The following is a 105,315-nucleotide window of genomic DNA, read 5'->3' on the forward strand; positions in this document are numbered from 1 at the left end:
AGCATGCATCTATGCCTAAAAAGTCCACCTTCAGGTTATCATCCGAACCCCTTCCAGTATTAAGTTGAAAACAACAGACAATTGCATTAAGTATGGTGCGTAATGTAATCAATAACTACATCCTCGGACATAGCATCAATGTTTTATCCCTAGTGGCAACAGCACATCCACAACCTTAGAACTTTCTATCACTGTCCCAGATTTAATGGAGGCATGAACCCACTATCGAGCATAAATACTCCCTCTTGGAGTTAAGAGTAAAAACTTGGCCAGAGCCTCTACTAATAACGTAGAGCATGCAAGATCATAAAAAACACATAGGTAATAGATTGATAATCAACATAGCATAGTATTCTCTATCCATCGGATCCCAACAAACACAACATATAGCATTACAGATAGATGATCTTGATCATGTTAGGCAGCTCACAAGATCCGACAATGAAGCACAATTAGGAGAAGACGACCATCTAGCTACTGCTATGGACCCATAGTCCAGGGGTGAACTACTCACTCATCACTCCGGAGGTGACCATGGCGGTGAAGAGTCCTCCGGGGAGATGATTCCCCTCTCCGGCAGGGTGCCGAAGGCGATCTCCTGAATCCCCCGAGATGGGATTGGCGGCGGCGGCGTCTCTGGAAGGTTTTCCGTATCGTGGCTCTCGGTACTGGGGGTTTCGCGACGAAGGCTTTAAGTAGGCGGAGGAGATAGGTCAGGGGGCCACACGAGGGCCCCACACAACAGGCCTACGCGGCCAAGGGCCAGGCCGCGCCGCCCTACTGTGTCGCCAGCTCGTGGCCCCACTTCGTATCATCTTCGGTCTTCTCGAAGCTTCCTGTGAAAATAGGCCCCTGGGCGTTGATTTCGTCCAATTCCGAGAATATTTCCTTACTAGGATTTCTGAAACCAAAAACAGCAGAAAACAGCAAGTGGCTCTTCGGCATCTCGTTAATAGGTTAGTGCCAGAAAATGCATAAATATGACATAAAGTATGCATAAAACATGTAGATATCATCAATAATGTGGCATGGATCATAAGAAATTATCGATACGTCGGAGACGTATCACGGATCATCAACCATAACCTTTCACTTACAAACCCTAGTATGAGCACCTCTCCCCATGAGCTTGGCCTCCCAGTGAAGACCAACTGTCAACCTGGGAACTGCACAGGGCTTGGCCGTACAATTCACCTCAATTCACATCATTTCTCAACAACGGAGGCAGCCTCGGCATAACCCCTATGATGTGTGTTCAGAGGGAACTCATACTAAGATGAATAAACTTCCAGTTAAGCCCTACCCATAATCAGGTATTGTGGGGGTACTCAAAATTGGAAAGGTATCGCATTCAAACCAATATCAGTTTTATCAAAAATCACCATCTTCTCCAACTCATATTCACCTTCAAAAATCATTCAATGGAATGACTCATCATTCCAAGGTTTCAAATTCAATTCAAGTCACAAGTTCCCATCTAGAGTAGTCAAGTTTTAGTATTTAGCACTAGCACTAATCATGAGGGGTGCTCTCTTGTTTGGCTAGCTTTGAGACTAACTTTGCTACTCTAGTACTACTCTTAACTTAGACCAAAGTTAACTATAAAAGTAACTTCTTCAAAAAATCAAGTAAAACTTGTAAGGTAAAAACTTGGGATAGGATTGTGGTAAGTAAGGTAAGACTAATGGTGCCTTGCCCCAAAGGGCTTTGCACTTTGCAAGAATATTAGCTTGAAACCATAGAGCTTGCAAAGGTGTTAGCTTGCCTTGGTTGTTGAGGTGATCAAAGTTCTCTTCTTCTTCCAGGTAGAATCCTTCCTCTTCCTGGTATTCTCCGGTACTAGCGTCTATACACGAATACGAGGATACAATCACCAAACAATACTTAAGTAGTCTTAATTAGCCTTAATGGCTCACTCCAAATGATCTAGCATCATCACTTAGCATTGCTACCAAAAATTATTCTAGGGTTTTCTTACTTAGTGTTAGAGAAATAATTTCCTCTCATTTCATATGTAAATGATAGTTTCCATTTAGTTCTTGAGGAATAATTTCTTCTCATTGAATCTTATTAAGATTTAACTTCTCAAAAATCATACATGAAATCATGTTGACCTAAGTCAACCATTCATCATCATCATTTGAGAAAATGATTTAAATGAGGTAAAATACCTCATACTATTTAACAATGCTTATTATGATTTAAAATCACCAAGTATTTCATGTGAGAGTATTTGACCAGGGGTTCAAACTTCATATGAAAGTACTTGGGACAAGATTTAAATGAAGTGAAACACTTCATATGATTTGCATAATAGTTTTGGACAATATCAACTAACTAAAATGGCCATATAGTCCTCTATTTAATTTGGGCCATGATCACTCAAAGTAACCATACCATATTTTTGCAGAAACAATTAGTGTAAGTGAAATGTGAGCTATGAGAGTTGAAATCAACTCAATAGCACTTTTGGTTGATTTTTAAGATTTATTTGAAGTTGAAAAAGTCCCTGCCTTGTTATTTTTATCACATTAATTCTACACAAGATTTCAATGTGAGACCAGCGGGGTTTTGTAGAACTTTTCAGTAGCTTTGCAACAATATAAAGTTTGTTAAATTTGGCCAAGCCAAATTGAAACTATTCAATTTCCAAGACAAGACCAGTATTTGAATTTATACTGAATTGACTTAACAGAATTTGAAATATGGGCTTAGGCGGGAAAAATAGATGGGCTGCTCAGCAGAGAAGGACTGGGCCAGCCCAGCTAGCGCTGCAGGCCAGCTGACAGTGGGACCTGCGCGTCAGCGAATGAAACTTACCAAAACGGTATCTGTCGCTGGGAGTCGTAGGATCAGAATCTAATCGAATGGCTGTGTGTCGTCGTCGTCGTCGACGCGAGAGGGTTGCTGCCGCGGCGGAGGTAGGGGGTCGGCGGCGAGCTGGGGCTCCGGCGAGGGGTTGGCGAGGTGCAGGACGACGTTGTCGAGGATGAGGAAACCAATGGTGGTCGCGGCAGCGTCGGGGGTAGACGAATTCGATGACTTCTTATGCTCCTGCTCCGGCGGACTCCGGCGATCATTTGGCGCTCTACGGTTGAAATTGGGAGGTGGCTGAGCTCGAGCAGGCTTAAGGAGATGAGAGGAGGCGAGGGGAGTGAGGATTGGAGGCGCGGGGGTTCTCCTTTTATAGAGGCGTGAGGTGACCGTGGGTCTGCGGCGAGGGCGACAGCGGCGCGGCGATTCCAGCGATGGAGAGGGGTAGGCGAGGGCAGGGCGAGGTAGGCGACATCAAGGCGGTGCTAGCGCGCTTGCTGGCGAGGTGGGGGCGGCATGGCGAGCGCTGGCAATGGAGAGGTCTGGCGGCACGGGTGCGGAGGAAATGGCAACGATGTCGACGGCGGCCAGGCTTGCGCGAGCCACGGAGCATGTCTGGCGGGTTGCAGGGATGGTGGCGATGCTCAACGTGCAGGAGTGGGGTCTGGGGGAGGCGCAGAGTGTTGGGGCGGCGCGTGGCCAGTGCACGTCCATGGGCGACACCCTCGGCATGCTCTGGTCACCCTGGGCGCGCGTTTTCCGGTGAGGGTCGCCGTCCTTCTCGACAATGGCTGGCCTAGGATGCAGTAGAGAGGTGAGGTGGAGCTCTGTGTCACCATGGCCAGGGTTAGGGAGGAAGGAGAAGAGAGGGGAGGGAACATGGCCGGCATGGTTTGGTCTATGAGTGTGTTGGCCTCCCTCTAGGGTTGCTGTGCTTGGAATAGGGAGAGAGGGGGCAAGGTAACATGTAGGGGTCAATTGGTGCACTAGGGTTGGCTAGAGCACTATTTAGAATAGTGTTGGCAATTGATGCCTATTTGCAAATTGCAAACTTTGCCAAAATTTGGTTTGTGTCTTGGGGTTCCAAAATTTGAAAATGGTGCATTTGGATAAGTTGCAAATGACCAGAGACAAATACAAGTGGTGGTGGAATATTAAAAATAAAAGAATTGCAAAAATTGCAATGTGTGAGATTGTTGCATTTGATAAAAAGTTCCAACTTTGTATGAGCATAGTTTTTGATCCAAGATGAATTTGACATGGTGGTCTTTACCAAAGTTGTTCTCCTTCATGTGCTCTTGGATGAGGTGCAAAGAATTGGGAAAGTTTAGTTTGAAAAACTTGAGATAGAGGGGCTCAAAGTGGTGACCAGAATATAAATGACAGATTTGACCATTATCATATGTGATCCCAATTTGAGTTTGAAAATGATTTGATTTGTGTTTCTTTGATTCCAAAAGTTGTAATAAGTGTTTAGTAACATAATATAACTAATGGTGAAGGCCAAAATGGTCTAGGTCAAATATTTGTAAAAATGTCATAAACCATATGTGAGGGTTTTGTGCTTTTCTACTTTTTATTCTTTTCTTTTTATTTGCTTCTCTTTGACATGGGTGATGTTTATTTGGTGTTATATTGAGTTGGGTAAAGGGTTCCAACCATTTTGGGACAATGTGGGTGCCTAGGTCAAGATTTGATATTTTGGCTAAGTGCCACATATGCCTCTATGCATATGCTTTCTTGATTTTTGTTTTCTTTTTGGTTTCACCAAGATTTGAGTGTTAGAGCATCTCCAACAGACGCGCTATATAGGCCGTGCGGCATAAAAACGTCCGATATAGCACGCGCGGGAGGGAATGTGGCGCTCCAGCGAGCGCGGTAAACGGCGCGGCGCTGTAAAAATTTTAGGGCGCGCGGCGTTTTGCACAAACCGTAGCGGCATATCTGGCGCGTCGGCTACAGCGCGCGGTGATGCGTGTGGTTGGCACGTCCGTTGGGAACCCCAAGAGGAAGGTGTGATGCGCACAGCGGCAAGTTTCCCTCAGTAAGAAACCAAGGTTTAATCGGACCAGTAGGAGTCAAGAAGCACGTTGAAGGTTGATGGCGGCGGGATGTAGTGCGGCGCAACACCAGAGATTCCGGCGCCAACGTGGAACCTGCACAACACAACCAAAGTACTTTGCCCCAACGAAACAGTGAGGTTGTCAATCTCACCGGCTTGCTGTAACAAAGGGTTAACCGTATTGTGTGGAAGATGATTGTTTGCAGAAAACAGTAGAACAAGTATTGCAGTAGATTGTATTTCAGTAAAGAGAATTGGACCGGGGTCCACAGTTCACTAGGGGTGTCTCTCCCATAAGACAAACAGCATATTGAGTGAACAAATTACAGTTGGGCAATTGACAAATAAAGAGGGCATGACAATGCACATACATATCATGATGAGTATAGTGAGATTTAATTGGGCATTACGACAAAGTACATAGACCGCCATCCAACTGCATCTATGCCTAAAAAGTCCACCTTCAGGTTATCATCCGAACCCCCTCCAGTATTAAGTTGCAAAGCAACAGACAATTGCATTAAGTATGGTGCGTAATGTAATCAACAACTACATCCTTAGACATAGCATCAATGTTTTATCCCTAGTGGCAACAGCACAACACAACCTTAGAACTTTCACATCGTCCCAGTGTCAATGCAGGCATGAACCCACTATCGAGCATAAATACTCCCTCTTGGAGTTACAAGCATCTACTTGGCCAGAGCATCTACTAGTAACGGAGAGCATGCAAGATCATAAACAACACATAGATATAACTTTGATAATCAACATAACAAGTATTCTCTATTCATCGGATCCCAACAAACGCAACATATAGAATTACAGATAGATGATCTTGATCATGTTAGGCAGCTCACAAGATCCGACAATGATAGCACAATGGGGAGAAGACAACCATCTAGCTACTGCTATGGACCCATAGTCCAGGGGTAGACTACTCACACATCACACCGGAGGCGACCATGGCGGCGTAGAGTCCTCCGGGAGATGATTCCCCTCTCCGGCAGGTGCCGGAGGCGATCTCTGGATCCCCCGAGATGGGATCGGCGGCGGCGGCGTCTCTGGAAGGTTTTCCGTATCGTGGCTCTCATGCGGGGGTTTCGTCACGGAGGCTTTAAGTAGGCGGAAGGGCAGGTCAAGAGGCGGCACGAGGGCCCCACACCACAGGGCCGCGCGGCCAAGGGGGGGGCCGCGCCGCCCTAGGGTGTGGCCCCCTCGTGGCCCCTCTTCGTCTCTTCTTCTGACTTCTGGAAGCTTCGTGGCAAAATAGGACCCTGGGCGTTGATTTCGTCCAATTCCGAGAATATTTCGTTACTAGGATTTCTGAAACCAAAAACAGCAGAAAACAAAGAATCGGCACTTCGGCATCTTGTTAATAGGTTAGTTCCAGAAAATGCACGAATATAACATAAAGTGTGCATAAAACATGTAGATAACATCAATAATGTGGCATGGAACATAAGAAATTATCGATACGTCGGAGACGTATCAGCATCCCCAAGCTTAGTTCTGCTCGTCCCGAGCAGGTAAAACGATAACACAGATAATTTCTGGAGTGACATGCCATCATAACCTTGATCATACTATTTGTAAAGCATATGTAGTGAATGCAGCGATCAAAACAATGTATATGACATGAGTAAACAAGTGAATCATAAAGCAAAGACTTTTCATGAATAGCACTCCAAGACAAGCATCAATTAAGTCTTGCATAAGAGTTAACTCATAAAGCAATAATTCATAGTAAAAGCATTGAAGCAACACAAAAAGAAGATTAAGTTTCAGCGGTTGCTTTCAACTTGTAACATGTATATCTCATGGATATTGTCAACATAGAGTAATATAATAAGTGCAATAAGCAAATATGTAGGAATCAATGCACAGTTCACACAAGTGTTTGCTTCTTGAGGTGGAGAGAAATAGGTGAACTGACTCAACATTGAAAGTAAAAGAATTGTCCTCCATAGAGGAAAAGCATCGATTGCTGTATTTGTGCTAGAGCTTTGATTTTGAAAACATGAAACAATTTTGTCAACGGTAGTAATAAAGCATATGCATCATGTAAATTATATCTTATAAGTTGCAAGCCTCATGCATAGTATACTAATAGTGCCCGCACCTTGTCCTAATTAGCTTGGACTACCGGATCATCACAATCCACATGTTTTAACCAAGTGTCACAAAGGGGTACCTCTATGCCGCCTGTACAAAGGTCTAAGGAGAAAGCTCGCATTGGATTTCTCGCTATTGATTATTCTTCAACTTAGACATCCATACCGGGACAACATAGACAACAGATAATGGACTCCTCTTTTATGCATAAGCATGTAACAACAATTAATAATTTTCTCATTTGAGATTGAGGATATATGTCCAAAACTGAAACTTCCACCATGGATCATGGCTTTAGTTAGCGGCCCAATGTTCTTCTCTAACAATATGCATGCTTAACCATAAGGTGGTAGATCGCTCTTACTTCAGACAAGACGAACATGCATAGCAACACACATGAAATTCAACAAAGAGTAGTTGATGGCGTCCCCAGTGAACATGGTTATCGCACAACAAGCAACTTAATAAGAGATAAAGTGCATAATTACATATTCAATACCACAATAGTTTTTAAGCTATTTGTCCCATGAGCTATATATTGCAAAGGTGATGATGGAATTTTAAAGGTAGCACTCAAGCAATTTACTTTGGAATGGCGGAAAATACCATGTAGTAGGTAGGTATGGTGGACACAAATGGCATAGTGGTTGGCTCAAGTATTTTGGATGCATGAGAAGTATTCCCTCTCGATACAAGGTTTAGGCTAGCAAGGCTTATTTAAAACAAACACAAGGATGAACCGGTGCAGCAAAACTCACATAAAAGACATATTGAAAACATTATAAGACTCTACACCGTCTTCCTTGTTGTTCAAACTCAATACTAGAAATTATCTAGACCTTAGAGAAACCAAATATGCAAACCAAATTTAGCATGCTCTATGTATTTCTTCATTAATGGGTGCAAAGCATATGATGCAAGAGCTTAATCATGAGCAAAACAATTGCCAAGTATCACATTACCCAAGACATTAATAGCAATTACTACATGTATCATTTTCCAATTCCAACCATATAACAACTTAACGAAGAAGAAACTTCGCCATGAATACTATGAGTAGAAACCAAGGACATACTTGTCCATATGCTACAGCGGAGCGTGTCTCCCTCCCATAAAGTGAATGCTAGGATCCATTTTATTCAAACAAAACAAAAAACAAAAACAAACCGACGCTCCAAGAAAAGCACATAAGATGTGATGGAATAAAAATATAGTTTCGGGGGAGGAACCTGATAATGTTGTCGATGAAGAAGGGGATGCCTTGGGCATCCCCAAGCTTAGACGCTTGAGTCTTCTTGATATATGCAGGGGTGAACCACCGGGGCATCCCCAAGCTTAGAGCTTTCACTCTCCTTGATCATGTTGCATCATACTCCTCTCTTGATCCTTGAAAACTTCCTCCACACCAAACTTAGAACAACTCATTAGAGGGTTAGTGCACAATAAAAATTAACATATTCAGAGGTGACACAATCATTCTTAACACTTCTGGACATTGCATAAAGCTACTGGACATTAATGGATCAAAGAAATTCATCCAACATAGCAAAAGAGGCAATGCGAAATAAAAGGCAGAATCTGTCAAAACAGAACAGTTCGTATTGACGAATTTTAAAATGGCACCAGACTTGCTCAAATTGAATGAAAGTTGCGTACATATCTGAGGATCACTCACGTAAATTGGCATAATTTTCTGAGTTACCTACAGGGGAAAACACCCCAGATTCGTGACAGCAAAGAAATCTGTTTACAGCGATAATCCAAATCTAGTATGAACTTTTCTATCAACGGCTTTACTTGGCACAATAAAACACTAAACTAAGATAAGGAGAGGTTGCTACAGTAGTAAACAACTTCCAAGACACAAAATAAAAACAAAGTACTGTAGGTAAAAACATGGGTTGTCTCCCATAAGCGCTTTTCTTTAACGCCTTTCAGCTAGGCGCAGAAAGTGTGTATCAAGTATTATCAAGAGATGGTGTATCGTTATTATGAGCTCCCCCATCCGCAGTGGTACTAAGGGCTTTGTCAATTTTAGGCCTATAATAATACTTCTTTGGTTTAGGCACTTTAGAGACATACATAAACTTTTTCTCCTTACCCACATAAGCTTTCTCCTTATATTTAAGAGAAGAAAATGTTGAACCCAAGGTTCCCATAGCTTTTTCAAGTTCATCAATCCTATTGATTTGATCATCATGGTCAACACAAGTTCCTAGGACACTAATTCTTTCATCAATTCCTCCTAAGGATTTATCAAGTTCATCAGTTTTATCAAGTAACATTTCCAATTTAGCTTCAATACTTGGAAAATTTTTCTCTATGGTTTCCAATTTTTTCATAACATCTTCAAGAGAGATTTCAGTTTTAACTTCATCAACAGGGGGTATTCCAAATAGACTCTCAATAATGCAACTAGCTTCTAATGCAGGAGTACTTAGGAAGTCACCTTTTGCGAGACTATCAAGAACATACCTATTCCAGCTAGAGATACCAACATAAAAAATTCTGAGTAAAATAGTAGTGGAGTGTTTCTTAGTGCACCTATTATGGGCATTACTAATTCTATACCAAGCATCTCTTAAACATTCTCCCCCTCGTTGCTTAAACGTACGAACTTCAACTTCAGGATTACTCATTTTAGTAGTAGTAAATAAAGCAAACTAGATAAAGTAAATGCAAGTAACTAATTTTTTTTGTGTTTTTGATATAGCAAACAAGATAACAAATAAAGTAAAACTAGCAACTAATTTTTTTGTATTTTGATTTATTGCAGCAAACAAAGTAGTAAATAAAACTAAGCAAGACAAAAACAAAGTAAAGAGATTGAGAAGTGGAGACTCCCCTTGCAGCGTGTCTTGATCTCCCCGGCAACGGCGCCAGAAATTTGTTGCTGGCGCAAAGTTGACGTGGGAGTTAGAGATCTCTGTGGTGTAACTTTTCTTCAGGTCCCCGGCAACGGCGCCAGAAATTTGCTTGATGCGTGTGGTTGGCACGTCCGTTGGGAACCCCAAGAGGAAGGTGTGATGCGCACAGCGGCAAGTTTCCCTCAGTAAGAAACCAAGGTTTAATCGGACCAGTAGGAGTCAAGAAGCACGTTGAAGGTTGATGGCGGCGGGATGTAGTGCGGCGCAACACCAGAGATTCCGGCGCCAACGTGGAACCTGCACATCACAACCAAAGTACTTTGCCCCAACGAAACAGTGAGGTTGTCAATCTCACCGGCTTGCTGTAACAAAGGGTTAACCGTATTGTGTGGAAGATGATTGTTTGCAGAAAACAGTAGAACAAGTATTGCAGTAGATTGTATTTCAGTAAAGAGAATTGGACCGGGGTCCACAGTTCACTAGAGGTGTCTCTCCCATAAGACAAACAGCATGTTGGGTGAACAAATTACAGTTGGGCAATTGACAAATAAAGAGGGCATGACAATGCACATACATATCATGATGAGTATAGTGAGATTTAATTGGGCATTACGACAAAGTACATAGACCGCCATCCAACTGCATCTATGCCTAAAAAGTGCACCTTCAGGTTATCATCCGAACCCCCTCCAGTATTAAGTTGCAAAGCAACAGACAATTGTATTAAGTATGGTGCGTAATGTAATCAACAACTACATCCTTAGACATAGCATCAATGTTTTATCCCTAGTGGCAACAGCACAACACAACCTTAGAACTTTCTGTCCTTTGTCCTGTGTCAATGCAGGCATGAACCCACTATCGAGCATAAATACTCCCTCTTGGAGTTACAAGCATCTACTTGGCCAGAGCATCTACTAGTAACGGAGAGCATGCAAGATCATAAACAACACATAGATATAACTTTGATAATCAACATAACAAGTATTCTCTATTCATCGGATCCCAACAAACGCAACATATAGAATTACAGATAGATGATCTTGATCATGTTAGGCAGCTCACAAGATCCGACAATGATAGCACAATGGGGAGAAGACAACCATCTAGCTACTGCTATGGACCCATAGTCCAGGGGTAGACTACTCACACATCACACCGGAGGCGACCATGGCGGCGTAGAGTCCTCCGGGAGATGATTCCCCTCTCCGGCAGGGTGCCGGAGGCGATCTCTTGGATCCCCCGAGATGGGATCGGCGGCGGCGTCTCTGGAAGGTTTTCCGTATCGTGGCTCTCGGTACTGGGGGTTTCGTCACGGAGGCTTTAAGTAGGCGGAAGGGCAGGTCAAGAGGCGGCACGAGGGCCCACACCACAGGGCCGCACGGCCAAGGGGGGGGCCGCGCCGCCCTAGGGTGTGGCCCCCTCGTGGCCCCTCTTCGTCTCTTCTTCGGACTTCTGGAAGCTTCGTGGCAAAATAGGACCCTGGGCGTTGATTTCGTCCAATTCCGAGAATATTTCGTTACTAGGATTTCTGAAACCAAAAACAGCAGAAAACAGCAACTGGCACTTCGGCATCTTGTTAATAGGTTAGTTCCAGAAAATGCACGAATATGACATAAAGTGTGCATAAAACATGTAGATAACATCAATAATGTGGCATGGAACATAAGAAATTATCGATACGTCGGAGACGTATCACGCGGCAACGCTCGTCCAAGCGCGAAAAAGTCAACGGCTGGAAATTTCCTCCCCCCCGCGCCCGCGCCCTCATTTCCCCACCTACCGCCAGCGCGAAATCCAGCCACCGCCGGTCGACTCCGCCGCCGCCCCCGCTTCTGCGCGCCGCCGCGTCGTAGATCCGCATCGCCCTCACCTCCTCCTGGTAGCGGCGGACGCTCCGCCGCACTGTGTCGCTCGCGCTGCCGCCAACGACGAGTTTTAGTCGGCGCTCCTTCTCCGTGGCCCCCTTCGCGCCGCCGTCGCATTCTCCTCCGCGCAGGCGTCGACATGTCGTCCTCGTCGTCCTCGAGCTTGCTAGCAACATGGCACGCCCATGGTGCTCGCCCATTTGCTCGCAAGGTATGAACCTCCGCCGGCCGGCCTCTATTACTCGCCAATTATCTACAATAGTTCATAGTGAAGTAATTTTATACATATGTTTGTAGAGTTCATCATATGATTCATCGGATGACGAGTTCGACCAAGAAGAAGAGGAGAACATATCGATACTATTAGCATACCGCGCCGTTAAGAGGCCAAAATTTGGTGGATCGGTGTTCGGTAGACAGAAGTTGTGGAGAGAAAGGATTGAAGGGCATGAGAAGTTGATGCGGTCGTATTTCAATGAGAATCCGATTTTCCCCGAAAGCTATTTTCGGCGGCGTTTCCGGATGAGTCTCAACTTGTTCAAGCACATTGCATCGGAGGTCACCAAATATGATCGCTTCTTTGAGCAAAGGAGGAATGCCGCCGGAGAACTTGGTCATAGCACATATCAAAAGGTGACCGCCGCCTTGCGTATGTTGGCATATGGTATACCGGCGGATCTTATTGATGATCATTTGGCCATGGGAGAGAGCACTTCTATCTTGTGTGTGAAGCGCTTTGTCGTTGCAATTGTCAATGTCTTTGGCTCCACATACTTGAGAGCCCCCAATGCTCAAGACACGGCAAGACTTTTGGAGATCAACGCCAACCGGGGGTTTCCCGGTATGCTTGGTTCCATTGATTGTATGCATTGGAGTTGGAAGAATTGTCCAGCGGCATGGCATGGACAATTCAAAGGCTACAAGAAGGATGCCACCATAGTACTTGAAGCGGTGACCGACCAAGAGACTTGGATATGGCATGCTTTCTTTGGAATGCCCGGATCTTGCAATGACATCAATGTTCTTCAACGGTCACCACTAATGACAAGACTTGCAATTCGGGAAGGTCCATTGGTGGAGTTTGAAGCAAATGGCCACAAGTACAACTATGGCTACTTCCTCGCCGACGGCATATATCCAAGGTGGCAAACATTTGTGAAGCCAATTATTCAACCAAGAGGTAAGAAGCAAACCCAATTCCACAATGCACAAGCGGCGGCTAGGAAAGATGTAGAGAGAGCATTTGGGATTTTGCAAGCCCAATTTGCCATTGTTAGAGGACCGGCTAGATTTTGGGATCAATAATGCCTTTGGTATATCATGACCGTGTGTGTAATCATGCACAACATGATTATAGAGGATGATCGCGGAAAAGATGTGGATCATACCCACTACGACTTGATGGGGGTTCCCGTTTAAGTGAGGAGATCCGCACATAGGATTGCCCGATTCATTGCCTCATACCATGCCATTCGGTGCAACGACATACATGATGAGCTTCAAAAAGATCTCATGGAAGAATGGTGGAATTGGAATGGACAACAATAGTTGCATATTTGGTGTATTTGTTTGAAAACTATGTGTTGTATTGTCTGAAAACCATGTTGTATTGTTGTATGTTGGACGTGTTGTATTTGGTGTGAAGTATTGTTGTGAACAATGTATTGTATTTGGATGGTACAATTTATTTGTGAATTTTTATATATTGTTCGATCTTGTTGGATGCATACTTGTGTGTGTTTGTCATTTGCGCCGCGCCCGCGCGCTGCAAAATGGCGCGTCCGGCGGAGGTGCTATTTTACCGCGCCAACGCGCGCTGCAAAATGGCGCACCCGGCGGGGGAGAAATCGCTCCGGCGCGCGGCAACGGTTTACAGCGCGCAGAATCTGAGGTTTAGCGCACCGCGATATAGCGCGCCTGCTGGAGATGCTCTTAAGCCTTAATTCAGGTTTGTTGAGGTATTTCCAAACCATCTACCAAGGTAGACAAAGCAAAGTTTAGTATTTGCAAAAAGTAGCCATAGGCTTGCATATGCCTTTTTCTTATTTAAGATCTTTCCTTTTTATTTTGTTTTTCAAAGGTTGGTGACAAGAGGGATGAGGTTTAGGGTTTAGTGGGGTTCACCATGGTTCACCACCATTTAGCAAAATAAGAAAGGTAGGGTTCAAGATTTACATATTAGGGTTATATGCCCACATATGTCTGTTTCTTTTATTTTGGGTTTCTCAGAATTGATCCCCTTTGTTTTTGAGAAGGTTAGGGTTTAGGGTTTTGGGAATGTGTTCAAAAATAATAAACACACAATCATGGCAAAACACAAGTATTTGGTAGGAGCACTATGCATAGCACTCTATGTAGGAAAAGTTTTTGTTGGTTCTCATTTTTGAAAAAGGGAAATTTATTTTCTCTTTGTTTTCAAATTTGGGGTGTTACACTCAAGGAGGAGGTTTCTTCAACAGAATTTACATTCTTACCTTGTGGAGCTCTTTCCGTGTGCCATTCAGAGTAGTTGATCATCATATCATCAAGAAGCTTTGTTGCGGCGCCCAACGTGATGGACATAAAAGTACCCCAGCAGCTGAATCCAATAGGTTCTGCGAAGAAAAATTCAGTCATGCATAAAAGGTTTGGATGATCATCCAAGTAGTCAGTCCATGGGTAGGGAAATTCTTTACCAAAGATTTCATTCTTTCCCATGCTTGGGCAACATGCTCATTATCCAATTGCTTAAAATTCATTATGCTACTTCTCAAAGATATAATTTTAGCAGGAGGATAATATCTACCAATGAAAGCATCCTTACATTTAGTCCGAGAATCAATACTATTTTTAGGCAAAGATAGCAACCAATCTTTAGATCTTCCTCTTAAGGAGAAAGGAAACAATTTCAATTTTATAATGTCACCATCTACATCCTTATACTTTTGCATTTCACATAGTTCAACAAAATTATTAAGATGGGCAGTAGCATCATCAGAACTAACACCAGAAAATTGCTCTCTCATAACAAGATTAAGTAAAGCAGGTTTAATTTCATAAAATTCTGTTGTAGTAGCAGGTGGAGCAATAGGTGTGCATATGAAATCATTATTATTTGTGCTAGTGAAGTCACACAACTTAGTATTCTCAGGAGTACCCATTTTAGCAGTAGTAAATAAAGCAAACTAAATAAAGTAATGCAAGTAACTAATTTTTTGTGTTTTTGATATAGAGAACGCAAACAAGACAGTAAATAAAGTAATGCAAGTAACTAATTTTTTGTGTTTTTGATATAGAGAACAAACAAAGCAGTAAATAAAATAAAGTAAATCAATACAATAACAAAGTAAAGAGATTGGATGTGGGAGACTCCCCTTGCAGCGTGTCTTGATCTCCCCGACAACGGCGCCAGAAATTTAGCTTGATGACGCGTAAAGCACACGCCCGTTGGGAACCCCAAGTGGAAGGTGTGATGCGTATAGCAGCAAGTTTCCCTCAGTAAGAAACCAAGGTTTATCGAACCAGTAGGAGTCAAGGGCCACGTGAAGGTCGTTGGTGACGGAGTGTAGTGCGGCGCAACACCAGGGATTTCGGCGCCAACGTGGAACCTGCACAACACAATCAAAATACTTTGCCCCAACGTAACAGTGAGGTTGTCAATCTCACCGGCTTGCTGTAAACAAAGGATTAAATGTATGGTGTGGAAAATGATGTTTGTTTGCGAAGAACAGCAGAGAACAATAATTGCAGTAGATTGTATTCAGATGTAAAAGAATGGACCAGGGTCCACAGTTCACTAGTGGTGTCTCTCCAATAAGATAAATAGCATGTTGGGTGAACAAATTACAGTTGGGCAATTGACAAATAGAGAGGGCATAACAATTCATATACATATCATGATGATTAATATGAGATTTACTTAGGGCATTACGACAAAGTACATAGACCGCTATCCAGCATTCATCTATGCCTAAAAAGTCCACCTTCGGGTTAGCATCCGCACCCCTTCCAGTGTTAAGTTGCAAACAACAGACAATTGCATTAAGTATGGTGCGTAATGTAATCAACACAAATATCTTTAGACAAAGCATTGATGTTTTATCCCTAGTGGCAACAGCACATCCACAACCTTAGAACTTTCTATCACTGTCCCAGATTCAATGGAGGCATGAACCCACTATCGAGCATAAATACTCCCTCTTGGAGTCACAAGTATCAACTTGGCCAGAGCCTCTACTAGCAACGGAGAGCATGCAAGATCATAAACAACACATATATGATAGATCAATAATCAACTTGACATAGTATTCCATATTCATCGGATCCCAACAAACACAACATGTAGCATTACAAATAGATGATCTTGATCATGATAGGCAGCTCACAAGATCTAACATGTTAGCACAATGAGGAGAAGACAACCATCTAGCTACTGTCATGGACCCATAGTCCAAGGATGAACTACTCACACATCAGTCTGGAGGCGATCATGGTGATGTAGAGTCCTCCGGGAGATGATTCCCCTCTCCGGCAGGGTGCCGGAGGTGATCTCCTGAATCCCCCGAGATGAGATTGGCGGCGGCGTCTCTGGAACTTTTTCCGTATCGTGGCTCTCGATAATAGGGTTTTTGCGACGGAGAGTTTAAGTAGGCGGGAGGGCAGAGTCGGAGGGCTGACGAGGGGCCCACACCATAGACCGGCGCGGGCCACATCCAGGCCGCGCCGCCCTATGGTTTGGCCACCTCGTGGCCCCACTTCGTATGCTCCTCGGTCTTCTGGAAGCTCCGTGGAAAAATAAGACCCTGTGCGTTGATTTCGTCCAATTCCGAGAATATTTCTTTGTAGGATTTCTGAAACCAAAAACAACACAAAACAGGAACTGGAGCTTCGGCATCTTGTCAATAGGTTAGTGCCGGAAAATGCATAATAATGACATAAAGTGTGTATAAAACATGTGAGTATTGTCATAAAAGTAGCATGGAACATAAGAAATTATAGATACGTTTGAGACGTATCACGTACCTGCTGCTCTATGTCGATGACATCATCTTAACGGCCAGCTCCACGGACCTACTGCGATAGCTCACCGAGCGTCTTCGCGCTGAGTTTGCCCTCAAGGACTTGGGGTCCCTGCACTACTTCCTCGGCATCGAGGTCGTACGTCGCACCGACGGCTTCTTCCTCCATCAGCGCAAGTACGCCCATGAGCTCCTGGACAGCGCCGGTATGCTTAATTGCGAACCCGCGGCCACGCGTGTCGACACGAAGTCCAAGCTCTTCGCCACAGATGGTTCCTTGGCCACGGACACGTCATCTTATCGCTCCATCGTCGGTGCCCTGCAGTACCTCACCTTGACTCGCCCCGAGCTGCAGTATGCCATTCAGCAGGTGTGCCTTCACATGCACGCTCCGCGGGATCCTCATTGGGCTACGGTCAAGCGGATCCTCCGCTACATTCGTGGTACCATGGACTTCGGTCTCTCCCTCCACGCCTCCACCGCCACGGACATCGTCGCCTACTCAGACGCCCATTGGGCAGGTTGCCCCGACACGCGTCACTCCATGTCTGGCAACTGCGTCTACTTCGGACCTTCGCTCATCTCCTGGTCGTCTAAGCAACAGCCCACGGTCTCTCGCTCCAGCGCCGAAGCGGAGTACCGAGCTGTTGCTAACGCGGTTGCTGAAGTCTCCTGGCTGCGGCAACTCCTCGTTGATCTCTCATGTCCTGTCGCCAAAGCCATCGTGGTCTACTGCGACAACATCTCCGCCGTCTACCTCTCCGCCAACCCGGTCCACCATCGCCGCACCAAGCATATTGAGGTGGACATCCACTTTGTTCGGGAACAGGTGGCACTTGGACACATTCGAGTACTTCATGTGCCCACCTCCCAATAATTTGCGGATATCATGACCAAGGATCTCCCTACGGAATCATTTGAGGAGTTTCGGTCCAGTCTATGCTTTCGACCAGACGACGCTTCGACTGTGGGGGGGTGTTGAGATACATATCTTGTATATCCGGATGTGTATCCTCTGTAGTTATTTTATAGCGATACATATCTTTGTATTTATTATTGAGCCCGCCTCCTTACTTATATAGTCGAGGACGTGGCCTATATATGTACCGACATATACATCCGATCAATACATCGAGCATTGCATCTCTCTCCCTGTAGAGAGGCCAAAATAAATAAAAACATGGGAGTAGGAGGCAACGGGAACAATGGAAGATCTCACGGTTGTTGAGGTGCATGAGGCAATTCCTATCTTTGATGTTCAAGTACACATGACATTGCATTGCTCTTAGTCACGTTCGACGTCGTCTTTGACGCTACGACTACCTTGGCAGGTTCAGTTGCGACTTGCGACTATAATTATGGGTATGCCTAGTGGTCCTCTTCCATATTGCATAGTTTCATCATAATTAGTTCACGTGTGCCAAGTAAGTGGAGTAGTGGTAGAAACAATAAGGAGTAAAGGGCATTTTCACTTGGGTCACCCAAATGGCGTCCGGCAAAAGTTACGGATCGGTCCTTTGGCGGACGCGGTCGCTTCGTGCCACGTTTGGAGGACGCATGTTTCCAGCCGCATTCCCTAAGCATATATTTGAAGAAAAAAACTTAAATTTAAACGGCAATTTAAAATTTCATTCAAATTTAATTGGCGGTTGCGGAACTGATATGCATGGAGCATAGGTCCTAGGCGGCGGAGCATAGATGCTTGATGTCTGCACCACTGGCACGGCATTGTGGGTGGTTGCACTGGCGGCCAAGCGGTGAGACACTGGAGCGGAAAGATGGTAAAGGGTGGCCACAAATGCGCGGTTGGACTAAAGAAACTCAGGCAACATAACCTTATTGAGAAACTTCAGCATGGAATTTTTCTTTACATATCTAACCCATCTTGGTACCGCGACTTTTGTTTTCAAAACCTACTCGAGTGAATCCCGAAGTAAGATGAAGCTAGCTACTCCCCGAAGTAAATTTCAAATGGTAGACCAAGTGCCACAAATTTGACAAAAAATTCTAACCAAGCTCCAAATAGGAACACAAAATAGACATTTAAAAAACTCGATGAAACTAGGAACCAAGCGCGGGACTGGAATCACAACATCACGACACATCTTTTTCATGTAGATATTATCTTGAATCGAAGCACAGTTGGGTATATTTTTTGAAATGAATACGGTATTGGAAGACCCTACACTCACTTTTTTTTGAAATAATAAGAACCCAAATCTATGTCCATGAGAACTTAAACTTGGGTGGCTAGATTCTACATCCACTTCTATAACCAAGTGAGCTAGGCTCACTTCTTCATGGCTGGGTATATTAGAAGGGATTTGGTGAAGTACATAAGAGAGTCCTGGCAGGTCTGCTTTTGCGCTCGCCCGTGCCTGCAGGACTGGAAACGGTGAAATCGGCCGATCTTGGCGGTCCAAGTTTTGAGCACTTTAAGGCTGATTTAGAAACAACGTTCTGCAGGAAATTTTTTTCTCGTGAACAAGCAAACGAACCATTTTTCTCTCACTGGATGCGAGAAACGGCAACGGGAGCAACCAAACCGGTCCTAGTCTATTATATATTAAAAGTATAATAGGGGAGTCTAAAATAGAGGTACCACGTAGATTCCACATAGACAAAAGAAAAATCAACCATTAGTTATAAATTTTGACGGTCCAGATTTAAAAGATAACGCGTAAAAAATATTTCGCTTAGCAGGTACAAAATAAGTTCAAGTCACGTATATGCTCATGGGCTAAAAGTAAGTTACCCAACCGAGCTCAACAGGAAAAAAACCAAGCTCAAAGGGGCGTGCATCATTACGTGTCGTCGTGGCGAACGAGCAGATGCCATGGGATGGCTTAAGTTGGGGCCGAATGGGCGCTAGAGGATTCGGGGGAGGGTTTGCGACTAGACGGGATGAACTTCCGGATGCTTTCCTCAAGAACTTAGCCAAAGGCCGGTATGCAAGAAGAGAGACAAGAGGAAGAACTCTTTACTAGATCGCTAGCTTCATTGATCTCAACATGGTTACAGGGTCTTGGATACAAGGTCTATCGTCTAATCTCCTCTGTTAACACGCGCCTGTAAGAGGTTGTGCCCCCTCTCCTTATATATGGGAGAGGGTGGCTTACAGAACAAGAAACCCTAATGGCATCTTTGACTGGACAAACTACTTTACAAAGCTACTTTAATCAGGGATGACGCCGGGGTCTTCTTTAATCAGGGACGCTGACGTCCTCCGGCTTCTTTCAGTGTCACCTCTCTCTTTGGCGCCAGGGCTCTGATTAAAGCCTCTTTGCTTAGCTCATCCTTGTCTTCTAGCTCTGAAGAGAATCTTTGACCAGTCCTGCCGACAGGCCCTTCTTTCCGGTATCTTCTTTATATGGTTCCGGTATACCCCTATTGGGGATACCGGCTTAGCTTCACTTAACCAAACTCTTATCTTTGTGCTCCGGTAAGAATATTAAACCGGTATCTTGATGGCTCAAACCATCCGGTTTGGCATGCCTTTGGCATACCGGGGGTCATCCCCCCAACATTAGTCCCCGAAGCTGGTATAGTCTGTCGGATTCTATCCTACAGACCATGCCAGGTTCTCATGTTTTTAGGATACCGGTTTAATTTCTCCGGCGTTGAGTTTGGATCTGGCATCATTGCCCGAACTTTTCTTTTCTCCCTTTGCAAGGTATCCTCCGGCATCTTTGCACGGACTTTTCTTTTCTCTCTTTGCAAGGTGTCCTCCGGCATCTTTGCACGGACTTTTCTTTTCTCTCTTTACAAGGCATCCTCCGGCATCTTTGCACGGACTTTTCTTGTCTCTCTTTACAAGATGCCTTCCGGCATCTTTTTTCTTCGGTATCTTCCGCATTTACTCTTTCCTCGGCGAAGTCGAGAATATCTCGGGCCCCGCGCCTGTTAGTGACATGCGCACTGTTAACTGGCGTGCCACTGTCAGATGTCACTTCGCTTCGACTCCCGCGCGTGCATTAAATGCACCTCTGCGGATCCCACTAGCCACTTCGGATCTGTGTGTGCCTCCGTGTGTTTTCTTATTTTCTCGCGTGTACCTTCTCGCCACGTGGCGGCCCGTGGTGCGAACCGTCGCGGCCCGCGGAGCGAACCGCCGCGGCCCGGCGGTTTTCGGCCCACCTTCTCCCTTCTATTTAAGTTGGAACCGTCGCCTCTTCTTCCTCTTCTCGCATTCCCCATTCTTCGCGCACAGTGCTCCTCGCTCTCTGCGCCTCCGCCGTTCTTCGTTCGCCGTCGTCCGCGCGAGCTTTGCCGTCCGGCGAACTCACGTCGCGTCTCCGCCGGACCTCGCCGTGCGGAAATCTTTCGCAGCGCCTCCGTTGCGACCGCAACATTCTCGCTTCTTCGCGCCCTTCACCGCTTCGCCGTCGACGGTGCTCGCCGGCGACCGCAGGCCCGTTGCTTCGCCGCTGAACCTCTTCCCCAGCAACCGCTCCGCCTCAGGTTAGTTCCAATCTCACTTTGCTTGCCCTTAGCTTGTTTTCTAGATCTTGGGTCGACAGTGTTTTTATTTCCTCTTTTTCTTTGATTTTCTTCTTACTCGTAGATCTTCGCGCGGGGTTCAACTGTGGGATTTCTGTTTTTTCGCCTCCAAACCAATGTCTAGCGAGGAATCTTCCTCTACTTCTTCTTCTGCTTCCTCCTCCGGTAGCCGGCGTAGACAATCTTCCGGTAGATCTACGGCTTCAGATCCGATGGATACCGATTCCGGTAGCCAGCAAGAATCCGGTAGCCTCCAAGAATCCGGTAGCCACCAAGAATCCGGTAGCTCTAGCCAAGCTTCCGGCGTAGAGCCTTCCCCTATCACTCGTGGAGCCTGGATGGGCTCCAATGTTACCAAATACGAGATCGATTGGCTATACCGGTCCCGCAGGATTCCGGAAGGAGTAACCTGCCGGCTTCCCGGTGACGAGATCGAACCGGTGCTCCAGCCCAGTGAACACGTTGTTTTCCTCGCTCACTTTGAGCGTGGCTTCGGCCTTCCTGCATCGCCTTTTTTCCGGGAGTTCCTAGATTTCTATGAACTTCAACCTCACCACCTCCCTGGCAACGCCATTTTTTATCTTTCCTGTTTTGCCACCTTCATGGAGGCCTATATTGGCATTCGTCCCACTCGTGAGACGTTTGCCCGCTTCTTTGCTCTGCGGATTAATTCCATTCAGGGCAAGAAAATTCCTAAGCCCAAACCGCCCGTGCAGTGCGGGTCTTGCATCGTCGGCTCCCGCCAAGGGAGCACTTTCTTCAAATTCACCGGCCTCGAGTCCTGCCGCGCTTGGCAAGGGACCTTCTTCTACGTGAAGAACAACGGCCCCGCGAATCTCATTGATCTGCCGCCCTTCAACGCGGCGCCGCCCAGCAGAGCCAATTGGAGCTACAACCCGAAGACGGATCACATCGAAATCAACCGGGTGGTGCGCTTCATGGCAACTTTGAAGAAGGAGACTAACATCTGCTCGGATGATATCATCCGCACTTTTATCTCGCGCCGGGTGCTTCCTCTCAAGCACCGGCAGCATAGGATGAGCGAGATGTATGGTCCTGGCGATCCCACCAAGATCACCGGCCGTCCTCTTAGCAAGAAGGACGTCGTCCGCAAGGCTAGGCAGATCTGCCAAACTGCCATGCCGTTTGACTGGGAATGGGGCCTCCTTCCCCTCAGCACTACTAACCCTCCGACCCAAGAAGTAAGAGATTACGCAATTAGGGTCGGTTTGCCGGTAACTTTTTACTCTTGTTAATCTTCTTTTTCTTGTTTCAGGCCAAGGACCGCTTCCCCACCATTCACGCAGAGCGGCGTGGGATCTGCGTGAAGCGCGCGCTTGATTCCGTCGACCCGGATCCTTACATCCGTTGGAAGGATCTGAAGATGGGCAAGACCCCAGCTTCGCGCCTTGGCAGATCTCCGCCGAAGCCAACCGGGTCTTCCGATGACCTGACCTTGCTGGAGGTACCTTTCTTTTCCGGTTTCTTCTGCTTCTCTCATTATTATTCTTTTGCGGATCTTTTCTTACCTGTCTTGAACTCTTAGATCCACGAGCACGCGCCGCCCCTGCGGGCCGAGGCCGGTCATGAGTTTGTGGACAAGCTCATGGCCCAGGGCCAGAAGAACAAGGCGCCGGCATCTGATGCCGGTTCCAGCCAGGCTCCTCCCTCTAAGCGCTTCCGGACGGAGCCCTTGGGGGAGAAGGAAGTGGGCATGCGGCGCTATGGCCGCAAGCAGATGCCGACCGCCTCCGGGTAAGTTTCTTGTTTTCTTGCTTGCCTCTTTTTGCCAAGTTCTTTTTCCGGTTTCTTTTTCCCAACTGTTTTTCTTTCTTTTTCTTAGCCCTGCGCTCAAGCTTGGCTCAAGGCCAGCGGGCTCTGAAGGTTCCGCAAGGACCTCAACCCCTCCTACTCGCTCAAGCCCGGCACCATCTGGTGCCGGCAACACCTCTGCCTCCCCTCTGGGGGGCACAACAAGTTCGGGGCGTGCGGCCCCTACACCGCCAGAACACCGCATGGAGGAGGATTCTTTCTTCCCTCCAGAGAACCAGGATACCGGCGCCAGCAACATCGGCGCCGAGGAAGAAGCTGCCGGGCGGGCGGAACCTTTGGTTCCTCCCGTCCTTGAAAAGAAGACAACTTCCGCGCCGGAAACTTCCGTGCCGGAAAGTTCCAACTTGGGTGGTGCTCCTAGCGCACCCCCTTCTCCAAGAACCGCTCCAACGCCACCGCAGGATGCGCCTCGCACCAAGCCCGCCGGGGCTGCTCCCACTGCGCCGCCGCCCAAGCTCTCCAAGCTTATCAAGGGGAAGGCGACGGCCTCCAAGGCCCCCTCTGACGGTCAGCAGTCCCTGGTGCTGCACGTCTCCAAGGCTGCTAGCGCTGCCAGCGAGAAGGCCACCGGCTTGCTCGGTCGCATCACTGAGTTCCGGCGCGGGGGCCGGGAGCTGGGGCATCTGCTGCCCTATGCCCAGAAGTGGAACGCCGCGGATGTGACCCCGGTGACCCGCGGCGTGGGCAAGGACAGGCAGCCGGCGCCAGATCCCGCTGGGGACCGATGTTCCGAGGAGCATTTCATGCGGCTCCGCCGAGCCGTGAAGGAGCTTGACAATGCGTGGTTTGACTCCACGAACAATCTGAGGGTAAGTTTCCAGCAACTCTTTTTAACTTTTGCTGGTTTCCTTACTTCCGGATTTTTTCTATCTTTTCTTCAGTTTCATGCCGGTTTCTCTCTTGTCTATCTTCCCAGTCCCCGAGTTTTGTGGTGAGAGCACAGCTCTTAGCACAAAACTTAACTTAAAAAACTTAGCGCGAAACCGGCATTGCCAGTCCCCGAGTTTGGGGTTAAGAACCTTGTTCTTAGCGCAAAACTTAGCTTAAAAACGCGCCAAACTAGCACTGCCAGTCCCCGAGTTTCGGGTTAAGAACCTTGTTCTTAGCGCAAAACTTAGCTTAAAAACACGCGAAACTAGCACTGCCAGTCCCCGAGTTTCGGGTTGAGAACCTTGTTCTTAGCGCTAAAGTTTAACTAACCTCTTTTTCTTGAACAGCTCACGGCTGACGCTCGAAAGGTCCTCTTTGAGGAGCTTCTATGGGAGCACCGGGACCTTGCTGAGGCACATGATAAGTGCCAAGTTCAGTTTTTGTACCATCGGCATCTTTTTACCGGAAACTTTTCCTCCTCCTAACACTTATGATTTTTGTTTAACAGTGATCCCGGAAGCCTCCATCGAAGCCTTGAAGGAGCAGCTCGCCGCCGCCCAACGTATGACTTTCCTGTTTTCCGGTTGGCTTACTTTTCTTTTCATCTTAACAGTACAACTTTGTTAACATCTTCTTTTCTGGGTTTCAGGGGAGAAGGATCAGCTCATCCGGCAGCATCAGGAGGAGCTAAGTGCCCACAAGACCAGCTACCAGGAGCTCAAGTCCCAGTTCATTCAGCTGGGCCTTGACCATGCTAAGGCTCTGAAAGCTGCTGAAGCTGACGCAGCGGCCAAGATGCATGAGGCTCTTGAGGATGCCGGCAACTCCAACATGGTGTTGCAGGCTGAGCTGGAGGAGCTGGCTAAGGTGCGGAAAGCTGCCGAGGAGAAGGCCGCGCGGCTCGAGGCGGAGCAGAAGGAGTACGAACGGCTGGTCGTGCAAACTGATGCACATGCCTACCGTAAGTTTCTTCCTTTTCCCTTTTCCGATTTCTACTTATAAGCTTTTTTCTTCCGATTGCATTTTCTTCTGTTATCTTTCCTTCCGGTTACAGTTTCTTCCGGAAGCCTTTTCTTAGCCTCTTTCTTTCTTTGCGCAGGCCTCTTCCCAGACTCTCAGAGGTTCGCCATCAAGAGGGTTGAGGAGCATCGTGCTGGCCAGGCCCAGGAGAATCTTGGCGTGCCGTGGACCCCCTATGACCATCTGGTTGTGCTGAACGTGCGAGTGTCTCACATGCGCGCCATTGATCGTAACCTCTCTGACATTCCTGATGTAGCTACCCAGCTCTTCAGGACTCTGTGGCCTGGCGAGGTGGTGCCGGATACCTTCTCGCTGATCAGCGACCGCCTCAAGGGTGCCGGCAGGAGGATCCGTGAGTGGCAGTGCTCCGCTGCCCGCGCTGGAGCAGACTCTGCACTCCGCGTCGCCTATTCGTGGTATCCGGAGCTGAACTTGGACGCCCTCACCGGAGTGCGCGAAGGCGCGGAAACCGATTTGGACCCGATCCTCACCGCTAAGCGGCAGGATCGCGTGTACCACATCGCGTAGTACGCCGATATGCGCACCTTCATCCCTCCCCCTCCTGACGTCCAAGACTATCTCGACGAGGAGGAGGATGAAGCCGAGGAGGAGCCTCTGGGTGATGCCGGTGCTGGCGATGCTCCTCCGGAAGCCCCCGCTGCCTGATCTTCTACCGTTCAATGTTTGCCTGTGAAATATCTGGTTGTCCTGTTTGACTTAAAACAATGCCTCGTTAAATTCTACCCCGGTATGCTGGGGTTTATGATGTAAAACTCTAAATTTGCTTTTGGTTGCTGCACAACAGTCTATGCTGGTAAGTTATACCGGTAGTTAATTATCTTAAGTTTGCCTTAGCATATTTGCTCATGGTTTTGATTTTATCCTGCACTGCAAAGATTTCCAAATTGTTTCCGCATCCAATTCGATGCACACTTGGTTCTTTTGCCTTGGCTCTGCCTGCCTTCTCTGGGCGTTCTTTGGCATATGAGCACAAGGTTCTTTCACCAAACAAGCATTTTCTTGAACTTAGAAATAACTTCGAAATTTTGCAAAAAACCGGTTTGACCGGGGTTAGCTAAATTTTCCGGATTGTTTGTTCCCACTCTCTCTTTTCGCAGTTCGCGTGCTTAGTTGCTACCGGTTTATCTTGCTTGCCATGAAGCCGGTTTGCGGACAGCAGCAGAGTCGAAGACTCCGGTAGGTTTAGCACGCTACTAAACCGGAAAGAAAAAATGTTCACCAAGCAACCGGTGAACTGAAAAAATAAACAGGTTGCATGCAACTTAGGTTGGGGTAGTCCCCGAGATTCATTCGAGGTTCCGACATCTTTTTATTCATAGCATATAAGGTACAAAAAGGAACTTCTTACTCCACAACTTCAAGAGTAGAAAGGACGCAACAGAGCTACGTTCCATGGACGCTTGCTCTCCTCTCCGGATTTGTCCGCCTTTCCTTTTTTCCACTCCTGTGCATCGATCAAGTAATAGGAGTCATTGTGAAGAGCTTTGCTCACAATGAAGGGACCTTCCCATGGTGGTGAGAGCTTATGCCGGCCTTCAGTGAGCTGCACTAGGCGTAGCACCAGATCTCCTTCCCGGAAAACTCTCGGGTTAACCTTCCGGCTATGATAGCGTCTGAGGTTTTGCTGGTAAATGGCTGTTCTTGCCAAAGCCAACTCTCTTGCTTCTTCTAGAAAGTCTACATCATTTTCTCTGGCCTCTTTGACCTCTTGCTCAGTATAGAGCTGTACCCTTGGTGAATCATGAATGATGTCGGTTGGTATGACCGCTTCTACTCCGTATACCATGAAGAATGGAGTGTACCCGGTGGACCGGTTTGGAGTTGTTCTTATGCTCCACAACACCGATGGTAGCTCATCAAGCCAACACCCTGGTGACTTTTCTACCGCTTCGATGAGCCTTGGTTTGATACCGGAAAGTACCAAAGCATTCATTCTTTCCACTTGGCCATTGCCCTGCGGGTGTGCCACCGAGCACAAATCCAACCGGATGTTGTTGTCCTCACAAAACCTTTTGAACTCACCTTGAGCAAAGTTGGTTCCATTGTCAGTGATGATGCTATGCGGGTATCCATACCGCAAAATGACATCCTTTAAGAACTTCACAGCTGTGTGCCCGTCACACTTTGCGATGGGTTTCACTTCTAGCCACTTGGTGAATTTATCCACCATAACCAAGATGTGAGTCATGCTACCGCTTGCAGTTTTGAATGGGCCAACCATATCCAAGCACCAAACAGCGAATGGCCATGTTAACGGTATGGTTTTTAAACCGGATGCTGGGGTATGATTTTGCTTGGCGTACCTCTGGCACCCGTTGCATTTTCTTACCAAATCCTCAGCGTTTTCCAAAGCAGTGGGCCAATAGAACCCGTGCCGGAACACTTTTGCTACCAGCGCCCTTGATGAAGCATGATGCCCACATTCTCCTTGGTGAATCTCCTCAAGCATTTCTTTTCCTTCTTCCGGTTCCACACATCTTTGAAGGACACCGGTAACGCTTCTCTTGTACACCTCACCATTGATGAATGTGTATGCCTTGGACCTTCTTTGGATTCTTCTTGATTCATTTTCGTCATCCGGCAAGGTGCCGTTGATCAGGAATTCCTTAATAGGTTTGACCCATGACGGTGTCTCTCGAACCAGGAATACTGGTGCATCTATCTCCATGCTATCCACCAGCATTGTTTCTTCCGGTGCGGCTGCAACAGTCCCCGAGCTTGCCGGAGCAGTCCCCGAGTTTACCGGAGCAGTCCCCGGGTTCCCTTCATCAATGTCCATGGGTACTATGTGTGATTCCGGTACGAAAATTGATTCCGATTCCAGGCTTGGTTTGATTGATGGTACTCTTAAGTGTTCCAAGGCTATTCCGGGAGGAATTTCCTGCCTAGATGAGCCCAGTTTGGACAAAGCATCCGCGGCTTCGTTTTCCGCTCGCGGTACATGGTGAAACTCACAGCCTTCAAAGAAGCCGGCAATCTTTTGCACGTGAAACCGGTACAAAGCCATGTTAGCATCTTTTGCGTCCCAATCTCCGGAACATTGCTGCACCACAAGATCTGAATCTCCATAGCAAATGATCCGGTGCACACCGATTTCTTTTGCTACCTTGAGCCCATGGATCAGAGCCTCATACTCAGCGACATTATTCGATGCCCTGAAATGCACTTGCAGAACATACCGGAGATGATCTCCCTTGGGCGAGGTAAGCACCACACCAGCGCCTAGACCCTCTTTCAATTTGGATCCGTCGAAGTGCATCTTCCAGTATTCTATTCTCTGATCTGGCGGTTTGTATTGCATTTCCGCCCAATCAACGAGGAAATCAGCCAAAGCTTGTGATTTTATGGCATCTCTCCTTTCATACACAGGCACATATGGTGATATTTGGATTGCCCACTTTGCAATCCTACCGCTAGCGTCCTTGTTGCACATGATATCGGAAATGGGTGCCTCGCTCACCACTTTCATGGGGTGTTCTTCAAAATAATGCTTAAGCTTTGTGGCGGCCATGTACACACCATAGGTCATCTTTTGGAAGTGAGGGTAGTTTTGCTTTGAGAGGGAGAGCACTTCGCTCAGGTAGTATACCGGCCTCTGGACGGTTTTTCCTTCCTCTTCTCTTTCAACCAAAACCACTACGCTCACAACCCGGTTTGTTGCCGCTATATACAATAGCATAGGCTCCCTTTCTAGAGGTGAAGCCAGTATAGGCGCTGTGGCCAACATAGTTTTCAGCTCTTTAAACGCTGCGTCCGCTCGAGGGGCATGCATTTAACATGTCAGATTTTTTCATGAGAGCATAGAGCGGCAGAGCTTTTTCTCCCAACCTGCTTATGAACCGGCTTAGCGATGCCAAGCTTCCGGTAAACTTTTGCACGTCTTTTAGATCGCGCGGTATAGTCATTCTTTCAATTGCCCGGATTTTTACCGGATTGACCTCAATGCCTCGGCTTGATACGAGAAAGCCAAGCAACTTGCTTACAGGGGACACCAAAGGTACATTTCGCCGGATTGAGTTTCATCCGGAATCTTCTCAAGTTATCAAATGTTTGCCGGAGGTCATCGATTAAGGTTTCTTTTACCTTAGTTTTCACCACGACATCGTCCACGTAGACTTGCACATTTTTTCCAATTTGATCAAACAAGCATTTTTGCATACAGCGCTGGTACGTTGCACCAGCGTTGCGCAAACCAAAAGGCATAGTGACATAGCAATAAGCCCCGTGCGGGGTAATGAACGCAGTTTTTATTTGATCTTCTTTTTTCAAGGGAATTTGGTGGAAACCGGAATAAGCATCCAAGAAAGACAACAGCTCACACCCTGCAGTGGAATCAATCACTTGATCGATCCTGGGTAAAGGGAAAGGGTCCTTCGGGCAAGCTTTGTTCAAGTTGGTGTAGTCGATGCACATGCGCCACACCTTTGGAGCTTTTGCTTCCATGTTCTCTTCTTTCTTCTTCTCGACCAGCACCGGATTGGCTAGCCACTCAGTGTGCAGTACTTCCACAATGAAACCGGCAACCAGTAATTTTGTCACCTCTTCTCCAATGATCTTTCTCCTGTCCTCAGCAAACCGGCGCAGCGGCTGCCTTACCGGCTTTGCATCTTTCCGGACATTTAATGAGTGCTCAGCCAGCTCCCTCGGAACACCTACCAAGTCATCAGTAGACCAGGCAAAGATATTCCGATTCTCACGGAGGAAGCTGACGAGCGCGCTTTCCTATGCCTCATTCATACCGGCACCGATACGAACGGTGCGCTCAGGGTAAGCCGGATCCAGCACAATGTCCTTTGTTTCTTTTGTCGGCTTAAATGCCGGTGCGCCCAGGTTTGCACTCATTGCCGCTAAACTCAGCTGTGAGGACTGAGCCAGCGCAACCGCAGTTTGCATCCTCCTCTTTTCTTCAGCAATCACCAGTGATTCTGCCAGGTTTGATCCGGCTGAAGCTGTTTCCAGTGAGACCTTGTAGTTTCCCACCACAGTCAAGGGTCCACGAGGTGCCGGCATCTTCATCTTGAGATACGCCGTGTGAGTTGAGGCCATGAAAGCAGCCAACGCTGGTCTCCCGAGCAAAGCATGGTAAGGACTATCTAAGTCCACCACCTCAAACTCAAGGTTTTCAACCCGGCAATTGTCACGTCCTCCAAACGACACATCCACCCGGACTTTTCCAACCGGCGCGCAAGACAGTCCCGGAATGATCCCATGGAACGTTGTGCGCGTTGGCTGAAGCATGTTTTCTGTTATGCCCAGCATGTTCATGGTGTGCCGGCACATGATGTTTATGCTGCTCCCATTGTCTATCAGCACCTTGCTGAATTTGACTCGAGCATTTGGCCCTTGCATGATTGGGTCCAAGACGAGAGCATATCCACCCGGGTTAGGCATGATCTTAGGGTGATCCTTGAACGACCACGAGATCTCTTGATCAGACCACAGCATGTACTTTGGTACTGCCGGCATCACCGCGTTCACTTCCATAGAGCGGCGATATAGGCTCTGTCTGTCGGTTGGCTCAGTTACGAACACAACGTAGCACATATCTGGATCTTTGTAAATGTTCCGGCCCAAAGGTGCCGGTGGAGGTGGTTGGCCATTGCCTTCCATCACCTGGTTAACTTGCTGGTACTGCTGCCGGTTTGGCTGCACCGGTAAGGCGTTTGCCCCGGTAAGCGGCGGTGGTGGCGGTAGCTGTTGTTGACGCGGCATGTCTTGTGGTGGTTGTGCATCTTTTACCGTTCCCTTTTGCATCAGGTACTTCGTCCAGGTACAATCCTTCGTCAGATGGTTTGACGGGTGTGCCGGATTCGGTGTGTGCCACCGGCAAGGTTGGTCCATGGCAGCTTCCATGGTGTACTTTGCGGGCTCTTGCCAGTTCTTTTTCTGAACCCAAGGCTTCTTTTCTACCCACTGTTTTTTAGGACCCGCCCATGGCTGCGATCCGGTTCTCTGCCTCTGACTGCCGCTGGCCTCAGAGTTTTCTTGCACTGCAGCAACTTGCTGCGGATCGTACCTTCGATCCGGAAAATCTTCCCTTCTTTTGTTGTTCCGGTTATCCCGGTGTTTCTCTTGGCGTTGCTGTTCCGGCTCAGGTTGCACTGCCGGCTGCATTGGGTCTCCCAACGCATAGCTATCCGCCACACGTATCATTTCTGCCAACGTTGTCGGCATGTTCCGCTGCAGCTTTTGCCACAACGGTGAACCTCTCCTGCATCCACTGCTAAACCAAGCAATGGCTTGTGCCTCGATTACCCCTTCACAGGAGTTCCTTGTAGTGTTCCACCGGACCAGATAATCTCGGTCTGTTTCGTTCTGGCGCTGTATGCACAGAGCGAGCTGCTGCGGCCTGTTTGGCCTCTGATAGGTGCTGCTGAAATTGCTCACGAAAGCTTCCTCAAAATCCAGCCAGCCATTTATGCTTCCTGCCGGCAAGTTGTTCAGCCAGATTCTTGCCGGTCCAACCAAAAACGATGGTATGATTCTCACGGCCCATCGCCGGTTTCCTCCTCCAGCTACGGTTCCTCCGCCGCCTGCGACGTATACCGCGATTACATAGTCCGCGAGCCAATCTTCCGGCTTCGTGGTGCCATCATATGTTTTTGTGTCACGGGGCAACATAAAGTTGCGAACTGGTGGTTTTTCTTTCATGATCCTTGGGCCAAAGCATTTTGGGCCTGGGGGACCTTCTTCTTCGATCATTTCTGACAAGTACACTCTATCCAGACGGTGCCTCGCATCCCGTTCCGGTAAGTATCTTTCTCCCAAGCGTTCTCCTAATGGGTTCCGGTATGCTACCGGTCTTGCGGAATCAGCCTCATCGTAACATTCCGGTACCGCGGCCCTTGCCTGCCGGTATCTTAGGGGATCTATTTCCTCCTCATCATATGCCGCCCTTGCAGCTCGATAATTTTGCCCGGTTTCTTGTCTACCGGCATGATTGTTTCCGGCATAGCCCTCTTTGGCGTAGCCTCTGTTTGCCCCTTGGCCTTTTCTGCCGGCATCATATTGCCCGGCTTGTTGCTTTCCGGCAAGGACCGGATCATACACAGTCATCTGCTGCGCATTCACTTCTTTTTCTCTTCTTCTGTCCGGATGGGGGGACGAAGCCTGCCCATGGGACTTGCTACCGGCATTCCTTGTCGAACGCGCGGATTTTGAAGCCACAGCCTTGTTTAGCCTATCAAGCTGTTCAGCGTTTTGCTGCTCGATAGTTTCAAGAAGCTCCCGGACACGCTCTTGTTGTTTTGCCAGTGCGTCCCCGGAAAGTGAGTCACATAGCGCTACGGCAGCTTTAGCAGCTTTTATTGTTTTATCCGGGCTACTGTACTTAGGTTTCTCTACAATGCTCACAGATGCAGATGTGCTCTTGCCGGCAGCAATTTCTTTGCGCAGATCCTGATCTAGATTGCGAGCCTTAAGCCGGTTTTCCGGTAGCCTAGCAGCATGAGCGCTAACAGAAGCAAAGCCATGGGCAGCGTTGTACTCACGTAGGGTTAGATTCAGCTCGCGCTGCGCTCTGGCGATGTCCTTGCCGCTCTCGAGCATCTTCTGGCGCTGCGCTTCCAGCTCCACCTGAGCCGCTGCCGGGTCAATGTTCTGCGCGATGGGGGTGGCGAGGACGTTCATCGCCGCTTGGAGCGGTGTTTCCGGTGGCGCGGATGATGCTCCCGCTGCGCCTGCGCCTCGTTCCAGCGTTGGCTTGGCCGCACGGGTCGAAACCGCACGCCCAGCGCCTTCTTCTGCAGCCTCTTTGCCGGCGTCGACCGCGCCTGCCATCATCACCTCCACGCTGCCTGGAGCGCGGCCAGCATGTAGCCACCTTGGCGGATCCAGCGCCACCAGCACCGGCGAGAGGCACTGGCGCACAGGAACGGTGCCGAAGTAGATGCGGTGGCTGCCGAACTCGATGATGCGGCCGTTCTTGGGGAAGATGCCGCCGTTAGCGAAGCAGCCCGCGTTGTCGTTGATGAAGTCCATGGCGTAGATGCGCTGCACCAACGCGGAGACCGTACGCTGGCCGGCGACGTCGAGGATGCCCACCCGAATGTGAACTCCAGCGAGCGCCACTTCATGCCCCACGGTGGGCGCCAACTGTCGTCATGGCGAACGAGCAGATGCCATGGGATGGCTTAAGTTGGGGCCGAATGTGCGCTAGAGGATTCGGGGGAGGGTTTGCGACTAGATGGGATGAACTTCCGGATGCTTTCCTCAAGAACTCAGCCAAAGGCCGGTATGCAAGAGGAGAGACAAGAGGAAGAACTCTTTACTAGATCGCTAGCTTCATTGATCTCAACATGGTTACAGGGTCTTGGATACAAGGTCTATCGTCTAATCTCCTCTGTTAACACGCGCATGTAAGAGGCTGTGCCCCCTCTCCTTATATAGGGGAGAGGGTGGCTTACAGAACAAGAAACCCTAATGGCATCTTTGACTGGACAAACTACTTTACAAAGCTACTTTAATCAGGGATGACGCCGAGGTCTTCTTTAATCAGGGACGCTGACGTCCTCCGGCTTCTTTCAGCGTCACCTCTCTCTTTGGCGCCAGGGCTCTGATTAAAGCCTCTTTGCTTAGCTCATCCTTGTCTTCTAGCTCTGAAGAGAATCTTTGACCAGTCTTGCCGACAGGCCCTTCTTTCCGGTATCTTCTTTATCTGGTTCCGGTATACCCCTCTTGGGGATACCGGCTTAGCTTCACTTAACCAAATTCTTATCTTTGTGCTCCGGTAAGAATATTAAACCGGTATCTTGATGGCTCAAACCATCCGGTTTGGCATGCCTTTGGCATACCGGGGGTCATCCCCCCAACATTACGTGTCCAACTTTTTGGAGAGTCCGTCTTCATCACGTCTTAAAAGTCTTTTTTTTGTTGAGAAAATCAGGTCTTAATAGCTAGATGCATCAAGTAGCATTGTTTATTTTAAGATACAGCTTAAGTTGGGAAAATTCAATATATCTCTAGGCTGCATATGGATATATTGTGTGTAAACTCATTTTAAAATTTCAAAAATATTTGAAATAACTTTTTGTGCATATATCTCGATATTCTATGTTTGTACACAAGTTACAAAAAAATAGTATTTTTAGACTACATAAAATATTCTTTTCCCCCGAAATTTTATGCGCGAACATAGACTGTCCGGATGTAAAAGTGAAAATATTATATCAAATTTTATGATACTTTTTACTAAAATGTTTATGTACTTTTTATAATAGTTTGTATGTACCTATGAGCTAAAGCACCACTTCCCTCAAGTAGTTTCAACAATAAAAGCCTTTGTATGTGTTGGACTAGCGTGTCAAGGTCTTTCCGGTGAAAAGTCTTTGACATATACGGTCGCATGCCAGATGTAGATATGCAAGTCTTCTGCAAATGATCAATAGGCAATGTTTTCTCCTATTCAAACAAAATACTACATAGTGTTGAACATGAACGCTTAGAAAGGAAATACATGGACGTGACATGACAAGTACATGTAGGCTGTAGAATAAAATTGGGATATAGAAAAATATGTAAACATAAATCTCCTACTTCTAAAGTGGAGGACGGAGCGCAAGCGGAGTGCCGGGCCCATGCTTAAGACCTTCAATCATAAGCAGGTTTAGGTCGGGCGACCTTCGCAGGAGCCTTTCGAAGGCGAGCGGAGAGGCGGGCGGCGGAAATGACGGGGGCGGAGAAGATTTGAAAAGGAAGGAAGCGGAGAAGATTTGAATTTTAAATTTGAACTTGTAGGCCAATTTGGTAATATTTTAAATGTATGAGGGGCTTCTATGTAAAAATATGCATCCCAAAGACAGATTATCTCAAACAAGACATGGCACTATATTTTTTTACAAAAAACCATTGTAAACCCAATGAAGATATTCATAAAGTGTTTATTTTATCCATGGAATTTATTAGCATATCATTTACCATGATTATGAAATTTTAGTAATCCATATGTTCACAATTTGTTTATATTCTTGGCTTAGTCAAAGTTAAACTTTGCAAATTTTGACTAAATCTTTAGAGACAATATGAACATTTGAAATCTAAAAGTTATATCGAGCTTAAAAAAACATTATACCAATATAACCGTCATAAGATATATATTTATATATTATGAATTTTCTATTATAGTTGTTAATATTTTCCATATATTTTTGGTCAAACTTGATAAAGTTTGACTTTGCAAAACCCCATATCGCCAGATAAATAAAAGGAGGGATTACTTTAGAACACATTTCAGATCATGTCATGACATTTTCGAGGGCCACCATGCTAGTTATCTCAAAAGAAACTTATATAATATGTTTTCTTTTTGCTGTACTTTTTTCGTTATATATGATTTCCTGGGTGAAAACTGCATTATATTTAATTAAGAACAATATATATGCAACAAAACATTAGAATCGCCTGAAAAGCTTTCATGTTGCCTGAAAGCTTGCATGTTGGATATCACATCATTTGTCTACAACACCTTCCTAGGTACAAAAAAAGATCACTCATGCTCGCACACTACCAAAATATCAATGCAGGTGGCGCTGCAGTGTTAATGCAACCGAACGAATTACTTACAGGAGTGGGCATGCTATTTCTAAAATGATTCTGCAATTTCACACTGAATATTGTTGACTATGACACCACTCTATCTAAAGCTAGTGCAAACACGTTGGAGTCGCACATCATAAATAGCAAGATATCTAAATGTGGCGACAGTGCTTCCGCATTTCACTGTCTGTATTTTTGTGGTCTTTGATGTCTTTGAGGAAGTACTCTGGGATTTCTCGTGGTGAATCCATTGCTGACACACACTCAAGCTCGCTGTGACTATATTTGTCTTTGACGGCTGTTTCTTTCAGGAATGGATACGTTCCGATGGACTGCAAACGGTGTATCTTCAAGATGCAACATCTGAGATCAGAGACCATGTAGCCCACCCTTCTTTGCAGCACCAGGTTCCAAGGACAGCTATTTGGGTTGATTGTGAACCTGGCCACAAAAAGGCAGGCGGCAGCAACAACGGATGGCTTGAACTTTGTGCAGTCATAGTCCAGCAAGCTCAAGTCCGCAAGGTAGCTACACAGGAACTCTATCTTTTTTACATCGCCCCGCGGGCAAATAGTTACGTATCTCCGTAGAAAAGTTCTTGCAGTGGGGCTCCCCATCTCAAACTTGAGCTTATTCAGTATGTCAGCCTCCATCTTCACCACCTGCTCCTCGGTGTATAAGTTGTTACTAATGTAACTGTAATCTTTCGCCTTGTGTGCATATGCATCGGTTTCATATTTCGCAGCAAGAAGTATTGAAGTTGCACCCAGTAGCTGCAGCTCCCTCGTGACAATGGCGCCCACCGAGAGGAAGCGGTCCACATATGAAACCGCAAGGTGAAGCGTGTCGGCCGGAAAATTGAATTCATCGGCCACTTCCACGAGCCAGTCCACTAGGACGGCTCTCCAAGAGGGGTTAACTTCCCCCGTCGTCGGCATATAGTCCGTCGGCCTCCTCAACTTCTCCAGGTACCGCATGTAGCTGCCGATGTCCTCGATGTACGGCGCGAGCTCTGCCCGGGCCGCGGCTGGCGCCGAGTCCGCGTCTAGCAGGCGGGCGCGGTCAGCCACGCGGCCCACGCTCTCCTCCTCGTCGTCGCTGTCCTCCATGCTCTGGTCCTCCTCCTCCTTGCTGTGCTCCATCCTCTCTTCCTCCTCGTCGCTGTCCGCCGTTCTCTTCCGCCACTGCTTGGGTTTGCCCCAGGCCATCACGTAAAATTAGATGAACAAACTCACGCCAGAAACTTTGTCCAAGGGCACTTGTCGCGCGCGCTCTGTTCTTCTCAATATCTCGGTCTTGCATTGATGCACGGCAGCCTGGTGCATCTTATATACGCACATAGCATAGCCAGCTATCCTAACTCGAAGGGGACTCGGACTCAATTTATTATGGCATACAAAGCCGACTGCTACTTGGAAGCGGACTAACTTACCTGGCTAAGCTCACATGCAAATACTTAACTAAAAAAAAAGGATGTTAGAATTAGTCACGGATGTAAACCGATGTGGTACAGGCTTGATGTTTCCTAGTCGGTAGGTTGTGTAGCTAAGTCCCTTCCGTATGGAACTCAATGTCCTGTACCGACTACTAGTATATATGTAACCGATCGTATCGATCGAACCTCCTGATATAAGCAACTCGGCTTTATAAACAACTCAGCATAGGACACGGACATGTGCATGCACAAGTCGGCATGCAAGGCTATGCATTTACCCTTTTTTAGAAGAAACCAGGTTACTTTTATCGTTCTCACTTAACCTGATACTACGTCGATTGATTCATATTCAATACAAGCGGGAGCGGAGTCTATATTGATGGTGCTTTCACTCCTAGACATGGCCATGCAGGGTGGGGTGTCAGTTGTCTGTGATCACTGGGGAGAAGTTGTGGCATCAACTGTAGGCCGAACTGAACATGTTTCGGATGCCTTCCATGTAGAACTATGTGCGGATGTGCAAGCGCTTCGGCTAGTTGAACATATGGGTGCTATTCGCAACATCATGGAGTCATACTTGCAATTGCTTATAAATGCATTTAATAGTCAACAAGCTGGAGTAAATATTGATGAACTAAGGTTCCAAATCAGCACCACATTTGTGTCTTGTAATATTATTTGGTGTAAGCCTGAGTTGAATAAGCCTGCCATTGAACTTGCGAGAATTGGGAGGTCTTGTGATATTAACAGAGCTTTGTTCACGGATTATAAAGTACCAGAAGCTATTGTTGGTATTGTGTTGGGCGAAATGTCCTAATAAAGTTTGAGCTTTCAAAAAAAAAAACAGGAAACCAACCTAGATCCCACAGGCAGCCCAAACTTGCCGCAACTAAGGCCACATAATAAATGCACCAAAACACATCACCACTAGAACAACAACATAAGTGGATGCAATATGCCACACGTGGGAAACCAACAGGAACATGACGATTACCCCCAGAACGGTACAAAGCACCAAACGCTACACATAAAAGAATCAACAAGAACCTAACTGACAAGGGAATACAAGTGTCGCCATGAGGTTCACTCCCTAGGAGGCTTCAAAATTCTCGCAAAAAAAAGAAGACTGCACGCTAAGTATAGTACATATTAGGTACACACAACCCACATGCACTCATTGGATGATTAAAAAATGAATACTTCGCCAACCTACACATGTGTGAGTAATGATTCTTCATCTAGATATATCATCATACATTCGTCTAAGTATATAATAAGCTCTGCCCTACTATCACATGTTACCTCTTATATGTTGCACCACTATGTTACTACCTCAAGTAGGTGAAAAAAAATACTCAAAGACAAGGAGATGATGAGAGAGGACCAACAGAGAAAATAGGGGAATTGGAGACAATGGGAACAAGGGAAGATCTTACAATTGTTGAGTGCCACAAAGCAATTCCTTTCTTATATGTTGAAATACGTGCGATACTGCATTGCTCTTAGTCACATGTGCTGGCTTTGGTGATGCCGCAACAGTTTCCTCAACAACAACTACCAAAGCATATCCTTCCTGGAATTGGATTAGGGGAAGATCATGAATCTCTCCCACAAAACGTTGCTTTCACTAGATTTGGTCTACTTATGTCGAGAGAAGCAGTCGTCAAATTAATTAGCCTGCACCAAGTGCTAAGAGGGGGCAAGCTGCCTACATCTCAGTAAGTGTGCACCTGCTCACTGGCCTCTGCAACCTCGAGCCCATGTTCTTCGTCTTCTGGGAATGCAACATTGGCCATGCGCTGCATACTCGAGATTGGCAACCCGCTGTCACGGCATTGTGACCTCCTCCTCATCACCATGGCGACAAGTGATCTCCTCATCAAGCTTATGAAGTAGCAGCGCAAGCCATTCACACCAATGCCACTAGCCAAGCATAAGAGCAACTCTAGATGATCCTGCGTACCTCGGGTACGGCAAAAGTAACCACTTTCGCGGTCTGAGATTTGCTTTGTCAGATTAGATAAGGCAACAAAAAATGCAAATTTAAAATAACACTAGGCGTCATGATTTCATCAACAATCATATGAATTCATCAAATTCACACATACAAAAGGAAGCATACATTCATCTATCTAGATACAAAAGGAGGAACTAGATACTTTGCTAGTTCATCATCTAGATATACCATAACCCTAGATGTACTAGCTAGATCCCGGGATACATCTCACTAGGGCATCTATGAGGCGGCGACAGCACTTATTCACTGTATCTGATTTAGTCAATGACGACGAACCTTCTCCGTTGAGCTTCTTCAAGGGAGTGGCGCCAGGCCTCGACGAGATCCGCCTCCTAATGTTTGGCCTCGTCACGGCAGTTTCTGGAATCAACCACACAAAAAGCAATGGAGAATCTACTTACGATGTTAATTACTCCCGTCATTATTCTCTCGAGATAAATCTTGGACCAGTAACTTGTATATAGGAAAATAGTATATTTGTAATATTTTCAAATTTGTTATTTTTAACAGTGGCTGTGAGTATAGTTTTAATTATCCTACCTAAATATAATGCCTAGGTATCAGGCGACTGAGAAAATGCTACGTCTCAGTCGACGTCCCAACTCCCAAGCTAGCAAGAACACCATTGCCTCCTTTGTTTTGGCGTATGCACCAGTACGTACACCACCCCACTTGTTTTCTTTCTTGTTTCTTGAGCCAGCTACTTCTTGTCCATGTTAGATTGCTTTGTGGAAGAAACTATCAGCCAGCAGGCTTTGATCGGTGTGTGGCCTGTGTAGCGTCTGTTACGTACGAGAGTTATGCCAGAAAAAACGATGGAATGTAAGTTGCTAGTTGCACTTTTTTTTAGAATAATACGAAAAATTGTTGGAGTTGCATATTTTCCTCGAAAAGTGCAACTTGTATGAAAAATGGAACTAATTGCACCTTTATAGAGGAAAAGTGCAACTAGATTAAAAAACGGTTGGAGTTGCACATTTTTAGTTAAAAGTGCAGCTCATATCAAACACCGATTGATAGTTGCATATTTCACGAGAAAAATGCAACTTATATTGACCACAGGTTGCTTGTTGCATATTTTTTGAAGAAAAGTGCAACTCATACTAAAATCGGTGGAAGTTGCACATTTTTTGAGAAAAGTGCAACTCATGTCGGACATCAGTTGCTGCTTGCACATTTCATGTTAAAGTGCAACTTGTATCGAAAATCAATTGCTAGTTGCACATTTCTTAAGAAAAAGTGCAATTCATGTTAAAAACCGAACGAGTTTCATATTTCTTGAGAAAAAGTGCAACTCGTGTTAAAGATCAAACGGAATTGCACATTTCTGGAGAAAAGTGCAACTCGTGTTAAAGCTCAAACGGAGTTGCACATTTCTAGAGAAAAGTGCAATTCATGTTAAAAATCGATTGAGTTGCATATTTCTTGAGAAAAAATGCATCTCATGTTAAATCTCAAACGGAGTTGCCCATTTTCTAGAGAAAAGTGAAACTCGTGTCGAAACTTTGTTGCTAGTTGCACACAATCTAGTCGCTCATGTCAAAATGATTGTAGTTGCAAATATGTTAGGGAAAGTCAAGTTGTTTTAAAAACCAGTAATTACACATCTCACGAGAATATTGCAACCACACAAAAAAATATACAGGAAAATAAATAAAAGAAGAAAGATGGCAGAATGGGAAAAAAATAAAATCGATGTTTTAAAAAACAAAGAAAATAAACAAAGTTTATGTTCTAATTATATATAGGCACGCATTGTATTGGCTAGTGGCATATTGAGTCTTCTGTCACACTGGTCTTGAACTGTTTGAAGGATCCGCGCTAAGTCGTCTCTGGTTCAAATCACAGCAGCAGCATACTTTTCTTTTTCCTTTTCTCCTGCCCAGCACTACGAATCTCCACGAAAATCTGACAGCCCTTAGATCGACTGAGACTTAAGAAGTTCTCAGTCGCCTGATGACTAGCAAATCCTTTGTAAGTATATTAGTGGTTAAGGTTCCAAAATATCAACCCTAGCCATGTCTTACGAGATAGAACGGAGGAAGCGAAGATTAAGTGCTTGGCTCCATGCTCGTAGCATGTGCTTTGACGGAGGGATATTACAGCTACGAGACAAGTTACACAGACGACAAGAGTACAGCAGAACGAGGCCGGCTGCTTGTTGTTTTTTTCTTGTAATGTTATCTTTACTATTAAATTTTAATTTGGTGTCTGTAGGTGAAAAAAAGTCCGTCATCCTTCAAAAAAGCCAGTACCACGATCGCTAGAAAACCGGTCACGGATCAGAAACTTCCTCTCCCATAATGGGATCTATACCAAGTAGATTCAATACAGCATATCACTAGTGTAAGAACGAATGGCCAAACTGCTTTTCAGTATTCATGTCTTGAGCCTGTGATGCCTTCTAAGCTAATAGGGAAGATAAATGGGCAATGGAAAGACTAAACTTGCAGCTTCCAACTGTTATGATCGGGCTGGTCTACCGCCGGAGGGGGCCTGCCGGCCAGGCCAGCCAGGCTTAGTTAGGGACTTAGCCCAATTAGCAGATTAGGGTTTAGCAGATTTCTCTTATATATATGAGTTGTAATCGACAAGAACAATTAAGCAATAAACATACTTTGTTGCCGACTCCCTCACGAGTCAGAGTCCCAAACCCTAGCCGCCGCCAGCCTTGCGCCGCCGCTTTCCCCTGCCGCGCGACGGCGCCGCCGCCGGCGCCCTCGCCTCCGCACGCACACCGCCCCTTCCTTCCCCTACAATCTCCGCCCTAGACCTGGTAGATACGCTGATTCTACCAATTTGGTATCAGCATCCTCGGTTACGATCATGTCTTCGGTCCAAGCCGCCGCCACCATCGCCGCCACCTCCGAGACACCGCCGGCCTCCACCGCCGCCGCGCACTTGCCACCACGTTCGCCGCCGCCCTCCACGGGAGACGCGACGCCCATGGCGGAGACCGCCGACGCCGCTCCCCTCCTCTCGCAGCAGGAGCTCTCGACGGCCATCCGCAACCTCGCCATCGCGGTACAGGGCATCCGCCTGTACTTGATCGGCACGCAGGGGATGACCTCGCCATCCCTTCCGCCGCCCCTCACCGCCTACCCGGTCGCGCCGGCGGCTCCGTCCGCCTGGGCGTGCATGTGCCGCCCTCGGCCTCACCGCCTCCACCGTCGTGGGCGTCGTGGCAACCGGGTCCCGCCGCTGGTCCCTCCTCGCTGCCCCAGGGCGTTCCCATCCGCCGGGTGCAGCGCCGTCGCACTCCCGGCTCCCGGCGTGGGTGACCGCGACGGAGCCCCCGCCCGCCTACTCGGCCGCACCGGCGCCTCCTCCCCTCTACACGGCCGCCGGGGACCCTCCGCGACCGTCCTTCCCGGAACCGACGTACGCGCGCTCCGCGGAGCCCTCCGCTGGTCGCGCGGAGTACCCCGTCCAGAGCGTCGCCGGCCTCGCTCCCCCACGCTACGCCAAGCTGGATTTTGCCACGTATGACGGTGTCGAGGACCCCCTCAACTGGCTCAACCAAAGGCGAGCGATTCTTCCGCGGACAGCGCACTCTTGCTTCGGACTGGACGTGGCTCGCCTCGTACCACCTCCGCGGCACCGCCCAGACGTGGTACTACTCCCTGGAGCAGGACGAGGGTGGCATGCCCCCATGGGACCGTTTCCGCGAGCTCTGCCTTCTCCGCTTCGGCCCCCCGATCCGCGGCAGCCGCTTGGCGGAACTCGGGCGTTTGGCCTTCACCACTACGGTGCAGGACTTCGCCGACCGCTTCCAGGCCCTCGCTTGCCATGCGCCCGGAGTGACGGGACAACAGCGCGCCGAGCTCTTCATAGGCGGACTTCCTGACCACATCCGCGTGGACGTCGAGCTCCAGACCCCGCAGGACCTCCAGACGGCGATGCACTACGCGCGCGCTTATGAGCGTCGTGCCCAGGCGGTTCAGCAGGCACCCCTGTCCCGCGCCGCTCGGCCTCCTCCTACGGCCGCGGCTGCCACCCGCCCCGCCCCACCTGGACCGACCGGCCCCGCCCCCGTGGCTACTCGCACGTTCCGCCGCCTCACCCCGGCAGAGCAGCTCGAACGTCGCCGCCTTGGGCTCTGCTTCAACTGCGACGACCCCAACACTCCCGGCCACGTGTGCCCGCGCCTCTTCTACCTAGAGACAGTCGACGTGGAGGAGGGCGACCCGACGACCGGGACGGTTGCCACCACGTCTGAGCCGGCCGAGCCGACCGCCGCGGCCGCCACGGCCTTCGTCGTCTCTCTACACGCACTCGTCGGCATCCGCCACGAGCGGACGATGCTGCTACCGGTCACGATCCATGGCGAGACCCTGGTGGCGCTAATGGACACGGGCTCCATGCACAACTTTCTCCACGCCGCCTCGCGCTACAGCCGACATGCGGGGATCACCTCCACGTGACCGTGCCCAACGGTAACCGTCTTCACGGCCATGGGGTGGTCCAGCACGTACCCCTCACCATTGGCGACGAGCACTTCGTCATCGCGTGCGCCGGCATCGACTTGGGCTGCTTTGACTTCATCCTTGGCGTCGACGTTCTGCGGACGCTCGGTCCCATCCTTTGGGACTTCGACGCCCTGACGACGACCTTCTGGCGCCAGGGTTGCCACATCCGCTGGGAGGGTCTCGGGGGCGCCACCCCCGCACCGCAGCTTCAGCTCGTCTCCAGGGCCGAGGACGCCGAGCACCCCCTCCTGACACACCTGCTGCAGCAGCACGGTGACATCTTCGAGGAGCCGCAGGCCCTACCGCCCTCACGCGCGTGTGACCACCGTATCCACCTGCTCCCAGGGTCGGCGCCAGTGGCGGTGCGCCCATACCGCTACCCACAGCTGCAGAAGGACGAGCTGGAGCGCCAGTGCACGCTCATGCTGGCTACGGGCATCATCAGGATCTCCACGTCCCCGTTCTCCGCGCCGGTGCTATTGGTGCGCAAGTCGGATGGCACGTGGCGCTTCTGCATCGACTACCGCGCCCTCAACGCCCTCACGCTCAAGGACAAGTTCCCGATCCCGGTGGTTGACGAGCTGTTTGACGAGCTCCACGGGGCGCGGTTCTTCACCAAGCTCGACCTCCGATCAGGCTATCATCAGGTGCGCATGCACCCGGAGGACATCGCCAAGACGGCGTTCCGGACACATCATGGCCACTTCGAGTTCGTGGAGATGCCCTTCGGCCTCACCAACGCGCCCGCGACCTTCCAGGCCCTGGTGAACGACGTACTCCGCCCCTACTTACGCCGTTTTGTGCTGGTTTTTTTCGATGATATTTTGATCTACAGTGCATCATGGGCGGAGCACCTGCAGCATATCACCATCGTCTTCAACGAGCTTCGAGCGCATCGACTTCACCTTAAGCGCTCGAAGTGCTCGTTTGCGACGACCTCTGTGGCCTACCTCGGTCACGTCATCTCCGCCGACGGGGTGGCGATGGATGCGGACAAGGTGGCGGTCGTCACCGCCTGGCCGACGCCGCACTCCCCACGCGCCCTACGCGGGTTCCTGGGCCTCGCCGGATACTACCGGAAGTTCATCCGGGAGTTTGGCCTCATCGCCTCGCCACTCACGCGCCTGCTGTGGCGCGATGCCTTCGCTTGGGACGACGAGGCTACCGCTGCCTTCGAGGCCCTCAAGGGGGCCCTCACGGCGGGTCCCGTCCTCCAGATGCCGGACTTCGACAGGCCGTTCATCGTCGACTGCGACGCCTCCGGATCGGGGTTTGGCGCCGTCCTTCACCAGGGCGACGGGCCGCTCGCCTACTTCAGCCGGCCGTATGCTGCACGCCACCTCAAGCTTGCGGCGTATGAGTAGGAACTCATTGGCTTGGTACAGGCCGTCCGCCACTGGCGACCCTACCTATGGGGGCGCTCGTTCCGCGTACGCACGGACCACTACAGTCATAAGTTCCTCTTGGACCAGCGGTTGTCGACGGTGCCACAGCACCAGTGGATCAGCAAGCTGTTCGGTTTCGACTTCACGGTGCAGTACCGTCCTGGGCGCCTCAACACGGTGGCCGACGCCTTGTCCCGCCGCGACGCCGATCCAGACGCTGCCGAGGGCGCCTCGGAGGGGCGCCTGCTGTGCATCCACTCGGGGCCCTCCTTCGCCCTCTTCGACCGCGTCCGCCAGGCGACCGCGCCGGACGCCCAGCTTATGCGGCAACAACTCGACGCGGGCGAGCTGGACGACCCCTGGCGCTTCGTCGACGGTCTTATCCTCCAGGGGCGCCGCGTGTTCGTGCCTGACCACGATGACCTCCGCCACCAGGTGCTGCTCTTGGCGCATTCCGCGGGTCATGTGGGTGTCCAAAAGACACTCCACCGCCTCCGTGTTGACTTCTACGTCCCTGGCAATCGGGCCATGGTCCAGGATTGGGTGCGTTCGTGTGAGACGTGCCAGCGCAACAAGACGGAGACTTTGCGTCCAGCTAGCGTTTTGCAGCCGCTTGACGTACCATCGCAGGTGTGGGCCGACATCTCCATGGACTTCATCGAGGGCCTTCCTAAGGTGGGAGGCAAGTCGGTCATCCTTCAAAAAAGCCAGTACCACGATCGCTAGAAAACCGGTCACGGATCAGAAACTTCCTCTCCCATAATGGGATCTATACCAAGTAGATTCAATACAGCATATCACTAGTGTAAGAACGAATGGCCAAACTGCTTTTCAGTATTCATGTCTTGAGCCTGTGATGCCTTCTAAGCTAATAGGGAAGATAAATGGGCAATGGAAAGACTAAACTTGCAGCTTCCAACTGTTATAATCGGGCTGGTCTACCGTCGGAGGGGGCCTGCCGGCCAGGCCAGCCAGGCTTAGTTAGGGACTTAGCCCAATTAGCAGATTAGGGTTTAGCAGATTTCTCTTATATATATGAGTTGTAATCGACAAGAACAATTAAGCAATAAACATACTTTATTGCCGACTCCCTCACGAGTCAGAGTCCCAAACCCTAGCCGCCGCCCAGCCTTGCGCCGCTGCCTCTCCCCAAGCCGCGCGACGGCGCCCTGCAACCGTCGCCCTCGCCTCCGCACGCACACCGCCCCTTCCTTCCCCTACAATCTCCGCCCTAGAACTGGTAGATACGCTGATTCTACCAATTTGGTATCAGCATCCTCGGTTACGATCATGTCTTCGGTCCAAGCCGCCGCCACCATCGCCGCCACCTCCGAGACACCGCCGGCCTCCACCGCCGCCGCGCACTTGCCGCCACGTTCGCCGCCGCCCTCCACGGGAGACGCGACGCCCATGGCGGAGACCGCCGACGCCGCTCCCCTCCTCTCGCAGCAGGAGCTCTCGACGGCCATCCGCGACCTCGCCATCGCGGTACAGGGCATCCGCCTGTACTTGATTGGCACGCAGGGGATGACCTCGCCATCCCTTCCGCCGCCCCTCACCGCCTACCCGGCCGCGCCGGCGGCTCCGTCCGCCCAGGGCGTGCATGTGCCGCCCTCGGCCTCACCGCCTCCGCCGTCGTGGGCGTCGTGGCAGCCGGGTCCCAGCGCTGGTCCCTCCTCGCTGCCCCAGGGCGTTCCCATCCAGCGGGTACAGTTTCCGCCGTCGCACTACCGGCTCCCGGCGTGGGTGACCGCGACGGAGCCCCCGCCCGCCTACTCGACCGCACCGGCGCCTCCTCCCCTCTACACGGCCGCCGGGGACCCTCCGCGACCGTCCTTCCCGGAACCGACGTACGCGCGCTCCGCGGAGCCCTCCGCTGGTCGCGCGGAGTACCCCGTCCAGAGCGTCGCCGGCCTCGCTCCCCCACGCTACGCCAAGCTGGATTTTGCCACGTATGACGGTGTCGAGGACCCCCTCAACTGGCTCAACCAGTGCGAGCAGTTCTTCCGCGGACAGCGCACTCTTGCTTCGGACCGGACGTGGCTCGCCTCGTACCACCTCCGCGGCACCGCCCAGACGTGGTACTACTCCCTGGAGCAGGACGAGGGTGGCATGCCCCCATGGGACCGTTTCCGTGAGCTCTGCCTTCGCCGCTTCGGCCCCCCGATCCGCGGCAGCCGCTTGGCGGAACTCGGGCGTTTGGCCTTCACCACTACGGTGCAGGACTTCGCCGACCGCTTCCAGGCCCTCGCTTGCCATGCGCCCGGAGTGACGGGACAACAGCGCGCCGAGCTCTTCATTGGCGGACTTCCTGACCACATCCACGTGGACGTCGAGCTCCAGACCCCGCAGGACCTCCAGACGGCGATGCACTACGCGCGCGCTTATGAGCGTCGTGCCCAGGCGGTTCAGCAGGCACCCCTGTCCCGCGCCGCTCGGCCTCCTCCTACGGCCGCGGCTGCCACCCGCCCCGCCGCACCTGGATCGACCGGCCCCGCCCCCGTGGCTACTCGCACGTTCCGCCGCCTCACCCCGGCAGAGCAGCTCGAACGTCGCCGCCTTGGGCTCTGCTTCAACTGCGACGACCCCAACACTCCCGGCCACGTGTGCACGCGCCTCTTCTACCTAGAGACAGTCGACGTGGAGGAGGGTGACCCGACGACCGGGATGGTTGCCACCACGTCTGAGCCGGCCGAGCCGACCGCCGCGGCCGCCACGGCCTTCGTCGTCTCTCTACACGCACTCGTCGGCATCCGCCACGAGCGGACGATGCTGCTACCGGTCACGATCCATGGCGAGACCCTGGTGGCGCTAATGGACACGGGCTCCACGCACAACTTTCTCCCCGCCGCCTCGCGCTACAGCCGACATGCGGGGATCACCTCCACGTGACCGTGCCCAACGGTAACCGTCTTCACGGCCATGGGGTGGTCCAGCACGTACCCCTCACCATTGGCGACGAGCACTTCGTCATCGCGTGCGCCGGCATCGACTTGGGCTGCTTTGACTTCATCCTTGGCGTCGACGTTCTGCGGACGCTCGGTCCCATCCTTTGGGACTTCGACGCCCTGACGATGACCTTCTGGCGCCAGGGTTGCCACATCCGCTGGGAGGGTCTAGGGGGCGCCACCCCCGCACCGCAGCTTCAGCTCGTCTCCAGGGCCGACGACGCCGAGCACCCCCTCCTGACACACCTGCTGCAGCAGCACGGTGACATCTTCGAGGAGCCGCAGGCCCTACCGCCCCCACGCGCGTGTGACCACCGTATCCACCTGCTCCCAGGGTCGGCGCCAGTGGCGGTGTGCCCATACCGCTACCCACAGCTGCAGAAGGACGAGCTGGAGCGCCAGTGCACGCTCATGCTGGCTACGGGCATCATCAGGATTTCCACGTCCCCGTTCTCCGCGCCGGTGCTATTGGTGCGCAAGTCAGATGGCACGTGGCGCTTCTGCATCGACTACCGCGCCCGCAACGCCCTCACGCTCAAGGACAAGTTCCCGATCACGGTGGTTGACGAGCTGTTTGACGAGCTCCACGGGGCGCGGTTCTTCACCAAGCTCGACCTCCGATCAGGCTATCATCAGGTGCGCATGCACCCGGAGGACATCGCCGAGATGGCGTTCCGGACACATCATGGCCACTTCGAGTTCGTGGTGATGCCCTTCGGCCTCACCAACGCGCCCGCGACCTTCCAGGCCCTGGTGAACGACGTACTCCGCCCCTACTTACGCCATTTTGTGCTGGTTTTTTTCGATGATATTTTGATCTACAGTGCATCATGGGTGGAGCACCTGCAGCATATCGCCATCGTCTTCAACGAGCTTCGAGCGCATCGACTTCACCTTAAGCGCTCGAAGTGCTCGTTTGCGACGACCTCTGTGGCCTACCTCGGTCACGTCATCTCCGCTGACGGGGTGGCGATGGATGCGGACAAGGTGGCGGTCGTCACCGCCTGGCCGACGCCGCACTCCCCACGCGCCCTACGCGGGTTCCTGGGCCTCGCCGGATACTACCGGAAGTTCATCCGGGAGTTTGGCCTCATCGCCTCGCCACTCACGCGCCTGCTGCGGCGCGATGCCTTCGCTTGGGACGACGAGGCTACCGCTGCCTTCGAGGCCCTCAAGGGGGCCCTCACGGCGGGTCCCGTCCTCCAGATGCCGGACTTCGACAGGCCGTTCATCGTCGACTGCGGCGCCTCCGGAGCGGGGTTTGGCGCCGTCCTTCACCAGGGCGACGGGCCGCTCGCCTACTTCAGCCGGCCGTATGCTGCACGCCACCTCAAGCTTGCGGCGTATGAGTAGGAACTCATTGGCTTGGTACAGGCCGTCCGCCACTGGCGACCCTACCTATGGGGGCGCTCGTTCCGCGTACGCACGGACCACTACAGTCATAAGTTCCTCTTGGACCAGCGGTTGTCGACGGTGCCACAGCATCAGTGGATCAGCAAGCTGTTCGGTTTCGACTTCACGGTGCAGTACCGTCCTGGGCGCCTCAACACGGTGGCCGACGCCTTGTCCCGCCGCGACGCCGATCCAGACGCTGCCGAGGGCGCCTCGGAGGGGCGCCTGCTGTGCATCCACTCGGGGCCCTCCTTCGCCCTCTTCGACCGCGTCCGCCAGGCGACCGCGCCGGACGCCCAGCTTATGCGGCAACAGCTCGACGCGGGCGAGCTGGACGACCCCTGGCGCTTCGTCGACGGTCTTATCCTCTAGGGGCGCCACGTGTTCGTGCCCGACCACGATGACCTCCGCCACCAGGTGCTGCTCTTGGCGCATTCCGCGGGTCATGTGGGTGTCCAAAAGACACTCCACCGCCTCCGTGTTGACTTCTACATCCCTGGCAATCGGGCCATGGTCCAGGATTGGGTGCGTTCGTGTGAGACGTGCCAGCGCAACAAGATGGAGACTTTGCGTCCAGCTAGCGTTTTACAGCCGCTTGACGTACCATCGCAGGTGTGGGCCGACATCTCCATGGACTTCATCGAGGGCCTTCCTAAGGTGGGAGGCAAGTCAGTCATCCTCACGGTGGTTGACCGCTTCTCCAAGTACACCCACTTCATCGCGCTTGGCCATCCCTACACGGCCTCGTCGGTGGCTCGCGCCTTCTTCGACGGAATCGTCCGCCTACACGGGTTTCCCTCGTCCATCGTGTGTGACCGGGATCCGGTGTTCACGGGGCACGTGTGGCGGGATCTCTTCCGCATGGCGGGGGTCCAACTCCGATTCAGCACGACGTTCCACCCCCAGACGGACGGCCAGTCCGAGGTGGTCAATAAGGTGATCGCCATGTATTTGCGTTGTGTTACAGGTGATCGCCCTCGCGCTTGGGTGGATTGGCTTGCATGGGCGGAGTACTGCTACAACACCTCCTACCACTCCGTCATGCGCGCCACGCCATTTGAGGTGGTCTACGGCAGGTCACCTCTGCCTATTCTGCCGGTGGACCCGGCGACGGCGCGGACGGAGGCAGCTGGCGAGATCATCCGCACCCGCGACGAGATGCTAGCCGAGGTGCGGCAGCGTCTTGTCCAGGCTCAGCAGGTCGCCAAGCACTACTATGACGGTCGTCACCGCGAGGTGGAGTACGCGGTGGGTGACTGGGTGTGGTTACGTCTGTTACACCGCTCTCACCAGTCCCTCGATCCGCGAGCAAAGCGCAAGCTTGGTCCGCGCTATGCGGGGCCTTTCGTCATCTTGGAGCGGATTGGGACCTTGGCGTACCGCCTTCAGTTGCCTGATGGGGCACGCATTCACGACGTCTTCCACGTGGGGCTGCTGAAGCCCTACCGCGGTGAGCCGCCGGTCGCCACTCCACCACTTCCGCCGACGGCAGAGGGTCGTATGCTTCCCAGCCCAGCCAAGGTGTTGAGCGCCCAGATACGTCGTGATATTTGGCACTTGTTGGTGCAGTGGGAGGGCCTTCCAGCTGAGGAGGCGACTTGGGAACCACGTGAGGCGTTCCAGCAGCATTATCCAGACTACCAGCTCGAGGACGAGCTGTTTGCGCAGGCGGGGAGATATGTTATGACCGAGCTAGTCTTCCGCCGGAGAGGGCCCACCGGCCAGGCCGGCCAGGCTTAGTTAGGGGCTTAGCCCAATTAGCAGATTAGGGTTTAGCAGATTTCTCTTATATATATGAGTTGTAATCGACAAGAACAATTAAGCAATAAACATATTTTCATCCGAGCTATCAGGATGAAAAACGAGCTAGCTAGCTATCGGACGGAGTGCTGCATCTGCACCTCGTGTAAACACAGAATGAGAGAATGCTCTATCATCGCAACGAATGCAGCTAGCTAACAGCAAAGGTACTACACGCACGCGAGAAGCGGTCTCCGCGTACGCACGCAGAACCATGCGGGCTGCCGCAGGCGGCAGGCGTCCCACTGATTGGTTGCGGGCTCATGCGGGAAACATGCAGGCCCCCGCATCGTGTCCCACTTGCAGCCTGGCTCCCATTATCGCCAAAAATCTCTTTGCTTTATCGTTAGTCAAAAGTCAAAACGGAACTGAGCCTCGCGCGACCATGGCCGCGTCCAGGGACGGCGGCGCTCCGCCTCGCTGATCTCCCAGCTCCGGCCTCCTCTGCGTCCACCCCGGCCAGATCCGGAGTCCTCTCGGCCCCCTCTTTCCGCCCATCTCGGAGTCCGGGGCCGCCGTCGCCAGGGTCGTCGCAGAGCTCGACATGTGACGGGCTCGGGTTCCACCGCGCTCACGCCGGCCGCCGCGTGCCGCCTCCCTCCTCCGCCGTGGATTCCTCGCGTGGTCAGCCCGGCCACGCTGCTGACGCCCAGCTCCAGCGGCGTTCCCCCGGCCGGCAGTCCGGCACCTTCGCCTGCGTGTCGGGGCTGCCGCGCGCCATCTCCCGGCAAGCTCCCCTGCGCACTCCGGCTCCTCCGCGCTCCGCCTCGAGCCACATCGTCGCCCTGCCTCTTCAGGCGAGATGGGCTCGCCCTTGGCCCCCCCTCCCTCGTCGCGGCTGCCTCTAGCTGGGAGGTTTCGCAAGGAGAACAGAGGAGTGGTCGTCCCCAAGCCTGCGACGACAGCCGCTCTAGGCCCAACGCTCAGCGTCAACGCTAACTCGAGTTCTAAGGCCCGTCCCGTGGCTGCGTTGGCGGCGGGGGTGGACACTCCAGCGTCGTCCGCCGCCCCTGCTCCGGCTGCAACAACCCTGCTGGCAGAAGTTCATGTGCCTCCTCCGCGTTCGAACGTCGACAAGCTCGTCCCCGTGTCTTCCATACAAGAGCAGCGCCCCCAGCACCTCACCGCGCCGCGCCCTATTTCGTGGTCCTCTGCTGTTGATGACGATGAGTTCGATGATGAGGAAGAGCTGTTGGCCCCCTGCACGCCGCCGGCTGCCACCAAGACCTTCGACGCTTCGTCTGACCCTGTCGTGTTGATAGAGGGCCTCGGGTTCTTGTCGCTACCGCCTGCTGCCTCGGGAGGCCCGATCTCTGCGGGGGTGTGCTCTGTCAAGGACCACGATGGTGAGGAGTTTGCTTCACCGTTGGCCTCTTCCAAAGGCACTGTTTCCGACTCGGAGCAGGTGATTGCGGAGCCATGCCGTGGCCTCTCTGCTGCTGCCGCCGCTTTTGATGATGAGGAAGGATGGACCCAGGTGGGTCGGGGTTGCCGTCCCAGCCGGGCGCCATTGTCTCCGCTTTGTGAAGGTCTCGACCGTAGCCTCGTCTTCAAGCGCTGGGCTCGAGGGAGGTGTTTTCGGTGCCTTGAGTGTGGACACTAGGTCAGCTCATGTCGTGGGTCATTCAGATGCATCCGATGTCGTCGTCCTGGTCATCGGGAGCGTTTCTGCCGTGCGCGCTCTCCTGCTGCTCGTTCTCGCTCTCCGGAGGCTCGGGCTCGTTCTCCGGTCGCTCGTGCTCCTTGCCAGCGGAGCCGCTCTCCGTCCGCTCAGCCTCGTCGCCCCTCGTCGCCCGAGTTGGGCTGGGTTTTGGGCCACTCGTCGTTGCCCTATGGTGCGGCCGTGTTGCAAGGATTCGCCTCTCTTCTGTGGAGTCCCAGTTTGCCCTGCTACGCATGGAGGTCCTTCAGAAGTTTGAGTTGCTTCGCTCTGAGGTTCAGGACGCTCTTGCCAAGCTTCAGGTTGCGTCGGTTGTGCCTCTACCACCTGAGATACAGACTGGTTCTGTTGATGAGGGGTTCGAGTGCTGCTTTGGAGAATATTCTCCCCGTGCTCTACATGCGTCGTCGTCTGTCCTTACAACGGTTGTCGCCACCGAGGTTGTGGTTCCAGTTGTGGAGAACTTGCCTGAGTTGCAGGATCATTGTGGGAAATCATCTGTGGTGCTTCCAGTTGAGCTAGGCCTTTTGGAGCCTTTGGCGGTGGACATCGCGCCATCCCCATCTCCGTCTGAGTCCTGCGAGTTGCCCTCCTCTGTGGATAGTGGAGGTCCGTCCATCTGGTTGCCCCTCTTCGACCGTGAAGCTATGTTGGCACGTATTGACCAGGCGGTCTTCGTGAAAAAGCTTGGTGGCTTGCTCGCTTGCTTGGAGGCAGCTAGCCCTGGATCTGGCGAGGCGATTGCTTGCCTCATAGCTGAGGAGGCTTCTACCGGCAAAATCAAAAAGGTGAAAAAGGGCTCTTAGGAGCATAGGCAAGAAGGGTGGCGCCATTGGTAAGGCGCCGCGACTGCTTAACGGCAGCTGCGTGGTCCTAGGGTAGTCGTCAGTCTGCGGTTGCTTAGCTAGAGTGGGGTTGTCGCTTCGTGAGTTGCTGGTATTAGGTGTTGCCCTTTGTGGTTGTGCTGCCTCATGTTGTTGGTGTTTGTTGTATGGTTTTCGCCCGGTTTCTTCCATTAATAAACCGGGCACTTCTTTCTTAATAAATGGTTGGGGCAAAGCTTTTGCCCCACAGTTCAAAAAAAAATTATCGCCAAAAAAAACCATGGAGGAGTCCTGCCGGATTTGCTAAAAAAAGAATGAATCGGCCTTTGTACGTTCCTAGAATTACTAACATGTACCTCCCGTTTAAGTTCAAAAAAAACATAGGGGTGTTTGTACGTGCTCATAGGGGTAGGCTGTGCGTGCGTGCGTTCATAGGGGTATTTGTACGTGCGTGTTTGTGAGCGTCTGCGTTGTACTGTGTTCTCAAAAAAAAAAACATGTACCTCCCGTTTAAGTTTTAAAAAAAAAACATGTACCTCCCGTTTAAGTTCAAAAAAAACATGTATCTCCCGCGAGCAATCTATCCCTTCATGTTTTAGGCGTTTTCTCTTCCTAGGTTTCCTTTCCTATCTCCCCAATTCCGCAGCGCCCAGCGCGGAGTTGTACCAATGGGCACGATGTTTGACGTGATTGAGATCGTCACCAATATATTGATAGATAGACGAATCCCCCCTTCCCCCCCCCCCCCCCCCCTTCGCCGCGCCAGTCGCCGCCCCGAGGACGTCGACCAAAGCCTGGACGTGGTACCGGTGGCGGCCTCCCTCTCTCCCGCTCACGGTCGTGCCCGTCGGGGCAGCCTCGACCCTGCGGTGGTGGAAGGTGTTGGCTCTGGCCGTGGTTGGCCACCTAGTGGTCGAGCGCGGGGTCATCTCCTCTGCGCGCCGGTGCTGCTTGGGGCGGTGGTGTGTGCGGCCATATCTGGGCCCGCGGGCCTAGTTCTGGGCCTAGCGGGCCCCGCCATCTCACACCGTTGTCTTTCCCAATCGGGACCGCATGTGTGTTCCGTCATGGACGAACATCGGTGGTCGATGGGGGCGCTAAGCGACAAGTTTCAGACCTGCTTGAGGTGGCCGGAGGCCTTTGGACTTGCCCGCTCGGCTTTCTGGTTCTGGCGGCTTGGCATTGTTGTGGTCGACGCCCTTGCTGGCTATTTTGCATTGGGTCCCTAGGCCGGCACATGCTCGTCGAGTGGGCAGCATGCTCTGGACTGCAACTGCCCTCGCGACTGCGGTCTATTTTCTCTCAGACTAGTTTGGTTGCGCTAGTGCGGGTGTTGGCGCGCTGGGGATGGTGCGGCCGTCGTGGTGCAACGGATCTAGCATCTTGTGACGTCTAGATCTGGATCTGGCCGGGTCTGGAAGCCAGCTATTGCGTTCATTCTGCGGTTGTTTCTAGTTGGGGCTAAACCATAGCGTGACTTGGGTTGGAGGTGCGGTAGTGAGTCCTGCTCTGTCCGCTCTGCGTCCTCGCGATGGCGACCAGATTTTTGACCTGGTGGGATCTAGGCGAAAGCTACGCATGGCATTGTCATTGTCGGTGCCGACATCACCTTTAGGGTGTCATTCCCTATTTGAAGGCGACACGATGATGATCTCCCGTTTTGAACTGGCGGATTTTGTCTTTCCGCCTCAATTTGCTCCTCTTGGTGGTCCCGCTTCGGGAAAGCTTCTCTTGTAGTGTCTTGTGGATCACCCTTTGATCTCTTGCTGATGTTCCAGCTCTCTCACTTCGTTGGCATGGCTGCTTATAGACGGCCTAACTTCGATATTTGACGGCCCACCTACTGCCTTGGGGGGCTTTGCTAGGTCGACGTCTGGCCGTAGGTTCGGTCGGTGCGCATATCCCAATGTCATTAGAAGATGTTGTGTTTCTGGTCTGGACCTAGCCCGAGCTCGGGGGTGGTGGTTCGCGGTCTGAGTGAACATTTTACAGGACCCAGAGAAACACTCTCCCCACACCGAACAAACACGCTCAATGCGTAAGTACTGGCCATGGAAGAAAGGCTAGACGACCAAGAGACATGTCCTTCCGCAGAGGTGGTCGCTACACTAAGCGGAACCGGCGCTACGTCCCGATCGATGAGGCTTGGCACCTATGGGAGACGGAGACGACCATGACGTGGCCTGATGTCAACCTTCCCGCAGGCTGGATCATGAACTCACGAAGGGTGCCAGTGCTACTCGTGCCTTGGGAAGGGCGAGAACGGCGCCACGAGATCTGTCGCCGGTGCGGTCTCCTCCCACCATTTGGAGAGTAACCATGCATTCGGGGAGTTAAACTCGTGGTGTCGCTCCATGTACCTGCACGACGCCGAGTACCTGCGCTGCCACAACGATGGTGGTGGCGATGACGACAACGGTGACAGCAATGGCGATGATTATGTCATGCCGAAAGATACGACCATGAAGTAGGAGATCGACCCCCCCCCCCCCATCTGGCCACCTGAGCTGAGCGACGAGGAGGCCCTCGAGCTAGCCATCACGCATAACGAACTAGAGGAACTGGCCAAATGGGAGGGACTCGCCGTCCAACTGCGGTAATCCACGCTGGCGCATGGGATATATGCCACGCCACATGTTACCCCAACGCCATCAGGCACCTATGCCCGTGCCTCCGCCATTGTCGGCTACTCCAGTGCCAGTACCTACGGCATAATACTGGCCATGGCCGTGGGAGCCGCCGGTCTTCATCAACCTCGCTGGAGAGGATTAGGCGTCAATGGCGCATACCCTAGTCAACTAGAGTTTTTTTATTAAGTGTTTATCGCTTCATACGCTCTATGTAAATTATGTTTTATTATATACAAAATATTATAAAAAAAATGTATGCATGTACACTACAGGAATGGCCACGCTGACGCCCGGAAACCCTCGGCGTTGCCACATTGGGTTGTTGGTGTAGGCTACGCCGAGGGCAGCCCTCGGCATAGTTCCTCGGGAAAGTTCCACCCCGGCCCTCGACGTAGCCCGTATACGCCGACGGTGGCCATCGGCGTCCCGTCCGTTAACTTCAAATTTTTTGAATTTTTTTTTCAAATTTTTTAAATCTCTCACATGGATTATTTTAACTCTAACTACACTTAATCTTAGGTCAAATTACACTCATGGTCAAACTTTTCGCTATGGTCACCCATCCTAAGAAACAAAACATTGTTGATAATACGACCATATCAATCCTACTAACCCTTAGACCGTGGTATTACAACTCTTTATTATTTTAAAATTTAAACAATTGTTTGAATAAATATCAATGGTTTAGTAATAATAATCTTTATGCAGGATGCAATGATTAATTTAATTTTTGAAACATAAAGAATATAAAATTCTAAATTTCTAGTAAAAACTAAAATCTTCCTGCTTTCCTATTTCCATTTAGAATTTTGAGAATCTAAAAAAATGCCAACCGGGTAAACCCTGGTGAATTGCGGATGTATTTTTTTCCCACGGTCATTTTGATAGGTTATACTAATTTTCCGACTCCGTATGCAACCACAAAAGCAGTTTTACCGATACCATGATGCAATTTTGCAAAAAAAAAATGTTCAAAATTTATTTTTGTTTGATTCTCTTGCAACTAGATGACATAACACATGGACATCTCGTAGGATTTTATTTTTTAATTTTTTTTATCATTTTCTACCATTCAGTTGAAACTTAAAAATGCGATCCACAAGGGGTGCGTGAAGGGAAAGAAAGTTCAAAGCTATGCTGAGGGTGGCCCTCGGTGTAGATAAATAAAAGGGGGGAAAAGGCTATGCCGAGGGCAGTCGTTGGCGTAGCTGTGACGCCGTGACAGCGCTGTCACGGCCTAACTTTGGTGGACCGCATGCACGGTCCTACGCCAACGGCTCGAGATGCACCAAGGACAGCCGTAGGGGTAGCGTTTCCTACGCCTAGAGCATTGCTACGCCAATGGCCCTTTTGGCGGGCTAGCCTGGCCGCCCATACGGCGATGACCCCGACTTTTGGCCATGTATGACCAGGCCATGGGCGTTTCGAGCCATTCCTGTACTGGTAGCACTGGGTCTCCCACGATCCAACGAACAAAGTTTTCGTGGCCCAATCTAAACGAATCAGAACATAGATTTTTAGTGTTTCAAATGGGTGAGCCTAAGCGTATGATGGCTAACTGACAGAGACGTGCATAGCGGGAGGAGGTGTTTCCAACTCATGTCTCTTCGCGCTGACTGTCCTAATTAACCATTTTCTCGTTGACTCGAACGAAGTTATGTTTTGCTGGTTGATGGTATTTCGGTTCAAGACACATGTTGTGACCAGGGACTTTTGCCGGTAGGGATTCAAACACGTGGACACGAGTACGACTGATCACAACATGATCACGATCGTGACATCCGTATAGCTTGAAAAACGATCACGTCAAAAGAACTGAAAGAGAAATATCCCGGTCTCGTTCTCGCGTCTCGAGCGAACAACATGTGCTTTGACTCTCCGGTGAGGATGAAAAAAATACTCTTCGGTTGGTAGTTGATAGAGAATCTGCCTGCAAGAACTAGCACCCGGCCTTCCTAGGTCAGAGCATCGTCGTAGGCAGCCGTGAAAAACGCCACCACAATCACGTGGCATACAACAGTTTCGCCGGCGAGGAAATACGCAGTGACTTTGAATTCCATCAAATGTCAAAGCATCGCAACGGACTTGCATGAGAAAAGCCACATGGCATGTGTGGTTAGCAACAGAAAAATGCAGGGGGGGAACCTCGGTAGGATTCGCTCACTGTAATTAAGAACCGTAACTTTGAGTGACCTTGAGTCAATGACACACGGGTTCCACATATGACGGGTCTACATGTCAGTGGCCCAATGCTAATGGAGCGTAGGTCAGAGGCGGGGGAGCGTAGATGCTTGATGCTGGCATCGGTGCCCCGACGAAGTGTGGGTGTACTGTCGGCCAAGCTGCAATGGTACTAGAGCGGAAACTGAAAGATGGTGGTAGATGGCCACTTTATTTTAATGCGTGGCCACCCGTCACCATCTCTTTGTGCTACGCCGCTTGGCCGACTGTGCAACCATATTTTGTCACGCTGGTTTTTCTTGAACTAGGTTTACGTGGCACGTGTGCACTGGTACGGAGCTCTAAGATTAGACGGGCTTGCATCTAGGGTGGAAAGCTCAGCGATGACATCTGATCTGACACATGCGGTCTGTGTATGATGACTGCTGCAATGGTGTCCGGACCTAGTCAACATCCTTCTCTCTCCCATCAATGAATACATAAGTAGGTGTGGCAGTGACCGGAAGAAGAGCAACAAGGTCAACCCGCCTATCTTTGGCATCTTCTCCAGTGGTGTGTAGGCGTTTGGCTCTCTCATTGTCGGGATTCGACTAGCGAGAAGTTGTTACCAAATTGAAAGGTTGCCGGCAATAATAATTTCAAGGCAAGTGTGTACTCAGATGGAAGCACAAGATCTCGTGTCAGCTAGATCAGGGAACTTCCACGTCGCCTCCTTGAAGACTAGAGTAGTATTATGTCACTAGTCCAAGCCATATCACAGAGTTTATGATATGATTAGGCAAATCGTTTCGAACATCCATATTCACAATTGGCAAGAATACTTCAGCACGATTAGACATGTCTTTTCTCATTCTCAAAAAGAAGATATCTCTTCGATACCAAAGCTTGATTTTATAAACAACCTAAGATATACATACTGTATAAACATAGTAGAACATAAAATGAATGTTTTCGAGATTATTTAATGATGAGTTCATCCATGTGTATGATAACTGCTGCAATGGTGTCCGAACCTAGTCAACATCCTTCCCTCTCCCATCAATGAAAATAGAAGGAAGTGTGGCAGTGACCGGAAGAAGGGCAACAAGGTCAACCTGCCTTTCCTTGGCATCTTCTCCAGTGGTGTGTAGGCGTTAGGCTCTTTCGGCGTCGGATTCGAGTAGCGCGAAGTTGTTAGAAAATTGAAAGGTTGTCGACAATAACTATTTCAAGACAAGTGCGTACTCCGGTGGAAACACAAGATCTTGCGTCAGCTAGATCAGGCAACTTCGACGTCTCCTCCTTGTTGAAGACTAGAGTAGTATTATGGCACTAGTCCTTGCTAGCGAGAAGTTGTTAGCAAATTGATCAAAGTTGCCGACAATAACAATTTCAAGACTAGTGTTACTCGGGTGGAAACACGAGATCTCACAACAGCTAGATCAGACAACTTCAACGTCGCATCCTTGAAGACTAGAGTAGTATTATGTCACTGGTCCATGCCATATCATAGAGTTTATGATATGATTAGCCGAATCGTTTTGAACATCCATACTCACAATTGGCAAGAACATTTCAGTCACGATTAGACATGTCTTTTCTCATTCTCAAAAACAAGACATATCTTGGATTTTAAGTTTGATTTTATAAATAACCAAATATATTCATATAAACATATAAAGATATACAGATAAAGGCATCATAGTAACTTCAGAAAGCTCAACGGTGACTTCTGATCTGACACATGCGGTATGTGGACCTAGTCAACATCCTTTCCTCTCCCATCAATGAAGACAGAAGGAGGTGTGGCAGCGAGCGGAAGAACGGTAGCAAGGTCAACCTGCCTTTCTTTGGCATCTTCTCCAGTGGTGTGTAGGCGTTAGGCTCTCTCGCCTCCGGGATTCGACTAGCGAGAAGTTGTTAGCAAATTGAAAGGTTGCCGGCAACAACAATTTCAAGACTAGTGCGTACTCGGATGGAAATGTAAGATCCCGCGTTAGCTAGATCAGGCAACTTCGACGCCGCCTCTCTTTGAAGACTAGAGTAGTATTATGTCACTAGTCCATGCCATATCATAGAGTTTATGGTAGGATTAGACAACATGTCTTTTCTCATTCTCGAAAAAAAAGACATCTTGCATACCAAAGCTTGATTTTATAAACAACCTAAGATATACATACTGTATAAACATAGTAGAACATAAAATGAATGTTTTCGAGATTATTTAATGATGAGTTCACCCACAGAGCCGCGCACGTGTGTGTCCGTGGGACGTCTGTACAGCAGATGTGCAGTTCTGCCAGAGCAACCGTGCTTTAAACACTTTAAACATGATGATGGTGATGACGTGGACGGCCGGGCCCCTCGCCGGCAGTCGCCTCTCCACCAGTGACGTACTGACGTGGCCGGGCCGGCTCTGCAATTAAAGAAACTCTCAGTCTCAGCTGAGCAGAGTATCGGGCGGTGGCACTGGCGTCCATAGGAGGCTCAGATGCCCTCCGCGTCTTATCTCCACACAATTTTCCACCCCGATTATATAACTCATCATCCATCGTCTCCCACCTTCACCTCCACTATCCCCTCTACACCGCTCTCCTTCCCCCTCATCTCTCCACGTCCATTGTCCCCGGCGAACGAGCAGGGCTAGACGACGGCGATGGCGCTCAAGGCCTCCTTCGCCGGGGAGCTCGCCGGAGCATCCTCCTTCCTCGACTCCGGCAGCAGGGGAGCTTCTTTCCGCCACCGCAAAGGTTGGATCTTCAGCTTCCTCTTCCGTCTGTAACCCTGTTTTCTTTTTCTTTCCTGTTGTGAGTGTTTCTTGTTTCTTTCTGGTTCCTGCTCTGGGGAGTTTCCTGTTCTTGCTAATCTCCTGCCATTTTTTATGGCTTCTTGCTGCTTCTTTTTCTCTACTGAATTTAATAATACTACTACACATGAAGCTTTTTATTTCAAAGGTATCTGTTATAATACTTGACAGTAAGCAATCGTCAGTTACGAGGTAATTGCACTTCTAGACTAGATTTTTGGTGATGGTGCAAAGATGATGATGCACTTACTCTGCTTGCTCATGAAGATTATTATTACACCCATTTCGCCTCGCGGTATTGTTAGTCTCCAACCACTTTTTGGATTACTGAAATTGGGTTAGGATGAAAAATTGATAGAGCTTTTCGTCAAACCGTTTCTGCTGACTGCTCTTCGTTTTCACAGTGCATGGGAACTCAAGAATATAGTCAGTGTAAAGTTGCACGCCCTCCAACTGTTTTGATCTCGACGTCTTTTAAAAGGCGGGATTTGCCCGGTCCCGTAGAAAGTTAGTAGAATTACTTCCTTCCGGGAATTCGATAAAAAAAAAAAAGGGCACAAAACTTCAGAATTCGATGCAAGCTTTTCTTTCGGCAGTTGGCAACTGTAATACCTACCTGTCCAGAATCGCCTCTTTTGCAATCAACTGGCTGCATCAAATTCTGAGATATCATCTTGCCGTTTGCTAATTCAGGCCCTGGGGAATATCTACCGATGTTCCTGGAATATATTCTGCCTAGATTCCATTCCAGTTTCTACTTTCTAGCGATATGATATTATTCAGGTCAGGAATTCGTACTGCTGTCTGTGCCTTTGCTTCTAGGCTAACAGGAAGTGCTGTACGAACAGAACATAATGGTGCAATAACTCAGGAGTTGAATTTGTCCATTTTTTTTTCAACATATTGCAGCTTTCTTTCTTGCCACTGTATGGCTTAACTCTAGTCAATTTTTTTCTTTCAGTGGTACTGTTTCCTTATCTTAATTTGACTTGTGCTCATTGTAGTGGACTTCACATTTCAAAGGAGGGACAAGAGAGCAGCCTCTCTGAGAAGGACCTGCTGTTCAATGCAACAGGGCCCACCACCGGCCTGGCCTGGTCGAGCTGTTGCTGAACCTGGGAGGAAGACATGGGATGGCCCGAAGCCAATCTCGATTGTTGGTTCAACTGGCTCCATAGGGACACAGGTACACTGACTATGATAGGACGCATGGAAGTTTTAAATCCGCCCCGTTTTGATGTTAGATGTTCAGATAATATTGATTGTTGAGACGTCGAGAATTTTTTGAACTTGGTGCATCTGTTTAAAAGATGTGGTTGGCTTAAATTTGCAAATATAGTTGGCATGTTTATCTCTGGTAACAGTTTCTCCAATTATGTTTGCATATCTAAAAGACGTTGGACATAGTTGCGGAGAATCCTGATAAATTCCGAGTTGTTGCTCTCGCCGCTGGCTCCAATGTGACCCTTCTTGCTGATCAGGTAAAATTATCGTTTGGTACTATTAATTTACGCCATTTTTAAAATTTGTAATCGACAATATGTATTTAGTTGTCGTATTAACTGGATGCAAGTTACTGTCGAATTTATCAGGTGAGAAGGTTCAAACCAAATCTGGTTGCCGTAAGAAATGAGTCATTACTTAATGAACTAAAGGAAGCCTTAGCTGATTGTGATGAGATGCCAGAAATTATTCCTGGGGAGCAAGGTGTCATAGAGGTAAGACCTTTTGTCTGATCCTATGTGTAAGGAATTAATGTTTTGCACTAAATTTGACAGATATCCAACCTTCAATAATAGGTTGCTCGCCACCCAGATGCAGCTACAGTTGTTACCGGCATAGTAGGCTGTGCAGGACTGAAGGTGATTTATGTTTTCTATATTGCATTTTCTGTCCTTTCTTTTAAAAAGTGTTGATGCATTAAAAAAATAGATATGCAACAACCTAATTGATAGTGCCGTAGTGGTGACTGATATCCTATTCTTACTATGTTAGAACCTTGGTCCATGGTTCCTTTTATGATACTGCATATCAGTAGGCCCATCATGCTGTGTCAGTGGCGCTGCTTTTAGACTGATTAATATCTTATATTATCATGGAACTTTCTGAAAACACTACCTTATCCTCCACTTTGGTTGCATCTAAGTAAATTAGATGCAGACAAATCAGAAGTACATGCTTTCTGAAGTTACTATGATGCCTACTAAAATATCCACCAAGTCTGGCACAACGTAACTTACTGCAATACATATATTTTCTTTGTTTTGTCAGCCCACAGTTGCAGCAATTGAAGCTGGCAAAGATATAGCACTGGCAAACAAAGAGACACTTATTGCAGGTGGTCCTTTTGTGCTTCCTCTTGCCCACAAGCACAATGTGAAAATACTTCCTGCTGATTCCGAGCACTCCGCAATATTTCAGGTACATACTATAAGTAATTGCTCGTTACTATCTTTCACCATGAGGCAAGTTTATTGTACATAAGGTTGGGATAGTTAGGCTGAGTGGGTTGAAACAAACTACAATAGAATGGTGGCTTTATCTGTGAAACTTGTAACAATGTGTCAGTACGATTTATGCTGTTGTGGTCTGTTTGTTGTTAGTGCCATATGGTGAATTTAAGTTTGCTGCTCCTATCCTAGTGCATACAAGGCTTGTCTGAAGGATCACTTCGTCGCGTTATTCTCACTGCATCTGGTGGTGCTTTCAGGTAAAATCTGTTGCCATATGTATTATATATGTTTCCCTTCTGGAAGCATGAAACTCCATCTTATACCATTTGATGATGTCAGGGACTGGCCAGTTGAGAAGCTGAAAGATGTAAAAGTTGCCGATGCTTTGAAGCACCCAAACTGGAGTATGGGGAAGAAAATCACAGTAGATTCTGCTACTTTGTTCAATAAGGTGCTTAGAATTCCTCATTTTATATTTTGAAGTTCAATTTTTTGCATATTTGTACTGAACACTAAAGTGGTAACTCGATTCTTGCAGGGGTTAGAAGTAATTGAAGCACATTATTTGTTTGGTGCTGAATATGATGACATTGAGATTGTAATTCACCCACAGTCTATCATACACTCTATGATTGAAACCCAGGTGCGTCCTACACATTGGTTGTCTGTTTTTTTCTTCTAAGAAGCGTATTCTTAAGCACATTGTAATATATGCGCACATAATTCTGATGTCGTGCATATTATTTATTCTCGCTTTCGCTAGTAGTACTGTTTTTGTGCATTGGACCATCTGAGTACAATCTGAGGTCTATATTCTTCTGAGATCCTCTATAAATTTTTATAAAAAAAACAAAGCTCTATATATTATTATATGTCAAGTTGTTTCAGTAAGAATCTGTGGCTCAGTGTTATCCAATTATTCATCAAGTTCTACTTCCTCAGGATTCATCTGTCCTGGCTCAGCTGGGATGGCCAGATATGCGGTTACCAATCCTGTACACCTTATCTTGGCCAGACAGAGTGTATTGCTCTGAGGTGACTTGGCCCCGGCTGGATCTTTGCAAGTACAAGCACTTCCCCTAACTGATATTGCCATCAATATTTATGTTCAGGAATAACATCTGAGAATTTCAGGCTTACTTAATGGGCTAACTGTAATCGGATAATGCAGGCTGGGCTCATTGACATTCAAAGCTCCTGACCATGTGAAATATCCATCAGTGGAACTTGCATACGCGGCTGGGAGAGCTGGGGGCACCATGACAGGAGTTCTGAGTGCTGCTAATGAGAAGGCCGTAGAGATGTTCATCGACGAAAAGTATGATTCTTTCTACATGTTATAATCTTATTTTTCCTCTTCACTTTTAGACAAAGTATTTCATAGTGGATGCCATGTTCTGATTTTGTTTACGCAACTATGTTCTCCGTGTCTGTTCTGCTGACAGCAGTGTTCTTTGGTATCAACCAAAGTACCTGTGCATATCTTGTGCTTTGGAAGTTTGAGTTGAGAGGAGAACGTGTGTCCTTAAAGCTGATATTCTCGAGCACTTTGTGACATAACATATGCATTCTGGATTATAATAGCAATACAGAATCTTGATTCCGTAACCGGTTGACATAGAGAAGCTTAAGTAGGACCTACCTGTTGTTTCTTGTTCCATACTGTAGCCATCAGAAGGTAGAAATGCCATACTGGTTCCCGGTAGGTACCGGTGCTGTCAAATAGGCGTTATCTTTTCTGCCTGAAAAAACACAGTAAATGGCTGACAGTATTTCATCACTTCATGTAGCAGCATGATGCTTCAAAGTTTAGAGATGAAGTTGACATAGAGCAAACAACGATGTTCATTAATAGATATTTTTCTTCCCACTACTATTTCGTTCCAAAGATGCATATTAGCCGTCTGTTATCTGAACTGTTACGTACATTGACATAAAAACAAGTCATCATCTCTCTCCCTCTACTGTCTTTGCAGGATCAGCTACCTGGACATCTTCAAGGTGGTGGAGCTCACCTGTGACGCGCATCGCAACGAGCTAGTGACCAGCCCATCGCTGGAGGAGATCATACATTACGACCAGTGGGCGAGGAGGTACACTGCAAGCCTGCAGGCATCCTCTGGTCGGAGCCCAGTGCTTGCATAAGGCCCCCATTTTGGAACGCAGGACATTTACACAGTTCTCACCAGAACCTAGCTTGCGTAGCTACCACCATGATCATGGTGTTCAGCAGGTCTAGAAGATGATGAAGTATGGGTAGGTGGGCACAGAAGATGTACATTACTCCCTGGCCTTTGGTAAAAAAAAATGGGTCATTGGGAAGCTTAGATCACGATTTATCAACAGGGCAGGCATAGGTTGCCTAACTAAATGTAAATCATGTCTTTGCATGAATAAGTCATGAGTATTCCATGTAAATTTTGATGGATCAATCGGTAAAAGATTTGAAAGAGTATGAATCAAACGTTTTTCGAGAATACACCCTGGAAGGTGTATTGATCACATAGAAGAGCAGCCAGAAGGCTCACACCACAGAGTTCGTGCTGTCAACAGGGGTGACAGCTCCCCTGCCAAAGTCTAATCTCCGTCTATCCACGAAAAAGGAAAAGGATCGGGAAAGCCGAAAGACTCGGAGCGGAACAACCTAGCTAAGCGCCAACTGAGGGATTCCTCCTTGATCCTACCTCTAATCGCTCGAGCCTCCGGTACTGCGCCGTTGAACACCACCTCATTCCGGTGCCTCCAAATGCACCAGAAGACAAGGATCACTGCCGTCCAAAGGTCCCGCCTCGACCCTGAGGGGCACGTCAAGGAGGACCACCACTGAAGAAGGTCGGTGTCCACGGAGGGAAGCCACTCCATCTTCCCCCACCGAGCTAAGGCCCAGGTCCAGACCTCACGCGAGACCACACACCCAAGCAGAAGATGCTGGATGGACTCCGGCTCCTGGTCGCACAAGGGGCAAGCAGCGGGGTGTGGGAGGCCACGCCGCTGCAGTCTATCTGCCGTCCAACACCTGTTCCTGGAGGCCAGCCAGGCGAAGAACTTGCAGCTGTAAGGTGCCCGCGAACGCCAAATCTGGGAGGCCACCGGCGCCATAGTGGTCCCGGCGAAAAAGGCGTCGTAGGCCGACTTGGCAGAGTAGACACCGTCCGCCGTCCACCGCCAGCGAAAGGCATCCACCTGGTCAGGTGAGAGAAGGGTGTCGGAGATGGCATTCCACAGGAGGAAGAACTCTGGGACCGCCGCAGCTCCCAAGTTGGGACCGCAATCTCGCATCCACTCCCCACCGAGCCCCTCCTTGACGGAGCGGGAGTTGGCGTGCCGCTTGCTGACCAAGGCCGCCAAGTTAGGCGCAAGGTCCGCCACCCGCGCACCGCCAATCCAGCGGTCCTTCCAGAACAAGGCGTCCTCACCGTTGCCCAAGGAGACCACCATGGCCGAGTCAGCCAGGGCCCGCGCCAAAGGAGGGACCTTGAGATCGAACTCAGCCCACGCCTTCGTCGAATCCGTTCGCTGGAGCCAAGCCCACCGACACCGCAGAGCCACGTTAAGAAGGCGAAGATTAGGGATGCCTAAGCCGCCACACCTCTTGGGAGCGGTCACCCTATCCCACGCCACCAAACAGTGGCCACCACTGACGTCGGCCCGCCCCTTCCACATGAAACCACGGCACACCTTACCGAGAGCTTGTAGAGTCTTAGGGGGGATGTCCAGGGACATCATGGCATGGACCGGTATGGCGCTGAGCGTGGTCTGGACGAGGATGGTCCTACCTCCGCGGTTCAACAGGCGGGCACCCCACTGCGGCAGCCGCTTGGCTGCGCTCTCCACGACCGGCTGGAGCTGAGCTGCCGAGGGCTTGCGCAGACCAAGCGGCAGGCCAAGGTACTGACAGGGCCAGTCCGCGACGGCACAGCCAAGGGCGGCGCGCGCCAGCTCCACCTGGTCAGGGCTACACCGGATGGGATGAACCGAGCTCTTAGCTCGGTTGGTGAGAAGGCCCGAAGCCTTCCCGAAGTCCTCAAGCACCGCCGCGCAGGAGTCGAGGTCAAGGGAGGTAGGTTTGAGGAAGATGACCACGTCGTCGGCGTACATGGAGGTGCGCTGTCGGAGGCCACGAGGGGCCAAGTCAGAGAGCAAACCCTCCGCCGCAGCCTTCTTGATCATGAGATATAGAACCTCCATGACCGAGTCGAAGAGCAAGGGGGAGAGCGGGTCCCCCTGCCGCAGCCCACGCCTGTTGTATATAAGGTCCCCCGCAACACCATTCACCAGGACACGGGTCGAGGCCGTGCTGAGCAGCCCCACCACCATAGAAATCCACTTGGGACCAAAGCCCAACTTGGCCATAACCTCAAGGAGGAAGGCCCAATCCACGGTGTCGAAAGCTTTGGTGATGTCAAGCTTCAACATGATTGCCGGGGCCTTGAGAGCATTCAACCTCCTAGCCGTAGACTGCACGAGCTGGAAGTTGTCATGGAGGCAGCGACCACGGATGAAGGCGCTCTGATAGGGCCCAATGAGCTGCCCCATACGCGGAGCGAGGCGTGAAGAGAGCACCTTGGCGATGAGCTTGGCCACACTGTGGATCAGACCGATGGGCCGGAAATCCTTTACCTCCACGGCATCAGCATGCTTGGGGAGGAGAGAGATGAGGGCCTGATTGGCCACATGGAGGCCACGGCAGTCCCCACTCCACATGGCATGGAAGGCGTCCATAACATCGTCCTTGATGATCTCCCAACAGGCGACATAGAACCTGCCAGTGAACCCGTCTGGCCCTGGCGCCTTGTCCAGCTCCTGTGCCTTGACCACATTCCACACCTCCTCCACCGAGAAGGGGCTCTCGAGATCGAGCAAGTCATGCGCCGGCATGCCAAGGAAATCCAAGTCCACCGAATAGGGTCGGTCTGGACAGGATCCCAGGAGCTGCTGGAAAAAGGCATCAACAGCCCTCCCCTTCTCCTCTTGCTCGGCCACCAGCGCCCCATCCACCTTGAGGTGGGCAATGAAGTTCTTCCGGCGCCTATGGTTGGCGTGAAGGTGGAAGAACTTGGTGCAGGCATCACCCTCGCTCAACCACGTAACACGGGAGCGCTGGCGCGCAATCGTCCGCTCGAGAGAGGCCAGACCTAGCAGTTTGCGCTTAAGGAGCTTCCGCATCCCGCGCTCACCTTGTGACAAGGCCCGGCTCTCCATAGCCACGTCGAGCCGCAAGATGAGTCCATTCGCCACGAGGATCTGCCGCTTGACACTGCCGATGAAACGATCGTTCCAGCTGGTCAGCGCCTTCGCCGTCGCAGCAAGCTTGGCAGCCAGCCGCTTGAAGGGGTTTGCCTCCGCCGGGGTAGAAGACCACGCGTCGCTCACAGTATCGGCAAAGCCTTCCGCCTTGGGCCAGAAAGCCTCGAAGCGAAACCGCCTTCCGGTTGGGAGGGGGGCCACCAGGTTGAGGAGCAGCGGACAATGGTCCGACGTCGATGAGCTGAGGGCGGAGAGGAGGGAGGCCGGGAAGATCATCTCCCAATCCACCGTAGAGAAGACGCGGTCGAGCCTCTCAAGGGTGGCCTGCTCCCTCTCATTAGACCACGTGTAGCGCCTCCCATTGAGGTAGAGCTCTTTGAGCTCCAGGTCATTGAGAAGCCTACGGAACTTGCCCATCATGCGGCGATTTAGGTTCGTGTTGTTCTTGTCCTGGGCGTCCACAATAAGGTTGAAGTCACCGGCTACCGCCCACGGGCCCGGATGGAGGTCGCGCACATCCTTAAGCTCCGCCAGAAATAAGAGCTTGTCCGCGTCTGATTGGGGTCCATAGACGCCCGTGAACCACCACCCATCGGCACCCGCCCCCCCCCCCCCCCCCCCACCCGAGCCGTGATGGCATTGGGCGAGAAATGAGGGTTGGAGATGGTCACCTCCACCGATTTCCACGCAAGAAGGATACCACCTCGGGTGCCGGCAGCCGGGAGGTAGAAGAACTCGTCGAAGGCCCTACCAAGGCATCTGTCCACAACCTCACGGGACACCACTTCCAACTTGGTCTCTTGGAAACAGACCACCGAAGCGCCAGAAAGAGAGACCAGTTGGTAGATCGCATCACAACGAGACGACGAGTTCAAACCACGTACATTCCAAATAAGCCAAGAGAGCATGTTCGCAAAAGGTACACGGAGGACACCACAGAAGGGGGCGCCTCAGGAAACACCACGTAGAGCCTAGACAAACTGCCCCTCTACATCATCGCCGGCCGGCGGAAGCGCCGAGGGCAGCCAACCGAAGAGGGCGAGGCAGGCAGCGAGGTCCCTGTCGGTCACCGGCTTGTCGAAGAAGTGGAGGTAGGCGTCAAGCGTCTCGTCATCGATGACCTCCCCCTCACGGGCAATGCCCAGCTGGACCATGAGGGTCTTCTGCTGTTGCTTGATGGGGGTGCCAGCCCCAAACCGCCCCGCCACTCTACTGCTCCGGCGAACCACGGAAGGCAGGGCACGGCGCTTCCGTGGTGGCTTGGGAACTGGCCTGGGCAAGAGGGCTTGGCGACGCGCCCTACACCGGTCGCGAAAGGAGGCGAGGCGCAGCAACATCTCGTCAGACGACGAGGAGGGCGGCGTTGGCGCAGGAGAGGCATCAGCCGGAGGGGTGTTGCAGGGCGGGGGCGGCTGCCCAACGATCTCCTCGGTTACAGGACGCTCCACGATCTCGCCCTCTTCAATCTCCGGCGAGGAGAGGACGACGGTGAACATCGACATAGGCTTGCCAAAGGAGTGCCGGGGCTTCTCCGCATCGGAGTCGAAGGAGTCGACAGACCTGGCAGGCGACAGCGGCCCAGTGGGCGACCGAGGCCCAGTGGGCGACCGAGGCCCATCAGCCGGCCAGAGGACAGGGTTGGCTGGTGGCCACCTGGGCCGGCCCAGCTCATGGATCGAAGGAGAGCCCAGGGCGCGGGAAATCTCCCGCGAGCGCGCCAAAGCAGACGCCGCCTCCACATGCAACGGCTCCTGGTCAAAAGATGCAGGTGAGAAGGAGGACCCGCAGCAGCCTCCGCTGTCTCCAGCAAGGCCGCCAGAAGCCACCAGCGGAGGGGATGACGCCGGCCGCCCCTTTTGACCGAGCACGGACCCAGAAGGGGAGAGGAGGACCGCAGCCCCGACCCCACCTGGTTTGGACGCGGGCGGGCCGACCTGGGGGGCGCCTTGGCCCGTAGCAGTAGGCAGCCCCACCACATCCACAGCGTCAGGGGCACCCACAGATGGGGCCCATGGCGCCACCGTGGTGGCCGGCACCAGCGCCACCCGCCGTTCAACTCCGCCGCGCCAACGCCGGGGAGGATCCTGGCCGGAACCAGACGCAGCACCACGGCCGGAGTCACGCAAGCCACGCGCGTCCGGCTCTACATTGCCGCCAGGAGCCCTGCCACCACCAGCATTGCCGTCGCTGGGCGGGTCCCTGCCGTTGCCTCCGCCGCCGGCTGCAGAGGCCGGCGAGGGCCGCGCCGTGAGGTCTTCCACGCGAACAATGTGCACCGTCGCCTCATAATCAAGCAGGGCAACCTCGTCCGGAATGAGCGCGTCGAGCGGCAGGAGCAGGTCATCATCGCCATTGTCGAAGAAGAGGGGCTCGGCAATCCAAATCTCCTTAGAACGCGGGATGGAGGCGGGGCTGTCCGTCCAGGCAGTGATCCTGAAGCAACCCATGTCTTCACGGCTCGCCGTCGCGGCGCCGAGGCGCTCGACCCACGCCGAAGAGCCCAGGATGGACTTGGCAGTGGCCATGCTCCACGCCACCGGCGGCACTCCGACCACTTCCAGATGCACACGGTAGCGAAAGACGCGGCGAGATGCCTGCCGCTGCCTGTTCCACACGCCGAAACGGAGCGAGAAATCGCGGGCGTCAAGGGGGTTGGCCACCAGCAGAGTGTCGCGGCTGGCTCGCGAGTCAAACACGAAGAGGAACTCCGCCGGCCAGAAACGGTGGACGGAGAAGTGCCCCTCGAGTGAAGGAAAGCGAGCAAGAACAGCGGCCATCACCGCCTCGCTGGAGACCGAGCGGCGCGTCCCGGAGACGAAGGCCACCACCCCCCAGCGAAGAGCATGTTCGGCATCATCAACCTCCGGCGACCGGTAAATGACGCACCTTTCCCGCGGGGGCCGCTCCGCTTCGAACTCCGCCACCACCTCTTCATCGGAACGGACCGCAGCGAGCGGCGGGCGGCGCGCCACAGACGCCAGCGCCGCATCCCGCAGCTCCTGCTCCCTCCTCAGCGCACGGCCAAGGAGGTTCTCCCCACGTGCAGACTCCTCTTGACGGAGCGGCGAGGACTCGCGGATCGCGCGCTCCCTCCGCAGCCCACGTTCATATGGCGTCTCCGTCTCCACCGGCTCGTAGACGTGCTCCTCCAGCACGGGCGCAGGCTGAGCGACGAAGCCCAGCCTCTCCTTGACCGGAGCGCGCCGCCCAGGGGCGTCCCTAAGCCCCAGGCGCTGCCGGGCCGGAACCCTGTATGGCGGCACCGGCGGCGGAGCAGGGCGGCCAGCGGGAGGAGCCACCGGGGGGGGCGGAGGCGGCGCAACGGGAGCACCGCCCGACCGCGACGCAGCAGGAACCACCGGAGGGGGCGGAGGTGGCGCAACGGGAGCCACCGGAGGGGGCGGGGGTGGCGGCGCGCCAACCGCGATAGCTCCGGGCGCCGTGCACTGCCGCGCGATGTGAGTCTCGCTCTTGCAGTTGAGGCAGCGCCGCGGCCCTTCACACCTTCCAGCCACATGGCCCGGCTCCGCACAGTTGAAGCAGAGGCCGGCCAGGCCCGCCGGAACACCGGCCGGCACCGTCAGGGAAGGCAGAGGCTCACGGCGGCGCTGGCGCTTCGGCAGCGGCCTCCTACCACCATCACCACGAACAGCCACACCACCATCCGCCCGCTGCTGCGCAGGGCGAATCACCACAGAGGCCACCTGTCGAACAGGTGGTGGGCGAGCCACCACCGGAGCCACCACCGGAGCCACCATCGGAGACGAGGGAGACCCCGCGCGAGCCGAGCTGGGAGTCCCATCCCTCACCACGTCGGAGTAGGAGCGGCGCGACGAGGAGCCCTCCGATTCGAGGAGGTCGTCGTCCTCCTCGTCCACCATGTCGGACCACCGCCTAGATCTGACCACGGACGCCGCCATGGGGGAGCACGGGGCGGGGGCGGGGGCGGGGGCAGAGACGGCCGCCGGGGAGGGGGCCGCCGCCGGAGGGGCGGGCGGCCGGCGCGCGGAGGGACGCCCGACGCTCTCTCGCTCACGCTCTCTCGCTCACGCTCTCTCGCCACAGGGCAGTATGAATCAAACGTATCCCTGCAATCATTTTGTGAATCTTAGGTGTTCCTAAATGTAAATCATGTCTTTGCATGAATAGGTCATGAGCATTCGATGTAAATTTTGATGGATCAAATGGATCCCTGCAGTAATTTTGTCAATCCTAGGTGTCCCTCTTTTTTTGTCAATCTTGGGCAAACGACAGAAGATTTTTCACTGGACGACCTTCTATTTTGCTCTCCACGTCATCATCCACATTACACTGACAGATTGTAATGGAGATCAAACACTGACACTTATGTGACCTAATCACTGACAATACAACCGCCCTGAGACATTCAAACTGAATTCCAGGAGAAACCATGCAACTTTTAATACTGTATATACTCCGTCCCAAATTAGCTGACCAGGATTCCAGGAGAAACCGCCCTGAGACATTCAAACTGAATTCCAGGAGAAACCATGCAACTTTTAATACTGTATAAACTCCGTCCCAAATTAGCTGACCAGGATTTGTCTATAGTTGCACACACTAAAACGCATCCAAATACATGCAAATTAAGATAAATCTAAGTCACTTCATTTGGTACATAGAGAATACATCAAAAGCACTCACCAGGATCACATACCTTGCATATATAAAACCACACAATGCATATCAACACACAAAGATAACCGACCAACACAAAACATTCTCCTCATTGTTGCAATGAAGATAAAGCACCGACACTTTCTTCACTAATCACCGACAAAAAAGAAACATAAAACCACCACCCTAAGACATTCCATCTGAATTCCAGGAGAAGCCATGCAACTTTTTGTGGCACATCAAAAGCATTGCCAGAATCTGATACCTTGCATAATAATACCACGCTAAACATATCTACTCAAAAGTTGGCCCATGCAACATTCCCAACATAGATTCCTTATCCTGACAAGCCCAAAAAGATTGTATAACATCCAAAAGCACCGACTTAGGAAATGGTAACACATCACAGGCAAATAAGGAAATCCATTAATACGATAGAATTGACAGTCGAGTACACAGATCCTTTATACAAAATCATCACACAAGTGCAGACCGTTGATAAGGATGAATGTAGATGCAAATGTTCTAAAGTAGCTGAAGACAGCGATGTTTGAGATAAGATAGGCCTGAGCTTCCAATGCAGCAGTAGTCAAGAAGCGGAGGGTGGGTCTAGTGGCCATATTTCTGGAATTCCCATTCGCTGTTGTCTGCAAGGTAGAACGGAGAGGATATGTTGGTCAGTACAAAGATGGCAACAAGATAAGCTTTTGAGGGAGACACTGTAGACAGGAAGTGATGTTACCTAATGGGCACACTTGGCGAGTCTTGAGCCACCTGCTGATGCAGTGGAAGTGGAAAGCATGATTGCAGACACCTGTAGTACAAAAGAGGACATCATGTTAGGTCCAGTGAAGCTAAAAACAAATAATTTGCTAGGTTAAATTCAGTTTCCAATAATAGTTTGAATAAAGCTCGTATAGTAAATTTGTTTACAAAGGAAAGAATTAACCTTGCGAAATAGCAGCCTATCTCGACATTATCAAATATATCAAATGTTGCAATTAACTAGAGCCCCCATTAGCGACTCAATCAGGACATTCTAGAATATTTATGTTCTGGGCCTACTACCGATCATGTCATGTGTCCATCAACGAGTGCAGAGACAGTCATCAAGGTCTATAAATTCGTAAGGGCAAACCATGGTTTTAAAGGCGTCGCCTAGGCGTCGCCTAAGCGACGCTTAAGCGTCAGAGCGCTCCAGGAGGTCAAGGCGTCGACGTCGCCTTCGTTTCCTGTCCAAGGCGTCCAGAGGCGTCTCTGAGGCGTCCAGAGGCGTCGCCTAGGCGCAAAAATCTCCGCCTTCCTCGCTTCTGGACGCCTCGGTCAGGTCGAGCGGGAAACTGCGATGGCGGGAGGGAAAACTGAAATTGGCGGTCATGGGAGGGAAATTGGGGGCCAGGGATGGGGAAAGAGAGGGAAGAGAGAGAGGGGAACATGCCAGGGGAATCGATTGGGAGAGAAGAGAGAGAGGAGGGAGCTCCTCTCACGCGGCCTCCCCAGCTCCGGCCAAGCTTGTGGCTGCCTCTCCGCCCGGCCTCCTCCTCCTCCTCCTTGCCCCATGGAGACGGGAGAGGCGGCAGTCGCTGCGACGGGAGAGCCGGCGGTCAGCGACGGGAGAGCCAGGAGAGCCGGCGGCGCTAACAATGGAGGACGACGTGCTCGTGTGCGCTGTTCCTGGGATCGCTAGGGTTAGGCTTTAGATAGTTAGTTGGGCTTTTTGGGCTGAAAGGGGCTTTTGGGCTGAAAGAGGACGACGTCTTGGACAGGAAACGAAGGCGACGTCGACAGGAAACGAAGGCTTCAACTTCAACAGAGGCGTCACCTTGCAACGCGCCTTAGGCGCCTATGCGTCCAGGCGCCCCCCCATCGCCTTGGGACGCCTTGGCGCCTTTAAAACCATGGGGCAAACACATGACAAACCGATTCTGGAGCCATTCGTGCGATTACCTTGTGTTTTGTCTCTCAATCCACCATCAGTATCTTATTTCCAGTTGCACATATGGGTAAACTAAATTTCTATAATAAGTGGTTATACCAGGCTAAATTTTTATAATAAGTGGTTATATCAGGGTAGGCAAGTTACACAAAGAATATGGATATGAACAGGTATATGGCACTCCCTCCATCCACACATAAGTAACTCGGATTTTTCTAGATATGCTAGACAAATCAGTGTCACTTATTTGTGGATAGAGTGAATATAAGACATTAATATAACTAGCATACCTTATGAAGATGATATAATAGTTTTGGATGCAAAACTGATACTAATGCTTCTACAACAGGTAAACAGGCAATTTAGCATCATGTCCTCTTTGCATTTACTACCTGCTATCCTATGTTATAAGGGAGTGGACTTATATAGTAAATGATGAGCTTATCAGTAGAATAAGGTTGTTCCGTGAGTTAATGCTAATTAAGTAATTAACCAAAAAAAAATCAAGGAACACCTTACTATAGTCATACCCACAAGATTCCTTTCAGAAAGAAAACAAATCTACGAACAGACACTCAGAGGCAATGGCTGAGGGGATACAACTTTGACTAGAGCGTTTAATCATTGTTCAAGCTACAGTCAAGAAAATCACAGAAGTTTCATTTTCCATAAGGGAGTGCACAGCTGAACATAACGAGCTCATCAGAAACAGAGGCACTAAACAACTGTAACTTGAGCGAAGAAGAGTTTGCAATCATGTTTCACTAACAAAGAACACTAATCCATAGTGACAAGCTAAATATGAACTAGAGTACTAGTACAAGGAAATATCATGAAAATTACAAGGTCAAAGGACAGCTGGTAAGGTCCCAGCCTCTCCAAAAAGATTGTACATCATAGAAAGAAATTATAGTTTATTTCAGATTATCAGTAAGTCACTATTTTGAGACAACTGCACAGGGCCTCATGGTTGCTCAGGACTCAAGCCTAATGGTCAAAATTGGTGTATCAGTTTGCAACAGGAAGGGTAAGAAGAGATGGATACTGTATTCTATTCACTTCACATACAGTATATATTTTCAAGCACCTATACAATATACAACAATCAGGCTACTTAGAAGATTATATTATCATATGCTAGCAATCCCTTTTATTACAATTAATTAGTGCTACTAATGTGTAATCTGGGGCCATTAAGCACCAAACGCTAATCAAGCATCCACGCTATAACACAAGCTTCTACAGCGCGCAAATAGTGTGGTAGTAGTATATAGCGGATAAAGATAACCCAGACGCAGACGTAGCACACGAAGCATACAAAAATCAGGTGACAGATGAGATAAGAGTGGCCGGAATCGTACCCCACGCGACGGTGCACTCCTCGCTGGTGGCGCTGGCCTGGTTCGCCTGGCACTCGATGCCTGCAGCCCATGAACCAAATCGATGAAACCCTAATCACAGATCGGCAACCCAAGTATACAATACCTAGAAAAGGAACCGAGCTTACATAGATCCATGATGTGGTTGCGGCAGATGGCGCAGTTGTCGACCACGATATCTGCAAAAAAGATCATCAGACTGGATCGAAAACTAGGGTTAGGGATTGACGGGCGGCCGGTCGGATTGCGCGCGTACCCCACGCCCAGAGCGCGACGGCGTTCCACTTCTTGATCTCGAAGCGCTTGGCGGGCTTGCGGGAGGAGGAGGGCCCGGCGGCGGAGGAGCCCTCGGCGGCGGGGGCGGGGAGGAGCGGCGGCTTCACGTCGGCGGCGTCGGTCTCCATGGCGGACATCTCGTCTCGGCGGCCGATCGAGTCTGGGTTAGGGGATTTGATCTGCGGTGGGGTTTCTCACCGAGCCCAGGGCCGTGGATTTTATGGGCTCTGTGCGGCGTGTCCGTCTATTTCACGCCCGATGTTCGTATAACTATACAATTAGGGTTCCCCGCAAAATAAATAAAGGTACTCCGTATGAAATTTGGTAGATTTTCTTTTGGACTCTTAACACAAGTACCTCCTCCGTTCATAAAAAATATTTTAAATTTATCTAAATTCAGATGATTTAAATTTAGACAAATCTAAAACGTCCTTTTATGAATGAATGAAATACATATATCTATGACTTTTGCAGTTTCCGCATCAGCTAGAGCCATCGTTAAAACCATAATATTATGTACTATATTTGTCATAATAGTGTGTACTATGTAACATAAAGTTGGCTGGCTTACCACGTCAGTGAAAATGGGAGCATAATGATGCGGGCAAACCACTAGTTCACGTGTTGCAAATTGACAGTGCCATCAGTTATCTCCGCCCCCTTTTAGCTAGGCGCCTAGGCCCTTCTTCATCCGTTATCTCCTCCCCCCTGCACAATCCTATCTCCTGCTCTCCACGGATCCGATAACGCCTTCATGAGTGGGACCCACGAGGGATGGCTATAAGGTCACCGAATCTTGCTTCAGCGAGTCAAATTTGTCACCGGCGAGCTTGGTGATGGTGGAGGTTCGCATTTACTGACGTTACATACGGTATTGCGTTTTGCTACACGTGTGATGTAATTATGGGCAAAATGCTACCATAATTTGTGTGCACATGTTACAGAGAGATTGCACTAGTATTCATACCTTTTCTTGAAATGTTGGACGGGTTAGAAAAAATTATTGGATGTATTGCATAAAAATATTAGAAATGATGTCGCATTTTTAAAATTATGCATTCATAGAAAAATGTTACATTAAGATATTTTTTGTAAAATTTATGGAATTTTTGCAGCTGGTTGTATTTACAGCCGGCTGATTTGTCTTTTATCAAACCACATTAAAAATAGGAAAGATAGAGTTACAACTCTTTTAAAGCATGGCCATGAGAAAATGGGCTGAAATAGCTAACCATTGGGACTCTCAGCGCAAACGTCTGCATATATATTGGTAGGGCGCACTGTTTTTATATTTTTTTCACGTATAAATCTAAAAAACCGTATAATTTTTTAAAAAAATTGATCAAACTGACCGATAAAACTGGCCTTAGCGCTAATAAAGAAAATAACAAAAGAAGTAGAAATAGCAGATGGGCCAAGCCCAAACAACCGGCAGGGATAAGCCTAAGAGCATGTCTAACATACCCTAAAAGGGCCAACCCTGTAAAATAACCGCCGAAATATGGGGTAGGCCTACCCGGCCGTCTAGCAGACCCCGTAAAATAGGCCCCCGCGTCGATTTTTTTACAGTTTTGCTAGGGGTGGCTTCTGGCCCCCTACTTGTGCGGGGCGGGAGAGCAAATACAGGGTCAACCCCTATCCCATTTCAGCTAGGGCGCGCGGACATTTCAGAACTCCCACCCGTTTTCCCCCGCGCCGCCGCCATAGCCACCCGCGCTCCACCGCTGGAAACAGAATATTCCGTAGGATTCTATTTTACGGGTGGGGATACGGGGTCTGCTAGCTCGGACGAGTTTTTGGCCGATGAAAATAAATACAGGGCCCTCTACTCGCGTTTTACGGGGCAGAAAAAATAGGGGGTCCGTTAAACATCTCTAAGCTCCAAAATTGACTCTAAATAAATCCCGACATCTCCTCCCCCTTCCCAGCGCCCGGCCGCCGCGCACATCTGCGCGAAATCTCCACCTCCGACCTCCCCTTTTGTCCCCACGCTGCACTCGTCGTCAACCCGGTTCGGACCTAGCAGCTCGCCGCGGAACGACGGCCACCCTCTTCTCCGGTTTGCTGCTGCTCCTCCCAAGACACCCCTGGTGTTTCTGGCCGCCGGTCAGTACCCGGCCGCCGCGCACAGCCGCGCGAAATCTCCACCTCCGACCTCCCCTTGTTGTCCCCACGCTGCACTCATCGTCAACCCGGTTCGGACCCATCAGCTCGCCGCGGAACGACGGCCACCCTCTTCTCCGGTTTGCTGCTGCTCCTCCCAAGACACCCCTGGTGTTTCTGGCCGCCGGTCAGTGCTCTTCTTTTTTCTGTGTGGGAGAACTTGGAGGTGATCTAGAATTATTTGCACAAAGTTTGAAGATCACGATCTGTTAACATGTGCAGACTTCCTCTTATTACTTAATCGTGAAGAAATTTCGGGAAAGAAGATACTCATCCACGAACAATGGCGACTGTGACCGGCGAAGAATCACTGGAGCTGCCTTATTGCGGGGAAGAAGAACGTAGTGATCCACATACGATGGCGACTGTGACGTGCCAGTCGCCGGAGCTGCCTCAGGACATCTTGATTGACATATTTTCCCGCCTCCAGATCCCTGATCTCGCGCCTGCGGGCTCTGTGAGCTCCTCCTGGCGTTCGGCCTACACCAGCCTACTCAACCTTGGGAAGTATTACAGACAGGCTCAGACGCCATGCCTGCTATACACTTGTGAATGCGCTGGAAAGAACGTTGCATGTCTCTACAGTCTCGCGGAGAAGAGGGTTTACAAGCTGCCTCTCACATGGTCACTCCTCCGCGGCAGGTTTGTGATTGGATCATCCCTAGGCGTCCTAGTTACAGTTGATGAGAGGTCTGAGATGCACCTCGTCAATCCGATTACCGGTGAGCAGATTGGCCTCCCTTCGGTGACCACCATAGAACAGGTGAAGCCCATCTATGATGACACCGGTGCTCTCCACATGTACGAGTGCTCATTCCACACTGCAAAGAAGGTTCTCTGCCCTCCAGAAATTGTTGCTCTTGACAAGCTACGGGATTTTCTCCAACACAAGGCCTTTGTGCTTTCGGACACATCCACTAAGAGCTTAATTGTGGTGCTCATCCACAACCCACATCGCCAGCTCTCCTTTGCGAGGCTCGGGGATGATAGCTGGACCTGGCTGCCGCCGCACGCCTTCTTTGATGACTGCATCTACAAAGATGGACTGTTATATGCTACCAACACGGATGGAGAAATTCATGCCTTCGATCTCTCTGGCCCTAAGGTGACATGCAAGATGATTTTGAGGAGGTTCGAGGTTGAAAAGTGTCGCAGCATGTACATTGTACAAGCTCCATGGGGCGATCTTCTGCAAGTTGGGAGATCATTTTCTGATTATGAGCTAGAACCTGAGCCTGGAGCATTTGTTTATTGGAACACTGGCAGATTTAGGATATATAAAGTTGGCATTGCAGGGAAAGGACGTGAGAAAGTCAGGAGCTTGGGTGACCATGTGTTGTTTCTTGGGTATAATCAGTCGCTTTGTCTTAGTGCCAAAGAATATCCAGGTCTCAAGGCAAATCATGCATACTTCACTGACGAAAGCTATTTGTGGACAAAGGGATTTGAGAATAATCGCCGTGATCAGGGGCGAAGCTCCCCTTTGGGCAAGGTATGGCAGCTGCCCTACCTTGATTTTGGGCAAAAACTCAAATATATATATGCATATATGAATATACAATCAGTTTTGTACAGTTTCTGAAGATAAAACAAAAGAAAAGAGAGGAGGTGGGCCGCAGGAGGAGAACACAGGACAACGGCAACCAAACTGGGCTGCTGCTAGCCGGGCCGCGCGTGATAGAGTCGAAACCACCCGCCCGTGCTAGGCCTGGGCATTCGGTTTTAACCGAAAATTCGGTTCGGTTTTTTCGGTTTTTCAATAATTCGGGTAATAAGAAATGAGAACCGAAATTATATCGGTTTCCTAATTAGTATGTAATTCGGTTACCCGATAATTCGGTTCGGTGTTCGGTTTTTAACCGATTTGACCAAATTGTGACAACAAATAAAAAGTCTAATCCGTATGATAGCATGCAGTTCGCTTGCCACTCGCCGAGTTGCCGTGACTAGAAGATATCTCCACGTACGACAAGGACTGTTGAGCCCAATAATCATACAACCATGTAGTAGTAAACTGCTCGTACATAGCTCTAGCTGAAGCAAAATGAAATTAGACACATGAGTGTATACATGTAGTACATGAAAGCGGCTGCTTTTTATTTTTCTAGGGACGTACACGAGCCTGCCAGGAGACATGTGATGTTCGTACGTGGAGTTTAGAACTTTGGCCTGGGTAGTCTGCTTGCTAGGCTTAGAAATTAACTGAAATGATTGACAGAGCTACGCACGGGACTGTTTATGCTATCTGTCAATGCTATCTCGGTTTTTAAGGTTATTTCGGTTACCAGATGGTCAAAACCGAATTTGTTAATATAACTTCGGTTTTTCACATGTATGCACCGATATTGTTTTCGGTTAATTCGGTTTCGGTGTATTCGGTTTCGGTTCCGGTTAGTTCGGTTCGGTGTTCGGTGTTCGGTTTTTTATGCCCACCCCTAGCCCGTGCGCAGGTCGATCGATATATTCGATCGATCCTCTAGTGTTTCGCCTGTTCGTCTTCGAGACTTGGACGCGATGGCCGACGGAGCCTGGGACTCGTCATCGTCATCGATTCATTGCGCCGCACCGCCGCCTGCCGCCCGACGCCATGGCTGCTTTCTCCCGACCAGGCCGCGCGCCCCTCCGACTCCCTAGGCCAGGCCGCCGGCCGTGCGCCTGTCGTTGCCTAATCGACGGTACCTCGGAGGAGGGATCCTCACGAGGGGGAGAAGAAGTAGGGGCCATAGGGCGGAGTGCTCTCGGGACGGTGGTACGCGATTTACCCAGCTTCGGAACACCTGCACGATGACAGGGCCTACTGCTGCTTGTCTGGAATTATCTGGGCGCTTTCGCGTTGTTACAATGAGTTGTGGTCGTCCCTCTAGGGCTCTCAGGATCCGGCTTATATAGGCGCACGGATCAAGGGTTTACATGGAGAGTCCTAGCCGGAATACAAGTTGCCTAACTACGGTACAATGTCTTGCCGTGTACGTCAAGGATCCGCCTTCCTCCAAATACGTGCTGGATCCGGATACTTCATGGGCTGTCACGGATCCGGCCTCCTTCGTAGGTCGGTTGAGATCCGGCTTCCTGTTCCTGGGCTGGACTTCATCCTTCATGATCTACAGCAACCGGGCCGCCCGATGGGCCACATGCCTCACCACCAACTATGGGCCACCCGGGCTTGCCGGATCTAGGCCATGCCGTTGATATACCCATAAAGTATACCCACAACAGTAGCCCCCGAAGTTCTCCGAGATTCATCATTCCTCCGACTTCATTCAGCTCGGATCCGAAGAGAATCTTGAAGAGCTTCAAAACTTTTACTTGATTCCGGATTCATTCACCCGGAAGTCCTTTATCTTCAGATCACGTATAACAATGGAGACTCCGCTTTTCCCGCGCACAACCTCCTTATTTCCCGCGCTAAATTTTCGCAGATGCAAATCTTTAGCCGGAATTTTCGGGATTGCATGGTTAAGTTACCTCCACGTCGTTTTACCGCACTTGACCTAAAACACGTGTCATCCATCCAACGGTGTGACCGTTCCGTTTCCACCGTCGGATCCGAATCCCGAATCTCCGCGTGTGGCCTATAAATACCCCGCGGCTCGGTAATTTTTCATTCTTTCACCTCTCCTCACCACTTCGTCTTCCTCCTCGCGCCGCGCCGCCCGACAGATCTTGACTCCGGCGAACCTTGCCACGGTGAACTCCGCGTGCCGCCGGTCCAAGCCTCTCCTCGCGCCAAGATCGCTTCGGTTGAACGGGAAATCCTCCCCGCCGCCGATCCGTGGTCACGCGAGGTGATTTCCTGCAAGTCCGGCGACTTCGACTTCACCGGAGCTCCGTCGAGCCACCGCGCCATTAACGGTACGTGCGCCGGCCTTGTAGAAGACAAACGTAGTGTAGATCCGGGTACTCAAATAATTTGTATGGGCGCAGCCGGAAGCATGCCACTTGATTCATCACACTGTACTGGTAGCTCTCCGAGTAGCCCGGATCCCAATCCATTAGAACCAATATGTCCGGATCCCATAGGATACCTGCCACCATAAGTTTCCGACATTAGGTTAGCTCAACCTTTTTCCGCATCTTCCAGCACCGCTCCAGGCCGGATCCCCTCCCTCAAAGAGCTTCAAGAAGAACTCGAGGGACAAGCTAGGATGGCAGCCAAAGTACAGGAGGCGGAAAACAAGAGGGCGTCCAAGGCCCGGATCCGCGAAGGAGAGCGGGGTCAATGGTGGCCCTGCGCAACTACTGATGTGGAGCTTAGAGAGCTCCAGAACGAGGGTATGATCTCCACTCACTGGAGCTTCACACGCGATTCCGACGTCCCCAAACCCGAAGCCGGAGAAATCGTCATGACTAAGGCTTGGGTGGAACGCGGACTATCACTCCCTTGTTCGGAGTTTTTCCTCTCCATCCTCAACACATACGGGCTCCAGCCCCACAACATCTGCCCAAACTCATACCTCCTCCTGTCCAACTTCGTTACTATTTGCGAGGGGCACCTTGGGATCCGACCAGATGTCAAATTATGGCAGTTCTTCTTCCGGGTGAAGAAGGAAACGAAAGACAAAGCAATGGTGAACTGCGGGAGTATGCCGTTCATGCTCCGACCTGGCCGCATGTATCCTCCCCACGATTCGCACGAATCCATCCGGTACTGGAACGCCGGATGGTTTTATGAGAAGAACGCCTCAGTTCCGGACATCCACAATGGCTTGCCCAAGTTCATCAACGAGCCTCCGGAAGAGCTTGCAAGCTGGAGCTTTGTTCCCTCGCTCGCCCAAACCCCTATCTTGGAGAAGGCAGCGCGGAGAATTTCCTGGCTAGTCCATGACGGACTGACCGGAGCCCAGCTTACTCTCAGCTGGTTTTCCCGGAGGATCCAGCCCCTACGCTACAACGCACGCCTGATGTGCGCTTATACTGGGGCGGACGATCTCCTCCGAGTCACTCGCCATGATCTTCCGGCCGACTCCCTCAAGAGAAGGTTCAAGACATTGGTGAAGATTCCTAGGGGCCAACAGGTCCCGGAACTGATCAAGGATATCTACACAAACGACCAGTGTCCTCCGGTAAGCTCTGTTCTTTTCGTTGCTTCAAACTTCACAAGTTTTTGGATGTTAACTCTGACTTTTATTCATATTCCTCCCAGCTCAACAATTTGGCGGAGGAAAACTTCCGCACCATTCTTCGTGTCCCTGTCAGCGGCGACGCGGCGGAGGAGGTTCCGGAAGACGAAGAGGAGGAAGAGGAACAGGCACCCCGTAAGGCGGCCCCTCGTCCTACGAAGCGTCCCCGCGCCATAGCTTCCGGCTCAGAAGCCGGAGCCAGCGGCGAGGCCTCCGCCAAGAAGCCCAAGACCGTAAGGCCACCTCCGCTAGACTCGAGGAAAGCGGAACGTGCACGCCTGAAGATGCTTTCAACTGCTGGCAAGCGCACGCGCCCCATCATCCCCGGCGCCTCGTAAGTTTCCGAATATGGTGCACCTCTATTTGGCGAAATTATTTCTTATTCGATCCCTTTCACTTGTTTGCAGGAATCCGAGTACCACTGCCACGCGGACCATCAGCCAAGAGCCTATTACTAAATACATGAAAAAGTCTCCGGCAGTTGGTCCTACTACTCCAGCTCCGCCAAGTACCTCCCACCCTACTCCTCGGCCGTCTCCCCCTCAGGCTGATCCATCTCCCCCTCCTGCCGCAAACACTCCACCGGAAATAATTCTGGTTAGCAGCGAGAAGGTGGGCGGAGAAGATCCTAAGGCCAAAGGCCCTGCCCAAGAAGACGCAGAAGAACAAGGCCAAGGAGAGGTTGAAGTCACTTCTTCTGAGAAGGCCGGAGACGGCGCTGGCGACATCGTCATTTTTCCGAAAAACTTTGGAGATCCGGCTGACACCACCTCCACCCCCAAGGCATATGCTACCAAGTTTTTCAACAAGTTAACCGAGGCGGAGAAATGGGAGCTTGAACAAGACTTGCTCAACGCCATGCTGAACAACGCCTGGGGGAAGCCTGACTCCGCGACATCGGAAATCCAGGACTTCAAGAAGAATGTCGGCCAGTTCTTCGACAAGCTTATCTGTAAGCAAAAGGTACTCCCCAGTAGCCCCCAAGCATGTAGGCGGAAACTCAAAAAATAGTTAGCGCTTAGATGCTTAGAGAAAGATTACTTCCGGGAAAATTTTTAAATTGGATCAGTAGCCCCCAAGCATGACAGCGGAAAGGTTCCGGCAATAATGCTTTGGAGGAAACCGCTGTTACAGGCCGAATTTTTACTCCTGCCCTGTCTATGTTTTACAGGAACAGCAGGCGCTGCATTATGAGCTGCACAAGAACATTGCCCTTCAGCGCCGCGTTACTCTGAATCAGGCGGAAAGTATCCGGACTCTGAAGGATGCGAATGCGGAACTGAACAAACAACTGGCGGACGCCCAAGGTTGGTTTCCGTCTTCTTCGTTATTAGTTCATATTCCGGCTTTGAACTTGCTTTTGACTTACGTTATTATAGGCGCATCCTCTTCCCTTGCTACAGCCTCGTCGGAACTTGAGAACCTGCGCTCCTCGTACCAAGAATTGGAAACGAAACTAAAGGAGGCGGAACTGAAGAGGGAGCAGGCCGAGAAACAGCTGGCGGAGAAAAACTCCGAGCACATCAGGGAAAAGGGCGAATTTATATTGAAGAAAAATGCTGACAGCGAGACCATCAAGAGGCAGCAGAAAGAGCTCAATGGACTCCGGAAATATATGGAGACCGCGGAACATCACTGGGACTTGCTCAACGAGAACATCTTGGGTACTATGCTGAAACCTTGTCCAGATGTTTGCTCCGACTTTATTTCTTTGTGCTCAAATCGCATGCTTATATCCTGATTATCTTATGCAGAGCCTCTTGGGTATCCGGAAAAGCGTCGGAATTTGTTCCCACGAGACGACCTTCTTCAACTTGCAGGCGATGATTGCAAAGATCTCATCTCCGCCTCCCGCAAGATATGCTACAACTTATCCATCAAGAGGAGTCGCACTTGCAACGTTCGCAAACTTGTTGGAAAAATGGACGTTCTTCCGGAGCTGGTGACGGATCTACAAGCATCATCAGCCCGAGGCGCAGCTGCAATGACCTTAACTATGTGCTTAGCACATAATCCGGAGCTTGATCTTGAGCAGGTAACCGCGGGCGTTCCTCCGGATGCGGATGTTAACGCGCTCCTGGATGCAGTGAGCGGCTACGACACCCGTATCGCGCGCAGGATCCGGCATGATGAATTCTACGACAAGGTCGTTCTTCCTGCGGACGAGCCCTTGGAAGCCGAACTTCAGAAGGAGCGCGACGCGGAGGCGCGACCTGCGGAATCCGGATCCCAATTTACCTGGACCAGCTCCAAGGACGCTCCCCAAGAGGAACCCAAGACCAGCGCTGCAGCTTCTGAAGAAGAGGAAGAAAGTGATGAAGACGTGTCATCTCCGGCCGAAGACGCCAAAGGAAAAGATCCAGAGGACAAGACTTCTCCGGCTAAGGGGGAGTGAAAACTTTTATTCCTGCGGGAGAAACAATGCATCATTTTGGCCCCAGCGAGGGTTTGTAATATAACTTTAAATTCTTAAGTATCTAGGGACGAAACAATTATGCGTGGGCGGAAAACTTATCCTGCTATCCGTTAGAATTATTTGCATGTTTCGTTTGTTAAAAGCAAGTGCTGGTTTGTTAAGTTTCCGGCTTACTCATTTGACCTTCCACGAGCCGGAAAACCTTTGGCCGGAAACGCTCGCCTGCGGCGACGAAGCCCAATGGCGTCCGTCCATAACCGCGGAAACAAGCCCCCAGCCTCGGTGCCGGAAGTCGCTACCAGGAATCCACGAGTTCGCAACGAAAAAAAATTTCCACCAGAAAACTTAAGCTTACGTCCTAAAGGGCGATTTTGAAAATCACAACTTTCATACACGCCTAGACGGAAACATCCAGCTCTGCGGTTTTAGTCGGAAAACATACACGATCTAAAATGAACAAGTAAAGGAGGTAAAAGACTCAAAGAGTGAACCATAAGCTTTATTTCATTGATCATGTATAACTATTACAGAGTTTGTAACTCGGAAAAAATATGCTAAGTGTAGAAAGGACGTAGCTGTGCGATGTTCCAAGGGCGGTCTGTCTCATCGTAGATATCATCCGGATCCTCACGCTTGCGTTTCCGGTGCCAATTAGCAGGTCTATCCTTCAGCTCGCGGAAATCAACAAGGTAGTACGACCCGTTATGAAGCACTTTGCTGACGACGAAGGGTCCTTCCCATGGAGATTGCAGCTTATGGTCTTTCACCTATCGAAGGCGGAGGACCAGGTCTCCTGCCATGAAGGAGCGATTCCGAACTCGACGACTGTGATAGCGTCGGAGCTTCTGCTGGTAAATGGCGGAGCGCTGGTCAGCTAAGTTCCGAGCTTCCTCGATCAGGTCCACAGATAGCTGTCTGGCCTCGTCAGCTGTTTCTTCATTGTAGGCGGAAACTCGCGGTGAATCGTGGATGGTGTCGGAGGGGAGCACGGCTTCGGATCCGTATACCAGGAAAAATGGGGTAAACCCTGTTGATCTGTTGGGGGTAGTTCGTAAACTCCACAAAACAGCTTCCAACTCATCAGCCCAAGCTCCAGCTGCTCGTCGCAGCGGTTCTTCAAGGCGTGGTTTAATTCCTGATAATATTAGGCCGTTAGCCCTTTCAACCTGACCGTTGGATTGTGGGTGAGCCACAGATGCAAGGTCCAATCGAATCCCTACTGTCTCACAATAATCCCTCAACTCTCCTTGAGCGAAGTTTGTGCCATTATCTGTGATTATGCTATGTGGGATGCCGAATCTCATCACGAGGCTGCAGACAAATTTTAGTGCCATAGCACCATCGGCTTTCCTGACTGGCTTTGCCTCGATCCACTTGCTGAATTTGTCAACAGCGACCAGAAGGTATTCAAAACCGCCAGGAGATGATCTTTTTAACTTACCAACCATATCGAGCCCCCAGACCGCAAATGGCCAGGTGATAGGTATGGTCTTCAGCTCTTGGGCTGGAGCGTTTGGTTGAGTAGCGCAGTACTGACAACCTCGGCAGGTCTTGACTATTTTGTCAGCATCTTCTTTGGCTGTGAGCCAGTAAAAACCTAGCCGAAAAGCTTTTGCAACGAGGGACCTGGGGGCGGCATGATGCCCGCAGTCCCCTGCATGGATCTCTCTGAGGATTTCAATGCCATCTTGATTGGAGACGCATTTGAGAAATACCCCTGTTGCACTTCGTTTGTAGAGCTGTCCATCAATAATTGTGTAGGATCTTGCTCGTCTAACGATCTGTCGCGCAAGGACCTCATCCTCTGGCAACTTCTGATCGATGAGGTAGTCCAGGAAAGGCTGTGTCCAAGCCGGAATGATAGCCATCACTTCCCTAGCCGGAGATACTGCCACTTCTGGGTTTTCCGGGTTAGCACCCTTCACCGAGGGTATCCGGAGATGCTCCAGGAAAATGCCAGACGGAATTTGCTTCCTGCCGGATCCGAGCTTGGATAGCATGTCTGCCGCTGTGTTATCGTCTCTCCTGACGTACTTGACTTCGTATCCGAGGAAGCATTTGGCGATCTCGTCTACTTTGTCTCTGTAGGCCGCCATGACGGAGTTTCTGGCGTTCCAGGTTCCGGCTACTTGTTGTGCCACCAGGTCGGAATCTCCACAGCATATGATGTGCTTGATCCCGATTTCCTTAGCGATGCGCAGACCGTGTAGTAGAGCCTCGTATTCCGCCATGTTGTTTGTAGTTTCGAAGTGGATCTGCAGAACATACTGCAGTTCTTCTCCGGTAGGGGACTTCAGGGTGACTCCGGCTCCTGAGCCTTGATGCTGCTTGGATCCATCGAAGTGCATGACCCATGTTTCTGGTTCCGGCTCCAGACTTGCATCCGGAGCTTCTGTCCAATCTGCGACGAAATCTGCCAAGACTTGGGATTTAACCGCAGTCCTAGGCTTGTAAGCGATGTCGAAGGCGGATAGCTCGATGCCCCATTTAGCCGTACGTCCAGTTGCGTCAGCGTTGTTGAGAATTGTTGACAGCGGAGCCTTGCTCACAACTGTTACTGGGTGCTCTTGGAAGTAGTGCCTCAACTTCCGGCTGCCTAGGAACACTCCATAAGCCAGCTTCTGAAAGTGAGGGTATCTTTTCTTTGACTCCGTTAGTACCTCGCTAATGTAGTAGACAGGTCTTTGGACGTCATATTCATGACCTTCTTCCTTTCGCTCCACCACGATGACGAGGCTGATGACTTTGTTGGTAGCTGCCAGGTAAAGGAGCATTGGCTCTGACTCTGCTGGGGCTGCCAAGATAGGTGGGGAGGTGAGTATTTCCTTCAACCCCCGAAGAGCTGCGTCGGCTGCGTCGTCCCAGACGAATTTGTCTGTTTTCTTCAGCAGCTTGTACAAAGGTAGCGCCTTCTCGCCCAGACGGCTAACAAACCTACTGATTGCTGCGACGCAACCAGTTAGTCGTTGCACATCTTTGAGACAAGTTGGCCGTTTGATACACAAGATTGCCTTGATTTTTTCGGGTTAACCTCAATGCCTCTGTGAGAGACTATGAAGCCAAGGAGTTTTCCGGCTGGCACGCCAAAGACGCACTTCAACGGATTCAACATCATCTTGTACCTGCGGAGGTTGTCGAAGGTTTCTGTGAGGTCGCTGATCAAGTCAGATCCTTTCCGGGTCATGACCGCGATGTCGTCGACGTAAGCGTGCACGTTCCGGCCGATTTGGTCCTTCAGGCACCGCTGCATCGTACGTTGGTAGGTGGCACCTGCGTTTTTCAAACCAAAAGGCATAGTAACATAGCAGTAAGTACCAAACGGGGTAATGAATGAAGTCGCCTTTTGGTCGGATTCCTTCATCCGGATCTGATGATACCCGGAATACGCATCAAGAAAACACAGAAGTTCCGCCCCCGCCGTCGAATCAATGACTTGGTCAATGCGCGGCAAGGGGAACGGATCCTTCGGGCAATGCTTGTTCAAGCCGGAGTAATCGATGCACATTCTTAGTATTTCAGTGTTCTTTTTGGGTACAAGGACGGGATTTGCGACCCAATCGGTGTGGATAACTTCTATTACAAAACCTGCCTCTAGTAACTTTGCTAGTTCCATTCCTATGGCGCGGCGCTTCTTATCTCCAAAGCGTCGCATAGCTTGCTTCACCGGTTTAGCCCCCGGATTTATGTTGAGGTAGTGCTCGGCGAGTTCCCTAGGTACTCCGGACATGTCAGAAGGTTGCCATGCGAAGATATACATGTTAGCGCGGAGGAACTCGACGAGCGCGTCTTCCTATTTGGGGTCCATGTTGGCTCCGACTGAAACCTGCTTGGAAGAGTCGCCTTTGATGAGGTCGTGCTTCTTGGTTTCTATCGCGGCCTTGAAGGAGGTCTTCTGTTCGGAGATTTGCTTCTTGGTGGTCTGCATCTCAGTCGGATCCACCGCGGCTCTGTAGCCTTTCAGCTCCTCTCCAGATATCACAGACTCTGCGAAGGCGGCTTCGCCTAACTCGCACTCATGAGCCTTTTTGTAGTCTCCGGATACGGTAATCATACCCTTAGGACCCGGAATCTTGAGCTTGTTGTAGATGTAGCATGCTCTTGCGTGGAACTTGTGGTAGGTGGGCCTGCCGAAGATGACGTGGTAGGAGCTCTTGAAGGGCACAACTTCAAACGTGATCTTTTCTTCGCGGAAATTGTGAACATCGCCAAAAGCCACGGGAAGTGTGATGCTGCCGAGGGAATTCGCCTTCTTACCCGGAACCACGCCATGAAACTCAGTGTTGCTGTGTTTGAGCTGTTCCTTGGTGAGGTTCATCCGCTCTAGAGTCTCCAGGTACATGATGTTCAAGCTGGCTCCACCATCCATGAGGCACTTGGAGAAATCATACCCGTCTATGCGGGGACTTACAACCAAGGCGTAGCATTCTTTGGGCACAATGGCAGGGTGATTCTTCCTATCAAATGTGCACGGGATTTCCGACCACCTGACGTACTGCGGCATAGCCGGAACTGTGGCGTTCAGGATCCGGGTAGCTGACTTGGCAGCGCGTACTGTTGGGGTTCCGAGGAAAGTGTCGTAAGCCCCCACGCTCTTTTTATCGAATGGGTTGGATTTACCTGCGGATCCTACCTTGGGATCCGGCGAGTTATCATCCTCGTCCATCGCCTCGGAACTATCTTCCTCTTTGTCCTTGTTCTTGCCCTTGCCTCCCTTGCCTCGTGGGCGGTGCTTCCGGGCTCGCTTGTATCCTGCCTCCGGGTCGTTCTTTAGATCATTGACCCACTTGCAGTTGCGGTTGGTGTGAGTTGACTTCCCTGTAACCGGATCCAGGTGGGCCAGGCAGGGCATGTCTCTGTACTCCTCGTAGGTTTGCGGGGCGCGGGATCCGCCAGCTGTGACCTCAGTGGCATGCTACTGACCCCTGCCGGCTCCGCCTCCACGTCCGCGTCCTCTTCCGCCTCCTGAACCTCTGCGTTTAAACGCCATGGCGACCATCTCGGATCCGCCACTCTTCTGGTCATCAGGGTTCTTGCGCTTATGGCTGCTGCTGTTACCGTTATCACGGTTCTTCTTTTGTTGATGTAGGGGGATTGCTGTAGCTGCGAGATCACCGCCTGCGTCATCATCGGTGGCAGTATGATCACTGGCAATGGAGATCATTTCATCCAAAGTCAGCTTGGTTGAGTTAGCCAAACGAGTGAGCGTATGCCTCAGCAATCCTCCTCTCTGCAGTCCACCAATGAAAGCGTACATGGCGGTGGTGTGGTCGACGTTTTCGCACTCGTTCCTGCATGCCAACCATCGTGTGAGGTAGTTTCTTGAGGTTTCTCCCTTCTTCTGGATGCAGGCTTGCAGGTCGCTTGCTGTGGCAGGTCTTTTGTAGGTACCTCTGAAGTGTTTCTCGAAAGCGGTCTTCAGGTCGAACCAGCAAAAGATGGAGTTCTTCTCGAGGTCACTGAGCCAGATCCGGGCTGGGCCTACAAGGTACAACTAGAGCATGCGGCAGGCGATGTTAGGGGTTCCTCCGGCAAAGGTTACTGCATTATAGTAATCCTCAATCCAGGTATCCGGCCTTTCGGTGCCATCATAATGCTTCAGGTTTCCGGGTAGTTTGAGGTTCATCCTTGGCTTTGGTTCCTCTCGAATCATCCTGCCAAAGCACTTCGGACCAATGTAGTCGGTTCTGTATTCGTTAAGGCGATCCCGCGCGTCGCGCGGGCCGTGGCGAGGAGATTGTGAGCGAGAGCGAGATCTCCGGCCGTCGCCTCCGCCTCCACTTCCGCCGCCACCGCTAGGTGGTGGTGAGGGAGACCTGCGAGGTGGTCGGTCCGATTTCTTGCTTCCGCCATCTGATTCTTCTCGGCCTTCCCGGTGCTGGCTCCGGCTCCTGTGGCTGCCTTCGCCATGGCGCTGGCTGCCCTGGTCGTTCCGGCTCCGGCGAGGCTCCGGGTCGCGGCTCCGGCGAGGCTCTGGGTCGCGTTCCTCATTCCGACTCCTCCTGGGCTCGGGCTCACGAACGTTGTTCTGGTTCCGGCGAGGTTCCGGCGAGCGCTCCCTGTTTCTGTTTCTTGGCAGCACGTTGTCGCGGATAACAATCCCACCCTGCCCTGGGGGCCTAGTGTTTCCGGCTGGACTACGGCGGCGAGGGGGTCGCGGGTAACCATTGGGCGGAGGAGAGGGGTTACGATATTTGTCTCGTCCAGAGTACATTGCATCCTTTCCCTTTCTTGGATCTGACGAAGGCGTCTTTGACGGAACGGGGATCGGATTTGGGTGTTCCCTGGTTCTTCTTCTGTGCTCCGAGGATCCGGTGTGTGATTCATCATCAGGATGCCGATTGGCGCGGGCGTCCTTCTGCGCGGTAGATACACAGTTATCCGGATTGGATTCTAACCTGCGCGAAGTATCCGCCTTGCTTTGCTGCTGCATTGCTGAAGCGACAAGTTTGCGGAGGTAGTTGATATCAACCTCTTCGTCCTTCTTCTTCAATAGCTCCGCAGCTTTTAGCATGTTGTCCTTTGGGGTTTCCAGCGGCTGCTGCTCTGCGGGTGTGGCGAAGTTGATTCTGCGAGGCGGAATTGCTTCTCTAACAATTCGATCAGCCTCCGCCTGCGCGTAGGTCATCTTTACTTCCCACTCTTGCGCCATGCTCTTGACATGCTCGAGTGTGGCAGCAATTTCGCGATCCTGTCTGTCGAATTGGTCCACCAAACCTGCAGCTTCTGCCCTTTCCTCCCTTAATGCGGCTTCGGCATCGGCGAGCTTCTTGGCTGTGGCCAGCATTTCCTTTCTAGTGGCCTCTAGAGCCTCCGGATCTGCGGCGTCGCCCGGGGTTATCGGTTTGTTAAGAACTGCTCGTGCAACCATCTCTTCAGCTGACAGGAGTTCCTCCGAGGAAGAATCCCTACGGGGTCGCTCCCGTGACATTGGAGATCCTTGGCGGGATGGCTGAGGGTCAGATTGGTTGGTTGCCTCTTCTGATCCAGTTTGCCCCAGCGCTGCTACGGTTGCGAGAACCTGCTTAGGCTGGGCGGAGTCGACCTCAGGTTGATCACCGAAACCATACTCCCCTAGCTTGCGGTTAAACTCGTCAGTATCCATGGAGGGGGTATCTCTGGAAATTGGGCTCAGATTGCCCAAAATCGACTCTTCAACCGGAGTTTCGCTTTCTCCGACAGGCTCAGCCTGATCCGGATCCGCGTCGTTTTCCGGTGCCTCTACCTGCTCAGGACCGGCTCCGTCTTCTTGAGGGGCGGTTCCGGCGGTATGGGCCAAGAAGTGTACGAAGTGGCACCTCTGCTTTTCTAACACCTGGGAGACCCAGGCGGATCTGCATTGGTCTTCCACCGTTGTTTCCTGCTCAGGGGCGGATTGGGTGGGCTTTGAAAATTCCAGATCCGAGGCGGAATCTTCCTTGGGAAGCTCCTGCATCTCAGATCGGATCTTCGCGACAGCGTCCAGCTCTGCGGCGGTCGCGTCTGCGTTACTTACCAGTGGGTTTCCGTCGGAATCGACGGTTTCCCCGATGAAGATGTGTATGCCGCCAATTGGGACGATGGAGAGCTTGACGGGGTTTGTCCTAGCCGGAATCCAACACTCATCCGAAGGGACGATCGGCAGGTTTCCGGCGTAGAGGACGCGCCCCACAGCGATGGTGTCGTCGTAGCTTCCCATGGCGGAACCCTCCCGGTTCCGGCCTCCAGACGCCACAGGCCCCACGGTGGGCGCCAACTGTCGTTGCCTAATCGACGGTACCTCGGAGGAGGGATCCTCACGAGGGGGAGAAGAAGTAGGGGCCATAGGGCGGAGTGCTCTCGGGACGGTGGTACGCGATTTACCCAGCTTCGGAACACCTGCACGATGACAGGGCCTACTGCTGCTTGTCTGGAATTATCTGGGCGCTTTCGCGTTGTTACAATGAGTTGTGGTCGTCCCTCTAGGGCTCTCAGGATCCGGCTTATATAGGCGCACGGATCAAGGGTTTACATGGAGAGTCCTAGCCGGAATACAAGTTGCCTAACTACGGTACAATGTCTTGCCGTGTACGTCAAGGATCCGCCTTCCTCCAAATACGTGCTGGATCCGGATACTTCATGGGCTGTCACGGATCCGGCCTCCATCGTAGGTCGGTTGAGATCCGGCTTCCTGTTCCTGGGCTGGACTTCATCCTTCATGATCTACAGCAACCGGGCCGCCCGATGGGCCACATGCCTCACCACCAACTATGGGCCACCCGGGCTTGCCGGATCTAGGCCATGCCGTTGATATACCCATAAAGTATACCCACAACAGCGCCCCTGCCTCTAGGTTTTGTGCGTCCCAGTTTGTCGCTATTTCTGGTTTTGTGCTTGAGGTTTGAGAACAATTGAGATAGATAGGAAGGGAAAAAACACTGCAGCCAAGAGAGGAGGTAAAATTGTAGTAGTTTTGTCAATTGGCTGAAGTTTAAAACTTTAAATGTGTGCATTGTGAGCTAACATGGGCAAACTAGACCTAGTAATGTGTTTCATCTTTTCAGTCGTTGAAGCCGTAGTGGGAGAGAATCAGGGGACTACGGAACATGTGGTTCTAGAAACTTGAGGTATAACTGATTTCATAGAATATACTATAAAACTTGATCCTAGGCTTCAGATTCAAATTGATGAATTTGCTCCTAATGTTAGAGAAGATGTTAGATTTGCTTATCTAAAAAATGGTCGAACACGACCATCTTAGCATAATTTGCCCCCTAAATAGAGATAATGAGATCGTTTCTACCAAAATGGTATAAGCAATATGATTGGTTGGAATATAGTGTGGACAAGGATAAGGCTTATTGCTTCTATTGCTATCTTTTCAAACATATTGGGCATGAATTTTTTACATCATTTTTTTATATTTTAAAGTTCGCCCGACCTCAAATTTTTTCCGTCCTTCGCCACTGGCCGTGATATAGGAATTCTCAACCTGTGCAATAACACGAGGGAGGAAATCGTGTCACCTCAGCTTTGGTCTGATTATCCGGCTCCCACGTGGATTACACTTGATCTTAGAAAGATGAAGCTAGTTTTAAACCAAGTTTGAGTTTTTCCATATTTGCTGATATGTTATCATGATGTACATCAGATGCGATTCTCATGTTAATCCTTGATGTACATCAGCATCATTAAATTTGTGTTGAATGTTTTATCTGCTGTAATGTTCATGTTGTCCATGGCTGAGTTTGGAAAATAATAAAACGAACTATTGTCATTTTCTTCAGGTGCATGTTGAAAATACAAAAAAAGTAATTGCTTGCATATGTGAACTAGGAATTTAATTCTTTGAACATTAATAAGGAGTTTAACCTGCTTCTTGTACCTTACTTGATGTATCTGCTGAACATGAAGGCTGCTTATTTTCTGGCATTAGCGTGAAAGTATTCTTTTTTGTTATTCTTTTTGGCTACACATCACTACAGAAAAAAAATCTTTACCGTGTATCAAAGAGACTCGACAAAAGAAAAAGAAAAAGCTCGGCAAAGCATTGTGAGCAAAGTCTACTTTTCTTTGCCGAAGTGTATTTTCGTGGACACTGGGTAAAGCCTTTGCCGTGCGACAAAATGCAGTACTCGGCAAAGAAAAGTATCTTCACAGACAAACGATGTAGACGGCCTCGTGTCAGTTTGATTTCCCGAGTTTAATACTTAGCAAAAGCTGCGGGTTCACCAACTCCAACTGTTACACTTAACAAATCAGTTGAACAAAATCTTTTCTTAAAAGGCCAGCGACAAAGTTGCTACCACATCAGGTCAGGACACTGCGTCCAATACGCCCGAGCTCCCCCCTGCCTTCCGCCATGAAGACAGCGACAATGCTGCACTTAGGATGGTCTTCTTCCGTGGCGCCGCACTACAAAGAGGAGCGGGAGCCCGTCACGAGGAAAGCATAGTGGCGGAGGCGCAGGAGCCTATCATGGGGAAGGCCTAGAGGCGGAGGCGCGGTCTGCCTCGGGCAGTGCAAGGCAGTAGGGGCGTCGTCGAGTGGAAGAGGTCGCCGGCGGTGGTGCATTGTGCGGAACATGGGGGAGGTCGAGGAATCGGAAGCATTGAGGAAAAGAGTAGCGGCGTTGTGGACCACGGCGACGGATTATGGGAGGTGCGACCGAACGGAGGAATGAGTCACCGCCTTAGGGCCTCTTTGTTTGGGCTGACTATGGTTGGCTGTGTTGCTGTGCAAGAAAAGTTGTTGCTGTCCAGAGAGTTTTGCTCTTTGGCAACTTGGCTAACTGTAGGCCCGGAATTCGAACCGAACCAAGCTAGTGTGGCTCGACTCGTTAAAGCTCAGTCAATTAGCGAGTTAGCTCGAACAATCGAGTTTAGATTTAAAACTTGGCTCCCTCGACTCGCAAAGCTCGCAAATAGCTCATGAGTAGCTCGTTTAAAATAGTCAAAGAGATACGTATAATATATGATGCATTTTCTTAATTACTTGGGCATAAGTGATACAAGTCAATCATTAGAAATATGGCACCACAAAATACAGCCGAGAAAACACAACAATCAATAATTATATTACAACAATAATATCAACAGGTCAATAGACAAGACATAAACCATATTTACAAAAAACAATGGAAGAAAAGCCAACAAACCATAAGTGTACTTGAATTACCAAATAGCAAAATAGGACTTGGGTCAGCAAGACTTAGGCACTTAGCCAGTTAGGCTGGATTAGCTTTTTTTTTTACCAGATTGTACATCCTAATGTTGATTTTTTACTGAGCTAAACGAGCTACTCAAGAGTAGGTGAACTCGGCTCGTTTAGCTTGAACTTGTTCAATAACAAAAGTTGAAACTTGACTCGGCTCGTTTACCAGATTGTACATCCTAATGTTGATTTCAATTCGAGACGAGTCGTGTCGCGAGTTACTTGTTTAACTTGTGAGTTTCGAGTTTTAACTCCAGGTCTAGCTAACTGGCTGGCTATAGACCAATGAATTGTCTAAAATAGCCCGAATTTTAAGAATATAATTTGCTAATGTAAGTTTAGAAGATAGATACCTTACATGTATTACGAGAAAGAGGAATCGAGAATACACTATATTTGACACCATAAAATATTATAAATCTATATGCTGATGACGCGATATTGATCATGCCTGCAAGCAAGGTTCAAATTTTGGCTCTCAGGGATTTGTTGGATATGTTCTCTCTATCTACTGGCCTGAACATTAATTATAACAAATCACAAATGGTTCCCATAAATGTTCCTGATGATTTGATACTGCAGCTAGCTGCGGATTTTGGTTGTCAAATAGTTGGAATGTCGTTCACTTACATTGTTTTACCGAACAACCAGACCTCGTATAACGGATCTGGTGCCATTGGTGTGTCAGCTGGAAAGCCGTTTAGCATCGAGTTCCAGTTTTCTCTCTCAGGATGCTCGGCTACAACTAATCAACTCGGCACTGGCATCTTTGTCCCAACATTTTTTGAGCTCGTTGCAATTACCTCCTAGGTTTATCTTGCAGTTAGACAGTTTTCGTCAATGTTTATGGAGGGATAACTTGGAAACCCCCAAAAAATCTTTGGCGGCATGGGAGATGGTATGCAAGCCTAAAAAAAGGGTGACCTTGGCATTGTTAATTTCTAAAAGCAAAACACAGTCCTTCTCATTAACCATATGGATAAGTTTTATAATCATGTGGATATCCCATGGGTTCAGTTGGTTTGGGATTTTCATTATGTGAACAAGATTCCCCACGCTGAAAATCTATGTGGTTTTTTTTGGTGGCGTGACATCCTTAAGTTGGTAAATAATTTTCGAGGGATGGCTGATGTAAGACATGGGCAAGGCACTACATTCTTGTTTTGAATGGACAACTGGGCTATGAATGGTGCTACTCAGCCTTTAAGGGTTAGATTTCCCAGGTTATTCTCCTATGCTAATATCTCAGCAGCTCATGCTTTTGCAAATGAGGACTCCAACATTACAGATCTCTTTCAGCTCCCTCTGTCTCGGTTAGCATGTGATGACCTCCAAGATCTTCAGCGTTTTATGCAAGCCAATCCATTGAGTAATCAGGAGGATAAATGGATATTTTGCTATGGAGGAAAGTACGCTTCTGATAGTTTCTACAAGAATATCCATGAGCATAATGTGGTGCCTAAAGTCTTCCATTGGCTGTGGAAATCTTGTTGCGTCATAAAGACAAACGTTTGCATGGTTACTTTTATGTGACCGTTTGAACACGAGAGATTTGCTTTAATGTCGGCATTGGAGGGTCACAGATGATACTCACTGTGTTCTATGCCCACCTCGAACCTATAAGGATAGGATTCCTACTCTTTGAGTGTAATTTCAGCTGATGTGTTTGGAATTATCTTCAGATTCCTTGGAATGATGATAGTATTAGTATTGTGCAGACTCTAATTTCAGAAGCTAGAAGAAGTTTTGGGCGGCCTTTTTTTATGGAGGTGTTGATTACAGCTTGATGGAATATTTGGCTTCTGATGAATGCCAAAAAAATTAGAAGTGAAAGACCCACATTTGCAAGATGGAAAGCCTTCTTTGTTCATGATATTTCTGTGCTCAAGCATCGGGACGTCTGATACGTCTCCGACGTATCGATAATTTCTTATGTTCCATGCCACATTATTGATGATATCTACATATTTTATGCATACTTTATGTCATATTTATGCATTTTCCGGCACTAACCTATTAACGAGATGCCGAAGAGCCAGTTGTTGTTTTCTGCTGTTTTTGGTTTCAGAAATCCTAGTAAGGAAATATTCTCGGAATTGGACGAAATCAACGCCCAGGGGCCTATTTTCACACGAAGCTTCCAGAAGACCGAAGGAGAGACAAAGTGGGGCCACGGGGCGCCGCCACACTAGGGCGGCGCGGCCTAGGGGGGCCCGCGCGGCCCTAGCGTGTGTGGCCCCCGTGACGCTTCCTGACCTATCTCCTCCGCCTACAAATAGTCTTCGTCGCGAAACCCCCAGTACCGAGAGCCACGATACGGAAAACCTTCCAGAGACGTCGCCGCCGCCAATCCCATCTCGGGGGATTCAGGAGATCGCCTCCGGCACCCTGCCGGAGAGGGGAATCATCCCCCGGAGGACTCTTCACCGCCATGGTCGCCTCCGGAGTGATGAGTGAGTAGTTCACCCCTGGACTATGGGTCCATAGCAGTAGCTAGATGGTCGTCTTCTCCTAATTGTGCTTCATTGTCGGATCTTGTGAGCTGCCTAACATGATCAAGATCATCTATCTGTAATACTATATGTTGTGTTTGTTGGGATCCGATGGATAGAGAATACTATGCTATGTTGATTATCAATCTATTACCTATGTGTTGTTTATGATCTTGCATGCTCTCCGTTATTAGTAGAGGCTCTGGCCAAGTTTTTGCTAGTAACTCCAAGAGGGAGTATTTATGCTCGATAGTGGGTTCATGCCTCCATTAAATGCAGGACAGTGATGAAAGTTCTAAGGTTGTGGATGTGCTGTTGCCACTAGGGATAAAACATCGATGCTATGTCCGAGGATGTAGTTGTTGATTATATTACGCACCATACTTAATGCAATTGTCTGTTGTTTGCAACTTAATACTGGAAGGGGTTCGGATGATAACCTGAAGGTGGACTTTTTAGGCATAGATGCATGCTGGATAGCGGTCTATGTACTTTGTCGTAATGCCCAATTAAATCTCACAGTACTCATCATATCATGTATGTGCATGGTCATGCCCTCTTTATTTTTCAATTGCCCAACTGTAATTTGTTCACCCAACATGCTATTTATCTTATGGGAGAGACACCTCTAGTGAACTGTGGACCCCGGTCCATTCCTTTACATTGAATACAATCTACTGCAATACTTGTTCTACTGTTTTCTGCAAACAATCATCATCCACACTATACATCTAATCCTTTGTTACAGCAAGCCGGTGAGATTGACAACCTCACTGTTTCGTTGGGGCAAAGTACTTTGGTTGTGTTGTGCAGGTTCCACGTTGGCGCCGGAATCCCTGGTGTTGCGCCGCACTACATCTCGCCGCCATCAACCTTCAACGTGCTTCTTGACTCCTACTGGTTCGATAAACCTTGGTTTCTAACTGAGGGAAACTTACTGCTGTACGCATCACACCTTCCACTTGGGGTTCCCAACGGTCGCGTGCTGTACGTGTGTCAAGCTAAATTTCTGGCGCCGTTGCCGGGGAGATCAAGACACGCTGCAAGGGGAGTCTCCACTTCCAATCTCTTTACTTTGTTTTTGTCTTGCTTTATTTTATTTACTACTTTGTTTGCTGCATTATATCAAAATACAAAAAAATTTAGTTGCTAGTTTTACTTTATTTGCTATCTTGTTTGCTATATTAAAAACACAAAAAAATTAGGTACTTGCATTTGCATTTACTTATTTCATCATGTTTCCTTTTAATTTTACTGTAAAAGATATACCGGTAGGACAAGGGTCTATAATTGGAAGAGATAATATAGAAGAATTTTTCACCCATGTTAGTATGCATGAAGATCTTAAAGATATACCCCTTGCAATAGCTGTCCCTACCTATGAAGATGCCTCTGTTTGTTTGGTACGCATGATGGAAGCTAGATTTATTAGTCTCAACCCCATGATACAACACATGTTCCTTACACTTTCTGATATGGAGAGGGGAGAGAAGAGAGATTTTGTTCTAAAAGTCCTAGTGCGAGAATTTGAGGATATAGCCAAAGAAGTTAGAAAAGTTTTTAGTAAGCATGAGAGGCTTGGTATGATCACCGATTTTAAAAGAACACTTGAAAAGATGGATATGGATAGAATTAAGTACACTAATAATGTTAATGATGGTGGGGAGATTAAAGCACCAATACCTTGTAAGCTCCTAGCAATGCATGAAGCTCTAGATGATAATTATGCTTGGCTTGTTCCTGAAAATTTGTTTGATGAGAGTAGCAAGCCCAAGACTAATGAAAAGGGAGCCGCTGAAACTTATGTATCCAAAATACAATACATGGTTGAGAAAACTCCAAACCCCGCTGTTGATGCTTCATCTCTTGATAACACTTGATACACACTTTCTGCGCCTAGCTGAAAGGCGTTAAAGAAAAGCGCTTGTGGGAGACAACCCATGTTTTTACTACTGCACTTTTATTTTATATTTGAGTCTTGGAAGTTGTTACTACTGTAGCAACCTCTCCTTATCTTAGTTTTGTTGCATTGTTGTGCCAAGTAAAGTCGTTGATAGTAAGGTTCATACTAGATTTGGATTACTGCGCAGAAACAGATTTCTTTGCTGTCACGAATCTGGGCCTAATTCTCTGTAGGTAACTCAGAAAATTATGCCAATTTACGTGAGTGATCCTCAGATATGTACGCAACTTTCATTAAATTTGAGCATTTTCATTTGAGCAATTCTGGTGCCTCTTAGAAATTCGTCTTTACGAACTGTTCTGTTTTGACAGATTCTGCCTTTTATTTCGCATTGCCTGTTTTGCTATGCTTGATGGATTTTTCGATACCATTGACTTTCAGTAGCTTTGTGCAATGTCCAGAAGTATTAAGAATGATTATGTCACCTCTGAACATGTAAATTTTGATTGTGCACTAACCCTCTAATGAGTTGTTTTGAGTTTGGTGTGGAGGAAGTTTTCAAGGATCAAGAGAGGAGGATGATACAATATGATCAAGGAGAGTGAAAGCTCTAAGCTTGGGGATGCCCCGGTGGTTCACCCCTGCATATTTCAAGAAGACTCAAGCGTCTAAGCTTGGAGATGCCCAAGGCATCCCCTTCTTCATCGACAACATTATCAGGTTCCTCTAGTGAAACTATATTTTTATTCCATCACATCTTATGTGCTTTGCTTGGAGCGTCTGTTTGTTTTTGTTTTTGTTTTGTTTGAATAAAATGGATCCTAGCATTCATTGTGTGGGAGAGAGACACGCTCCGCTGTTGCATATGGACAAATATATCCTTAGGCTTTACTCATAATATTCATGGCGAAGGTTAAATCTTCTTCGTTAAATTGTTATATGGTTGGAAACGGGAAATGCTACATGTAGTAATTGGTAGAATGTCTTGAATAATTTGATACTTGGCAATTGTTGTGCTCATGTTTAAGCTCTTGCATCATATACTTTGCACCTATTAATGAAGAAATACATAGAGCTTGCTAAAATTTGGTTTGCATAATTGGTCTCTCTAAGGTATAGATAATTTCTAGTAAGAGTTTGAACAACAAAGAAGACGGTGTAGAGTCTTATAATGTTTATAATATGTCTTTTATGTGAGTTTTGATGTACCGCTTCATACTTGTGTTTGTTTCAAATAGCCTTGCTAGCCTAAACCTTGTATCGAGAGGGAATACTTCTCATGCATCCAAATCCTTGAGCCAACCACTATGCTATTTGTGTCCACCATACCTACCTACTACATGGTATTTCTCCGCCATTCCAAAGTAAATTGCTTGAGTGCTACCTTTAAAATTTCTATTCTTTATCTTTGCAATATATAGCTCATGGGACAAATAGCCTAAAAACTATTGTGGTATTGAATATGTACTTATGCACTTTATCTCTTATTAAGTTGCTTGTTGTGCGATAACCATGTTCCTGGGGACGCCATCAACTACTCTTTGTTGAATATCATGTGAGTTGCTATGCATGTCCGTCTTGTCTGAAGTAAGGGAGATTTACCACTAGAATGGTTTGAGCATGCATACTGTTAGAGAAGAACATTGGGCCGCTAACTAAAGCCATGATCCATGGTGGAAGTTTCAGTTTTGGACAAATATCCTCAATCTCATATGAGAAAATCAATAATTGTTGAATGCTTATGCATAAAAGAGGAGTCCATTATCTGTTGTCTATGTTGTCCCGGTATGGATGTCTAAGTTGAGAATAATCAATAGCGAGAAATCCAATGCGAGCTTTCTCCTTAGACCTTTGTACAGGCGGCATAGAGGTACCCCTTTGTGACACTTGGTTAAAACATATGTATTGCGATGATAATCCAGGTAATCCGAGCTAATTAGGACAAGGTGCGGGCACTATTAGTATACTATGCATGAGGCTTGCAACTTGTAGGATATAATTTACATAACACATATGCTTTATTACTACCGTTGACAAAATTGTTTCTTGTTTTTAAAACCAAAGCTCTAGCACAAATATAGCAATCAATGCTTCCCTCTGCGAAGGGCCTTTTTTTTACTTATATGTTGAGTCAGTTCACCTATCTCTCTCCACCTCAAGAAGCAAACACTTGTGTGAACTGTGCATTGATTCCTACATACTTGCATATTGCACTTGTTATATTACTTTACATTGACAATATCCATGAGATATATATGTTACAAGTTGAAAGCAACCGCTGAAACTTAATCTTCCTTTGTGTTGCTTCAATACCTTTACTTTGAATTATTGCTTTATGAGTTAACTCTTATGCAAGACTTATTGATGCTTGTCTTGAAGTACTATTCATGAAAAGTCTTTGCTTTATGATTCATTTGTTTACTCATGTCATTTACCATTGTTTTGATCGCTGCATTCCATTACATGTGCTTACAATAGTATGATCAAGGTTATGATGGCATGTCACTCCAGAAATTATCTTTGTTATCGTTTACCTGCTCGGGACGAGCAGGAACTAAGCTTGGGGATGCTGATACGTCTCCGACGTATCGATAATTTCTTATTTTCCATGCCACATTATTGATGATATCTACATGTTTTATGCATACTTTATGTCATATTTATGCATTTTCCGGCACTAACCTATTAACGAGATGCCGAAGAGCCAGTTGCTGTTTTCTGCTGTTTTTGGTTTCAGAAATCCTAGTAAGGAAATATTCTCGGAATTGGACGAAATCAACACCCAGGGGCCTATTTTCACACGAAGCATCCAGAAGACCGAAGGAGAGACAAAGTGGGGCCACGGGGCGCCGCCACACTAGGGCGGCGCGGCCCGGGGGGGCCCGCGCGGCCCTAGCGTGTGGGGCCCCGTGACGCCTCCTGACCTATCTCCTCCGCCTACAAATAGTCTTCGTCGCGAAACCCCCAGTACCGAGAGCCACGATACGGAAAACCTTCCAGAGACGCCGCCGCCGCCAATCCCATCTCGGGGGATTCAGGAGATCGCCTCCGGCACCCTGCCGGAGAGGGGAATCATCTCCTGGAGGACTCTTCACCGCCATGGTCGCCTCCGGAGTGATGAGTGAGTAGTTCACCCCTGAACTATGGGTCCATAGCAGTAGCTAGATGGTCGTCTTCTCCTAATTGTGCTTCATTGTCGGATCTTGTGAGCTGCCTAACATGATCAAGATCATCTATCTATAATACTATATGTTGTGTTTGTTGGGATCCGATGGATAGAGAATACTATGCTATGTTGATTATCAATCTATTACCTATGTGTTGTTTATGATCTTGCATGCTCTCCGTTATTAGTAGAGGCTCTGGCCAAGTTTTTGCTAGTAACTCCAAGAGGGAGTATTTATGCTCGATAGTGGGTTCATGCCTCCATTAAATCTGGGACAGTGACAGAAAGTTCTAAGGTTGTGGATGTGCTGTTGCCACTAGGGATAAAATATTGATGCTATGTCCGAGGATGTAGTTGTTGATTACATTACGCACCATACTTAATGCAATTGTCTGTTGTTTGCAACTTAATACTGGAAGGGGTTCGGATGAT

At 49.9% G+C, this 105,315-nt stretch overlaps 5 protein-coding genes across 5 annotated transcripts; 3 read left to right on the plus strand and 2 right to left on the minus strand.

The window, feature by feature from the left end:
- The first annotated feature begins 11,865 nt into the window (after positions 1–11,865).
- On the plus strand, positions 11,866–17,600 carry LOC127339297 (uncharacterized mitochondrial protein AtMg00810-like). Its single transcript, XM_071827172.1, has 3 exons — positions 11,866–11,937; positions 16,788–17,495; positions 17,553–17,600. Exons 1-3 carry the CDS (start codon positions 11,866–11,868, stop codon positions 17,598–17,600), a joined length of 828 nt encoding a protein of 275 aa, XP_071683273.1.
- An 18,052-nt stretch (positions 17,601–35,652) lies between these two features.
- LOC127339296 (cyclin-A3-2-like) lies at positions 35,653–36,477 on the minus strand. Its single transcript, XM_051365165.1, has one exon. The coding sequence runs from the start codon at positions 36,475–36,477 to the stop codon at positions 35,653–35,655; it is 825 nt and encodes a 274-aa protein (XP_051221125.1).
- A 24,229-nt stretch (positions 36,478–60,706) lies between these two features.
- Positions 60,707–65,958, plus strand: LOC127341400 (1-deoxy-D-xylulose 5-phosphate reductoisomerase, chloroplastic). The gene is made up of 12 exons (XM_051367234.2): positions 60,707–60,970; positions 62,031–62,212; positions 62,421–62,507; positions 62,619–62,744; positions 62,826–62,888; positions 63,298–63,447; positions 63,669–63,736; positions 63,819–63,930; positions 64,018–64,122; positions 64,422–64,543; positions 64,651–64,797; positions 65,456–65,958. The coding sequence occupies exons 1-12, from the start codon at positions 60,877–60,879 to the stop codon at positions 65,622–65,624; spliced, it is 1,425 nt and encodes a 474-aa protein (XP_051223194.1). The 5' UTR covers positions 60,707–60,876; the 3' UTR covers positions 65,625–65,958.
- A 7,814-nt stretch (positions 65,959–73,772) lies between these two features.
- On the minus strand, positions 73,773–77,161 carry LOC127341399 (RING-box protein 1a). The gene is made up of 5 exons (XM_051367233.2): positions 76,936–77,161; positions 76,808–76,858; positions 76,662–76,721; positions 74,107–74,178; positions 73,773–74,011 (listed from the first exon to the last, which is right to left on the minus strand). The coding sequence occupies exons 1-5, from the start codon at positions 77,090–77,092 to the stop codon at positions 73,974–73,976; spliced, it is 378 nt and encodes a 125-aa protein (XP_051223193.1). The 5' UTR covers positions 77,093–77,161; the 3' UTR covers positions 73,773–73,973.
- A 1,930-nt stretch (positions 77,162–79,091) lies between these two features.
- On the plus strand, positions 79,092–80,700 carry LOC127339293 (probable F-box protein At4g22165). Its single transcript, XM_051365162.2, has 2 exons — positions 79,092–79,245; positions 79,341–80,700. Exon 2 carries the CDS (start codon positions 79,402–79,404, stop codon positions 80,698–80,700), a length of 1,299 nt encoding a protein of 432 aa, XP_051221122.2. The 5' UTR covers positions 79,092–79,245; positions 79,341–79,401.
- Positions 80,701–105,315: the final 24,615 nt, after the last annotated feature.

This window comes from Lolium perenne, chromosome 3 (assembly GCF_019359855.2).
Source record: "Lolium perenne isolate Kyuss_39 chromosome 3, Kyuss_2.0, whole genome shotgun sequence".
Taxonomy (NCBI): domain Eukaryota; kingdom Viridiplantae; phylum Streptophyta; class Magnoliopsida; order Poales; family Poaceae; genus Lolium; species Lolium perenne.

Excerpts from the sequence above, each read along its gene's own strand:
- LOC127341400 (XM_051367234.2), top strand. The coding sequence starts at position 60,877 with ATGGCGCTCAAGGCCTCCTTCGCCGGGGAGCTCGCCGGAGCATCCTCC. Across the intron at positions 62,213-62,420 it reads CTGGCTCCATAGGGACACAG|ACGTTGGACATAGTTGCGGA; the intron begins GTACACTGACTA and ends CATATCTAAAAG. Across the intron at positions 64,123-64,421 it reads ACTCTATGATTGAAACCCAG|GATTCATCTGTCCTGGCTCA; the intron begins GTGCGTCCTACA and ends CTACTTCCTCAG.
- LOC127339297 (XM_071827172.1), top strand. The coding sequence starts at position 11,866 with ATGTCGTCCTCGTCGTCCTCGAGCTTGCTAGCAACATGGCACGCCCAT. Across the intron at positions 11,938-16,787 it reads CTCGCCCATTTGCTCGCAAG|CTCACCGAGCGTCTTCGCGC; the intron begins GTATGAACCTCC and ends CTACTGCGATAG. Across the intron at positions 17,496-17,552 it reads TCTACCTCTCCGCCAACCCG|GTGGCACTTGGACACATTCG; the intron begins GTCCACCATCGC and ends GTTCGGGAACAG.
- LOC127339296 (XM_051365165.1), bottom strand. The coding sequence starts at position 36,477 with ATGCGGTACCTGGAGAAGTTGAGGAGGCCGACGGACTATATGCCGACG.
- LOC127341399 (XM_051367233.2), bottom strand. The coding sequence starts at position 77,092 with ATGTCCGCCATGGAGACCGACGCCGCCGACGTGAAGCCGCCGCTCCTC. Across the intron at positions 76,859-76,935 it reads CGTCGCGCTCTGGGCGTGGG|ATATCGTGGTCGACAACTGC; the intron begins GTACGCGCGCAA and ends TCTTTTTTGCAG. Across the intron at positions 74,012-74,106 it reads TCGCCAAGTGTGCCCATTAG|ACAACAGCGAATGGGAATTC; the intron begins GTAACATCACTT and ends TCTACCTTGCAG.
- LOC127339293 (XM_051365162.2), top strand. The coding sequence starts at position 79,402 with ATGGCGACTGTGACCGGCGAAGAATCACTGGAGCTGCCTTATTGCGGG.